The following is a 144,179-nucleotide window of genomic DNA, read 5'->3' as shown; positions in this document are numbered from 1 at the left end:
ACATACCTACAATAGTATTGCACAGAGCAGCCCCCGAACCTCATCTTCTAGGGTCCCCCACCGGTGCTCTTCCTCTTCTTGGTGTGCTCCCATAGCACACATGCGGGCTCGATCCCAAATTGGAGTGTGTGTGTCTATAGACACACACAGCATGGCTCGCCCCTGCCCCCGATCCCTCCTCACATGATTTGACTGACAACAGCAGAAACCAATGGAACTGAAGCCCGGCACAGCACTGCATTGATACAGGACTCAGGTAAGTAGGCTGGGGGTACAGATCTGGTTTTTGGGTTTAGTTGGCTTAAGCTTCTTGTAGCTAATTCCACTCCCCGCCCTTCCCCTATTGCTTCTTTCATCTGCATCAGACCTAGAAAGGCGTCCTCAGTATTTAGCATGTTTTCAGGGAAAGTGGCTCTCATTAAAGATGCATTTGAAAAAATACCCCAGAGTCCCCCAAAGTCAGGGGTGAGTAAGTGGAACGGTAAGTCTACTGGGAAGTAGGGGGAGAAAATGTCATTAGTGGTGAGTGGATAGAAGAACGCTCCCGTATCAGTGGAGGAAAGACCACCCTGACATCCATGGGATGAAAATAATTCCCCAATGTTGGAATCAGTGGTATAAAAAATATGGGGGTATTAGGGTGGTATACCCCCCCGATCACACTGCTACATTATACACACACTATGCTCCGTCTCTCTGTAACCCCCCACTGGATCACACTGCTGCCTAATGCACACAATGCTCCATCTCTCTGCCCCCTCCGGATCACACTGCTGCCTTATACACACAATGCTCCGGCTCTCTGCCCCCCTCCCCATGGATCACACTTCTGGCCTTATACACACGGTGCTCTGGCTCTGCCCCCCCCCCCATCACACTGCTGCCTTATACACACAATGCTCTGGCTCTCTGCCCCCCTCCCCATGGATCACACTTCTGGCCTTATACACACGGTGCTCTGGCTCTCTGCCCCCCCCATCACACTGCTTCCTTATACACACAATGCTCTGGCTCTCTGCCCCACTCCTCCTGGATCACACTGCTGCCTTATACACACAATGCTCCAGCTCTCTGCCCCCCTCCCCGTGGATCACACTGCTGCCTTATACACACAATGCTCCAGCTCTCTGCCCCCCCAGATCACACTGCTTCCTTATACACTCAATGCTCCAGCTCTCTGCCCCACTCCTCCTGGATCACACTGCTGCCTTATACACAAAATGCTCTGGCTCTCTGCCCCCCCTCCTCCTGGATCACACTACTGCCTTATACACACAATGCTCCGGCTCTCTGCCCCCCTCCCCCTGCATCACACTTCTGGCCTTATACACACACAATGTGCCGGGTCTCCGCCCCCCTCCCCCTGGATCACACTTTTGGCCTTATACACACAATGCTCCGGCTCTCTGCACCACTCCTCCTGGATCACACTTCTGCCTGATACACACAATGCTCCGGCTCTCTGCACCACTCCTCCTGGATCACACTTCTGCCTTATACACACAATGCTCCGGCTCTCCCCCCCCCCCCGGTTTACACTGCTGCCTTATACACACAATGCTCCGGCTCTCTCCCCCCCCCCGGTTTACACTGCTGCCTTATACACACAATGCTCCAGCTCTCTGCCCCCTCCAGATCTCACTGCTGCCTTATACACACAATGCTCCAGCTCTCTGCCCCCCTCCAGATCACACTGCAGCCTTATACACACAATGATCCAGCTCTCTGCCCCCCCTGATCGCACTGCTGCCTTATACACACAGTGCTCAAGCTCTCTGTCCCCCCCTCTAGATCACACTGCTGCCTTATACACACAATGCTCCGGCTCTCTGCCCCACTCCTCCTGGATCACACTGCTGCCTTATACACACAATGCTCCGGCTCTCTGCCCCCCTCCTCCTGGATCACAGTTCTGCCTGTTACACACAATGCTCTGGCTCTCCCCCCTACATTTGGCATTACACTGTTGCCTTACACAGACTCTTCATTTGACCTCAGCTCCTTATCCGGCCATGTGCTCGGGCCCGGTGCTCTCTCCTACAGTCTGTGATCAGCGACACCATTGGAAGTCCCCTTCTTCTTCACCTCCCGCTCTCTGCACTACCCCCGGCACCACCCTCTGAGTTCACAGGAGCCAAGACTACAGGGGAGGCATCGGGTATCAATGCAGGCTGACAGTTTTGACTCTCAGGCTGCACTGAGAACAACACTGGAAACATTGGGTGGTGTACATCCTCCACAATGTTGATTTGTGGCAGAACCCCTGGGGACCCCTAACATTTTCTCGTGGACCATGAGTGGTCCATGGACCACTGGTAGGTGACCTCTGCTCTAGATACTCACAAATCATGTGTCCTAGAGATGAAGCTAGGGCAGTGGTTCTCAAATCCTGTCCTCAGGACCCACTAACAGGCCAGATTTTAAGTATTACCTTGGGGAGATGCAGACTAGAATACTGCAATTACTGAGCAGCAAATGATATCACCTGTGATGTATTTCAGTTATCTTGAAAACCTGGCCTGTTAGTGGGTCCTGAGGACAGGAGTTGAGAAACATTGACCTAGGGATTATGTCCAAGGATTGAGGACACATGTCAGGGGGTACCTTGGATGCTATCTTCGAGTCGAGGACACATGTCAGGGGGTACATAGGGGGCTATTTACCAGGATCAAGGACACATGTTGAGGGGTACCCAAGGGGCTATGTCCTAGGATCAAGGACACATGTCAGGGGGTACCTAGGGAGCTATGTCCAAGGATCGAGGACACATGTTAGGGGGGTACAGAGGGGTCTAGATCCAAAGATCGAGGACACATGTCAGGGGTGTACCTAGGGGGCTATGTCCAAGGATCGAGGACACGTTAGATGGGGGGGTACATGGGGGGCTATCTCCCAGGATCGAGGGCACATGTCGATGGGTACCTAGGGGGCTATGTCCATGTCAGGAGGTACCTAAGGGGCTATGTCCCAGGATCGAGGATACATGTCGAGGGGTACCTAGGGGACTATGTCCAAGGATTGAGGACACATGCTGAGGGGTATCTAGGGGGCTAATTCCAAGGATGAAGGACACTGGTGGCAGAGGGGTACATAGGGGGCTATGTCCATGGATTGAGGACACATGTGAGGGGGGTACTTAGGGGGCTATGACTAAGGATCGAGTACACATGTCAGGGGGTACCTAGGGGACTATGTCCAAGGATCGAGGACACATGTCAGAAGGGTACATAGGGGACTATTAGGATGGTACCTAAGGGGTTTTATCCAGGCCACGGTCACATGTGAAGAGGGCTTTAATAAAATTCTGTTTCCAAAGAACGTGTCATGGGGCAACACAGGGTATTGTGTCAAAGGACTGAGGACACGTTTCAGAGGGGATCATGTCAACGGGCTAAGAACACATATCAAGGGGCACCTAAGGTGTTGTGTCAAGGGACTGAGAACAATTGTCAGGGGGTACAGAAGGGGCTGGGAAGGACCGGGTTTACACATCAAGAGCTTGTGGGCAAAGAAAATCAGATGCTTAATCTCCACCCATAAATATAGGCCACCCCTCCACTGTGTTGAAGCCATTTTAGAATATACAAAAAAAACTGTGCAGGGGTGATAAAGCATATATGAATTTATATTACAAGAACAGGACCCGCCTGAATAAAGTTCTTCAGTTCCTGATATTAAAAGTGCAAAAAGAAAACTATCAGAAGGTCAAAGAGGTCCTGTGTCCTCTGCACACTTCCTGCGTTATCTCTAAAAGGGCATTTTTCCCTCCTGGTTGTTAGCAGAGGGCGCTGGGATTGGCCAAAGCATGCACTGCGATCTCACAGTGCATTATGGGGCATCCGGCGGCGCTCAAATTTGCCGCGAACACCCCATAATGTTCGCTTTTCGGTGAACGGGCGAACACCGATGTTTGAGTCGAACTCATGTTTGACCCGAACACCAAGCTGATCTCTAGTCTCCAAACCTAAACCCTATTGATCATCTGTGGGACATCCTCAAATGGAAGGTGGAGGAGCGCAAGGTCTCTAACATCCACCAGCTCTGTGATGTCATCATGGAGGAGGGGAAGAGGACTCCAGTGACAACCTGTGAAGCTCTGGTGACCTCCATGTCCAAGAGGGTTAAGGCAGTGCTGGAAAATAATGGTGGCCACACAAAATATTGACACTTTGGGCCCAATTTGGAGATTTTCACTTAGGGGTGTACTGACTTTTGTTGCCAGCGGTTTAGACATTAATGGCTGTGTGTTGAGTTATTTTGAGGGGACAGCAAATTTACACTGTTATACAAGCTGTACACTCACTACTTTACATTGTAGACAAGTGTCATTTCTTCAGTGTTGTCACATGAAAAGATAGAAGAAAAGATTTACACAAATGTCACTGAGGGGTGTACTTACTTCTGTGAGATACTGTATATACATTAGACTGACTTCTTTCCAAAAAGGGGTGATTTGGGGGGTATTTGTACTGTGGGGTGATTTGGGGGGGTATTTGTACTAGGGGGTGATTTGGGGGGTGATTGTACTGGGGGGTGATTTAGGGGGTGATTGTACTGGGGGGGTGATTTGGGGGGCATTTGTTCTGGGGGGTATTTGTACGGGGGGGTGATTTGGAGGTTATTTGTTTGGAGGGGGTAATTTGGGGGGTATTTGTACGGGGGGGGTGATTTGGAGGGTATTTGTATGGAGGGGGTGATTTGGGGGGGTATTTGTACGGGGGGGGTGATTTGGAGGGTATTTGTATGGAGGGGAGTGATTTGGAGGGTATTTGTACAGGGGGATGATTTGGAGGGTATTTGTATGGAGGGGGGTGATTTGGAGGGTATTTGTACGGGGGGGGGGGTGATTTGGAGGGTATTTGTATGGAGGGGGGTGATTTGGAGGGTATTTGTTTGGAGGGGGTAATTTGGGGGGTATTTGTATGGAGGGGGGTGATTTGGAGGGTATTTGTATGGAGGGGGGTGATTTGGAGGGTATTTGTACTGGGGGTGATTTGGAGGGTATTTGTACGGGGGTGATTTGGAGGGTATTTGTATAGAGGGGGTGATTTGGAGGGTATTTGTACGGGGGGGTGATTTGGAGGGTATTTGTATGGAGGGGGGTGATTTGGAGGGTATTTGTACGGGGGGGTGATTTGGAGGGTATTTATACGAGGGGTGATTTGGAGGGTATTTGTACGGGGGGGGGGTGATTTGGGGGGGTATTTGTATGGAGGGGGGTGATTTGGGGGGGTATTTGTATGGAGGGGGGTGATTTGGAGGGTATTTGTACGGGGGGGGGTGATTTGGAGGGTATTTATACGGGGGGTGATTTGGAGGGTATTTGTACGGGGGGGGGGTGATTTGGGGGGGTATTTGTATGGAGGGGGGTGATTTGGGGGGGTATTTGTATGGAGGGGGGTGATTTGGAGGGTATTTGTACTGGGGGTGATTTGGAGGGTATTTGTATGGAGGGGGTGATTTGGAGGGTATTTGTACGGGGGGGTGATTTGGAGGGTATTTATACGGGGGGTGATTTGGAGGGTATTTGTACGGGGGGGTGATTTGGGGGGGTATTTGTATGGAGGGGGGTGATTTGGGGGGGTATTTGTATGGAGGGGGGTGATTTGGAGGGTATTTGTACGGGGGGGGTGATTTGGAGGGTATTTATACAGGGGGGGGTGATTTGGGGGGGTATTTGTACGGGGGGGGTGATTTGGGGGGGTATTTGTATGGAGGGGGGTGATTTGGGGGGGTATTTGTATGGAGGGGGGTGATTTGGGGGGGTATTTGTACTGTCCTGGCATTTTTGGGCTTCAAGAAATGAGATCGGCCGTCAGTACATCAGGATTGATCAGATATATATCTCATAGTTTTTGTCTCTATAACTCTCCTATAGAATAAATGATATTCACTGATTTGGGTTTTTGTCACCAAAGAAATGGGGCAGAATATATTTTGGCCGAAATTTATGATGAACAATTATTTATCTGCAACATTTTATAACAGAAATGAAGAAAAACATTTATTTTTTTTAATTTTTAGTATTTTTTTTGTTTATATAATAAAAAATAAAAAAACCCCCCAGTGGTAATCAAATACCACCACAGGAAAGCTCTATTTGTGTAAACAAAAAGATATAAATGCCCTTTGTGCACAGTGTTGCATGACCACGCAATTACTAGTTAAAGTAGCGCAGTGCTGAATAGCAAAAAATGGCCTGGTCACGAAGGGGGGAAAACCTCCTGGAGGTCAGGGGGTTAGAGTTGAGCACAGGACTTATAACTTTATCCCAGACTGAAAGGAGACTCAAGATCCAATGTTGCAGACATAGACGTCAGACCAATATGTAGACCTCTTCTACAGGACTCGTCCATATATCTGTACAGATAGATACGTCTACACTAAGACCTGAGGAGGACAGAGGGGGGCGCTATACTCACATAGTGCAGATGATCTGCAAGAACATCTATAGATGAGAAATGCGAGACTTACCGATATCTCACCGAGTCCATCCGTCCCAAACATCAGAGCCTGCCATGAGTTCCAGGTGAGACTGATCCTTCCACGTGCTGCGGGGGATGATGTATTTATACATTTGTACATTGTGGTCATAGGGGAGATCCAGAGCCACAGCCAGCCCCCGAGGAGGACCTGTTTTCCCTGTCCTGGAGATCATTCCTCTGTGCACTTCTATTTCTGGGACCGGTGGGATGTAGAAGTCTAATTATTATGTGGTCATTATCTTCACTGAAAATGTTAAAAAAAAACGTGTTTTTTCTTTGTTTCTTTTATAAAAATTGCAAATAAAAAATCTTTCTTCATAAATTTATCCCAAAATGTATTCTGCTCCATTTCTTTGGTGAAAATAACGCAAATCTGTGTATATAATTTATTCTGTAGGAAAGTTATAGAGACCACAAACTATGGGATGTATCTGATAATCCACCAATCCTGATGTACTGACGGCCGATCTCACTTCTTGAGGTCCGAATACCCCCCCATATGTCCCCCCAGTACAAACACCCCCCAATGTCCCCCCAGTACAAACACCCCCAAATGTTCCCCAGTACAAACACCCCAAATGTCCCCCCAGTACAAATACCCCCCAAATGTCCCCCCAGTACAAACACCGTCCAAATGTTCCTCAGTACAAACACCCCCCATGTGTCCCCCCATTACAAATACCCTCCAAATGTCATCCCAGTACAAATACCCTCCAAATGTCCCCCCAGTACAAACACCCTCCAAATGTCCCCCCAGTACAAACACCCTCCAAATGTCCCCCCAGTACAAACACCCTCCAAATGTTCCCCAGTACAAATACCCCCCAAATGTCCCCCCAGTACAAACACCCTCCAAATGTCCCCCCAGTACAAACACCCTCCAAATGTCATCCCAGTACAAATACCCTCCAAATGTCCCCCCAGTACAAACACCCTCCAAATGTCCCCCCAGTACAAACACCCTCCAAATGTCCCCCCAGTACAAACACCCTCCAAATGTTCCCCAGTACAAATACCCCCCAAATGTCCCCCCAGTACAAACACCCTCCAAATGTCCCCCCAGTACAAACACCCTCCAAATGTTCCCCAGTACAAATACCCCCCAAATGTCCCCCCAGTACAAACACCCCCCATATGTCCCCCCAGTACAAACACCCTCCAAATGTTCCCCAGTACAAATACCCTCCAAATGTCCCCCTAGTACAAACACCCCCCAAATGTCCCCCCCAGTACAAATACCCTCCAAATGTCCCCCCAGTACAAATCCCCCCAAAATCCCCCCAGTACAAACACCCCCCAAATGTCCCCCCAGTACAAATACCCTCCAAATGTCCCCCTAGTACAAACACCCCCCAAATGTCATCCCAGTACAAATACCCTCCAAATGTCCCCCCAGTACAAACACCCTCCAAATGTCCCCCCAGTACAAACACCCTCCAAATGTTCCCCCAGTACAAATACCCTCCAAATGTCCCCCCAGTACAAACACCCTCCAAATGTCCCCCCAGTACAAACACCCTCCAAATGTCCCCCCAGTACAAACACCCTCCAAATGTCCCCCCAGTACAAACACCCTCCAAATGTTCCCCCAGTACAAATACCCCCCAAATGTCCCCCCCAGTACAAATACCCCCCAAATGTCCCCCCCAGTACAAACACCCTCCAAATGTTCCCCAGTACAAATACCCTCCAAATGTCCCCCTAGTACAAACACCCCCCAAATGTCCCCCCCAGTACAAATACCCTCCAAATGTCCCCCCAGTACAAATCCCCCCAAAATCCCCCCAGTACAAACACCCCCCAAATGTCCCCCCAGTACAAATACCCTCCAAATGTCCCCCTAGTACAAACACCCCCCAAATGTCATCCCAGTACAAACACCCCCAAATGTCCCCCTAGTACAAACACCCTCCAAATGTCCCCCCAGTACAAACACCCTCCAAATGTTCCCCAGTACAAATACCCCCCAAATGTCCCCCCAGTACAAACACCCTCCAAATGTCCCCCCAGTACAAACACCCTCCAAATGTTCCCCAGTACAAATACCCCCCAAATGTCCCCCCCAGTACAAACACCCTCCAAATGTTCCCCAGTACAAACACCCCCCAAATGTCCCCCCAGTACAACACCCTCCAAATGTTCCCCAGTACAAATACCCTCCAAATGTCCCCCTAGTACAAACACCCCCCAAATGTCCCCCCCAGTACAAATACCCTCCAAATGTCCCCCCAGTACAAATCCCCCCAAAATCCCCCCAGTACAAACACCCTCCAAATGTCCCCCCCAGTACAAATACCCTCCAAATGTCCCCCCAGTACAAATCCCCCCAAATGTCCCCCCCAGTACAAACACCCCCCAAATGTCCCCCCCAGTACAAACACCCCCCAAATGTCCCCCCAGTACAAACACCCCCCAAATGTCCCCCCAGTACAAACATCCCAGAAATGTCCCCCCAGTACAAACAGCCCCCAAATGTCCCCCCAGTACAAATACCCCCCAAATGTCCCCCCAGTACAAACTCCCCCCAAATGTCCTTCCAGTACAAACACCCCCCAAATGTCCCCCCAGTACAAATACCACGTCCGAATGTCCCCTGAGTACAAACACTCCCCAAATGCCCCCCCAGTACAAATACCCCCAAATGTCCCCCCCAGTACAACCACCCCCCAAATGTCCCCCCAGTACAAATACCCTCCAAATGTCCCCCCAGTACAAATACCCTCCAAATGTCCCCCCAGTACAAATACCCTCCAAATGTCCCCCCAGTACAAACACCCCCCAAATGTCCCCCCAGTACAAATACCACGTCCGAATGTCCCCTGAGTACAAACACTCCCCAAATGCCCCCCCAGTACAAATACCCCCAAATGTCCCCCCCAGTACAACCACCCCCCAAATGTCCCCCCAGTACAAATACCCTCCAAATGTCCCCCCCAGTACAAACACCCCCAAATGTCCCCCCACTACAAATACCCTCCAAATGTCCCCCCAGTACAAACACCCCCCAATGTCCCCCCAGTACAAACACCCCCCAATGTCCCCCCAGTACAAACATCCCCCAAATGTCCCCCCAGTACAAACACCCCCCAATGTCCCCCCAGTACAAACAGCCCCCAAATGTCCCCCCAGTACAAATACCCCCCAAATGTCCCCCCAGTACAAACTCCCCCCAAATGTCCTTCCAGTACAAACACCCCCCAAATGTCCCCCCAGTATAAATACCACGTCCGAATGTCCCCTGAGTACAAACACTCCCCAAATGCCCCCCCAGTACAAATACCCCCAAATGTCCCCCCCAGTACAACCACCCCCCAAATGTCCCCCCAGTACAAACACACCCCAAATGTCCCCCCAGTACAAATCCCCCCCAAATGTCCCCCCAATACAAACCCCCCCAAATGTCCCCCCAGTACAAACACCCCTCAAATGTTCCCACAGTACAAACACCCCCCCAATTGATCCCCCAGTACAAATACCCCGCCAAATCACCCCTTTTTTGGAAAGTAGACAGTCTGGGTTATTTAGTAAGAGGCATGGCAAGACTCCATCTCAATAAGCGTCCGTTGTCCCCGGATACTCGATTTAACCAGATCAAAGGGTTGTGGTCCATGAGCACCATGAAGGATCGTCCATAGAGACATGGCTAAAGTTTTCTCAGGGCCCACACCAGCGCCAAACATTCTATTTCTATGGCTGCATACCCCGTCTCCTGGGGTAGTAGCTTGTGACTAGGGCTGAGCTTCGAGTTCGAGTCGAACTCATGTTCGACTCGAACAGGAAGAACCAGAAGAACCAGAAGATGAAGGAAGATAGAAGAAAGAAGATAGAAGAAAGAAGAAGCATTTAAATAAAGGAATTGTCAAAAACTGTCTCTTGTCATTTTTAACATTTTTGACAGTTTTTTAGTGAAATGGTAGGGGTAAGTACCCCCTTACCATTTCACACAGGGGGGGGCGGGATCTGGGGGTCCCCTTGTTAAAGGGGGCTTCCAGATTCCGATAAGCCCCCCGCCCGCAGACCCCCACAACCACCGGCCAGGGTTGTGGGGATGAGGCTGTTGTCCTCATCAACATGGGGACAAGGTGTTTTGGGGGGCTACCCCAAAGCACCCTCCCAATGTTGAGGGCATGTGGCCTGGTACGGTTCAGGAGGGGGTGGGTGCACTCTCGTCCCCCCCTCTTTTCCTGTGGCCTGCCAGGTTGCGTACTCGGATAAGGGCCTGCTATTGATTTTTGGGGGGACCCCACGCCGTTTTTTTTTAAATTTTGGCGCGGGGTTCCCCTTAAAATCCATACCAGATCTGAAGGGCCTGGTATGGAATTTAGGGGGAACCCCACGTCATTTTTTTTTTAAATTTTGGCCGGGGTTCCCCTTAATATCCATACCAAACCTGAAGGGCCTGGTACGAAATTTAGGGGGACTCCCACGTCATTTTTTTTTTTTAATTTTGGTTCGGGGTTCCCCTTTGGGGAATTCCCATGCCGTTTTTATCAATGAACTTCTATGTGTATTGTCGGCAATGCAATAGCCGAGGGTAGTTTTAAATGGGTTTTTTCCTTCAAAATGTCATTTTGCTGTCAGACTGTTCTAAACACAGGAAACATGCGCCCCTTTACAGGCATACTATAGACACCCCCCAGCTACGAAATTTAAAGGGATATTACACTTTTATTGTTTGACTTTAAGCATTATTAAAATCACTGCTCCCGAAAAAAACGTCCGTTTTTAAAACTTTTTTTTGCATTGATCCATGTCCCCTGGGGCAGGACCCGGGTCCCCAAACACTTTTTATGACAATACCTTGCATATAAGCCTTTAAAATTAGCGCTTTTGATTATTCATGTTCGTGTCCCATAGACTTTAACGGTGTTCGCGTGTTCGAACGAACTTTTTTCCTGTTCGCATGTTCTGGTGCGAACCGAACAGGGGGGTGTTCGGCTCATCCCTACTAGTGAATAACAAATGCCGGATAATTTGTAACTTCAGATAAATTTGTATTTGTTACATTCCATTCGTTTAGATGTAGTATTTGTTATTTCGATCATTTGCAATCATTGGAAAGAACGAAAATCCGAAATTTGAAAATTCGAAAATTAGAATATCTGAAAATGCAAAAATCACAAAGAACAAAAACCTGAAAATATAAAAGAACAAAAACAAACATTTGGATAATTTCTAGTGAATAACAAATGCCGGATAATTAGTAACTTCAGATAAATTTGTATTCATTACGTTCACTAACAGATAAATTTGAAAGTAGAGATGAGCCGAACACCCCCCGGTTCGGTTCGCATCAGAACATGCGAACAGGCAAAACATTTGTTTGAACATCGTTAAAGTCTATGGGACACGAACATGAATAATCAAAAGTGCTAATCAGTCTGACAGCAAAATGACATTTCAAAGGAAAAAAAGTCATTTAAAACTACTCGCGGCTATTAATGAATTGCCGGTCCGACAATACACATAAAAGTTCATTGATAAAAACGTCATGGGAATTCCCCACAGGGGAACCCCGAACCAAAATTAAAAAAAAAAATGGCGTGGGGGTCCCCCTAAATTCCATACCAGGCTCTTCAGGTCTGGTATGGATATTAAGGGGAACCCCGCGCCAAAATTAAAAAAAAATGGAGTGGGGTCCCCCCAAAAACCATACCAGACCCTTATCGAAGCACGCAACCTGGCAGACCACAGGAAAAGAGGGGGGGGGATGAGAGAGCGCCCCCCGCTGAACTGTACCAGGCCACATGCCCTCAACATTGGGAGGGTGCTTTAAGGTAGCCCCCAGAGCACCTTGTCCCCATGTTGATGAGGAGAAGGGTCTTATCCCCACAACCCTTGCCTGGTGGTTGTGAGGGTCTGCGGGCGGGGGGCTTATTGGAATCTGAAAGCCCCCTTTAACAAGGGGACCCCCATATCCAGGCCCCCCTGTGTGAATTGGTAATGGGGTACAAAGGTACCCCTACCATTTCACAAAAAAAGTGTCAAAAAGGTTAAAAAACACAAGAGACGGTTTTTGACAAGTCCTTTATTAATTTCTTCTTCTTTCGGGTTCTTCTTCCATCTTCTTTCTTCTGGTGTTCTTTCGGTGTTCTTCTTCTTCCTCCATCTTCTTCTTCTCCATCTTCTTCTTCCTCCGCTCTTCTCGTCCCGCATCTTCCTCCGGCTCCTTCTCCGCTCCGTCCGCACGATCCGCCTCAGAGGGAGTCTTCAGCCGTGTGACGCTTCGCTTCTTCTGACACCTCTGATATAACAGAGGGCAGGGCCTGACGCACGTGGAATTCATGGGACTTCCCTATGGCTTTCCCCGTGTTGTCAGAGGGGGGCGGGGTCACCCGGCGACCCAGGTCCCCAAACACTTTTTATGACAATAAATTGCATATAAGCCTTTAAAATTAGCACTTTTGATTTCTCCCATAGACTTTTAAAGGGTGTTCTGCGGCTTTCGAATTTGCCGCGAACACCCCAAATTGTTCGCTGTTCAGTGAACTGACGAACTGGCGAAAAGCCGAACTCGAAGCTCATCCCTATTTGAAAGGAAATTCCAATACCTATAATTTAATTGTTTATAACCATTATTATAGTTTTTATTATTATTTACTATTAATAAATAATAATAAAAAAAACTATAATAATGGTTAATAAACGTAATATTTTAATTATAATAGAAATTATTATTATTAGTATTTACTATTAATAAATAATAATAAAAAAAACTATAATAATGGTTAATAAACGTAATATTTTAATTATAATAGAAATTAATATTATTGCTTTTCGTTCTTTTGAATTTTCAGATTTTCAAGTTTCCGAATTTCGGATTTTCATTCTTTTGAATTTCCGTATTTTCGCATTTAGAATTTTCGTTCTTTCAAATTTTCGGATTTTCGAATTTCAGGTTTTCGGTCTTTTGAATTTTCATTCTTTTAAAAGGAATAGTGTATTTTTAATATTAAACTTTAACTTTGAGCATTATTACATTCACTGCTTCCTACAAAAAAAGAATTGAATTGGGCATTGCCCAGCCCCTCCCGTGAACTTCTTTTATTTTTTGCCAGTACCTTGGATACCAGCCTTAAAAATGGAGAGAAATGATTTGACAGATTCAGCTCCCATTCCCTTCAATGGGGATCAGATTTGGCATCTAAACTTTGGATTTGTTTTGGTGAACCTCTACGAGCAGCACCCAGGTTTTTTCAACTCATCCCTACTATAAAAGGGTTGTGTTAATGCTACGGCATACAAATCTATTGTAGACAATTCTGGTAATAGTTTGGTGAAGGTCCTTTTCTGTTCCAGCATGGCTGTAGCCCCCCCCCCCTGTCCAAAAGACGTCATGGTTTGGTGTGGAGGAACTCTAACGTAATGTACAGAGCCTTGACTAGAGTTTTGCAGGGTGTTCAGCAGGTGTGCCCCACCGAACGCACTGTGCATTTTGCCCGATCAGGGCTCAGTTAAAGCTGGTTGTTAAGGGGCGGGGCCCAGGAAGCCGCCCTTGGCGTCCTTAACAACCGATGAGTCATCAGCTGTCAGTGGGCTTCCCCGCTGACAGCTAAATAAAACATTTGCTGGTAAAAAAAACTGTAAAAAAACTATGTTGGGCCCCCCAAAAACCATACCAGACCCTTATCCGAGCATGTAGCCTGGTAGGTCAGAAAAGGGCCCCCCTCCTCATGCTGAGGGTATGTGGCCTGGTATGGTCCAGGAGGGTGGGGGCACCCCTTTTCTGACCTGCCAGGCTACAGGTCAGAGAAGGTCTGTGTTTTTATTACTTTTTAACACTTTGATGAATGGGTAGGAGTATTGATAGGGGTATACTCATTCACATAGGGGGGCAGAATCTGGGGGCCTCCTTGTTAAAGGGGGCTTGCAGATTTCGATAAGCCTCCTGCCCGCATAGCCCTACAACCAGAGCCAAGGGTTGTGGGGAAGAGACCCTTGTCCCCATCAACACAGGGCAAGGTGTTCTGGGGTGGGGGAGTCAGATCTTCTCTGCCCCAAAGCGCCCCTCCCCCTTCCTGAACCGTACCAGGCCACATACCCTCAGCATGAGGGGGGGGCTTTGGGGCAGATAGGATCCAACCCCCCCACCCCAGGACACCTTGTCCTAGCGTTGATGGGGACAAGGGTCTCTTCCCCACAACCCTTGACTGTGGTTGTAGGGCTATGCGGGCAGGAGGCTTATCTGAATCTGGAAGCCCCCTTTAACAAGGAGGCCCCCAGATCCTGCCCCCCCCATGTGAATGAGTATACCCCTATCAGTACCCCTACCCAATTATTAAAAAAAGTCAAAAAGTAATAACGTTCCCGCCGTTCATGAAAGCTGGCCGCCTAATGGCTCCTCTGCCGTCTGACAGTTCTTATATAGGTAAGGACGGGGCCACCTGGCGACGTCACCTGGTGGCACTGCCCCCTCCCTTGTGACGTCACCTGGTGGCACTGCCCCCTCCCTTGTGACGTCACGCACTAGTGCATGCTGGGTCACTGATGGCACAAGGGGGGCGGTGCCACCAGGTGATGTCGCCAGCTGGTCCCACCCCCTTACCTATATAAGAACTGTCAGATAGCAGAGGAGGCAAGTAGTAGGCGGTTGGCATTTATGGGTGACGGGAGAGAGGTTTTTTTTCTTTTTTCGGGTTTTTTGCGGTGGGCGGTGTGATTAATAATGGATCTACATCGAGGGACATTATTTTTTTTTTTTTTAACAAAGGAATTGTCAAAAACTGTCTCTGCATTTTTTACTTTTTGTCGCTTTTTTCTGAATAGGTAGGGGTACTATGTACCCCATACTCATTCACATAGGGGGTGGGATCTGGGGGGGGGCCTTGTGATAAGCCCCCTGCCCGCAGGCCCCCACAACCACAGCCCAGGGTTGGGTCTGGTATGGATTTTGAGGCTGACCCCACACTGTTTTTTAAAAAAATGTTGGCATGGGGTTCGCCCTAAAAGGGAAGGGTCTTAGTATGGACTGGGGGGGGGACCTTACAACATTTTTTTCTTTATTATTTTTCATGAGCCAGGTACAGTCAATTTAGTCAGTTTGGTGTGGAGGAACTCACGTGTCCTGTACAGAGCCCTGACCTCAACCCTACTGAACACCTTTGGGATTATTTGGAACGTTGATTGTGAGCTAGCTCCATAAAGACATGGTTTGATCAGCTTGGTCTGGAGGACCATAAGTGTTCTGCACAGAGTCCTGACCTCAACCCAGCTGAATATAGCTCCCTGGTCTTAAACAGAGGTTACCAATAAATTTAGCTGTGCTAGGTTGTAATTAACCTGGCTGATTTGTAGTTTTCTGGTCATTTGGGTTCACCTCTAAGTCTGTCATAGCTGTGGCCCCTCCCAGTAGGTGGCACTGTTACCTTTGCCATTAGTATGACAGTAAAGCTAGATTATGAATATGCATACTTCTCCCAACCAATCAGCATGAGTTTCTCTGGCCACTATGCATGCTGGGAGAGAGTATATATTTATTTTGGGAGGTAGTGATCCTACCCAGATCTTGGTCTAGTGTGGATGTGTGAAGAATAGCTGCAGGTTAGGCCTGAAGCCTAATTCCTTACCCATGTGCTCGAGGCTCTGCAAGGAAGAGCCTATTTATGGCCTGGAGGCATGAGGGAAGGGTAATGCCGCGTATACACGGACGGATTTTCCGACGGGAAATGTTGGATGTGAGCTTGTTGGCTGAAAGTCAGTTATTAAAGTTGTAAGCCCGGGCCTTCTCTTCCAAAAATCAGTACCTGGCCTAATAAATGGGCACAAATTCCCACAGACACCCTCCAATATCTTGTAAAAGATCTTCACAGATGAGTGGAGGATTTTATAGATACAGAAGGGGCAACTATATTATATTGGCCATGGAAGAGTGAGGGACCTCCACAATGGTTCCCCATTGACAATGTCACATATGACGAAACGCGCCTGGGGAGGATACGTGCTGACGTTACCACGCTGTCTCGTTAGGAGGATGGGAGATTGTTTGTAGCTGGCCGGCTTCATTTTTATGCGCAAATTTTAAATGATTTACTTGTAATACGTGTAATATTGTTACAATATTGGGAATGAAGATGGCCAAAAAGTTAGAGGGGTTTTTAAACTAGGCGATGAGGGGGAGGGTCCAGAGACAGTGATAGCCAGCGCGGAAGATATTCCAGAGGGTAGTATTGGGGGCATTAGTGGTAGGTTAACCAAAGCACAAAAACACAAGGTGAGTATAGTAGCAAGACCTAGTTGCAATCTCGAAACACCCAATACGAGGACAATATGCGACCGGTCCAAACTATGTGGCATGTTCACCAATGCCAGGAGCATGGCGGACAAGATGGGTGAACTAGAGATACTGTTGTACGAGGAGGATTTGGATTTTGTGGGAATTTCAGAGACCTGGTTCAACAGCTCTCATGATTGGCTGGCAAACATTCAAGGGTATACCCTATACCGCAAGGATAGAGAGGGTAAAAAAGGGGGAGGGGTATGCCTATATATCAAGAATAATGTACAAGTGAATGTGAGAGATGACATCACTGAGGGAGCTAGAGAGGAGGTGGAATCCTTATGGGTAGAGCTCCAAAGGGATGAAGCTAAGGGGAAAATAATACTGGGAGTATGCTATAGGCCCCCTAACCTGAGGGAGGAAGTGGAGACGGATCTCCTATCACAAATTGGATTAGCAGCAAGGATGGGAAGTGTTATCATAATGGGGGATTTTAATTATCCAGACATAGACTGGGCGGAGGGAACCGCGCATTCATCTAAGGCTCGCCAGTTCCTTAGTGTCTTGCAGGACAATTTTATAGGTCAGATGGTAGACGCACCAACTAGAAATAAAACATTACTGGATCTACTGATTACCAACAATACAGACCTGATCACGGATGTGGAAATACGGGGCAATTTAGGGAACAGCGATCACAGGTCAATTAGTTTCAGTATAAATCACACAAATAGAAAACATGAAGGGAACACAAAAACACTGAATTTCAAAAGAGCCAACTTCCCTAAACTACAAACCTTGCTAAAAGGCATAAATTGGGATAAAATATTAGGAACAAAGAATACGGAGGAGAGATGGGTTTGCTTTAAGAGCATATTAAATAAGGGCATTAGCCAATGTATCCCATTGGGTAATAAATAAAAATTAAAAGAGCGAACAAACATCCTGGGTGGCTTAACTCCAATGTAAAAATGCATATAAATGCAAAGGAGAAGGCCTTCAAAAGATACAAGGTTGAGGGATCATCCACAGCATTCAGACTTTATAAAGAATGCAATAAGAAATGTAAGGGTGCGATTAGGATGGCTAAGATAGAACATGAAAGACACATAGCGGAGGAGAGCAAAAAAAATCCCAAGAAATTCTTTAAGTATGTAAACAGTAAAAAAGGGAGGACAGACCATATTGGCCCCATAAAGAATGAGGAAGGACATCTGGTTACAAAGGATGGGGAGATGGCAAAGGTATTGAATTTATTCTTCTCCTCAGTCTTCACGAGGGAATCGGGGGGGCTTCAGTAACCAAAACTGCAGTGTTTATCCTCATGACACAACACAGGAAGCACCTCCATGGTTAACAGACAGAATTAAAATTAGACTTGAGAAACTTCACATTAATAAATCACCGGGACCAGATGGCTTGCATCCGAGGGTACTTAGGGAACTCAGTCAGGTGATTGCCAGACCGTTGTTCCTAATTTTTACAGACAGTCTACTGACTGGAATGGTACCAGCTGATTGGAGAAAAGCCAATGTAGCTCCAATATTTAAAAAGGGCCCAAAAAACATCCCTGGGAATTACAGACCAGTTAGCCTAACATCAATAGTATGTAAACTCTTGGAGGGGATGATAAGGGACTATATACAAGATTTTAGTAATACGAACGATATCATTAGCAGTAATCAGCATGGATTCATGAAGAATCGTTCTTGCCAAACCAATCTATTAACCTTCTATGAGGAGGTGAGTTGCCATCTAGATAAAGGAAGGCCCGTAGACGTGGTGTATCTGGATTTTGCAAAAGCATTTGACACAGTTCCCCATAAACGTTTACTGTACAAAATAAGGTCCGTTGGCATGGACCATAGGGTGAGTACATGGATTGAAAACTGGCTACAAGGGCGAGTTCAGAGGGTGGTGATAAATAGGGAGTACTCAGAATGGTCAGGGGTGGGTAGTGGGGTCCCCCCAGGGTTCTGTGCTGGGACCAATCCTATTTAATTTGTTTATAAACGACCTGGAGGATGGGATAAACAGTTCAATGTCTGTATTTGCAGACAATACTAAGCTAAGCAGGGCAATAACTTCTCCGCAGGATGTGGAAACCTTGCAAAAAGACCTGAACAAATTAATGGCGTGGGCGACTACATGGCAAATGAGGTTCAATGTAGAAAAATGTAAAATAATGCATTTGGGTGGCAAAAATATAAATGCAATCTATAGACTGGGGGGAGAACCTCTGGGGGGATCTAGGATGGAAAAGGACCTGGGGGTCCTAGTAGATGATAGGCTCAGCAATGACATGCAATGCCAAGCTGCTGTTAACAAAGCAAACAGAATATTGGCATTAAAAGGGGATCAACTGCAGAGATAAAACGATAATTCTCCCGCTCTACAAGACTCTGGTCCGGCCGCACCTGGAGTATGCTGTCCAGTTCTGGGCACCAGTCCTCAGGAAGGATGTACTGGAAATGGAGCGACTACAAAGAAGGGCAACAAAGCTAATAAAGGGTCTGGAGGATCTTAGTTATGAGGAAAGGTTGTGAGCTCTGAACTTATTCTCTCTGGACAAGAGACGCTTGAGAGGGGATATGATTTCAATTTACAAATACTGTACTGGTGACCCCACAATATACAAATACCGGACTGGTGACCCCACAATATACAAATACTGTACTGGTGACCCCACAATATATAAATACCGGACTGGTGACCCCACAATATATAAATACTGTACTGGTGACCCCACAATATACAAATACCGGACTGGTGACCCCACAATATATAAATACCGGACTGGTGACCCCACAATATATAAATACCGGACTGGTGACCCCACAATAGGGATAAAACTTTTTCGCAGAAGAGAGTTTAATAAGACTCGTGGCCACTCATTACAATTAGAAGAAAAGAGGTTTAACCTTAAACTACGTAGAGGGTTCTTTACTGTAAGAGCGGCAAGGATGTGGAATTCCCTTCCACAGGTGGTGGTCTCAGCGGGGAGCATTGATAGCTTCAAGAAACTATTAGATAATCACCTGAATGACAGTAACATACAGGGATATGTAATGTAATACTGACATATAATCACACACATAGGTTGGACTTGATGGACTTGTGTCTTTTTTCAACCTCACCTACTATGTAACTATGTAATTGTTATTTACCTAAATAAATACCTAGTTAGGCAATATTACACTATAGTGGTTCTCTTTTTGGGTTCACTGCTGAGTGGGTTGCTGAACTAAAGGTCCTGGTTTGAGTGGTGTCATCGGTGTTTGAGATTTCCATGCAGCCATCCATCCAGTCTTCATCTTCTCGATCTTCTGTGCAAGCAAAGGCCTGGGCTGGGCTATAGCTACATGCCTGGTTTTGCTTGCCATCTGGTAAGCAAGTTTTTCTAAAGGTGGTGGCACACTTTTCGTTGTATGAACTCACTGTGGTGGTGATATTAGAAGAACCTGGTCTATTATTCCACAAAATTTTTTTTTTTACCTATAGAGAGATGATGATCTTTTCTGCAATCAAATGCTTATATATTGGACTCTATTAGCGCGGCTTCTCCTTTCTATACTCCATAATAATGGCCATGGAAGGGCGGTCGGGGGACCTCCATAATAATGGCCATGGAAGGGAGGTCGGGGGACCTCCATAATAATGGCCATGGAAGAGAGGTCAGTGGACCTCCATAATAATGGCCATGGAAGAGAGGTCGGGGGATCTCCATAATAATGGCCATGGAAGGGAGGTCAGGGGACCTCCATAATAATGGCCACGGAAGGGAGGTCAGTGGACCTCCATAATAATGGCCATGGAAGGGAGGTCGAGGGACCTTCATAATAATGGCCACGGAAGGGAGGTCGGTGGACCTCCATAATAATGGCCATGGAAGGGCGGTCGAGGGACCTCCATAATAATGGCCATGCAAGGGAGGTCGAGGGACCTCCATAATAATGGCCATGGAAGGGAGGTCGGTGGACCTCCATAATAATGGCCACGGAAGGGAGGTCGGTGGACCTCCATAATAATGGCCATGGAAGGGCGGTCGAGGGACCTTCATAATAATGGCCACGGAAGGGAGGTCGGTGGACCTCCATAATAATGGCCATGGAAGGGAGGTCGAGGGACCTTCATAATAATGGCCACGGAAGGGAGGTCGGTGGACCTCCATAATAATGGCCATGGAAGGGCGGTCGAGGGACCTCCATAATAATGGCCATGCAAGGGAGGTCGAGGGACCTCCATAATAATGGCCATGGAAGGGCGGTCGAGGGACCTCCATAATAATGGCCATGGTTTTGGACTGGGATGTCCAACAAGCTCATATGTGTGTGATGATCAGGTCAGGGGTACACAGATTCTTCCCCTTTCACACTCGGGTGTTGTAACATTTAGTGTAATCACTTCTACCCATCCACCATCCCCATGAATCTTTTTGTAGGACTCATTCATTACTACACACCATTACTAAACCCTCCCGATGTCACTCATGAAAATGTGAATATCATTTTTTTTAATTTCTGTTTTGTTGGTCTTTCTATATCTGATGTTTATTAACAACACACAAATCTCAGACGATCCAATTATAATGATGTCGGGGGAGGTGGCGGTCCGTTGGGTCTTGTAGACGGCGGCCGTCCTCGGGACACAAGACCGGTGATAATTCTCAGTCGGTATTAATATAAGACAACTGCAGCTCTGTATGAAGAGAGAACACTGGACGGGAGAGATGAGATCTGATCATTCGTTATATTGGAAGGATAAAAGAGAGAATTCCATGGAGTGTCTTTATTGTACGTATTGAAGGACCTCAGGACATAAAATCCGGTAATACAACGCCGGTTTTATGAATGCTCTGATTGGAAGAAATGACCACAGACATGAGATCCCCACCTGTGAGCAGATCCTCATCATTTATAGATCTTCACACCAGGAGGGGAAACAGATCTGTAGGGGAGATACCATCGAATGACTTCCAACATTTCTGAGCGTGTGAGGTCATCTATCTAATGGTGGTGGCCAGAAGATCCGACCACTAAACTACCTTCACCCCAACATCTCCACAGATCCCTCCTCATCAGTCTGAGGGGAACCCAATCCATTTTCCTGTTTGATAAATATTTCCAAATTCAGAATTCTCTTTCCGAAAATAGTTGTTTCTCTTTTTTTGTAATTTCAGTTTCCGAGATTTTTATACGTTCTTTTCTGTTGTCATCGATCGACACTTTCATCTCATTTCTGTATTCATCTCTACAGATTGTCCTCCGTTATTCCCACCAAACCACAAAAGATTTATATCTAGATTTCATTGAATGATAAAAAGGGTTAGAACCTCTCTTGTGTTTATTATTATTATATAAAAAACACTTTTTCCATAATAAACACATTCAATACATAGAAATGTATCCAAACATTCAGGAATATCATACATGGAGATCACACCAAATCTGCAAATATTTACAGCATCTCACAAAAGTAAGTACACCCCTCAGTCACATTTGTGTAAATCTTTTCTTCTATCTTTTCATGTGACAACACTGAAGAAATGACACTTGTCTACAATGTAAAGTAGTGAGTGTACAGCTTGTATAACAGTGTAAATTTACTGTCCCCTCAAAATAACTCAACACACAGCCATTAATGTCTAAACCGCTGGTAACAAAAGTCAGTACACCCCTAAGTGAAAATCTCCAAATTGGGCCCAATTAGCCATTTTCCCTCCCCCGGTGTCATGTGACTCGTTAGTGTTACAAGGTCTCAGGTGTGAATGGGGAGCAGGTGTGTTAAATTTGGTGTTATCGCTCTCACTCTCTCATACTGGTCACTGGAAGTACAACATGGCACCTCATGGCAAAGAACTCTCTGAGGATCTGAGAAAAAGAATTGTTGCTCTACATAAAGATGGCCTAGGCTATAAGAAGATTGCCAAGACTCTGAAACTGAGCTGCAGCACGGTGGCCAAGACCATACAGCGGTATAACAGGACAGGTTCCACTCAGAACAGGCCTCGCCATGGACCACCAAAGAAGTTGAGTTCACGTGCTCAGCGTCATATCCAGAGGTTGTCTTTGGGAAATAGACGTATGAGTGCTGCCAGCATTGCTGCAGAGGTTGTAGGGGTGGGGGGTCAGCCTGTCAGTGCTCAGACCATACGCCGCACGCTGCATCAAATTGGTCTGCATGGCTGTCATCCCAGAAGGAAGCCTCTTCTAAAGATGATGTACAAGAAAGTCCACAAACAGTTTTCTGAAGACAAGCAGACTAAGGACATGGATTACTGGAACCATGTCTTGTGGTCTGATGAGACCAAGATAAACGTATTTGGTTCAGATGGTGACAAGCGTGTGTGGGGGCAACCAGGTGAGGAGGACAAAGACAAGTGTGTCTTGTCTACAGTCAAGCATGGTGGTGGGAGTGTCATGGTCTGGGGCTGCATGAGTGCTGCCGGCACTGGGGGGCTACAGATCATTGAGGGAACCATGAATGCCAACATGTATTGTGACATACTGAAGCAGAGCATGATCCCCTCCCTTCAGAGACTGGACCGCAGGGCAGTATTCCAACATGATAACCACCCCAAACACACCTCCAAGACCACCACTGCCTTGCTAAAGAAGCTGAGGGTAGAGGTGATGGACTGGCCAAGCATGTCTCCAGACCTAAACCCTATTGATCATCTGTGGGACATCCTCAAACGGAAGGTGGAGGAGCGCAAGGTCTCTAACATCCACCAGCTCTGTGATGTCATCATGGAGGAGGGGAAGAGGACTCCAGTGACAACCTGTGAAGCTCTGGTGACCTCCATGCCCAAGAGGGTTAAGGCAGTGCTGGAAAATAATGGTGGAAACACAAAATATTGACACTTTGGGCCCAATTTGGAGATTTTCACTTAGGGGTGTACTGACTTTTGTTGCCAGCGGTTTAGACATTAATGGCTGTGTGTTGAGTTATTTTGAGGGGACAGCAAATTTACACTGTTATACAAGCTGTACACTCACTACTTTACATTGTAGACAAGTGTCATTTCTTCAGTGTTGTCACATGAAAAGAGAGAAGAAAAGATTTACAAAAATGTGACTGAGGGGTGTACTTACTTTTGTCAGATACTGTATATATATAAAGTGACCCCCCCAACAAAAAAATTATGTTATTACATAATAAAAATAACCGGATCTCCCTACAATAAACCTTCTCTTTATTTATTTATTTATTTATTTATTTATTTATTTATATCACACAGTCTTATTCACACTGTTATCCCTCCACTATTATCCCTCCACTATTATCCCTCCATCATTATCCCTCCACTATTATCCCTCCACTATTATCCCTCCACCATTATCCCTCCACTATTATCCCCCCACCATTATCCCTCTACTGTTATTCCTCCATTGTCATCCCTCAACTGTTATCCCTCAACCATTATCCTTCCATCATTATCCCTCCACCATTATTCCTCCATCATTATTCCTCCACTATTATCCCTCTGCTGTTATTCCTCCATTGTCATCCCTCAACTGTTATCCCTCGACCATTATCCCTCCATCATTATCCCTTCACCATTAGCCTTCCATCATTATCTCGCCACCATTATCCCTCCACCATTATCCCTCCATCATTATCCCTTCACCATTAGCCTTCCATCATTATCTCGCCACCATTATCCCTCCACCATTATCCCTCTATCATTATCCCTTCACCATTAGCCTTCCATCATTATCTCGCCACCATTATCCCTCCACCATTATCCTTCCACCATTATCCTTTCACAGTTATCCATCCATCAATATCCCTCCACTATTATCCCTCCTCTGTTATCCCACCACCATTATCCCTCCACATTACCTATCCACCATTATCCCACCTCCCCTATCCCACCATCATTATCCCTTCCCTGTAATCTATCCATTATTATTCCTCTACCATTATCTCTCCACCATTATCCCTCCATTATTATCCCTTCCCCAGTATCCCTCCACCGTTATACCTCCACCCTCATCCACCCATCTTTATCCCTCCACTGTTATCTCTCCATCATTATCTCTATATTATTATCCCTCTACCCTTAACGCTCTAGCCTTATCCCTCCATCATTATCCCTTCATCATTATCCCTCCACCATTATAGTTACATATAGATAGTTACATAGTAGGTGAGGTTGAAAAAAGACACAAGTCCATCAAGTCCAACCTATGTGTGTGATTATGTGTCAGTATTACATTGTATATCCCTGTATGTTGTGGTCATTCAGGTGATTATCTAATAGTTTCTTGAAGCTATCAATGCTCCCCGCTGAGACCACCGCCTGTGGAAGGGAATTCCACATCCTTGCCGCTCTTACAGTAAAGAACCCTCTATGTAGTTTAAGGTTAAACCTCTTTTCTTCTAATTGTAATGAATGGCCACGAGTCTTATTAAACTCTCTTCTGCGAAAAAGTTTTATTTCTATTGTGGGGTCACCAGTACAGTATTTGTATATTGTGGGGTCACCAGTCCGGTATTTCTATATTGTGGGGTCACCAGTACAGTATTTGTATATTGTGGGGTCACCAGTCCGGTATTTATATATTGTGGGGTCACCAGTCCGGTATTTATATATTGTGGGGTCACCAGTCCGGTATTTGTATATTGTGGGGTCACCAGTCCGGTATTTATATATTGTGGGGTCACCAGTCCGGTATTATATATTGTGGGGTCACCAGTCCGGTATTTATATATTGTGGGGTCACCAGTCCAGTATTTATATATTGTGGGGTCACCAGTCCGGTATTTATATATTGTGGGGTCACCAGTCCGGTATTTATATATTGTGGGGTCACCAGTCCGGTATTTGTATATTGTGGGGTCACCAGTCCGGTATTTATATATTGTGGGGTCACCAGTCCGGTATTTGTATATTGTGGGGTCACCAGTCCGGTATTTGTATATTGTGGGGTCACCAGTCCGGTATTTATATATTGTGGGGTCACCAGTCCGGTATTTGTATATTGTGGGGTCACCAGTCCGGTATTTATATAATGAAATCATATCCCCTCTCAAGCGTCTCTTCTCCAGAGAGAATAAGTTCAGAGCTCACAACCTTTCCTCATAACTAAGATCCTCCAGACCCTTTATTAGCTTTGTTGCCCTTCTTTGTAGTCGCTCCATTTCCAGTACATCCTTCCTGAGGACTGGTGCCCAGAACTGGACAGCATACTCCAGGTGCGGCCGGACCAGAGTCTTGTAGAGCGGGAGAATTATCGTTTTATCTCTGGAGTTGATCCCCTTTTTAATGCCAATATTCTGTTTGCTTTGTTAGCAGCAGCTTGGCATTGCATGTCATTGCTGAGCCTATCATCTACTAGGACCCCCAGGTCCTTTTCCATCCTAGATCCCCCCAGAGGTTCTCCCCCCAGTGTATAGATTGCATTCAGATTTTTACCACCCAAATGCATTATTTTACATTTTTCTACATTGAACCTCATTTGCCATGTAGTCGCCCCTCCCCCATTCATTTGTTCAGGTCTTTTTGCAAGGTTTCCACATCCTGCGGAGAAGTTATTGCCCTGCTTAGCTTAGTATCGTCTGCAAATACAGAGATTGAACTGTTTATCCCATCCTCCAGGTCGTTTATGAACAAATTAAATAGGATTGGTCCCAGCACAGAACCCTGGGGAACCCCACTACCCACCCCTGACCATTCTGAGTACTCCCCATTTATCACCACCCTCTGAACACGCCCTTGTAGCCAGTTTTCAATCCATGTACTCACCCTATGGTCCATGCCAACGCACCTTATTTTGTACAGTAAACGTTTATGGGGAACTGTGTCAAATGCTTTTGCAAAATCCAGATACACCAAGTCTACGGGCCTTCCTTTATCTAGATGGCAACTCACCTCCTCATAGAAGGTTAATAGATTGGTTTGGCAAGAACGATTCTTCATGAATCCATGCTGATTACTGCTAATGATATCGTTCTTATTACTAAAATCTTGTATATAGTCCCTTATCATCCCCTCCAAGAGTTTACATACTATTGATGTTAGGCTAACTGGTCTGTAATTCCCAGGGATGTATTTTGGGCCCTTTTTAAATATTGGTGCTACATTGGCTTTTCTCCAATCAGCTGGTACCATTCCAGTCAGTAGACTGTCTGTAAAAATTAGGAACAACGGTCTGGCAATCACCTGACTGAGTTCCCTAAGTACCCTCGGGTGCAAGCCATCTGGTCCCGGTGATTTATTAATGTTAAGTTTCTCAAGTCTAATTTTAATTCCGTCCTCTGTTAACCATGGAGGTGCTTCCTGTGTTGTGTCATGAGGATAAACACTGCAGTTTTGGTTACTGAAGCCCCCCGATTCACTTGTGAAGACTGAGGAGAAGAATAAATTCAATACCTTTGCCATCTCCCCATCCTTTGTAACCAGATGTCCTTCCTCATTCTTTATGGGGCCAATATGGTCTGTCCTCCCTTTTTTACTGTTTACATACTTAAAGAATTTCTTGGGATTTTTTTTGCTCTCCTCCGCTATGTGTCTTTCATGTTCTATCTTAGCCGTCCTAATTGCACCCTTACATTTCTTATTGCATTCTTTATAAAGTCTGAATGCTGATGATGATCCCTCAACCTCGTATTTTTTGAAGGCCTTCTCCTTTGCTTTTATATGCATTTTTATATTGGAGTTAAGCCATCCAGGATGTTTGTTCGCTCTTTAAATTTATTACCCAATGGGATACATTGGCTAATGCCCTTATTTAATATGCTCTTAAAGCAAACCCATCTCTCCTCCGTATTCTTTGTTCCTAATATTTTATCCCAATTTATGCCTTTTAGCAAGGTTTGTAGTTTAGGGAAGTTGGCTCTTTTGAAATTCAGTGTCTTTGTATTCCCTTTATGTTTCCTATTTGTGTGATTTATACTGAAACTAATTGACCTGTGATCGCTGTTACCTAAATTGCCCCGTATTTCCACATCTGTGATCAGGTCTGTATTGTTGGTAATCAGTAGATCCAGTAATGCTTTATTTCTAGTTGGTGCGTCTACCATCTGAACCATAAAATTGTCCTGCAAGACATTAAGGAACTGGCGAGCCTTAAATGAATGCGCGGTTCCCTCCGCCCAGTCTATGTCTGGATAATTAAAATCCCCCATTATGATAACACTTCCCATCCTTGCTGCTAATCCAATTTGTGATAGGAGATCCGCCTCCACTTCCTCCCTCAGGTTAGGGGGCCTATAGCATACTCACAGTATTATTTTCCCCTTAGCTTCATCCCTTTGGAGCTCTACCCATAAAGATTCCACCTCCTCTCTAGCTCCCTCAGTGATGTCATCTCTCACATTCGCATGTACATTATTCTTGATATATAGGCATACCCCTCCCCCTTTTTTACCCTCTCTATCCTTGCGGTATAGGGTATACCCTTGAATGTTTGCCAGCCAATCATGAGAGCTGTTGAACCAAGTCTCTGAAATTCCCACAAAATCCAAATCCTCCTTGTACAACAGTATCTCTAGTTCACCCATCTTGTCTGCCATGCTCCTGGCATTGGTGAACATGCCACATAGTTTAGACCGGTCGCATATTGTCCTCGTATTGGGTGTTTCAAAATTGCAACTAGGACTTGCTACTATACTCACCTTGTGTTTTTGTGCTTTGGTTAACCTACCACTAATGCCCCCAATACTACCCTCTGGAATATCTTCTGGCTGGCTATCACTGTCTCTGGACCCTCCCCCCCATCGCCTAGTTTAAAAACCCCTCTAACTTTTTGGACATCTTCATTCCCAGCAGATCTGCACCCTCCTCATTTAGGTGCAGTCCGTCCCTTCTATAGTACCGGTTACCGACTGAGAAGTCGGCCCAGTCCTCCAGGAACCCAAACCCCTCCTTACTACACCAGCTCTTCAGCCACTTGTTTACTTCCCTAATCTCCCTCTGCCTTTCTGGTGTGGCTCGATGTACCGGTAATATTCCTGAGAATACTACCTTGGAGGTCCTTTTCCTCAATTTAGCTCCTAAGTCCCTAAAATCGTTCTTTAGGACACTCCATCTGCCTCTGACTTTGTCATTGGTGCCAATGTGCACCATGACAGCCGGGTCTTCCCCAGCCCCTCCCAGTAATCTGTCCACAAGATCCGTGATGTGCCGAACCCGAGTGCCCGGTAGACAACATACTGTTCGGCGCTTCAGGTCTTGGTTACAGATTGCCCTCTCTGTCCTTCTAAGAACTGAGTCCCCTACCACCAGAATCTGTCTTTCCTTTCCCTTTGCTGCCCCCCCACTCTCACTGGAGGAGTTCTTCCCCCTAGAAGCTAGGAGAGTCCCTCATCTCCAGCAGTGCTGGTCCCTGACTGGTTTCACCAATGTCACTCAATGGAGCGTACTTATTGGGATGCTCCAGTCCTGGATCGGCCTCCCTGGCACTTCCCCCTCTACCCCTCCTGACTGTCACCCATCTACTCTTTGCTAGTGCCTGCACCTCTTTGTCTCCACCCGCCTCTGTGCTGGCCCCTGCCGGCACCTGCCGTGTACGTTCCTGGCTCTCCTTTAGTATGGAGGGACTTCTCAGTGCTGACAGTTGCTTCCCCAGATTCAGAACCTGGGCTTCCAGGGAAACAATGTGCTTACAATTTGCACAGCAGTATTCACCCTCGATCGCATGATCAAGGAACGCATACATGCAGCAAGATGTACAAAGAGTCGCCTCTCCACACCCGCCGGGCATCGTACCTATTAAATTTAGTGAGGATTTGGGGATTTTACCCTGTCCAAATTACCTAACAGCTAGCTTCCTGGCACTAATACTTAAGACAATACACAGGTACACAACAAGACAATACACAGGTACACAACAAGACAATACACAGGTACTCACAGACCTACGAGCAATCGCAGAACAGTCGCAGACCTACGTGCACTCGCAATACTCAAGTATACAGTACACAATACACAAGTACTAACGATGCACACACACTACTCAGACAACACTCAGATACTCACACTACACAGGTACTATGACCCCTGTTATAACCTCCTGTTTTAAACTCTGGTTTTTAACTCCCACTTATACCAGCTCCACTTACACCAAGTTCCACAGCCTCAGACTGAGCACGCTCAGACTGAGTCCTACACCCAGTTAAATAGGCACCTGTGAGCAATTAACCACCCCCCTTAATTGATAGACTGAAGGAACCAGAGGAAAAAAAAAAAAAAGAAGCTATTTAAAAAGTGACAGAAAAAGGCAAATGAAAAACTAAAAGGAAAAGCCCCAAAAATGCTACCCAGCAAGCCCAGCAAACAAAAAGCAAGGCTTGTTCACCCTAACTCTGGTTTTTAACTCCCACTTATACCAGCTCCACAGCCTCAGACTGAGCCAGACTTATCCCTCCACCATTATCCCTCCACCATTATACCCCCACCATTATCCCTCCATCATTATCCTTCCACTGTTATCCCTCCATCATTATCCCTCCACCATTATCCCTCCACCATTATCCCTCCACCATTATCCCTCCACCATTATCCCTCTACCATTATCCCTCCACCATTATCCCTCCACCATTATCCCTCTACCATTATCCCTCCACCATTATCCCTCCACCATTACCCCTCCACCATTGCACTGCACTGTATTAAAGGCTCTTGATTTCTGAGGACCTTACTTGATTTTAGGAGCCCATCGCAAGGTAAAAGGTGTCCACGAATGTGTCCCTGTTTTTTGAAATTAGTCCCTGGCCTGGCTGCCAGATGACTTTAACTCAATTAGCTGTTGGATCAAACTGTCCCTCATTTTTGGAATAAAATCCCTCTGTCCCTCTTTCTACTATTTCAATATTGTTAGACTTTACTAAACCTCCCATCCTCCATATTATTGGTAGGTAGTGGTTGGAAAAGCACATGTGAGCGTAACCATTAATTATCTGCATATTAAACAACCACAAACCCTGTAACTGTGGGCGTGGCAGGGGGTGTGTCCTTTGAATTTAACTGAATTGTGTCCTTTTTTGTCCTTTCAGAATTTCGGGAGATATGTTGTGAGGGACATGGGAAGGTAATATGTGGACGTTCTCCTTACATTATGTGGTTCCTGCAACAGAAGAGCTCAGAGAAGGGAAGAACAAGATCGAGTTTCAAGTAATTTGAAGGCTTCAATCCAAATAGGTGAAAAAACCCTTCCACTATATTCATCCTCCATAGAGATCTGTGAACTTCGGTGTAGAAGAGGATCAACAGAGGAATGCCAGACATCAAAGCCAATGTCACATTCTATCCCACCGCCTTCGTCCTGATTGGCATTCCCGGACTAGAAGGAGCTTATAACTGGATAGGTGCTGGTGTTTGCTTATGTTATGTCCTGGCATTGCTTGGAAACATGATGCTCCTGACTGTCATCTCAGCTTCTTCTGGCCTCCACAAGCCTATGTTCATTTTCCTTTCTATGTTGGCCTCCAATGATGCCCTTCTATCCACAAGCATTTCCCCACAAATGCTGTCTGTCTTCTGGTTCCAGAAGAGATACATACGTTTTGAGTCATGTCTCCTCCAGATGTTCTTCCTCCATTCTTTCACCAGCCTGGAGTCGGGACTCTTGCTTGGTATGTCGTTTGACCGTTATATCGCAGTCTGCCAACCGCTCAGGTATGGGTCTATAATGACCAACACAATCATCGTCAGACTGGTCATCGTCTTACTGCTCAGAGCGGTTGCCTTGGTAGGCCCCTGCATAGTTTTGGTCTCGAGATTTCCTGCTTTTAAAACCAACATTGTGCCCCATTCATACTGTGAGCACATGGCGATTGTGAAACTTGCTGCTGCCGACATCAGAATAAACAGCGCTTTGGGGTTGGCTGTGGCATTCACAATCTTGGGAGTAGATCTGCTGTTCATCCTGGTATCCTACTGCGCCATCTTCCACGCCGTCTTCAGTCTTCCATCCAAAGACGCCCGGCTGAAGACCTTTAACACCTGCATACCTCATATGTGCGTCTTTCTAAGTTTTCATGGTCTGGCCCTCTTCACTTTCCTGTCCCACCGGTATGGAGGTCAAAGGATTCTACCTTATGTTCATATAATTCTAGCAAATACGTACCTTCTAGTCCCACCCATGCTAAATCCAATTATTTATGGAGTGAAGACGAAACTGATTCGGGAGCAAGTCTGGAAAGCTTTATCTAGATATAAAAACCCTCACTGAAGTGATTAAATCTGTAAAGATGTTTATTTGTTTGTCCTGCTGGTTTCCAGTTCACCCAACAAATGCTAATTGGACATTTCAAAACTAATGCCGTGTACACACGGTCGGACTTTTCGACAATAAGGGTCCCATGGTCTTTTCGACGGACTTTCGACGGACTTTCTAATGAGCGGACTTGCCTACACACGATCACACCAAAGTCCGACGGATTCGTACATGATGACCGGACTAAAATAAGGAAGTTGATAGCCAGTAGCCAATAGCTGCCCTAGTGGCGGTTTTTGTCCGTCGGACTAGCATACAGACGAGCAGATTTTTCGACCAGACTCGAGTCCGTCGGAAAGATTTGAAGCATGTTCCAAATCTAAAGTCCGTCAGATTTTCGACTGAAAAAGTCTGCTGCAGGTCCAATGAAGCCCACACATGGTCGAATTGTCCGCCGGACTCGGCCCGTTGGACCAGTCCGGTCGAAAAGTCCGCTCGTGTGTACGCGGCATAAGACATTTATTCAAATTCACTCGTTTAGTACCAATTCCTTGGCTGTGCCCACTAATAAAATGCTTCCTGCCCATCCAACCGCCTGTCCTCCACAGTTTATACAACAGATGATTATGACTTTTTCCAGGTTAACACATGGGAAATGATCCTGCCCACCCACCACCATTAAATCACTTCCTGGGGCATGCTTCTACCCACCACCAACATCTGTATTTAGCTGTTGGTCATATTCCCTGCAAAACGTTAAAGGTTTCCTTTTCCCAACTGAAGGTGGAGAGAACCTTAGCGGGCCACATGCTGGACATTACTGTATTAAAGGGGTTGTAAACCCTTGTGTTTTTTCACTTTAATACAGGCTTTCTCAACCCTTTAACCCTAGAGGAACCCCAAAAATAATTTTCATGTCTCGAGGAAACCTTCCTAAAACCAAATCATCAGGGCTCAATAGGAACAACGCTCCTTACGTTGGTGGTCAATAGGAAGAATGTCCCCCTTAAAGTGGTCAGTTTGCCACCCTTAAAGACAGCAAAAAAGATATTTGGTGTCATGCTGCTGGCTTTGCTACGTGGTGCTGAACCTTGAACTCTGTAGACATCATCAAATTAAAAAAAATTAATCAGCCACAGCTCAAGGAACCCCTAGCAACCTCTGGAGGAACCCCAGGGTTCCACGGAACCCTGGTTGAGAATAGCTGCTTTAATGCATCCTATGCATTAAGGTGATAAAACTTCTGGCAGTCACCGGCCCCCCTAGCCCTCCCATTTTACTTACCTGAGTCCCTTCATCTCCTCGGTGGGGACGCACTGTCCCTCTCTCGACAGGGTTCCGGCTCTTGATTGGATAGATTGATAGCAGCGCAGCCATTGGCTCCCGCTGCTGTCAATCAAATCCAATGACGCGGGTGCCGGGGGGGGCGGCATTCGTGTCTGTGGACGCAAATGCTGGACTTCGGGAGCACGCCCTCAAGGTAACCCCCTCGGGAGAGCGCTTCTCCTAGGAGGAAAGTATGAGGTAAGTATGATATGTTTGTTATTTTTTGTTTGTTATTTAAAAAAAATAAAAAACGATCCTTTACAATCACTTTAAGGCCTCCAATTCCCTCAGCGCATGCGTAATAGTGAACAAAGCCACTGTTTTAAATATAAACTGCATTATACTAAAGATGAAACGTATGAGCTAATGGTGGTCAAGGCTTGCATGATCCAAGTAGTAAGATTCTCACCTATGGTTAGGCAATCACCAAGAGTCATTGTGGTCACCTATATAGAAATATATTCACGGTGATGAGGCTATTAATACATACTCACAGACTGTGTTTCAGGAGCGTGTGAGGCTCCTGTTCCTTATCCCAGCACCCTGGTTTTGGCTGTGGCATTCTCCTTGTCTATCTGTCCACCTGCAAGGTGATTGATGTGGCCAGTCTCTGGGTGGAGACCAAACCTAATTTAAGCCAGCCATGCCTATAGTCTCATGCTTGTAATATTACGTTTGTTACACGTGTTCCAAGCCCCCTGTTTGTCTGCCCTGCTCTGCTAGATTGGATTTCCTTGTTGACGACCTATGATCGGATATCGACTACTCTCTGAACTCTGCCTGCCATTTGACTAGGGATTTGAGCCTGACTATTCTGAACCTTGCCTGCCTTGTATCTGAAATGTCATTGAACCACTCTGTCTGTCTGCCAACTGCAAGTATCTCTTTGCTTTTCTCAGTTTGCGCCTGCCCCGGCGTGGTGACCAGGCATTATAGCATTGTGTATAAGTCCTGGGGGCAACTGAATACCGATAGGCCTGCTTGCCTTATGGGAAAGGGGGCTACTATAGGTGAAGAACACCGAAACCAGCTATGGTGTCTGACCACCTGCGTTAGGGGTAAGTGTGACACTGTGTTTAGGAGATAAAGCAAGGTGCAAGAGTATACGGATGAAAAATATCCATTTTGTTTTTTACAATTACTCCCATAGCCTTGTTATATAAATTATATATTTACTGTAGGGGCCTTGTAAAGCCAGGAACTGTCCATAGAGGTCTGAGATGTGATCTGGTAAAGCCAGTTGGGTCCTGACAGTACGTTAGGGCTTGAGGCCTCCGATTTCACATATCACATGCACCAAGGTCAGGATGTTAATAACTATAACTACCATCACACGTGAAATTATAAGTGTACCTTTCTTTTCTAAGACCTGGAGTTTATCTTGATTAGGGGTTTGGGTTCAAGTCAACTATGAGATCAAACAGAAACCAAGGGTTTTTGCAGTTCTCCAAACAGGTGAAATAAATGGCCAGATTTGAGCAGTTTGCCCACCTGCCAAACCTCCAGCTGCTGGAACTGGAAGTCATTCATTTAGTGGTGGTATAACTACCACCATTAAATGACAACTTGCCACCTGGTGGTTGATAGGAGGCTGAAGGTCAGGCTGCACAGTGTCATTGGTTGCTAAGACACAGGCAGCCGGCTGCGTTCTAGCAACCAATCACGCTGTGCGGTGCAGCTGCTCTTAAACTGGCTTTGAAAAAGGACAAAAAAAAAAAACAAGATTCAGCTCCCTTGGACTTCAATGGTGTTTGGAAGCTATGTGAAGGCTTTGTAGATTTCGTGCTGGGTTCATGAAACATCCTTCAAACTGAAGCCAGGCCAATTCACTCAACACTACTCCAGATCTCTACGTGGACTGCATGCCTAATTAATTTGCTTGGTGAAGTGATTTTGTCGCTAAAGTATAATTCTGAATATAGGTCCTACCCGTAAAGAAGATAGTACATAATAAAGAAGATACTAACTATCTCTCCAGCTGCCCGCAAGTGTCAGGAAAGGTTTTACCTGCTGGTGGCGCTGTCAGACCTTTGGCTTGCAGTACTGGTGTCCGCCAGCGGGTGTCTCCTGGCAGTCTGGAACTGTCAGGAGAGGTTTCACTTGCTGGTGGCACTGTCTGACCTTTGGGCCGCAGTACTGGTGTCCACCAGCGGGTGTCTCCTGGCAGTGTGGAGCCAATATTATCTCCTGCGATCAGGCATCACCTGAGGCTAATTGCAGGAGATGTGTACTTATACCCGACAAGCACTCACACACTTGCCTTGGTATTGTCCTTGAGCCCTGACCTGTGATCCTCTGGACCTGAACCTGAACCTGCACCCGAACCCAAACCAGAACCCCTTCCTGTCCCTCCTGTTATCCTATACCCTTGCCCTGCAGCCTGATCCCATCCACCTTCTCCCTGTTCTGTTTGCGCCTTCCCCCCATCTGCTGATCTCCCGTGCAAGACCCTGGCCCGGCTACGTTTACGATTCTGGTATATACTTATTTAGTCTGTTATTTGTGGGTCTCTGTCTGGTTGTTGGATTGTTGTGCACTGTGGTGTATTGGAGGTGTGTTATATCTATATTCACTTACCTTAAAGGGGTTGTAAAGGTAAAAATTTTTTCACCTTAATGCATTCTATGCATTAAGGTGAAAAAACTTTTGACAATACCGCCGCCCCCAGCCCCCCCGTTTTACTTACCTGACGCCTCGAATCTTCGCTGCTCGTTCTCGTCATCTTAATTGCAGCTCAGCCTGGTCGCTGATTGGCTGCAGTGGATGGATTGAAAGCAGCGCAGCCATTGGCTCGCGCTGCTGTCAATCACATCCAATGACGCGGCGCGCCGGGGGAGCGCGCCCGCAAGCACTCACCACCATGCGAGGGAGCTCGCATTAAGGTGGTTAATGCTTGCGGGGAGGAGCTGAAACAGCCGCCGAGGGACCCCAGAAGACCAGGTTCGGGGCCACTCTGTGCAGAACGAGCTGCACAGTGAAGGTAAGTATAACATGTTTGTTACATAAAAAAAAAAAAAATCTTACCTTTACAACCCCTTTAATGCAGTGTTTCTCAACTCCAGTCCTCAAGGCGCCCCAACAGGTCATGGTTTCAGGATTTCCCTCAGATGAAACAGCTGTGGTAATTACTAAGGCAGTGAAACTGATCAAATCACCTGTGCGAAATAATGGAAATCCTGAAAACATGACCTGTTGGGGCGCCTTGAGGACTGGAGTTGAGAAACCCTGCCTTAATGAACTACATTATTTCACTTTACAAGCGTTTGGTTCTCTCTGTTGCTGTCCACGCAGTTCTGGTCACACCCGTTCATGACAGAATACCAAGGCCATCCCTGACCAGAAGTGGCTGCACAAAGGAGCCATTGTTAAAATGCGGTCAGAAATAGTTGGCTTACTGGTAACAGAGGATAATAACTATTGCCGTCTGGTATTGAAGGAGTGGGCCAGGGATCAACTTTTAGAGTGTATCCGATTAGCTCATTCCCTGGTTGATCAGGGCTGTATGCTGTTTGGGGATGTTCAGCCTCTAATTCAGATGTGTGAAGGGCTAGCCTTGCCCTGTATTCCAAAGGGCCGTGATGATTTTTCTCCCCCCTTCAGTGTTGATAAAGTTGAGTCTCTGGTGTGGCTTTTGGAGGATGACTCTGCATACTTTTTTTAAGCGCTATTCAGCTTGTTCTCAACAGGTGCTAGAAGAATGTGTTAACTCAGTGCAGTCCCTTATTAGACAGGCAGCATGTGAACCGCATTTTGTTCAACCATTACTCCAAGCATGGTCTGATATAATGCACTCAGCCTCAGTCAACTCACAACAATCCATTTCTGCTACCTGCCTGCCCAAAAGTCCCCCCCCATCACCCAGGGCAACCTCAGTCTCAGCCCAATATACTCTGCTTCCAACCAAATATCAGTACCCTGTTTCTACTCGCTGCACCTATCCTGCCTTTAATCCACCTGCCTCTTCTCTGCTGCCTGCAACAACCCCACAAAAACTTCCCCTAGCCACTGATCCCTCTTCCTGACCGTATTCCAGCCCTTCTCTTCAGTCTGCTTCACCCCTTAACTACAGTCCTGCAGTCACCTACAGAACTTCAGTGGCTAAACCAAAGAAAAAACAGGAGGTTTTTTCCGACCTATACGATCCTGCCATTATCCCAACCTGCCTCCACACCAGCCAATCTGCTCCAGCCTGCTCCCGCACCGGTTGACCTGCTCCAGTCTACCTCCATGATTACCAATGGGGTCAGGATAGTCTCTTATGTTACTGAACCTAAAGACCAACTGAACCCTGCCAACTTCCTGCCTGCTGTCCAGCCTGAAGTTCCGGTATTTCCCATCTATTGTATATACTTATTTAGTCTGTTATTTGTGAGTCTCTGTCTGGTTGTTGGATTGTTGTGCACTGTGTTGTATTGGAGGTGTTTTATATCTACAGTATATTCACTTACCTTAATAAACTACATTATTTCACTTTACATGCATTTGGTTCCCTCTGTTGCAGTCCACGCAGTTCTGGTCACACCTGTTCATGACAGCATGCTTGCACCACCACCCTGCCTAAAGCCTGTTCAGAAAGTTTAGTTATCTAACCGTGTTCCAGAAAACCACAAGAACTCTGAGAGATGACCTAAGAGACACATTGGGATTGATTTTCTAAAACCGGAGAGTGCAAAATCTGGTTGAGACTACAGGCATGGCTGGCTTAAATCAAGTTTGGTCTCCAACCAGGGACTGGCCACATCAATCACCTTGCATATAGGTGGAGTCTGAGAGAAGATCACACTTGTGCATACTTGAAGATCAGGAAAACTGACCTGAACTGATCTGGCAGGAACAGACACCTGGCGGACATTTCAAGGTCAGACACTCTGGGGGAGATCTGGCAGGAACAGACACCTGGGGAAACTTCAAGATCTGGCACATTAGGGTAGACCTGATAGGAACTGACACTTGAAGATCAGGTGCACTAAGGTAGACCTGACAGGAACCGATACCCAAGAGACACTTGAAGGTCAGACACACTGGGAAAGACCTGACAGGAACAGATACCTTGGGGAATGTGGGAGGTAAGGAACACTGGGGGAGACCTGATAGGAACAGGCACCTAGGGGACAATTAAAGGTCAGGCACACTGAGGAAGACCTGACAGGAACAAACAATTTGGGGGACACTTGAAGGTCAGGCACACTAGGAGAGACCTGGCTGGGTGACACTTGGAGAACACTTGAGGGTGAGGCACACTGGGGGAGACCTGGCAGTGTGACACTAGGGGAACACTTGAAAGTCAGGCACACTACGGGAGACCTGGCAATGTGACACTTGGGGAACACTTGAGGGTCAGGCACACTGGGGGAGACCTGACAGTAAGAGACAAAGAGGGGACCCTTGACAGGATCAGACATCTGAGGAACACGTGAAGGTAAAGCACTTTGGGGGAGGACTGGCAAGAACAGACACCTGGGGGACACTTGAAGGCCAGGTACACTGGGGAAGACCTGGCAGGAACAAACAACCGGGGGACACTTGAAGATCAGGCCCACAGGGGGAGATCTAACAGGAACAGATACCAGGGAGACACTTAAAGGATGGGCACAGTAGGAGAGACTTCACAGGAACAGATATCTGGAGAACACTTGAAGGTCAGGCACTTTGTGGGAGACCTAAAAGGAACAGATCCCAGGGGGACACTTAAAAATCAGGCACAATGGGGAAAACCTGACAGGGACAGACCACCAGGGGACACTTGAAGATCAGGCACACTGGGGGAGACCTGACAGGAACAAAGACCTGGGGGACAAGTTACGGTCAGACACATTAGGGAAGGCCTGACAGGAGCAGACAAATGGGGGACACTTTACAGGAACAGACATTTAGAGAATACTTGAAAGTCAGGCACAAAAGGGAGAAAACTGACAGGAACAGACACCTGGGGACACTTGAAGATCAAGCACTTTGGAGAAGACCTGACAGGAACATACAATTGGGGGACACTTGAAGGTCAGGCATACTAGGAGAGAGCTAACAGGGACAGAAACCTGATGATGGGCACAAAGGGGGAGACTTCACAGGAACAAAAACCTGGGGGACACTTGAAATTAAGATACTCTTGGGAGAGACCTGACAGGAACCGACACATGAATGATACTAGAAAATCAGGCATTCTGGGGTTGACATGACAGGAACCGACACCTGGGGATTACTAGAAAGTCAGCACTCTGGGGAGACCTGACAAGAACAGGCTCCTGGGGAATACTAGTACTTCAGGCACTCTAGGAGATACTTGAAGGTTAGGCACATTGGGGGACACTTGACTAGAACAGACACCTGGGAGATACTAGAAGGTCAGGCACATTGAGGGAGACCTGACAGGAACAGACGCATGTGGGACACTTTGAGGTCAGGCACTTTGGGGGAGTCCTGACAGGAACATACAATTGGGGGACACTTGAAGGTCAGGCATACTAGGAGAGAGCTGACAGGGACAGACACCTGGGGATGGGCACAAAGGAGGAGACTTCACAGGAATAAACACCTGGGGGGCACTTGAAGTTAAGATACTCTTGGGGGAGACCTGATAGGAACTGACACCTGGAGGATAATAGAAATTCAGGCACTTTGGGGAAGACCTGACTAGAACAGACACCTTGGCGATATTAGAAGGTGAGGCACTTTGGAGAACACCTGACAGGAACAGACACCTGGAGGTCAGGCATATTGAATAGCTTCAGAGAGAGAGACCAGACATTGTTTAGTTCCCTGGGCTTGGTAATATCTGATACATTTATGTCTAGATATCTATACAATGTATGATTGCTTGAACATATTGTCTTAGAAACAGGGATGACCCAAACACCCCCGGTTCGGTTTGCAGCAGAACATGCAAACAGGCAAAAAGTTCATGTGAACACGCAAACACCGTTAAAGTCTATGGGACACGAATGTGAAAAATCAAAAGTGCTCATTTTAAAGGCTTATATGCAAGTTACTGTCATAAAAAGTGTTTGGGGACCCGGGTCCTGCCGGGTCAATGCAAAAAAAGTTTTAAAAAGGCCGTTTTTTCAGGAGCAGTGATTTAAATAATGCTTAAAGTGAAACAATAAAAATGAAATATTCCTTTAAATATCGTGCCTGGTGGGTGTCTTTAGTATGCCTGTAAAATAGCGCATCTTTCCCATGTTTATAACAGTACCACAGCAAAATGACATTTCTAAAGGAAAAAAATGTAATTTAAACCTGCTTGCGGCTGTAATGTATTGTCGGATCCCGGCAATATAGATAAAAATCATTGAAAAAAACGTCCCCCTCCCTCGTCGCTGCAAGGTTTCTATTGAAGATTGTGGGGTGCAGAGGAGTAGGGAGGATGGTGAAGAGGCTGGCCTAGTGGTAGATAAGGGAAGGGAGTGTGGGGGGGGTGAAGGGGAGGGTAGGAGTGGGGAAGCTGTTGATTCCGGTTTGTCTAATGCCCCGTACACACGGTCGGATTTTCCGATGGAAAATGTCCGATCGGAGCGTGTTGTCGGAAATTCCGACCATGTGTGGGCTCCATCGGACATTTTCCATCGGATTTTCCGACACACAAAGTTGGAGAGCAGGAGATAAAATTTTCCGACAACAAAATCCGTTGTCAGAAATTCTGATCGTGTGTACACAAATCCGATGGACAAAGTGCCACGCATGCTCAGAATAAATAAAGAGATGAAAGCTATTGGCCACTGCCCCGTTTATAGTCCCGACGTACGTGTTTTACGTCACCGCGTTTAGAACGATCGGATTTTCCGACAACTTTGTGCGACCGTGTGTAGACAAAACAAGTTTGAGCCAACATCCGTCAGAAAAAATCCTAGGATTTTGTTGTCGGAATGTCCGAACGAAGTCCGACCGTGTGTACGCCCTATAAGGATGATATGGAGTGGTTGGAGGATAAAACGAGAAGGGGCAAAATAAAAAAAAAAAGAGGTACAGTTACCTTAAGTCCTAAGGTTTTGCCTTTGGCAAATAAGTTTGAGGTCCTGTCAGATGATGACGATGAATGGGACTCACTGAGTTCTGCATCCTCTATGGATGATGAGTCCCAGGGTGCAATTAAGCGCGCTGGTTCTCCAGGAAGAGGGAATAGTCAGGCTAAGAAACTCAACTACCCTAATGGCAGTTCCCACTCCGTTAAAAGTGACAACCATTAATGTTGCCAGCTTAAGATCAGTAAGTGCTTGTCATATGGCCTTATTTTTGCTCAGCGAGTTTGATGCTGACATTTTGTTTTTGCAAGAAACCCATCTGAGTAGTCTGGCCGATATACATCTGGCAAAGAAGGAGTGGAGACGTGGTCCCTCATTTTGGTCTCTTGCGGCCGAGCCTTACAGCGGAGTTGCAGTCCTTTTTTCTGGTATGGTAACGTGCCGGCGGGTAATTGAGGTAGAGATAGGGAGATGCATGGTCTTAGACGTCTCTGTGAAGGGGCAGGACTTGCGCCTGAATAACATCTATGGTCCCCAGATGTAGTGGGACAGGAAATGCCTCTTTACAAAGATTAAGCCTTTTCTTTTTACGGCCCAGCAGGTTATCTTTGGAGGTAATTTCAACACCATTACTAGGTCTAAAGACAGGAGAGGTTTCAGAGATAAGCTGGGCTATGACACCCTTTTTCTTAATGCGATAGTTAGGGAAGCAGGTATGGTAGGTACGCACATTAAGAGCTGCCCAGACAGCACGGGGTTCTTTTTTTAAAGGGAGACTCCACTTTTTCGGCACCTATGTGTCGGGCGGTGGAGTTTTCTGATCACTGTATTCTATCTGTGACTCTGAATGCCCCAGACATGCCACCTAGGGGGAGGGGTATCTGGAGATTGAATTCAGCCCTTCTGGAAGATGAGAGAGTAAGACAATCCCTTGAAGATTTTTTTCAAGCACAGGTAACAATCCTAGACTTTTGCAACAGCAAGTCAGAATGGTGGGAGCTTGTTAAACAGTGGACTGTTGGGCTTTTCAAGGCCATAGGAAGAAAGAAGCAGCAAGATAAGTATATCACCTGCCAGCGTTTGCAGAGGAAACTTGACCGCCTTGTTTCGAATGGAGGAGATTCTGGGGCGATCTCTGAGGTGAAGCTCCTCCTTAGGAGACATCAATATGACCGGCACGCCTCTTTGGTTCAGGAGAGGGATTACGGGAAATACCATTCGCCTGACCCTTACCAGAACTGTAAACAGAGCGTAGCAGTTAAGACGGTTAATGGCCTGATGGACAGTACGGGCTCTCTGACAAAGTCTAGGTCAGGGATCCTGGAGGTTGTCAGGTCATACTATGTCGATCTCCTGGGAGGAAGGAACCTTGATCGGACAAGGATGTTGTTTTTTTTTTACTCTACACCAGGACTGGAAAGTAATGTTCCTTTGATGAATTTGACAGATGAAATCACTGCAGATGAGGTAATCCAGGCTATTGATAAACTAGCCATCAAGAAAACACCAGGGCCAGATGGTTTGACAGAAGAACTTTATAAATGTTTTAGGATGATCCTGGCTCCCTGCCTTGCAGAGGTTTTTATTGGCTGTTTGTATGAGGGTTCTCTCCCTCCATGAGGCAATCTGCAGTGATCCTTCAGTCAAATGGTAAAGACCCTTCGATGATTGGGAATTGGTGCTCCATTAGTCTTCTTAATGTTGATAGAAAGATACTGGCAAAGATTTTTTTGGGCGATTTTTACCAGTGGCGGGCAGTTTGTTATCCCGCCACCAGCACTGTTCGGTAAAAGGTAGAAGCACTTTCTCAGCAGTGTTAGCTGTCCGGGAGACCTTGGAGCGTTGTAAAGCTGCTGGTTGGGGTACATTTTTGTTGACATTGGATCAGGCTAGGGATGAGCCAAACACCCCCTATTCGGTTCGCACCAGAACTTGCGAACAGGCAAAAAATTTGTTGGAACACTGTTAAAGTCTATGGGACACGAACATGAATAATCAAAAGTGCTCATTTTAAAGGCTTATATGCAAGTTATTGTCATAAAAAGTGTTTGGGGACCCGGGTCCTGCCCCAGGGGACATGGATCAATGCAAAAAAAAGTTTAAAAAACTAACGTTTTTTCAGGAGCAGTGATTTTAATAATGCTTAAAGTGAAACAATAAAAGTGTAATATCCCTTTAAATTTCATAGCTGGGGGGTGTCTATAGTATGCCTGTAAAGGGGCGCATGTTTCCTGTGTTTAGAAAAGTCTGACAGCAAAATAACATTTCAAAGGAAAGAAAGTCATTTAAACTACTCGCTGCTATTAATGCCAGTCCGACAATACACATAAAAGTTTATTGATAAAAACGGCATGGGATTCCACCACAGGGGAACCCCGAACCAAAATTTAAAAAAGAAATGACGTGGGAGGTCCCCCTAAATTCCATACCAGGCCCTTCAGGTCCGGTATGGTTATTAAGGGGAACCCCGGCCAAAATAAAAAAAACGGCGTGGGGTCCCCCCAAAAATCCATACCAGATCCTTATCCGAGCACGCAACCTGGCAGGCTGCAAGAAAAGAGGGGGGGAAGAGAGAGTGCCCCCCCCTCCCTCCTGAACCGTACCAGGCCACATGCCCTCAACATTGGGAGGGTGCTTTGGGGTAGCCCCCCCAAAACACCTTGTCCCCATGTTGATGGGGACAAAGGCCTCATCCCCACAACCCTTGCCCAGTGGTTGTGGGGGTCTGCGGGCAGGGGGACCCCCAGATCCCGGCCCTCCCCCCAGTGTGAAATGGTAAGGGGGTACAAAAGTACCCCTACCATTTCACAAAAAAACTGTCAAAAATGTTAAAAATGACAAGAGAGAGTTTTTGACAATTCCTTTATTTAAATGCTTCTTCTTTCTTCTATCTTCTATCTTCCTTCAGTTTCTTCCTCCATCTTCTTCTTCTTCTGGTTCTATCTCCCCCTGCCTTACTCCTATCTCTTCTACCTTGCTCATATCTCTCTCTACCTTACTTCTGTCTCCCTCTACCTTACTTCTATCTCCCTCTACCTTACTCATATCTCCCTCTACCTTACTCCTATCTCCCCTCTACCCTACTCCTATCTCCCCTCTACCTTTGCTCCTATCTCCCTCTACCTTTGCTCCTATCTCCCTCTACCTTTCTTCTGCTCGACTACCCAGTTGTGATCCCCCTTTCTTGCTGCCTTGCAGTCCCTGTTCCCTCTCCCCTTATATTGTATTTTGTATTTAGTCACTTGTTGAGGTCATTACTTATTGTGTCTTTGGAGGTTTTCTTTGTTGTTTGCTTTGTATGTTTATTGTTGTCAGTTCACTGTTATTAACCCTCACTTGAGTATATATACTTTGTATGAAGATATAAAAAAAGTTTTATTTGGTCTCAGTTTCCTCGTGTAGCTACGTTTCTGGTCTCCTTTCTGAAGAAACTTGACATGAATATTAAATACTTGAACTACAAGAAAATGGAGGAACACTCCTCCCCCTCTCTGAGCTGCAAGAAAATGGATGAACACCCCTCCCCCTCTCTGATCTACAAGAAAATGGAGGACACTCCTCCTCCTTGGGCTACAAGAAAATGGAGGACACTCCTCCTCTCTGGGCTACAAGAAAATGGAGGACATCACGTCTTCTCTCTGGGCTACAAGAAAATGGAGGACATCACGTCTTCTCTTCGGGCTACAAGAAAATGGAGGACATCACTCCTCCTCTCAGGGCTACAAGAAAATGGAGGACACCTCCCCCCCTCCTCTCTGAGCTACAAGAAAATGGAGGACACCCCCCCTCCTTCTCTCCGGGCTACAATAAAATGGAGGACATCCCCTCCTTCTCTCCGGGCTACAATAAAATAGAGGACATCACTTCGCCTTTCTGGGCTACAAGAAAATGGAGGACACCCCTCCCCCTCCTCTCACATGGTGCTGCAGTCAGAGACGGACAAGAAGCTGAACAAGAAACCTCCGGAGAGATCGGGTAAGATGGGGGACCATGGAGGGGGGCACAATGTGGGGTCATTTTTTGGGGAGGGGGAGTACAGGAGAGACTGAAAAAACTCATACTGAACTTCATACAGGACGTCTCGAGAGAGAAATGAGCAATCCATCCAATCACATGACTGCTGCAACCAGAACATTGTATTAACGCGTAGGACGGAGTCAGGTCTAGGGATGAGCCGAACACCCCCTACCCCCCCTACCCCCCCGGTTCAGTTCGCGGCAGAACATGCAAAATATTAGGCAGAACACACGAACATCGTTAAAGTTAATGGGACACGAACATGAAAAATCAAAAGTGCTCATTTTAAAAGCTTATATGCAAGTTATTGTCATAAAAAGGGTTTGGGGACCCGGGTCCTGCCCCAGGGGATATGTATCAATGCAAAAAAAAGTTCCCACCATCCCTGTGCTGAGTTCTCGGGTCTGTACACCCGCTGTGCCCATTATGAGGGGTTCTCACCATCCCTGTGCTGAGTTCCTGGGTCTGTACACCTGCTGTGCCCATTATGAGGGGTTCCCACCATCCCTGTGCTGAGTTCCCGGGTCTGTACACCCGCTGTGCCCATTATGAGGGGTTCTCACCATCCCTGTGCTGAGTTCCCGGGTCTGTACACCCGCTGTGCCCATTATGAGGGGTTCCCACCATCCCTGTGCTGAGTTCCCAGGTCTGTACACCCGCTGTGCCCATTATGAGGGGTTCCCACCATCCCTGTGCTGAGTTCCCGGGTCTGTACACCCGCTGTGCCCATTATGAGGTGTTCCCACCATCCCTGTGCTGAGTTCCTAGGTCTGTACACCCGCTGTGCCCATTATGAGGGGTTCCCACCATCCCTGTGCTGAGTTCCTAGGTCTGTACACCCGCTGTGCCCATTATGAGGGGTTCCCACCATCCCTGTGCTGAGTTCCTAGGTCTGTACACCCGCTGTGCCCATTATGAGGGGTTCTCACCATCCCTGTGATGAGTTCCCGGGTCTGTACACCCGCTGTGCCCATTATGAGGTGTTCCCACCATCCCTGTGCTGAGTTCCTAGGTCTGTACACCCGCTGTGCCCATTATGAGGGGTTCCCACCATCCCTGTGCTGAGTTCCTAGGTCTGTACACCCGCTGTGCCCATTATGAGGGGTTCCCACCATCCCTGTGCTGAGTTCCCGGGTCTGTACACCCGCTGTGCCCATTATGAGGTGTTCCCACCATCCCTGTGCTGAGTTCCTAGGTCTGTACACCCGCTGTGCCCATTATGAGGGGTTCCCACCATCCCTGTGCTGAGTTCCCGGGTCTGTACACCCGCTGTGCCCATTATGAGGGGTTCTCACCATCCCTGTGCTGAGTTCCCGGGTCTGTACACCTGGTGTGCCCATTATGAGGGGTTCCCACCATCCCTGTGCTGAGTTCCCGGGTCTGTACACCCGCTGTGCCCATTATGAGGGGTTCTCACCATCCCTGTGCTGAGTTCTTGGTTCTGTACACCCGCTGTGCCCATTATGAGGGGTTCCCACCATCCCTGTGCTGAGTTCCCAGGTCTGTACACCTGCTGTGCCCATTATGAGGGGTTCCCACCATCCCTGTGCTGAGTTCCCGGGTCTGTACACACACTGTGCCCATTATGAGGGGTTCCCGCCATCCCTGTGCTGAGTTCCCGGGTCTGTACACCTGCTGTGCCCATTATGAGGGGTTCCCACCATCCCTGTGCTGAGTTCCCGGGTCTGTACACACACTGTGCCCATTATGAGGGGTTCCCACCATCCCTGTGCCGAGTTCCCGGGTCTGTACACCCGCTGTGCCCATTATGAGGGGTTCCCACCATCCCTGTGCTGAGTTCCCGGGTCTGTACACCTGCTGTGCCCATTATGAGGGTTCCCACTCCCCAGTAATGCCAATGGTAGCCCACTGAACTACCCTTGCTGCCACTTTTTATTTGATGGCACCATGCTTCGAGTCCCAGGGTGACATCTCTGGAAGATTTGAAGTCCAGCACCAGCTAAACACATCAGAACTAAGCCCATCCACTCTCTTCCCTAGCAGCAGTAATATTCCCTGGCCTCAGGGCTGCTGTTAGAAGTCATGGGGCCCCGTACAGCATACCTGATGGGGCCCTCAACCCCACCCTCTGATCCTGCTCATCTGCCCACCTCCAATGTGATCCGCAAAAAAAAAAGACAGAAGGAGATGTGTCCTCCTGGGTCTAGTTGGATCGGAGGGTAGTTGGGTGTAAACAGACAGCGGAGTCCATTTACACCCGACTGCCCTTAGAGCAGAGTTGGTTTGATCTGTAGCCTGAGTGGACATGGACCTGTCCTTCTGATCAGTGAACAGATCCCCCCGCTGAGCAGAATGGAGTCCCCCTTGTGTGATGGGGGCCTAAGGATACATTTCACTGTCCTTCAAAGATCATCATCATGATAATCATACTGCATGACTTGTCTCCATCTCAGGACCTGTTTGGCCTCTTCTGGATGCCAGTGGGATGAAGGAGGGGAACTTGGCTCTGTTAAAATGCATGAAACTTGTCAGAAACCATGAAATCAGACCGAGACAGAAGTACAGTTAAATCACACTTGCTTAATAATAAAAGTAAATAGAACAAACGTAGTCAAAACATAGCCAGAGTTCAGGAACCAGGACGGATGGTCAGACAAGCCAGAAAGTCTGGGATCAATGTAGTAAAACAGCAAGCAGGATCTGGAGCCAGAAGGGATGTCAGCCAAGCAAGTCTTTTATCAAGAATGCAGGCGATAGTCTCTGTGATGTTGACCAAGGCGAAGGCAGAGATACTCTGGGCTGGATGGCTTAAGTAGGCAGGACTGATGAGCAGGATATCATCAACAGGTGAGTGACTGTGGAGAGATAGGAGCTGGCAATTAGCTGACAGCTGAGCGGCCAGATCTGAGAAGGAAGGGCTGAGCCCAGCCCTGACAAAACTGAAGGGCTCTAGGGGAATTCGGAGGGAGAAAGGAGGGCTAAAGGGACTTTAAGGGTGATTTGGATGGGTGGCTATTGTGGGGTGTGACAAGCAGCGAAGGGGCAATAGATCATTTACTCACTGCCTGTTATAACTCAGAAAATGCAGACCCACAATGCCCCAGCCATGTTTATTGCCCGCCCCTGCAGGGTAGATGTGGTGCACCCCATTTCATGGTGACGTGTCATTTAATTTTTGCCGTTGAACAGCACTGAGTGGCTGCATCTCCTTTTTCAGGTGGGGTGGTCGGGGGGGTGGGGGGGGTAAAACTTCAGTTCAACTGCCTGCTTGTACTGCCCCCTCCTCCCAGCTGTGTGCATGAGCCCCTAAGGTCTTCTTTACAAGTGTGGTCTCAGATCTGGGCATTCCTCTCTAATGGTCCAATCACTGACTGACTGACTGACACCCCACATTACTTTTTATGTCTTTTACCTGTTCAGCAGCTCAGTACATTCTCCGCACTCATTTAAGGTGGTCTTTAGAATAGAAGATTCCTTTTATCATTTCATTCCTACTACGGCCACCTTAAGTGAGTGCAGAGAATGTACTGAGCTGCTGACATAAAAAGTAATGTGGGGTGGAAAGAGGATCAGTCAGTGATGGGAATGGTCAGATCTGAGACTGGAGAATGGAGGGTGGGAGCAATGAAGATCTATGTGAGGGGGGGGGGGGAACAGGAGAAAGTTAGGGAGGGGAGAGGAGGGGGGAGGGTTTAATTTTGGCATCCAAACTTCTGTAAAGCTCAACAAACTCCTCTCAACTCAAACCCGGTGCAGCTTCACCTCATCACTAATAGCAACAACTCGGTTTGTGGCTCTTTTGTCTTATTTATTATTGTTTGTTATTTTTCTTTCATTATTTTGCTGTTGTGTTTTTTTTCCCCAACACTTAAGCACAGACGGCACGGGAATGCTTTTTACTGTGGTCTTTGCATGCTTTTTTGTCTTTTTTGCTTTTTTTGTTTTTCGGCATTTTACCTTTTTTTTTTTTTTTTTTTTTTCATGTTGTTTTATACTTTTCAGCTATTTGGACCAGCACCATCTAGTGTCTGCTCTCCATACTGCACCCTCTGTGGTTAATCTGTCCTGTGTCACTTCCTGTCCTGTGTCACTTCCTGTCCTGTGTCACTTCCTGTCCTGTGTCACTTCCTCTCTATGAAACACATTTCCTGTTTTTCGCCATTTTAGATCTGATTCCAGCAGTCTGAACAGATTCTCAGTCTCCGTCCTGAACACACGGCCACCATAGGGACAGCACGGGATGTTCTACGTGTCACCTCACACAGGTAAGTGTCCTATTCCATAGTACAGGGCTCCTGTCCCTGCTAAAGACATATCCATCATCTGTGACCGGCTCTTCCTTAGATAGATAGAGATATATCTCTCTATATCTATCTATCTATCTCAGAATCTACTTCTCAGTTTTGGTTTTGTCTTCTTTTTTTATTAGATGGGTCTCAGAATGGCTCCAGTATTACCTTCTAGGACATTTCTGCCTAACTCTCACAATGTTCCTCTGATGTGGCTAAGACAGAATAAGGGGAGAAACACGAGGAGAACCCTCCTATAACTATAACAATGTTGGCTTATGGTGGAGCAGAGACCTCTCTAGTGCATACTCCTCCCTGGGTCCATTGTTTTGACTCCACTTGTGCTTCGTCTTTCTCTGGGTTGAAGAGATAGAGGAGCAAAAGAGTATGATGTTCCTCTCTTATACATACTGTCATACCCCCACACTCCTCTTCTGTACATACTGCCCACTGTCATAAACTTTTGTCAGGGTTGGACTCTTAGTCCTCCCTTCTCAGTGCTCAGGTTGCTCAGCTGTCAGTTAATTGCCAGGACTCGTCGTTCCACAGTGGCTCACCTGGTGATTATTTCCTGCTCATCAGTCCACCCTACAGCCAGCCCCTTCTGGCTATTTAACCACTTGCCCACTGGGCCCTTCCTAACCAAACCAATTTTCCGCTTTCAGTGTTTCAGGGTTTCTACTCACATGTGTTCCACGTACAGAAACCCTCAGGAAAGTTCCACCTCATTCTAAATCTCAAAGTGCTAAATCGCTTGGTAAGAGTATAGAAGATTTTGAATGGATTCCATCTTCTCAGTCAAAAACCGCCTGAACCAGGGGTGCTACATGGCATCAATAGACTTACAGGATGCCTATCTCCACATACCTATTGCCGCCAGGTCCCAAAAATATCTGAGGTTGGCATTGGAAGAAATTGCTACACTTGCAGTTCAGGGTGCTCCCATTTGGCTTGTCATTGGCCCCTAGGGTGTTTATGAAGGTGAAGGCCAAAGCATTGGCTCCTCTGCGTCTAGAATGAATCTCCATGTTTCCTTTTCTGGACAATCTCCTTTTTTTTCGCTCAAACCAGAGAGATGCTTCAGCAGAACTTGTCAGAGCTCATGCTCATCTAGAATCCATAGGTTGGATCTTAAACCTTCAGAAGTCAAACCTGATTCCCTTGCAGGAGGTGCTATTCTTGGGGTATTGTATCAACTCAGTGTAGCAAAGATTTTTTCTTCCAGAGGAAAAGGGGGAAAAAAGCTGGTGAAAGTGTCTCTGTTGCAGTCCAGTCAGCTCCTGCCCATCAGAAAAATCATGTCTGCTTTGGGAACCCTGAATTCTTCCATACCTGCAATTCACTAGGCAAGACTTCACTTTAGACCCCTGCAGAGTTTCCTGTTGAGGGCTTGGATCACCAGCAGGATTCGCTGGACTCGTCTCCTGCTGGTGCTGGCGTCTTCTTTGTGAAAAAGAAGAGTGGTGAACAGATCTTCTATCGATTTATAGGGGTCTCAATAGCTTCACGATTAAAAATGCGTATCTGATTCCATTGATTATTGAATTATTTGATTGCCTCAAGGGAGCAACGGTTTTCACAAAGCTCGATCTGGAGGGACAAACAATCTCATGAGGATCAAGGAGGGCAATGAATGGAAAACTGTGTTTTTAATACCAGTACAGGACATTACGAATACCTCCATAATGCCGTTTGGTCTTTGCAACGCTTCTGCAGTTTTTCAGGAAGTCCTCAGTGATATGTTGCAGCAATGTGTGGTGGTTTATCTCGACAAACTCTTCATATATTCTAATTCCCTAGAGAGCCACCGCACAGATGTCTCCCATGTACTACAGAGGCTTAGAGATAGTGACCTGTATTATAAGTTGGAGAAATGTGAGTTACATTTCTGGGTTATGTCATTTCTGACTGTCATACTGACTGTTTTTCGATGGACCCAGAGAAACTATCTGCAGTTCTATAGTGGCTTTGACCCGTAGGTCTACGTCCGCTACAATGTTTTCTTGGCTTTATTATCGGAAATGTATTCGGAACTTCTCTTCTCTGGTCAAACCCCTGACTGATATGACCAGAAAGGACGGTAACACTCAGAATTGGTTTTCAGATTCCATTATAGCCTTTGAGTCTCTCAAGGCTGCCTTTGTTTCAGGTCCTGTGTTGGCACATCCTGATCCTATGTTACCCTTCATTCTTGAGGTTGATGCTCCTGTGACTGGAGTGGGTGCCTTTCTGTCTCAACGTCCTACCTCTGAGAGCGCTATGCATCCTTGTGGCTACTTTTCTAAGAAATTGTCTCCTGCAGAGTGCAATTATGAGATTGGGGACAGAGAATTGTTAGCTATCATTTTAGCTCTGAAAGAATGGAGGTATCTCCTTGAAGGTACCACTGTGCCAGTCCTTGTTTTGACTGACCAAAAGAATCTCACATTCTTGTCTGAGGCCAAACTCTTATCTCCCAGAAGGGCACGATGGGCTCTTTTTCTGTCAATCTTCAATTACATAGTGTCATTCTTACCCAGTGCTAAGAATGTAAGGGCTGACGCATTGTCACAACAGTTTTCCTCCGCTTCCAAGATGGAGATGATTGCTGTTCCTGTGATACCTCCCAAATGTATTTTGGCTGCTGTACATACTAGTCTCACTTCACCTTTGGGTGACAGAATTCTTGCTGCTCAGATCCATTCTCCTCCCGAGAAACCTGGTTATCACTGCTTTGTTCCTGAGAATCTCCACACTGCTTTGCTCAAGGCTTACCATTCTTCCAAGGCGGCTGGCCACCCAGGGAAGAATCGGCTCATTTGGGCTATTTCTCAACCATTCTGGTGGCCTAGGCTTGTGCAGTATTTGTTACCTCCTTTGCACAAGTGACTGTGCCAGCTGTGTTTTTATCTCAATAATTTTTTTTAAAAACGATGCCACACTATTTGGAACCCTTCTACATACAGTCAGGTGCATAAATATTGGGACATTAGAATTGTGTCAATCTTTTTGGCTCCATAAACCACCACAATGGATTTGAAATGAAACGAACAAGATGTGCTTTGACTGCAGACTTTCAGCTTTAATTTGAGGGTATTTACATCCAAATCAGGTGAACGGTGTAGGAATTACAGCAGTTTATATATGTGCCTCACACACTTTTTAAGGGACCAAAAGTAATGGGACAGATTAACAATCATCCATCAAACTTTCACTTTTTAATACTTGGTTGCAAATCCTTTGCAGTCAATTACAGCCTGAAGTCTGGAACGCATAGACATCACCAGACGCTGGGTTTCATCCCTGGTGATGCTCTGCTAGGCCTTTACTGCAACTGTCTTCAGTTCCTGCTTGTTCTTGGGGCATTTTCCCTTCAGTTTTGTCTTCAGCAAGTGAAATGCATGCTCAATCGGATTCAGGTCAGGTGATTGACTTGGCCATTGCATAACATTCCACTTCTTTCCCTTAAACTCTTTGGTTGCTTGAGCAGTATGCTTTGGGTCATTGTCCATCTGCACTGTGAAGCGCCGTCCAATGAGTTCTGAAGCTTTTGCTGAATATGAGCAGATAATATTGTCCGAAACACTTCAGAATTCATCCTGCTGCTTTTGTCAGCAGTCACATCATCAATAAATACAAGAGAACCAGTTCCATTGGCAGCCATACATGCCCACGCCATGACACTACCACCACCATGCTTCACTGATGAGGTGATATGCTTTGGATCATGAGCAGTTCCTTTCCTTCTCCATACTCTTCTCTTTCAGTTTTCAGTTTTTTTTTTTATTATGTTTGCACATGTTAAGTATGCTGCAGGAATACCTTCACGTTTTTTTTTTTTTTTTTTTTTATTTACCATTGATGCATATTTTCTAGTATTGCACTTTTTTAGAAGTTTGTCACCCACCACACACTAGCTGATATTCATCAGCACAGCACCATTATATATTCTAATTGTTTACCTCCTGGTTGCATTTCTTTTTCCACCCTTATTCCTTCACATGTGTGGTTTGGCTGTGCTCTCCTATGGGCGTCATCTACTATTTTGTGGACTTTATTTACTTCCCTTCCATTACTCCCTGCCGCCTTCCTAGTTTTCTTGCATATATAAGACCTCCCCGGTTTAGCTCACATTTTCTGAGCAACCTCACAGTTCTCTGAGCTCCTATTCACTTGCTACTTGTGTGTCCTGTGCCTGACTATCTGTGTACCAACCCCAGCTCCGTTCAGTCTGTGCTTGTTTGCTGCCTGTCTTGATCTTGGCTTGTCTCTTGAAATTTTGGTTGTCTCCTGCTGTTTGTACTCTGCACGCGTAAGTGGTCTCTGCATCGTCAGTTGGGTGTACCTGGGGGCTTCGACCCGGTTCCAGCTTGCTGCAAATCCATTCCCACCATTGGGGGATCTGGTGAAGAAGCAAGCTGGGGCTCAGACCCCACACCCTAGGGGAACCCAGAGTTTGTGATCTACAAGGGCTCACTACCACAGACGCTTGACAGTTTGTTCAGGCCATGAGCTCCTCAGACACCGCAGCCTCTTCTGGAACAATAAGGGTGGAGGGAGTTGATGTCCAGCAGGCCCATCGAAAGTGGATTATGCAGTGTCTGCAGGAACCTTCCTTCCATTTGGATCAGCTGCAGGTCATGTCCGCTTCCTCACCCTATGTTCCAGCTCCTCTTCCGGTTCCTGCTGCTCTTGCTGTGCCAGTGGAGGGTAGTCCTTGAAACTTCAGATGCCTCCACTCCCTCGCTTTTCTGGTGATCCTAAACCTTGTTGACACTTCATCAATCAGTGCTCAATTCATTTTGAGCTACTGATTGTTCCAAGGTGGCTTACATGACATCACTCCTTTCTAGAGATGCTCTGGCTTGGGCCTTGCCACTGTGGGAGCACCAAGATTCTCTAGAGTTTTGAGTCTCTTTTGCCTTCTAGCAAGCTTTCCGCAAAACCTTCAATTTGCCAGGCAGGGCCTCATCCGCTGCTGGAGCTCTCCTTTGACTTCATCCATACAGCATGACTGTTATTTAATACGCAGTTCAGTTTCACACCTTGGAACTAGCATGGAATGATGAGGCCCTTGGCGCAACCTTTTTGGCAGGATCTACAGATCATATTAAGCATGAACTAGCTGGCAGAACCATACCCACCACCCTTGATTACTTGATCGCTGTTAGCTTCTAAATTGATGTTGAGTTCCAAGAGTGAGATCTGGAAAGGGCTGGTCCTTGTCACCCTCCCCCCCCGGTGGATCATTTAGCTTCTGTTTTCCAGAAAGCTCCTGAACAACCCATCTCTGTAACTATGTCAGCATCTGAAGAACCTATGTAATTTAACAAGGGGGGGGGGGCAGATCCCCCCCCCCCCCCATATGAATGAGTATCGGGTACATTGCACCCCTACCCATTCAACACAAAAAAGTAGTGTAGTATGAAAAAATACACAGTTTTTTTTTTGACAAGTCTTTTATTAAAAATATCTTCTTCCCTGCTTCCTCCGGTCTTCATCTTCTCCCCCATCTTCCTCCTCAGGGCGGCTTCTTCTTCCACTCTTATTCTTTCTCCTGTCTTCTTTGTTTGGTGTTGTTCTTCCTCTGCCACTGACCCTCCTCTGATGCTGCGTTCCGCTGATCTGTCCACACCGATGTCAAGCATGTCTTAGATAACGATTGGGGCGTGGCCATCGGATGACGTCACCCGGAGGCCCCGCACCCTTGTGATGTCATGGCCTCATCATGCCCTTGTCGATGATGTCACAAGGGGGTGGGGCCTTCTGATGACATCACCCGATGGCTACGCCCCCATCATTATCTAAGACATGCTTGACATTGGCACGGACAGATCAGCGGGACGCAGCATCGGAGGAGGGTCGGCGGCGGAGGGAGAACACAGGACAAAAGACAGGAGCAAGAAGAAGCCTGGAGGAGGAAGATGCGGGAGAAGATGAAGACCGGAGAAAGAAGCGGGGAAGAAGATATTTTTAATAAGACTTGCCAAACTGTCTACTGTATTTTTTTTCACACTACACTACTTTTTTGTGGTGAATGGGTAGGAGTACACAGCCCCAGACAACCACAGGGCAAGGGTTGTCAGGAAGAAGCCCATTTCCCCATCAACATAGGAGCAAGATGCTTTGGGGTAGGGGCGCAGAGCACCCACCTCCCCCATGTTGAGGGCATGCGGCCTGGTATAGTTAAGGGGGGGGCGCTCGCTCGTCCCCTCCCTTTCATGGCCTGCCAGGTTGGGTGCTCATTTAAGGCTCTGGTATGGATTTTGGAGAGACCCCACGCAATTTATTTATTTTATTTATTTATTTTTTTTGGCGTGGGGGGTCCCATCCGAATCCATACTAGACCCAAGGGCCAGGTATGGATCGGGGGAGGGGGGGGGCGCACACTGCAGAAACGCTCAAAAGCAACATGCATAGATGTGAATCAAGCCTAAGGGTTTGTTTCAAAGTCCGGAAGAAGGAAGGAGGGGCGTGAATAGGTAATGCGCGATACAGGTATAATAGTTTGGGAAGCAGTAACATTTTAAAGGCTGCAGATCTACCCGCCTGCGTCAAGTAGAATTTGCTCAATCTATCCATCTTTTGTTTACAGGAGGTGAGTATCGGGATATAATTGGCTTGATATAGTTTGACAGAGGGAGATCTTAGGGATATCCCTAAATAGGACATAGATGAGGTAACCCAGTGAAATGGGAATGTATGCTGTAAGTGGGATTTGGTTGTTGCGTCAAGGTTAACGCCTAGAATATTTGATTTAGATTCATTGACCTTATAGTAAGATATGAGATTAGATTTGAATGGAACGTCATATAGTGAAGATGGGGAAGAAGCCGGATCTGTAATGGTAAGAATTATATCGTCTGCATAGAGTGTGATTTTGTATTCTTTGTCCAAGATTGATAAACCAGAAACAGATGGGTGATTTCCTATTTTTTTGCGCTCGGGGTTCCATAAGGAGTGTAAAAATTATGGGTGACAGCGGGCATCCCAGTCTGGTGCCCTTGGTAATTTTAAAGGTATCAGAGTATGCCATCTGATAGAACCTGCGCGGAAGGCGTAGCGTAAAGGGCCAAGATTGCCGATTAGTATATTGCCTTGGAAGCCAAATTTGGACAAGGTATGGCAGATAGCCCCAATGAATCCTGTCAAAAGCTTTCTCAGCATCTAACGCCAGAAAGATGGTGGGAGTTTTTGAAGTTTCGGCATGTGCAATAGGTGAATAATTTTTGCTGGTCACATTAGGAGCTTGGCGTCCATGAATGAAGCACCCCTTAATTAAATTCGGCATGAGGAGTGATTGCCTGTTGGCAATGGCTTTAGCGTATATTTTTGCTGTTCTTGGGGTTTTGTAGCTTACCCCCATGGATGGGGTGTTTAAGGTAGGTGTTTAAGGTAGGTGATTCTATGTTTGGCCTCTCTCTGTTTTAAGTTGGCATGCCAATAATTTACTCCCTTTATAGAAGTTTGACCTAAGTTTACATAACTTTCTGGCATGCTGGGCTGAGAGGAAGGTACATCATTAATTTCTAGCTTGGGATAATTGGTTGCTTGTTTTTATTATCCACCTCGAGCCTTTCTATAGTAACCAGAAGTCAGTCGAGCTGCTGCATCCTCCGGCGCTTTGATTGAGCCCCAAGCTTTAGCATTCCATGTGGGAAAGGGATCTGCAGCAGAGGACGCATTGTGTTCAAAGTATTCTTGTAATTGGTCGTTTTATATATTTGGTATTAGTAGAAATAGACATCAGGAAAACACCATTGCGCCACATGCTCATGTGTCCTGTAATACTTTTCCCCTCCACACAGATCGAGTTGGAGGCCTGGTCTGACCACGTGATGGTGTGGATATCAGAAGATGTGATGTCCTGGAGTAGAAGTTTGTCTGTCAAAAATAGGTCTATCCTCGAATATGAACAGTGGGGTTTAGAAAAGCCAGAAAAGTCGCATTCTGTGGAGTGTTGACATCTCCAGACATTGAACAGGGCATTAGTCCTAAGAAAGTTGCTCAATGTGGAAGGGCGGGTGCGCTTCATAGTGGGGCCCGATATGTCCAAAGAGCCATCTGGAACCACATTGAAGTCCCCACATAGTAACAAATGACCCTGTCTCTTGTTTTGGATCTTCTTCCTTGGCTTGTGGAGAAATTAAATTTGTCTCGAGTTGGGAGCGTAAATGTTAACTATGGTGTTGTCAATGTCACACACCAAGAGGATAAATCTGTCCTGGTCATCCAAGGTGACATCAAGTGGTTTGAAATGGACTGTATCTTTTATGGCAATTAGAGCCCCTCTCTTCTTCTGCATTGCATTAGCAAAATATATATGGGGGAAATCACTTGTGGGAGAAGGATGGAGCATTGTTTTGAGCAAAATGCATTTCTTGAAGACATAAGACATCGCATTGGAGCTTAGTTGCATCGTTCCATAGGGAGTGTCTTTTATTCAGGTTAAGCCCCTTTACGTTGAAGGATGTGACTTTGAAAGGCATTATTATGCAGGGTTATGGACTTTCTGTCTTACTGAGGTGTCTTAGGATAGATAGCGAGAAGTGGTTAAGTGGGGTGGTTCTGGTGCTTGCAGGCGTAGAACCCGGAGTAGATGGGCAAGTGGTGTATAGTACAAGAATAGCGTTCAGTCTGTGGATGCGATGTAGACTGGGGTTGGTTTCCCTCTGGAATTTTTTTTAAAGCAGGGTTCTGCATTTGGGCATCACCAAATGCTCTCCTTGATACTTCCAGATCAGGATGTGTAGCAGTAGAGGAACCCCCCCCCCCCCCCCCCCCATCCTCTTTGGATGCACGCAATGTCCAGTCTTCAAAGGGAACAGAACGGTCACCATGTTCAGGCATTCTTCTCCTCATATAGTTCCACAAAGCATGGGCAGTACCATTATGATGTCATGTATCAGATTAGGTACAACCCCAACCTCCTAGGTATCCAAGCCACAGGTAATAATGATAGTCACTGGTATGAGCAGGTATTCATTAGCTTCCCCATGTATGCATACTACCCGTAGGGTCTTAATTAGGGGCTCACTCTCCCAATTACTCTGGTATGGACAAGGGTTACCATACTAACGTAATGCCTGGGAATGAAGCTGATTCACCCAGATGTCACATTTTAATAGCCCCTCAAATCCAGATGAGCAGCACAGACCCTTTGTGTTGCTCTGCACTCCACTCCCTGGATATGGCCCTGGGAGTGATTCTGCCAGCACAGCATGTTCATTCTTTTGTGCTGGAGCAGAACTCTGGGACACTGGAGTGGTAGCTACCTGACTCATGAGTTCTGGTTCTTGGGTTTGGTGATGGCTTAGTTCTCTACAATAGCAGGGTTCCTCTGGGACTTGGCAGGTCCAAGTAGTTCCTCGACCATGGTGTATGGTTCCACCATGTCCACCAGTAGGTCCATTGCCTAGGGCTCCTAATGGCTGGCCCAATGCTGAAGCCCAGTAGTCAGTTCCTTCAAGTAAAGGTCCATGATGACCCATTTCACAATCTAACGTTTTGTTAACTTCTCCGGTTGCAACCACTTTGTGGCAAGTGGCAATTGCATTTGGAATGTGGTGACTGGCTGGCCCGATTCCTCCAACAACATATTCAGTGTGCCCAGACAGCAGCAGTCACTCTAAGGTGGACCAAGATCTCCCAAGACCTCCTCCATGCATCTGTCAGTGTTTATCAACACCTGTGTCTCTCTCTTATCCAGAACATACAAAACATGCACCTGGGCCTTTTAAATGTCAGTCTTTCAATGTTAACAGCTTTCTCGGCAAGATATGGGGGCGACCAGGATCACCAGCCAGTCACGTGGTCATTCCTTCATAAATGGGCAAAATAAAGTAGCTTCCTTCAGCATGAACAAAAACAAACACAGTAGTCCATTCACTTGTGGCTCAAAAGCAAAGGCTCACTGACTGCATAATCCTTGTCCCATTCAGGGATTAAAGTCTATGCATCAGGGGACCCAAAGACAAGGTCTCCACAGCTTAGATGTGTTTTCAGTTACGGACAGTACACAGTAGTCAAAAGATGGTGTCCTGCTCCACTTACCACCTCACAAACACCTGCTGATGGCTTCCTGCTCCTTTTCAGCCCTCTCCTGGTGGGTTAACTCTTTCAGGACCACAGTTCCTGTAGTCAGGGTTGGAGGCTTTCCCACCCATAATCTTTCTGAGCCTCCAAACTCCAGGTCCCATATGTGGACTTAATAGACCTGGGAAAGCTACAAATGAGCTTTCTCCTTTTGCTCGATTACCCTGGAACCCTCACCTGCATGAGTGAGAAACCTCTCCCCCTGTACTCGTGTGTCTCCAGTGACTCCTGTGCACTCTATCGATCGCTGCACACTTATGCCTTCTTTAGAGCCTTGCATTTCTATGTTACCCAGCGGCCTCTGAGCTTCCTGCCTCACTCAGTGACCCCAAGCATCCAGAGTATACCAGTCAGCTGCCCAATAAATGGTGGGGGGAGGGGGGTCTTGTCAATCACAATAAATGGTGCTATCTCCAATAATGTACATATGAAGCATTTTATGTCCCATGTATCCCCTTCAAGATCAAGGGACTGTGAGAATAGGGATTTTAATGTGACCAAATTGCAAGCAAAACAAAAAATACATAAAAAAACCTTTATTATTCCATTAAAAATGTAATTTCCTCATAATTATAAAAACAATGGTCAACTGCTGCACAGATAAATGTACAATTAAATACGTAGAAATTAAGAAATGATGGATTGACGTGTTTTGCCCAATGAGGGCTTCCTCAGGATCCACATTGTCTTTAAATCCGTACAACAATGCAGCTGACAATTGACATAAAAAAATCAATTATGATACAAGAATTAAATGAAACTTACACCAATTCAAACCGCAGACCAAATCCTCAAAATACATCAAAGAGCCAAAGGGGAGTGATGACATAAAGCCTACCACCTCCTACTACAGATGCGTGGTCACACAGGCAGAGAGTGGTTAAAAGGATTTGTGAAAAGGTAAAAAGAGCAAAAACCCGTGACCACTTGTGTATATAACCAACATCATCCAGACTGAAAATAGCAGAGAAAACAAACCATAGCAAGAGCTCTTACCTCAACCAACAGGATGAGACTGTCCGACCAGGAGTTCCCTCAATTGAAAAACCACACGACATCTGTAGCATGTGGGTATGGCACCCTTCATACATACATACACACACACACATTATTTATATATGAAGTTTAGGCAGGGCTGCTATCAAATTTAGTTGCCTTGGCCAATTGTTAGCAGATCGATTGATTTCCCCCTAATTTTGGAATTGCTGCACTTTTCTCTTTTGTCAATAGGTGGCATTGTAGCTGATGACATTGGATAAGACTAGGGATGAGCTTGATGTTCGGGTCGAACATAAGTTCGACTCAAACATCGGGTGTTCGTCCGTTCGCAGAACAGCAAACATTATGGGGCGTTTGTGGCAAATTTGAGCACCGCGGAATGTCCCATAATGCAGTGCATTGCTGTATGACGATTGGCCAAAGCATGCACCTGACCTGCATGCTTTGGCCAATCTGCTAAGAGAGCCATAATTGGGTAAAGGCAGGGTGCATTTGGCCAATCGTGCCTTAGGGGGACTAATTCCACGCCCCACATTATGTAAGGCAACTTACACGGCAGCCCTGTGTAGTGTTGTTGGCATGGAGAGATAGCTTGAGCTACATTAAGCAGGCAGGTTATTCAGTTAGTGGCAGTGTATTTGATTATGTATGTGTATGTATATATGTGTGTGTGTGTACTCTGCATCCAGTGTAGCCTATATCTACAGTGCATTCCGTGGTGTACTGTGTCTAATACACTTCAGGCGGTGTACACAGTATCTAATACAGTGTGTACAGTTTCTACTACAGGTGGCCATGGGGCACGCTTGGCCCTTCTTTTTCTGCTGCTGGCCGTGTTTTTGAGCCAGAACATGCAGAAGGGTTAGAGATAATAACAAAGCCATCCTCATCCTCTGTCACCCAGGCTTAGAGTAGTTTGCCTTCCAACGCAGCTGCTAAAGCGTCTTATTCCACCGGCTCCTTGTCCACAGTCACTCCTCCCATAACCTGCCATGCAGTCCATTGGCAGCAGTACTTGAAAGACCCACATCAAAGAAAAAGGCAGACTTCTCCTTGCTCCTCATCTGGGATCTCCAACTCCACTATACCTCCAGTCCTCTCAAAAACCTGCACTGAGAGGAATGAAGGTATAGAAATAGGTGTCCCAAGTACTTGCAGCCAATCTGCTATCAGTACACCTCCATCTGATTTTAGCAGGCAAATTTCCCTGCCCCAGTTGCTGAACCATAAAAAGAAATTCGGTCCCAGCCCTCAACATGCTCAGCGTCTGAATGCTAGCTTGGCCAAATTGCTAGCACTGCAACTGCTGCCTTTTCAGCTGGTAGACTCTGCCCCCTTTTGTGAATTTGTGGAATGTGCTGTACCTCAGTGGCAGGTTCCAAAATGCATATTTCTTTTCACGGAAGGCCATTCTGGCTCTCTACTGGCATGTGGAAGGCAATGTTTTGGCCTTGTTGGACAGGGTCAGCAGTAAGGTGCATATTACTGCTGACTCATGGTCTAGCAAGTATGGGCAGGGACGTTACTTTTACTTCATGGTGCACTGTGTAACTCTGCTGGCAGCTGGGAAGGATGCAGGACAGGGTTCAGTATTGTTGGAGCTTGTTCCCCCACCACGCTTCCAAAATGCTAGTGGTGATTCTGCTACAGCTCTCTCCTCCACCCCCTCATCTTCTTCCTCTATGGCCTCTTCTGCAGATTTGTCCTCTGAACCAGTGGCGCTCCATAAGCGTTCAAGGGGCTACGCAAGCAGTCAGGCAAAAAGATGCCATGTGGTGCTCGAGTTGGTCTGCTTAGGGGACAGGAGCCACTCTGGGGAAGAGATTCTGTCAGCTCTGCAGGGGCAGGCTCAGAGGTGGTTGACGCCAAGCCAGCTTCAGCCAGGTATGGTTGTATGCGACAATGGCACCAACCTTCTCTCCGCCCTCCGACAAGGACACTTGATCCATGTTTGGCACACGTCCTGAATTTGGTGGTGCAGTAGTTCTTGAGCAGGTGCCCAGGCTTACAGGATCTCCTGAGGCAGGCCAGAAAAGTCTGATCATTTCCACCAGTCATGCAATGCCAGTGCTTGGCTGGTTGACATTCAAAAGGAATGCAACCTGCCCACCAACCTTCTCATTTGTGACATTCCCACCAGGTGGAACTCAACGTTGGCAATGCTGCAGCGGCTGCACACACAGCAGAGGGCCATCATGGAGTACCTGTGTAGTATGGCACTAGGACAGGGTCAGGGGAGCTTGGCTTCTTTTCGCCATGCCAGTAGCTACTGATCAAGAATGCATGCACTGTCCTGTCACCATTTGAGGAGGCCACAAGGATGGTGAGCAGCGGCAATGCATGCATCAGTAACACTGTGTCAGGTCACCTTGAGGCTAGGTGACAGATGCACTCTGTAGGAGTCAGAAGTGCACCGCTAGGTAGTGGACCCTAGCACTGACTGCTGCGGATTGAACCCTGGGAGGTTCAGGAAGCAGGTCTACTGGATCACTGACACAAATCCCACTGGGAGCTAGAGCATAGACTCCCCAGGGCGCGGAGTCTAAGAGCCAGCAGGTGTTCACCAGAGCCTCTAGTGGTGAGGATGGATTGCGCTGCAGTCTGGCTCCAGGTCGCAGCCCCCAGGGTCTCACAGCTCACACTCACGGTAGACTACAGGAGAAGAGGAAGGAGGCAGCAGGCTGGAACAACAAGGAAAGTAAGGGACAAGCCAAGGTCGGGGCCACAAGCAGACAAGGACAACAGAGTTCTTATTACTAAAATCTTGTATATAGTCCCTTATCATCCCCTCCAAGAGTTTACATACTATTGATGTTAGGCGAACTGGTCTGTAACTCAGAGGGATGTATTTTGGGCCCTTTTTAAATATTGGTGCTTGGCTTTTCTCCAATCAGCTGGTACCATTCCAGTCAGTAGACTGTCTGTAAAAATTAGAAACAACAATCTGGCAATCACTTGACTGAGTTCCCTAAGTACCCTCGGGTGCAAGCCATCTGGTCCCGGTGATTTATTAATGTTAAGTTTCTCAAGTCTAATTTAAATTCTGTCCTCCATGGAGGTGCTTCCTGTGTTGTGTCATGAGGATAAACACTGCAGTTTTGGTTTGATGAATGAATGATGGTAATAAATGTTTACATTCATTATAGACCCCAGATCTCTCCATAAAGAGGACCTGCCAACTTCTATTACTGTCACATGGGATGTTTACATTCATTATAGACCTCCGATCTCTTCATAAAGAGGACCCATCACCTCCTATTACATGGGATGTTTACATTCATTATAGACCCCAGATCTCTCCATAAAGAGGACCTGTCACCTCCTATTACTGTCACATGGGATGTTTACATTCATTATAGACCTCAGATCTCTCCATAAAGAGGACCCGTCACCTCCTATTACTGTCACATGGGATGTTTACATTTATTATAGACCCCAGATCTCTCCACAAAGAGGAGCTGTCACTGCCTTTTACTGTCACATATATCAATTTACTGGGTGTAACATCTTTTATATATATAGAAAAAAAAAATTGGGTTAAGTATTGTGTTTTTTACATTAAAATTTTAGTGTTTTTTTTTTTTCCCCAAAAAAACTGTTTGAAAAATCGCTGCACAAATACTGTGTGACATAAAAAAAAAATAGCAAAACCCACCAATTTAATCCTTAGGGCCTCTGTTTTAAAATCATATATATAATGTTTGTGGGCTCTAACAAATTTTCTAGGAAAAAATAACATATTTTCACATGTAAACAAAAAGTGCAAGAAAATGCCGGGTCTTCAAGTGGTTAAAAATAGAAGGCAGTTTTTTTTTTTTTTTATATACAGACTTTTAACTTTTTTTTTTCTTCCTCTATAGGTGGATTGAAGAGCCAAGTTTTCAGCCACGTTGGTCTTCAAAAGCACAACTAAGTCACAACGAAAGCAAGACATATAGGTGTCTTATGTGATCCAGCCTCAGAGGACAACAGGAAAGAAGTCATTTCAGTGTTCTGGAAGTGACAATGGCTTCACAGTAAAGTCCAACCCATGAATACATAAGAGGAGTCATTTCAAGCTAGTTCTTGTTTGGAATGTGATAAAGGTTTTACAATGGAGGCAAAACCTATCACACACCAGAAGGTTCACACTGGAGCGAAGCCGTATCAATGTTCTGAATGTGACAAAACTTTTACATCAAAGTCAAATCTTATCCAACACCTGAGGATTCACACCGGCCATAATCCCTACCAATGTTCTGAATGTGGCAAAGTTTTTACACAGAAGGGAAATCTTCTCACACACCAGAAGGTTCACACCGGAGAGAAGCCATATCCGTGTTCTGAATGTGAAAAAGCTTTTACAATAAAGACAAATCTTATCACACACCAGAAGAGGATTCATACTGGTGAGAAGCCATATCAGTGTTCTGAATGTGGCAAAGCTTTTACAATGAAGGAAAATCTTATCACACACCAGAGGGTTCACTCTGGAGAGAAGCCATTTCAGTGTTCTGAATGCGACAAAGCTTTTACAACAAAGCCAACTCTCATCAGACACCAAAAGGTTCACACAGGCTATAAGAACTACCAATGTTCTGAATGTGACAAAGCTTTTACCATAAAGTCAAATCTTATCACACACCAGAGGGTTCACACTGAGGAGAAGCCATATCAGTGTTCTGAATGTGACAAAGCTTTTGCACTGAAAGAAAATCTTATAACACACCAGAGAGTTCACACTGGAGAGAAGCCATATCCGTGCTTTGAATGTGGCAAAGCTTTCATAACTAAGAGAGAGCTAATCATACACCAGAGGATTCATGCTGAAGTGAGGCCATATGACTGTTCTGAATGTGGAAAAACTTTTGCAACTAAGAAAGGGCTTATCATACACCAATGGGTTCATGCTGGAGAGAAGCCATATAGGTGTTCTGAATGTGGCAAAGCTTTTACAACCAAGAAAGAGCGTATAATACACAAGAGAGTTCATGCTGCAAAGAAACGATATCAGTGTCCTGAATGTGATAAAAATTTTAAAATTAAGTCATATCTTATCATACACCAGAGGGTTCACACTGGAGAGGAGCCATATAAGTGTTCTGAATGTGACAAAGCTTTTAAATCTAAGAAAAATCTTCTCATACACCAGAGGATCCACACTGGGGTGAGGCCATATCAGTGTTCTAAATGTGACAAAGCTTTTACACAGAAGTCAAATCTTATCGCACACCAGAGGGTTCACACTGGAGAGAAGCCATATCAGTGTTATAAGTGTGAAAAAGCTTATACAATGAAGTCAGATTTTATCAGACATGAGAGGATTCACAATGGAGACAAGCCAAGTCATTGTTCTGAATGTGACAAAGCTTTCGCTACCAACATAGAGCTTATCAGACACCAGATGGTTCATACTGGAGAGAAGCCATTTCAATGTTCTGAATGTGACAAAGCTTTTGCACAGAAGTCAAATATGGTCAGACATCGGATGATTCACATTGGAGAGAAGCCATTAATGCTCGGAATGTGACAAAGCTTTTACAGTTAATGACGGGCAAATCTGTCACCAGAGGATTCACAAGCTTCATCTGCAGAGATCAAACTCTGGAAGAAGGGGGGGTTTAAAGGAGTTTTGGGTATTCTTTTAGTTTCATAGCCCCAATGTTATCCCACAAGCTAGGGAAGAAGGGAATAAAATAAAATACTACTTTAAAAAAAAAATATATCTGGAATGTAATGAATTGATGCATTGAGTTGTATGTTTGTAATACATTTTAATTATTCACCAACTGAGATGTGTTTTCTTCATTGTCACATCCTGAGCTAATACATGACCAACACTGCCTCAATACCAGAGACTAGGAAGGGATTAAGTGGCATCTTTCCTGCAGTGGGAGAGTCCATTCCAGGTTCTGCTGACACATCATTAGGCAGGCTTGAGGGCTCCAGCTAAGCCCACCTTGTCTACACCTCCCATTACAGGTTCCACCCCCCCATGATCAATGCCTCATTTTCACATTTCCTCTCCTCTTATGGATGACCGCTTTGCAGGCAGGTCTGCGGTTGGGACACCAGCCAGGTAGAACTCTCTGGAGAGAGAGGGCAACTTCCCAAGCTGGCATAGGGCTTCCAACACTGAGTTGCTGCTGTTTATGGGATGCATTTAACTGTACCACTTAATCCCAGCTGGCTACTTATATTTCATCTGGTTCTGCTGAAAGTCTCTGGGATCTCATCAGGTGTAGAATGGATGTCCTTCTTATCTTTTTTTTTCTCTGTCCAGCTATTACTCCTCTCCATAGACTACTCACACAGCACAGAACTGTAAGAGATCTGAACTTACCGAGTGCTGAGTGTGTGGTCATATTCCTACAACCGCTTCTGGGGGACTGAAATTCCTCTATTTGGGGGTTCACTTTAATAACGCTGAATCAACAGATCTCTCTTTGGGGTAAAGTTTGCAAAGAACACTGGAAAAGCTAAGGTAACTATGGGCAGAATCAATAATTACATTATTACATTTAATAATGTAATCTGTTTGCATGTGTTTTTTTTTTTTTTTTAGTCTCCTATTGTAACATTTTCATTGATTGTTGATCCTCCCAATAGATCTGTTTTCTTCTACTTCCTGTAGAAAGCCAAGTTCTTTGGCAAAAATGGCAGTTGGATGGGTTGGGAAAGACCATATAAGATTTCCAGGGGTGCTTACAACTGTCAGTTTTGATATGGTGGTGTAAACCTTAAAAAAAAAACCTGTTGCTGTAACTGCTTTAGAAGCGTTATCTGAAGTTGGACTTTACTTGTTGTGTGTCTTACTTATAATCTATCTAAGACTTCCCTGTACAGGGTGATAACACTGCTGTGTAATGTTACTGCAGAATGATGAGGGTTGTCATCCTGTTACAGAAGGTGGGAAAATAACAGATCTACAGACAGGATAACAGGTGATAAAACGATGTTGCGGAGGGAACTCTGGGAATTCTAATGACAGATTACATTACACATTTAGACCCCTTTCACACTGGGGTGTTTTTCAGGTGCTTTAGCCCTAAAAAAAGCACCTGTAAAGCAATCCCAATGTGAGAGCCCTTTCACACTGCCAGCGCCCGAAAAACGGTGGCAAAACCCCGCTAAAGCTAGCGGTGCTTTACCGGCATTTTTCAAGTGCTAGCACAGCGCTTTTAACCCCCGCTTTACTGAATAAAGGTTTAAAAGCACCACTGCCAAGGCGCTTCCCATTGGTTTCAATTGGAAGGGGAGTTTTAGGAGCGGTGCATTCACCGCTCCTAAAGTGCTGCAAATAAGCCGCTTTCAGGACATTTTTTGATGCCCTGCCAGCGCAGCACCTCAGGAAAGCACTCGGGCTTTCACATTGGGATTGCAGATGTGGCTTCTTTCAGGCGCTTTTTTTTAATGTTAAAGCGCCTGAAAAACGCCCCAGGGTGAAAGGGGTCTAAGTTAGAAGACTTCCTGCTGTAGGTCTTATATTTGAATTGTCTTCTGATATTTACTGTCCTGCTGTAAAAGGTGTAAATGATTGCCCACATGTTTCCTGTAGTAGCGGGGACTACAAACTCATATTAGGATGGGTACCTACCCAAGGGGGTCACCTTTTTGGATTTGGGAGAAACATTTTACATGGTTTCTTAAAGTGGTTGTAAAGGCACAAGCTTTTCTTTTTTTTAAATCTATGTGTAGGGGCCCCCCCAGACCCCACTATTTCTTACCAGAGCCCCATCTTGATCCAGCAATGTCCACAAAAGCCTTGCCTCTCCGGGGGCTCACACGCATGATTGGCCATTGGCTCCCGCTGTTATCAATCACAGCCAGTGAGCCAATCAGCGGACGAAGGGGGCAGGGCCGAACCACGGCTCCATGATGCGAATGGACACACAGAGCCGGGGGTCAGGAGCATGCCTGCTTGGGTGCTCCCACAGCAAGCTTCTTCCTAGGGGCACCCAGCAGGAGGGAGGAGCCATGGCCACCAGTGAGGCACCCGAGAAGAGGAGGATCCAGGCTGCTCTGTGTAAAACCATTACACCGAGTGGGTAAGTATAACATGTTTGTTACAGTGAGGGAAACAAGTATTTGATCGGCTGCTGATTTTGTACATTTAACCACTAACAAAAAAATCATCAGTCTATAATTCATTTTTTTATCAGCATACAATTTTTATTGAGTTTTGAAATGAACGATATAGAAAAAGGATGTACAATACACAGATCATTCAATCAAACCTTGTCAAATAATACTGGCTCATTGAGATACAGAATATTATCAGTCTATAATTTTAATGGTCGGTTTAATTTAACAGTGAGAGACAGAATAACAACAAAAACATCCGAAAAATGCATTTAAAAAAGTTATAAATTGATTTGCATTTTAATGAGTGAAATAAGTATGTGACCCCTTCGCAAAACATGACTTAGTAGTTGGTGGCGAAACCCTTGTTGGCAATCACAGGGGTCAGACGTTTCTTGTAGTTGGCCACCAGGTTTGCACACATCTCAGGAGGGATTTTGTCCCACTCCTCTGCTGATCCTCTCTAAGTCATTGTTTCGAGGCTGACGTTTTGTACCTCAAACCTTCAGCTCCCTTCACCTATTTTCTATGGGATTAAGGTCTGGAGACTGGCTAGGCCACTCCAGGACCTTAATGTGCTTCTTCTTGAGACACTCCTTTGTTGCCCTGGTGTCTACCAGCGACCTAGAGGGCTCCAATCCAGATCTGCACCCGAATCTGCTGATCTCCAGGTACTGATCCGCAGACACAGACCTGGGGATTGCTGAAAGGGTGCTCTGCAGCAGTCCTTGCAACTCTGATGCCAGATACGTATCTTCTCTGGGGCGACCAAAGTCTGCTATCCCGACCTTGGATCCCGGTGGAGGTTTGGACGTCCCAGACTGCAGGAAGCATCCCACTGCTTGCCACCACTGTAACAAAACATCCCACACTCCGCTTGAGTGCTTCCGTCAGTATACAGCCTCCTCCAGTCTGAACATCAGATATCAGATATTACAGCCACATATTGTAAATAAAAACAGATAAGACTAGCTCAGTTACAAAGCTGGAACATGAACTGTTTATTTGAACACAGGCACACAGAGATTTTCAAACTTCTCATCAGTAGACCGTCCAATCAGCAGGGAGAGCTGTTGGGGGAATTCCCCCCTCCCCTCTTACAGCTAATCTACATAGACATTTACATCCCATAATAGGTTGCTCCTAAGGCAGATAGACACAAAAGAACAATAGGATACATCCACACCTAACACACACATAGCAACCCCCACCCCCCCTTAAACCATCTAGCAATGGTCTCTGATGAACGGTGGACTTTATCTTCATATATTGAGGTCAGACTGGGGTTCTCGGTCACCCTGTGCCCCTAATAGACATAGGGTAACTTACACATAGGAGGGGATAGGGGAGCTGGACAAGGAGCTTCTAGTGCTCTCCAAGGTAAGCTGGGTTCCACAAGGCCCCCTGCCCAAAGTGACTCCCATCACAATTGCCTTGGCCATGTGCCTTGGCTGTGTGTTTTGGGTCGTTGTCATGCTGGAATACCCATCCACGACCCATTTTCAATGCCCTGGCTGAGGGAAGGAGGGTCTGACCCAAGATTTGATGATACATGGCCCCATCCACCGTCCCTTTGATGCAGTGAAGTTGTCCTTTCCCTTTAGTAGAAAAACACCCCCAAAGCATAATGTTTCCACCTCCAGGTTTGAAGGTGGGGATGGTGTTCTTGAGGTCACAGGCAGCATTCCTCCTTCTCCAAACACAGCGAGTTGATGCCAAAGAGTTTGATCTCATCTGACCATAACACTTTCACCCAGTTCTCCTCTGAATCATTCAGATGTTCATTAGCAAACTTCAGATGAACCTGTACATGTGCTTTCTTGAGCAGGGGGACCTTGCATGTGCTGCCTGATTTCAGTCCTTCACGGCGTAGTGTGTTACCAATTGTTTTCTTGGTGACTATGGTCCCAGCTGAGATCATTGACAAGATTCTCCCGTGTAGTTCTGGGCTGATTTCTCACCGTTCTCATGATCATTGAAACTCCATGAGGTGAGACCTTGCATGGAGCCCCAGACCGAGGGAGATTGACCGTCATTTTGTGTTTCTTCCATTTGTTAATAATCGCACCAACTGTAGTCACCCTCTCACCAAGCTGCTTGGTGATGGTCTTGTAGTCCATTTCAGCCTTGTGTAGGTCTATAATCTTGTCCCTGACATCCTTGGACAGCTCTTTGGTTTTGGGCATGGTGGAGAGATTGGAATCTGATTTCTTCTGTGGACAGGTGTATTTTATACAAGTAACAAGCTGAGATTAGGAGCACTGCCTTTAAGAGAGTGCTCCTAATCTCAGCTTGTTACCTGTAATTAGTACGGTTTTCATAAGAAAAAAAAATCGTAAGAGTGAGACTACACATGCTCAGAAACAAAAGAATACATACAAAACAATTCAACACATTACATCACTTCTGAAGTTGTGTTCTGTCCTACGAGAATTTTCGTATGGTGAGTAACCTCTTCACTTTCCACATGAAACTAGTATGCTACAATAAACGGACAAATGGTCGTCCGGAAATCTGATCGTGTGTAGGAGGCTTTAGGCTTGCAGGAGGGGCAGCTGAGCCCAATATACATGGCTTGGGGGGGTAGAGTATCTTCAGTTCAGCAGAATTCCTTCCACCAGAAAGCCGACAGTTAGCTTATCAGCTGCTGCTGATGTAAACCTTCCACTGGCCGGAGTGAAAGGGTGACATTACATGTACATCTGCCAAATCTGTATCTGAGGAGACCAGGGGTCCTCAAACTTTGGCCCTCCAGTTGTTCAGTATATATTGAACTATAACCTTGCAAAAAGATCTGAACAAATTAATGGGGGAGGGGCAACTACATGGCAAATGAGGTTCAACGTAGAAAAATGTAAAATAATGCATTTGGGTGGCAAAATCTGAATGCAATCTATAGACTGGGGGGAGAACCTCTGGGGGGATCTAGGATGGAAAAGGACCTGGGGGTCCTAGTAGATGAGAGGCTCAGCAATGACATGCAATGCCAAGCTGCTGCTAATAAAGCAAACAGAATATTGGCATTAAAAACGGGATCAACTCCAGAGATAAAACGATAATTCTCCCGCTCTACAAGACTCTGGTCCGGCCGCACCTGGAGTATGCGGTCCAGTTCTGGGCACCAGTCCTCAGGAAGGAGGTACTGGAAATGGAGCGAGTACAAAGAAGGGCAACAAAGCTAATAAAGGGTCTGGAGGATCTTAGTTATGAGGAAAGGTTGCGAGCACTGAACTTATTCTCTCTGGAGAAGAGACGCTTGAGAGGGGATATGATTTCAATTTACAAATACCGTACTGGTGACCCCACAATATACAAATACCGGACTGGTGACCCCACAATATATAAATACCGGACTGGTGACCCCACAATATACAAATACTGGACTGGTGACCCCACAATATATAAATACTGGACTGGTGACCCCACAATATATAAATACCGGACTGGTGACCCCACAATATACAAATACCGGACTGGTGACCCCACAATATATAAATACCGGACTGGTGACCCCACAATATACAAATACCGGACTGGTGACCCCACAATATATAAATACCGGACTGGTGACCCCACAATATACAAATACTGTACTGGTGACCCCACAATAGGGATAAAACTTTTTTGTGTAAGAGAGTTTAACAAGACTTGTGGCCACTCATTAAAATGAGAAGAAATGAGGTTTAACCTTAAACTACGTAGAGGGTTCTTTACTGTAAGAGCGGCAAGGATGTGGAATTCCCTTCCACAGGCGGTGGTCTTAGTGGGTGGCATAGATGGTTCCAAAAAACTATTAGATAATCACCTGAACGACCGCAACATACAGGGATATACAATGTAATACTGACATATAATCACACACATAGGTTGGACTTGATGGACTTGTGTCTTTTTTCAACCTCACCTAATATATGTACTATGAAGTAGTTCAATTCGAGTGGGGAATAGGAGAAATTGCCCACATCCCTATATGGAACACAGAAACAACAGAAGACCCTCTGGTGGGACCTCTTTTCCCTTCCCTTTTCTAACTTCTTTTCTCCCCCTTTCCTTCCCCCCCCCTTTCTTTTGAGTGGTCTTGGGGTTTTCTTTATATTATGTATATGCTTGTTATACATATGTGCACATATATTTTCCACTAATTTATTTATATGCTTATTGCCAGATCTTTGTCATCTTCATTCTGGTGCGGACTGCCTAGTCTTGGGTCGGGTCTCTCGCCTCTTTCTGCCCCCCCCCCCCCCCTTTGGCCATCGCTGGGGTGGCCGTGCCAGTCTCCATTCTCTTTGAGCCTTGTGGGGCTAGCACAGCCATATCTGCTTGTTCTTTTTAATAAATTCTTAAACGTGACATAACAAGATACCTGCTTCTATATGGTCAGTAGACAATGTTTTCAATGTATAGATTGCTTGTCTGTAGACAAATTCTTGCCTAATTATTTGTATGCAGATATTCTTTACTTATTGTTTTTCTTTATGAATTGTAGATATCATAGACTTTCATACCACTTGCTCCTGATGAAGAGGAATAACGCATGACCTCGAAACTTGCTGAGTATCACTCTGTTCACTTGCACAAGAGTCATGTAAATTAGTGGTTCTTTTTTTTTATCTCATTATGAACATGTTACATCAATCTTAAACTTGTAAACCATTGATCCAGCAAATGTGTCTATACTTTTAGATTTTGTATTATTAAACTTGTTTTTTTACTTATATTTTTCTGCATATGCATTTTTTGGAGTCATTGCCCTTTAAAGTCCCACCAGATGGTTCTTCTGTTTGTTTTCTGTGCTCCAGTTGTTCAGAAACTACAATTTCCATCCTGCCCGGTCATCTCTGTGAATGTCAGAGTTTTTACAATGCCACTTGGGATGTCTCGTTTCCACAACAGCTGCAGGGCCGTAGTTTGAAGATCCCTGGAGGAGACCATAAAAGCAGCATTAGAAAGAAATGTGAGCATGGCTTCAGTCAGGAGATGGTCCTGGTGGTCATGGTCTTGTTCTCCTTCAGGTCCTCTAACCTTGTAAAAGGTTAGAGGACCGGAGTTAAAGGGTTACACTAATGTACATCTGCCAAATCTGTATCTGAGGAGACCATAGAAGCAGCAATAGAAAGAAATGTGAGCATGGCTTCAGTCAGGAGATGGTCCTGGTGGTCCCGGTCTTGTTCTCCTTCAGGTCCTCTAACCTTGTAGATGGTGACATGGACTTGTTGGGTGGGAATTAGCAGGAGGGGCTCTGGGTTATCTTGTACCCAATCAGCTTGTTATGGATAAAAGATTAAAGTGTCTTCTGGGAATTTACAGGGATTTGGATGTTTAGAGGGTTACATAAGTGGGCGGGGCTGGTATTAATAAGGGGCGTGTCATATGATCAGTTTCCTAGCATAGATGATATAAATATATTCTTGAAATGTAAACAATCTATCTCTTTTCTTCTGTTTTTAAAGTGTCACATATATATGATTAATAAAGTTGGATTCTATTTTCACCGCACAATACTGTGGTCTGGGCTCTTCTACAACACATCCACCCAAAAATGTAATCTTCCCGTTCTAGGAGTCTGGTGGAATGGGTGACAAGCTGATTGTATGTCTTAGGTCCCTTGTACATGGGGGGTCCAGCCCCTGTGTGTGCAATGCTGGCGTTATAATACACCTGGTAGGCACAGGTACAGCGTCCAGCCCCCGCTGTCTGTCAAAGTCTACACTACAGCTGGACTGGGATAAATGCTGCACCACGTTTACCTCGTGTTTAGGGCACGTTCAGGGAGAAATGTCCGTCATTCTGATCAAAGCCTAAAGAGGGAGAGAATGTCTCTGTGATTGTGAGAAGACTAGAAGTTCTTCTTAAGCCTCATACACACACGATTGGACTTCAAACAAACTTTTCCGTGGATTTCTGTCCAAAGGGCGTTGGCCGTGAACTTGGTATGCATACACACGGCAGGACTTTTTCAGCCAACTTTCACCAAATCACATGGTTTTTCAGCTCTTTACCACCACCCTTTGGTCAACTTCTGTATTGTTGTCTGATCTTTTGCATTGGTTCTGAGCATGCGTGTTTGTACTTTGGACTAAATTCCTATGGACTTGTGTACACACGATAGGATTTTGCACCATAGGACTTTTGTTGCCAGATAGTTTGTCTGTTTGCACAGCCAACATTTGTCCGATGAAAACTGAAAGAGTTTGTCCGATGGAGCGTACACACGGTCGGATGTTGCCTTAAAACAGGTAATTTGCATGTTTGTTGTGAAAAAGTCCGATCGTGTGTATGGGCCTTGAGATTGATCACTGAAAAGGTCATCTCTCCTGCAGATGGTCATAAATTAAGGACTGCTCAGATCATAAAGGAGCTACTGCCCACCCCCCTCTGTCACCTATCGGAAGCATTCAGCACACCATTCACCTAACAGTCCTCAAAATTTCCCATTTGCCTACACGCTTTAGGCTAGTTGAAATAAAATGAAGGGAAGTGTGGACAGGACCGGTGTAAATGAGCGCCACCACACAATTTGCAGGCTGCTTACCGTATAGCCAGTGTGCCCCACCCCACATAGGCTCACAGTGCAGGCATTTCAATGAGTACTGTACAGCCGCCCCTCTCCACCTCCCTCCTTCATGTTTCCTTGGCAGTTCTCAGCAAGGCAGTCCCAAGTGGGCAGGCTCCACCCCTCTCGGTTCGCCCACCGTCAGTGTGCACTGATGCCTGACCTGAGGCCAATACACAGTGGGACGATCAAAGGGTTATATACATTCCTAGGGAGTGCTTGTACTGTGGGAAGGCAGAAATCCGTGTCTCTGCTTAGCAGAAACACAGAATCACTACCTCCCCTACTAACAAATCGGCGATCGGCCTTGTTTACATCTGCAGACCACCGTTCTGTCTCCTTTGGGAATGATCGGCGGGTTCACCGGACCCATTGATTGGCTCCCGCTGTGTCCAATCACAGCAGGATTGGGTCGCCGGAGCCATGCGTGCGCGCCTTAGACCCGGAAGCACAGAACCGCATACAGATACGCGATTCTGCACAGGGAAGCCGACTTGTCACCGTATGTGTACTGTATACGGCCGGCAAGCGGTTAAAATCACTGCTCCTGTAAAATTATCTTTTTTAACCAGTTCCCGACCAGCTCACGCAGATATACTGCGGCTCCCCTGGGCGAAATCCGGTATGGGTACATTCTTCCCCTTTTCAGCGGTGGCCGGCGGGCACGATCGCTGCCGGCCACACGTGATCACGTGCATGAGCGCAAGCACAGGGATTTCCCCACACAGTTAGAACACGCTGAGGGAACACAGTTAACCCCTTCCCAGCCAGTGATATTTACACAGTAATCAGTGCATTTTTATAGCACTTATCGCTATATAAATGTCAATTGTCCCAAAAAAAGTGTCAAAAGTGTCCAATCTATCCGTCGCAATGTTGCAGTACCACTAAGAATCAAACATCACTGACATTACTAGTATAAAAAAAAAAAAATTATAATAAAAATGCCATAAATCTTTCCCATAGTTTGTGGACGCTATAACTTTTGCACGAACCAATCAATATACGCTTACTTTTACCAAAAATATGTAGAAGAATATATATATTGGTCTAAACTGATGAAGAATTTTTTTTTTTTAATTTGGGGATAATAATTATAGCAAAATATTGTTTTTTTCAAAATTATTGCGCTTATTTTTGTTTATAGTGCAAAAAATAAAAACCACAGGAGGCGATCAAAATACCACCAAAAGAAAGCTCTATTTGTGGGGAAAAAAGAACGCAAATTTAGTTTGGGTACAACGTCACACGGCCACGCAATTGTCAGTTAAAGCGACGCAGTGCCGAATTGTAAAAAGTGCTCTGGTCAGGAAGAGGGGTAAAATCTTCCGGGGCTGAAGTGGTTAAAAAAAGTTTACATTGATACATGTCCCCCATACCCCTTTTATGGCCAATTACTTTCTCATAAGCCGTCAAAATAGGGACTTTTTATTTTTCACATTCGGGTCCCATAGACTTCAATGGGGTTCAGGTCCGAACTTTTTTTTTTTTTTTTTTTTTTTTTATGAGTTCAAGGGGGTGTTGAACCCATCTCTGTTCACACATATGGTATCCCCATACTCAGGGGAAGTAGAAGAATGTGTTTTGGGGTGCAATTGGATGTCTGTGCTGTGTGTGGGAAAGAACTTTAAAAAAAATAACATTTTATTTACTTTAATTTTTACAAAAATTGTGTCAAATTTTTTTTTTTTTACAAATTTCAAATAAACTCATAAAGCTTCTTACTAAACACTAAAAAAAGACAATACATCAAGGTTGTTAAAAATTCAAATATAGATCCCATCGTCTGTGGACTTGAACATTCACACAGACTAAATAGTTACACAGATTTGTAGTTTGACCAAAGAAAATGCAGCAGAATACATTCCGGACTACACAGATAAAGAAAAGTTGAATAACTAATCACAGATAATGCTTGATTAGCTGCCACGGTAAAAACACAATAGCACAGCAGGGGAGATCGCGGTACTAACATTGTATTGTTAGTACAGTGACTCGGACTGGAACTGTCAACCAATGTGTACTAGGCTTTAGATGCAAGAAATGACAGCTCTGACACCGGAAGGGGAGTTGATCCTCATCGCTTCCGGCTTCATTCATCACAGAGCCGCATCCGTATCTAAGTATAACCACTTACCGACAGGCCATATACTGTATTATTATTCACGATTTATATAGCACCAACAGTTTACGCAGCGCTTTACAATGTATAGGGGGGGACAACACAATTACAGTTCAATACAGAAGGGACAGGGGGGCCCGGCTCGTAGAGCTTACATTCTAAAGGGAGGGGGAGGTGGTACAAAAGGTAATAGATGCGGGGAATGATTGATGGGGGTGGCTCGGGGACAGTTGTTAGGTGGGTGTGGGATAGGCTTCCCTGAATAAATGAGTTTTCAGGGATCTCCTAAAGGTTGACAGGTTATGGGCTGATCGGACATACTGGGGCAGGGAATTCCAGAGGATGGGAGAGGCTCTGGAGAAGTCCTGAAGGCGAGCATGGGAGGAGGTAACAAGGGAGATAGAGAGCAGGAGGTCCTGGGAGGAGCGGAGGGGGCGATTTGGGCGATATCCGCAGATGAGGTTGGTGATGTAGATGGGGGCGATGTTGTGAATGGCCTTGTATGTTATGGTTAGCATTTTGAATTTTATACGGTGGGGGAGGGGAAGCCAGTGAAGGGATTGGCAGAGAGGAGCAGCAGTCACGGATCGATTAGTGAGGTGTATTAGTCTAGCAGCAGCATTCATAATAGACTGAAGGGGGAGGAGCCTGCTTAAGGGTCGGCCATTAAGGAGAGAGTTGCCGTAGTCGAGGCGGGAAATAATCAAGGAGTGAATACGTTACTTTGTGGTGTCATTAGTCAGGAAGGGTCGAATTCTGGAGATGTTGCGGAGGTTAAGGCGGCAGGATTTAGCCAGTGATTGGATATGGGGGCTGAAGGAGAGATCAGAGTCAAGGATTACACCCAGGACCCTGACATGTGTGGAGGGACCAATGGTTGTGTTGTTGATATTAATGGTGAAGTCACAGGAGGGGACCGTGAAGGAGGAAATATAACAAGCTCAGTTTTAGAAAGATTAAGTTTGAGGAAGTGGTGTGACATCCATACCGATATGTCATTTAGTAAGTTTGAGATCCGTGAGGAGATCGAGGGGGTGAGTTGAGGAGTGGAGAGATAGATCTGTGAGGAGATAGTGGGGGTGAGTTGAGGAGTGGAGAGATAGATCTGTGAGGAGATAGTGGGGGTGAGTTGAGGAGTGGAGAGATAGATCTGTGAGGAGATAGTGGAGGTGAGTTGAGGAGTGGAGAGATAGATCTGTGAGGAGATAGTGGGGGTGAGTTGGGGAGTGGAGAGATAGATCTGTGAGGAGATAGTGGGGGTGAGTTGGGGAGTGGAGAGATAGATCTGTGAGGAGATAGTGGGGGTGAGTTGAGGAGTGGAGAGATAGATCTGTGAGGAGATAGTGGGGGTGAGTTGAGGAGTGGAGAGATAGATCTGTGAGGAGATAGTGGGGGTGAGTTGAGGAGTGGAGAGATAGATCTGTGAGGAGATAGTGGGGGTGAGTTGAGGAGTGGAGAGATAGATCTGGGTGTCATCGGCATAGAGGTGGTATTGGAAGCCATGGGAGGTTATCAACTGGCCCAGGGAAGAGGTATAGAGTGAGAATAGGAGAGGCCCAAGGACGGAGCCTTGGGGTACCCCAACAGAAAGAGGAAGGGGAGAGGAGGAGATGGAGTTGTGACACTGAAAGTGCGCTGAGATAGGTAGGAGGAGAACCAGGATAATGCAGAATCACGAAGGCCAAGGGAGTGTAATTTGCCGAGGAGGAGCAGGTGGTCAACTGTGTCATACTGTATATACATATTGTGGTCAGCGTGTGCTTGGCATGCAGATCTTCAAGTGGTTACGTAAGAGAAAAAATTAAGCCCAGCTAACACTTCTAAAGCAGTTACAGCAACAGGTGTTAAACCATAGGAATGAAAGCCGACAGTTGTAAGCACCCCCAGCACTGTTATTTGGTTTGTCCCAACTCATTCAACTGACATCTTTAATAGACAGCATAGCCTCCTACAGGAAGTAGAAAATCTACAGATCTACTGGTTCAACAGGTTTCAAAAAGGTCACAAGGGGAGAGTCTGAACAATAAAAAAAAACTACTTTGGCAGTGGGGACTCAAAGATGTTTGTTTTTTTTTTTTTCTAAACAGCACCCATCTCAGCAGCTCCTGTGGGTCCCATTGGGTCTTTGACAGCCGCTATCCAGCACTAAGCTCAGGAGCTGAAATTATGCTAAAAAGAAATAAAAAAAAGGTATGATGTGTAGAATTGAAAAAGCACTAAAAATAAACAAAGTTTACCCAAAAAAAAGAGATTTGTCCACTGAGAGTCATTAAAGAGAACTTCAGTCAGAGGAATGTCAGTCCCCAGAAGAAGTTGTAGGAATATGAACACACACTCAAGACTTTGTAAGTTCAGATCCCTTGTAGTTATATTGTGTGATTAGTTTATGGATAGGAGCAATAGCTGGACAAAGAAACAAAATATAAAAGGACATCCAATCTTCACCTGATGGAATCCCTTAAACTTGTGGAAGAACTCGATGAAATGAAAGGGATTAGCTGGTCTTCTGTGGTACTTTTAAATACATCCCATAAAACAGCAGAAACTTGATGTTGGAAGTCCTAAATCAGTTTTAGAATTTGATTTTCCATCGAGCAGACAGTTTGCTTTACCTGGTGTCCCAGATGCAGACTGGCCTGCAAAGCTGTCATCCATGAGAGGAGATGGGACATGGAAAGGAGGCATGGATCATGGGAGGGGAGGTGGAACATGCAATGGGAAGGGTGGGCTTAGCTAGAGCACTCAAGATAGACCGATATAGCAAGAGCCAGCAGACCCTGAAAAGGACTCTCCCACTGAGGCTTCAGAGGCTTAGCCAGTAGCCACGTAACCACCATCCAATCTCTGGTACTAAGACAGTGTTGTCAAGGTACCAGCTCAGGATCTGGCAAAGAAGAATACACTTGGGAACACAGCGCAGTTAGTGAATGATAAAAATGCATTACATGTTCTGTCAAAGCTCCATAAAAGGGAGAATGATTAAAATCATAAGGAAACAAAACATACTTCTTTCATTGATGATTCTCCAAAACAATTGTCAAATTGTCTCCAGAGTGGACATTTGGGTGTATGATGAGCTCTCTCTGGGTTGTAAGATCTTTGATATATTCTGAACACCGATATGGTCTCTTTTTAATGTGAATCCACTGGTGTGAGCTAAGATCTGACTTCTGTCTAAAAGCTTTATCACATTCAGAACACTGATACGGCCTCTCTCCAGTGTGAATCCTCTGGTGTATGATAAGGTGTTCACTCGCAGTAAAAGCTTTGTCACATTCTGAACACTGATACGGCCTCTCTCCTGTGTGAATTCTCTGGTGTCTAATAAGGTCTTGCTTTGTTGTAAAAGCTTTGTCACATTCTGAACATGAATATGGCCTTTCTCCGGTGTGGATCCTCTGGTGTGTGATAAGGTGTGACTTATCTGAAAAATATTTTTTACACACAACACACTGAAACGGCTTCTCCTTAGTGTGGACCCTCTCATGTAGGATAAAGTGGTCCTTCCTTGTAAAAGCTTTTTCACATTGAGAACACTGATAAAGCTTCTCTCCGGTGTGAATCCTCTGGTGTGTGGTAAGCTTACTCTCAGTTGTAAAAGCTTTACCACATTCAGAACATGGATATGGCTTCTCTCCAGTGTGAATCCACTGGTGTGTGTTAAGCCTTAACTTAGATACAAAAGCTTTGTCACATTCAGAACACTGATACGGCTTATCTCCAGTGTGAATCATCTGGTGACTGCTAAGCTGCGACTTTGATTTAAAAGCTTTATCACATTCAGAACACCGAAATGGCTTCTCTCCAGTGTGAATCCTCTGGTGTGTGATAAAATTTGCCTTCACTCTAAAATCTTTGCCACAATTTGAACAATGATACAGCTTTGCTCCAGTGTGAATGCTCATGTGTAAGTTAAGACTACTCTTCTGTGAAAAAGCTCTGTCACATTCGGGACACTCATATGGCTTCTCTCCAGTGTGAATCCTCTGGTGGTTGACAAGATTTGACTTGGTTGTAAAAGCTTTGTCACATTCAGAACATGGAAATGGCTTCTCCTCCATTGTGAACCTGATGTGATAATCTTTCCCTTCACAGTAAAACCTTTATCACAAACCAAAAATGAAATATCTTCTGAAATGACTTCTCTTGCGTAGGAATGGTATGGACTATAAAGCCATAGTCACTTCCAGAACATTCAAATGACATCTCTCCTGTTGCCCTCTGAGACTGGATCAATGTTGAAGAGGATCCAAAACATTTACAACACCAATATATCTTGTGTTCTGTGTGAACTGTGTCAGTGAACTGCAAAATAAGTATTTCAGTCACTTAAGACCCTCATATGGTTTCCATGTGACTTTGTAGTATTTATGAAGACCAACATGACCGAGAGCATGGTTCATTAATCCACCTGTTTAAAAAAAAAAAAAAAAAGTCAGAATTCTATGAATAAAGTTGCTTTCTATTTCTAACTTTCATTGTTAGATACAGTACATTGAAAAGGCATGTGTATGATGTAGAGAAAATGACTAGAAAAAAAAAAAATACAAACCAGCTGGGATTCCCCTCAAAATCCATACTAGACCCTTATCCTTGATAAGGGTCTGGTATTAATTGTAATAGAGATCCCCCAAAATCCATAGCATATTCTTATCTAGGTCAGCATCCTGATTGTACAGGTAAAGGGGAATCCCAATCCTCTTTATATAGTTCTGTGGTCAATAAGACCCCAAATCTCTCCTCTACTTTTTATTACAAAAGATCAAAAACAAAACAAACACTTTCACCCTAGGCTGGAAGTGATGTCATGATGATGCTCCGGTACTCCAAGATCATAGAGGCGATCAGAGACGATCTAGTCTCTGGGAACCTCTATGGCCAGCCGCACGACCAGTCGGATTGTTTCTCAGGTGTAATTAGCTGCTCAGACTGAGTGCATGAGAAAGCCAGTTGCCGCCTGAAAGAAAACAAAAGAACAACAACAACGCACACCACTTGCAAACTTTAATGTATATATACACATATTGCAGTCGGCAAATGGGTATGGACTATTTTTTTATTTTTTTTTATGCTGAAGGAAACTACTTTATTTTGCCTGTTTTTAAAGGATTAAAAACTATTTGCTTTGACCACATGGCTGGCTGGTGATCCTGGGCTCCCCCACATCTTGCAGAGAAAGCCCTTAAAAATTGAAAGACTGATATTTAAAGGCCAAGTGCCTGCTTTGTATGACCTGGGTCAGAGAGGCACAGGCACTGCAAAGCACGAACAGGGGGATGGAGGAGGCAATAAGAGCTCTGGTTCAGGCCTCTGTGGAATCCAACCACCACAAAAACGCTTTAGGAATGCCAGACAGACCTTGGCCCTACTGATTCAGCAGACCCTGTAGGTGCAGAGGGAGTCTGTGCAGACCCAGTTTGTCACCCCAGTGGAGCATCTAAAGATTGCTGTTGCCCTAGCAATCCAGTGATGGGGAGGGCCAGCCAATTCCTGCAAAAGCTAACTTCCTGTGCTAATGTGGAAGCATTCCTGACAATGTTCAAATGCATGGCCAAGAGAGAGGGGTGGCCTCAGAACCAGTGGGTCAGTCTCACCACCGAATTTCTGTCAGTGGAGCTGAAGAAGGCCTACTATGGCCTGCCACCCACTGAAACCAAGGATTATGCAATGCTAAACAGGAGAGATCTTGGCCCACCTTGGAGTGACTGTTGCTATCTGGGCACACCCATCACATTGTTGGAGGTATCGGGCCAGCCAGTCACCACGTCCCAAAAGCAAATGCAACTTGCCACAAAGTGGCTACAGCCAGAGAAATTGACAAAACTTCAGGGCACTGACTAGTAAACTTCAGCATTGGGTCAGCCATGGGGAACCCTAGTCGATGGACCTACTGGTGGAGTTGGTGGAATGGTACACTGTGGTGCAGAAAATACTTGGGACTTGCCAAATCCCGAGGAGCACTGCTAGTGCTAGATAACAAAGCCATCAGTAAACCTGGGAACCAGCTTTCAATAGTCAGGGGGCTACCATTCCAGTGTCTGAGTTCTGCTCTGGCATGAGAAAATGAGAACATGCTGTGCTGGTGGTATTACTCCCGGGGTCATATCCAGGCTCGGTGTCCCTGCAGGAGGAGCCCATGGAATGCAGAGCAATATGCAGGGTACCCAGTGCTGCCAACCTAGATCTGAGCAAGTGGCAATTTAAATATGATGGAGTGTCCCTCTCCATTGGCCTTTTGGGACAAATGGAATCTTTTGGAAGGAGTCAGGAGCAATCAGCACTGGATACCGCCATAAGGCTGTTTAAGCGCCCAAAAAGTCTCTTCAGCCTTTTCATTCCACTTGATCATGACTTCTTACTCTTTGTCAAGTCAGTCAGTGGTGCAGCAATAGTGGCAAAGTTGATGACAATAGGAGGGTAGTACCCAACTATGCCTAGGAACACTCGGACCGTTTGTGACAGGGCAAGACCAAGCCTGATTAGCATCTAACTTGTTCATCTGAGGCATCACCAAACCCTACCCTTAATGTACCCCATATACTTGGGCTCTTCCAATACAATGGCACACTTTTCTGGATTAACGGAGAACGCCTCCTGCTTTTTTTTTTTTTTAAATACAGAAACACTTTTATTGAGAAGAAACAAACAATACAATGCAAAAAGAGACCTCATATAAAACATATTGAATACACTGCATGTACATGGCTCAGACTCTGGGAGGTACATATGATGAATAAATCAAATTATACATTACATAAGTGGACTATGTCCCTACTAGGACCAGAACCCCTCCTGCTTTAAAGAGTACAACACAGCCTGAACCTGAAGATGGGACTTCCGATCAGTACTGAAGAAAATGATGTCACCAAATAAACAGAGGTGTATTTCCAATGAGGGTGTAGTATTTTATCCATCACCCCCTGAAAAGTAGCCAGGGCAGAATGCATAATGAAATGCTATTATTTTATATTGAAAGTGATCCTCTGGAGTGGAGAATGGCGTCTTATTTCTGGCTTCCTTGGTAAAAGGTATTTGCCAGTACCCCTTGTTAAGGTTATAATATACCAGGCTAGTCTCAACCTGTCTATTAGTTCATCTACTTGGGGCATCAGATATGAATCAAACTTTGATACCTCATTGAGCTTTCTGAAATCATTACAAAAACCACCGAGTTCCACTGGGTTTTGGTACCAACACAACCGGACTCGAACTTTCACTCTGCGACTCCTCAATGATATCAAGTTTAACCGCTTGCCGTCCAGCGCACAGCGATTTATGTCGACACAATGGCATGGCTGCGCAAATAGGCATACCTGTATGTACCCTTTATAGCGGGCAAGTGGGCATGAGCATGCCCCGCAATCGTGACACGGAAAAGGAAGAACGGGGAGATGCCTATGTAAACAAAGCTCTGAAAATCATAAAACATAGTTACATAGTTACATAGTTAGTAAGGTTGAATAAAGACACCAGTCCATCCAGTTCAACCTGAGTGAGTGTGTGTCTACAACCCTGACCCTTGTCCCTAACCCTGTACATCGCACACTCACATCAGTCCCTACCCTCAATCCAAGGTCCCCATTCATATACTAGGGCCAATTTTGGACAGAAGCCAATTAACCTACCAGCATGTCTTTGGAGTGTGGGAGGAAACCGGAGTACCCGGAGGAAACCCACGCAGGCACAGGGAGAACATGCAAACTCCAGGCAGGTAGTGTCGTGGTTGGGATTCGAACCAGCGACCCTTTTTACTGCTAGGCGAGAGTGCTAACCACTGCACCACTGTGCTAACCACTGCACCACTGGCATAACATCAGTATATACCCTTTGCACCAGCTATAAAACACCAGGTAGGAAACCAGGCTGTCCTGGAAGACTCCTAGAAATAGAGTTACCAGTAACTAACTCCGGTTTTCTCCTATCTTCTTCCAGGACAGCCTCTAAGAGAAGCAAGAAACTTACTTTGCTAGGACGGGACCACTGCCTGGAGGACCTTTCGCCCAAATGCCTGTTTCTTTTCAGAAAACAGGTCCAAGCAGTAATGCTTTGTGAACATGGAGTAGCTGGACCACGTTGCTGCTCTGCAGGTATCCTCCAGAGTGGCACCGGCTTTCTCTGCCCACGAAGCTGACACTGCCCTGGTCGAATGTGCCTTAACTAGGGGCGTTTGCTTCCCTGCCAACCTGTATGCCTCTATAATTGTAATTTTTTATCCATCTGGCAATAGTGGATTTTGATGCTCTACATCACTTGCATGCTCCTGAAAAGTTCACAAATAAAGACTGACTTCCTGGAGTCTCCGCTGACTTCTAGATAAACTGAAGCAATTGCAATCAAAAAAGCTGCCTTTAGAACCACCCACTTAATTTCAGGATTTCTCCAGGGCTTTGAAGGGACTCCCTGTAAGCGCCCTGAGGACCAAGGATAGATCCCAAGCGGGACAGGCCCGGTCTGGATTTTGGGAGGGCCTTAAAAAAGTTCCTTACAAATTGATCTGGCTGCAGGAAGATCTGAAGAAACACATGGTGGCCTGTACCTTTAGGGTGCTAATAGAGAGGCCCAATTCCACTCCTGCCTGAAAAAGTCCATAATCACTGGAATTCCCGGTTCTTCCAACCCTTGTTCTGCTAACCAGGAGTTGAACCTTCTGAAGATTTTGGTGTAAATGGCCCTAGTTACTGGTTTACTGGTTTTCAAAAGGGTCTTGTTGACTCTCTCTGAGAACCCATAACAGCTGTTCCTCAGATACCATGCTGTAAGTCTGAGGGTCTCTATCTGAGGGTGCCGAATAGGACCCTGTGTGACCAGATCCTCCCTCACTGGGAGGGGGATATAGGGTCAGCCTCTTTAGGGTGGTGAACCAGGCCCTCCTCTGCCAAATGGAGCAATCAGAATGAGATCCGTTTTCTCGCTCAAAAAAATTCTGTAGAACCGCGACTAGTCTTACTGGGGGAAAGGCATAGCAGAGGCTGAAGTGCCATGTATTTGCAAAGGCATTCATCTCCCTGGTTAGTTCCAGCGGATGCAAGGAAAAGAACTGGGCGACCTTTGTTGCTTTCTGAAGCAAAAAGATCCACCTCTGGCCGGCCCCAGGTCCTCACAATCTACTCAAACGCTTCCTGGTTGAGCAACCACTCATATTGTGTTACTCGCTGGCAACTGAGAAAGTCCGCCAGAGAGTTCTACATCCCTTTTATGTGGACTGCCAGGTTTAATTTGGCCCAACCAAAAATTTTGCCTGCTATCAACTGCAAGGCAGGGCTCCTGGTTCCTTCTGCTTGTTTATGTATGCGACTACTGCCGCATTGTCCATCTTTACTTGTAGGTGCTGCCCCCTTATCCTTTGCTGGAAGGTTTCCAAAGGCCTCTGCACTGCCAGTAGCTCCCTCTGATTTGAGGTCCGCCTGGCTTCCACCTGAGACAAAGTTCCAAGCCAGATCCTTTTCCAGGTGGACCCCCTAGCTGAAAGAACTAGCGTCTGTTGTCACAAGGGCTGTTGGTCTGGCCCACAACAGACCCCTGTCTAGATTGCAACTGGTTCACCACCACCATAGTGCTCTTTTGACTTTGACCGAAATGGACAAACTCTGCTGACTGCCATCTCAACAGTGTAGGAGACCCTGCAATGGGTGCTGGTGGAACCTTGCCCAGTGGACTGCTGGGAAAACATGTCATTAAGCCTATCAGTCTTATGACATCTCTGATATGGACTTCCTGATCACTCTGAAGCTGTGCCACCAATAGACTTTCCTCTCGGTTGAAGATATCTTGTATCCCAGGTACTGTACTTCTTGGATTGGGATCAGATTGATCAGCCAACCAAGGGAGCACAGGAAATCCTGTGCTTCCTGTAAGTTCTCTTCCAGCAGCTGATAAGATTGGGTGACAAACAGAAGATCGTCCAAATAGGGGATCACTGTAATGGCCCTGACACGCAGCGGGGCTAAGGCTTCTGCCAGGACTTTCATGAAAATCCTCGGAGAGAATGTTAGTTGAATGGCAGTGCCCTGAATTGGAAGTGAAGAACTTCTGAATTCACCCTGACTGCTTATCTGAGGAATTTCTGGAAATCCTGATGTATCGGCACATGCAAATATGCGTCCCTGAGATCGATCGTTGCCATATAACAATTGGGAAACAGGAGATTTGTTACCTTGAAGATAGACTCCATCCTGAAACGCTTGTATCTGATAATTTTGTTCAGAGGATGGAGATTGAGGATTAACCTGAACTTGCCTGATGGTTTTCTTACTATGAATATGTGGGACTACACCCTCTGGCAGCATTCTGCATGTGGTACTTGGCTGATGACTTGTTGATCAAACAGCTGCCCTAACAGCAAACTCAGAGCCACGCTTTCTTCCGGTCTCAGGGTAACCAAAAAAGTGGGAGGGGGAATAGCATTGAATTCCAACTTGTAGCTGTTTATTATTTCCAATATAAACGGGCTTGAGGTTGCGTTGGTCCATTGTGGAAGGAAGTCCCCCATTCTTCCTCCCATCGGGACACAGGAGTAACTGGGACTTTGAGGCGGTCTAAAGATTGAATAAGATTTCTCCTCTTTCACCTCCCTTCTGACCTGTCCAGTGTTTTTTAGGACATATCTCTCTCTCCTGTTGCGTCTGCTGCCTGTAACCTCAAAAAAAAAAAAAAAAATGACCCACTGTTTTTTTTTATTTCTTTTCTGGGAACGCTTTTTTCTTGTCCTGGGTACACTCCAGTGCCTCCTGAAGCCCAAGTCCAAAAAGGTGACCACCTGAGAAAGGCAATCCACAAAGCTTTAGCTTTGACGCTGCATCACCTGACCAAGCTTTTAACCATATGGCCCTTCTTGCAGCGTTTACCAGTGCTGCTGACCTGGCTGCCAGCTTCACCGATTCCACAAAGGCATCTGCTAGGAAGCCAACTGCTTTAAGCAGTAAGGGAAAAGATTTGAGCAGTTGTTGTCTGGACTTGCCTGCAGAAATGTGGGATTGTACCTGCGTTAACCAGCATTCTAAATTTCTGGCAACGCAAGTAGCTGCAAGGGCTGGTTTAAGCCCGATAGAAGAAGTATCCCAAGCTCTTCTTAGCAGCACACCACCCCTTTTATCCATGGGGTCCTTAAGGGATCCCAGGTTGTCAAAGGCCAAATCAGTCTTTTTGGAAACCTTCGCCAGCGGTGCATCCAACTTTGGGATTTTGTGCCAAGGATGGGCTATGCTCTTTTCAAAGGGAAATCTGCATTTAAGACTGCCTGAAAAGAATGGTCTTCTTTCAGGGTGCTCCCACTCCAGCAAGATCGATTCCACTAGAGAGTTGTGCACAGGGAATACCGTGGATTTCTGTGCATGGCCTCAATACATGAGGTCATCCTTAGAAATCTGTACTGACCCCTCTCTGATTTCCAAGGTGTCATAGATCACCTTCAGTAAGTCCCCCACATCGTCCAGCGTCAATCTGTACCTGGACCCTCTGGAGGAATTTTCTTCTCAATCAGACCCCGAGTCCGCTTGAGAGGAGGCAAGTGACCTGGGTTCCCTTTCCCTATCCTCCTGACTAGGTTCTGATAGGACAGGCATACTTGCTGCTCTGGATAGGGGCATAGAGGGACCCTGCATCCTATCCATCATCCCTTTAAAAGATTGGAACGTGGATGCAATCTCATCTTTAACGGATGTAAGGATCTTATGACATGTTGTCAGAGACTTGTCCTTAACCAAACTGCTGACACATTCAGGGCAAAGAGTTTTTTCCCCCCCAATTGGAACCTAGCTTTGACCCACAAATGGCACATCTTCTCCTAGGGGGCTGCACCTGGGCCTTTTCCTGGGCTTTACCCTAAAAGCCTAAAAGAAAAAAAACAGAAATGCCCATGAGTACCTGCCCCAAACCTTCATCACCACTGTGATTGGGATCAAACTGAGAACGTGCCCAGCCCTTCACCTGTGGTTCCCCACCCAGGGAAGGACATTTAGTCACAAGGACCCCACCCCCCCCGCCAGAGTAAGACATGGTCACTTCTTACCACTCTTACCTGAGAGATGCCGGTGCCAGAAGAACCGGAGTCAACCATCTGAGATGCTGCAGTGCCCTCCATGTCTCCTTGGTGCCACAGCCTCTGCTGGGTCTGTCACTGGCTCTGGATGCCTTTCATGTCCGCTCACCACACTCAGGAGCCTAGAACCTTGTGTCCTGCACCCCCCGATGATGTAGCTCTGCTGGAAGTAGTCAGTCACATCACTTCTGCTCGTTGGAGCGCAGAAGCCCCGCCTCCGACACATGAGCTTCCTCTTTGTCATACCCGGAACTACCGGGTAAACAGGCGCCGTCTGATCCGGCAGATATGCACCCTACAGCCACACTGCACGCCACGCATCTATCGTACCAAGGTCACTGATGGCAGTGGAGGAATAGGTAACCAGCGTAATGGGGGTGGGGTCCCGCCACATTGTCAGGGGTCCTGACTCTCTCCGAGTCTTATGGCAGCAGTAGCAGGACCATCAGCCCATTCTTCCTTGGCTAGACAGAGGGGCGCTGAGGCAGAGAAGGTACTTCATGTGCTCACACAGGACAAGGAATGCTGTGATAAAGGGCGCTCCCAATACAATCACCAAAAATGCAAAAAGTGATTTATACAAAATAGTGTATTTATACACATTCAAAACCATGTATAAACGTATATTAGTGAATGGCTTCACATTATACATGTCCACAAATATTTCAGAAAAAAATTAATATATTTATGATTGCTCAAACAAATATATCATGAAAAGTTCAAAACAGCTCCAAAATTCTTTCTAGATGATTCCACTCCAACACCATGTGAGAAACAAAATCCGTGTTCCAGATAATTTGTGACTTTTCACCCAAAGTGACAACAAAATGCGCTCACCAGATGGCCCTGGTCAGCAAGTGACCATAAGACATGAAGTACCTCCTCGAATCCTGGAAACCATTCAACGATCTTTTTCCAATCAATCGTTCACGTGTGTGGTGAACTTGGTTGAATGAGCCCGGGAACAGTCAGATCAAATCTTAGTTATCTGTCCTCCGCTCCAATCTCCCACAACTGAAAATCAAGCTCTGCCAAAAAGAGCCAGGGGAGGCAGATATAGAGTAGCGTTGTTTGTTTATTGTTAAAATAATGTCACTTACAATATTTTCAGCAGGGGAGTGCATGAGTAGATATCGGAAACACCTAGTGCGGTGGAAGACCGTTCAGACAGCGTTATCTGACCAGCGGTGTATGCTATGCATCAGGAACCACTTCCCGATGACGCGTGCTGGAACGCAAAATGCATAGAAGCTAGGTCTGACACGCACTCCACATCACTTCTGTTGGGGGGGTTGCCCAATGCATTGCATCCACCGCTGGTCAGATAGCGCTGTCTGAATGGACTTCCACCACACTAGGTGTTTCCGATATACTCATGCACTTCCCTGCTGGAAATATTGTAAGTGACATTTTTTTTTAACAATAAACAAACCATACTACACTAAATCACTTTTTGCATTTTTAGTGATTGTATTCTTCATTAGTCTTCACTAATTTCAGGTGCAGCGACCCTTCTTTTCTTTTTTGTTTCACTATTGGCACCAGTTCAATTAACTCATTGCTCACACAGGACAACCCTGAGCATGGAGCTCCCCAGGTTCCTAACATGCTTCCTTCCCGTCCGGCAGGAAACACAAAAAACTGAAGGGGAAGGCCTGGAGGACCGCCTTTAAACAATTTGGGTGAATGTGTTTCCTGTCCCAGAGGGAAGAGCCTCATGTCTCAGAGGCTGTCCTGGAAGGTGATAGGAGAAAATAATCTTAATTTTGCAAAGAATTGTGGGAAAAAATTACAACTTGCCTCTTACTAAATACCTTGGAATGTCTACTTTCCAAAAAGGGGTCATTTGGTGGGGTATTTGTACTGTCCTGACTTGTTAGGGCAGCGATGGCGAACCTGTGGCAAGCGTGCCACAGCTAGCAAGCAAAGCCCTCTCTCTGGGCATGCCAAGACACTGGGAAGAAGAGCGCACACTGACCGCCCATCCATAAGACACAATTTAAAAGGCCCCTCCCTTTCCCCTGTGACCCTTAGTTGTTTTGCGTTTCCTGACCTCCTGGAGTACCCACCGTCATGTTTGTTTCTTTCGTTTGGTCTGGTGACTGTGGTTAGCGGACGCCCCTTGTTCAGATTACTTAGACTGGTTGTGGCCATGTCTGCAATCTTTTCTGCTGTATCAGCAGTCTGAGAAGGGTTCCTCCTGTTTTTCTGGTGGTTACTTGCATTAGGGAATCTTCTACAACTTCCACCCCCCAGCGTCCTGATCCACCTTGGTACACCCAGAGAGCGCTTCCTTGTGTTCTTTTCACCATTTTGGGTGTACCAAGATGGACGACTAGTGCACTTCCTGCCTCGCCGCTGGAACCGGAAGTGATGTCACACACTTCCGGATGCTGTGTCTCATAATGTTTGGAAAGAACTGGCTCAGGCACACATGCTGCTGGGGATGTTTTGCTGGCTGTACAGCAAACGGACAGTGTCCAAGCTCATTACAACGCTCTCCTATCTGGTCCTTCTCATCATGGAGGTTAAGGACACCCCTGTGGACGGTGCACCCGCTCTATCTGATCCAGCGGCTGCAATCGGGTCCTGTGTTACCCCTAAGTTTAGTACTTCTCCGCTGTAATGAGAGATTGTATATCCAGGGGTAAATGTTTTAGAAGGAATTGGTGGGTTTCCATGAAGGAGGTAGTTTCCTCCTTTCAAGCCTTTAATGATAGGTTAGCTGGGTTGGGCCCTTCCACATCTGTAGCAGTGACAGTACTCTGGGTTCCTTCGGTCTCTTCAAGATCTCCACCCCCTTTGGTGTCAGAGACTGTTCGTTCCCGTGCGGTCTCTGATCCAGAGGAGGAGGAGAACTCAGATTCCTCATCTGACGAGGAATCCGTGTCAGAGATGGAGGAAACTGTTAATACGGCTGGATACCTATTTCCAGTCGAAGATATTGAAGAACTGTTGAAAGCAGTTTTTACTTCTGAACAGATTTAGCCACCACAAAAATCTCAATCGGTTCAGGATAGAATGTATAGGGGTCTTCAGGGGCGTAAGCCTAAAAGTGTTTTCCGGTACAACAGTCACTTTAAGATATGGCGCTGTCAGAATGGAAAGAGCCTGAGAAAAAGGTTGTTCAAGTCCAGAGGGCATTAGAGGAGATTTCCCTTTCAGTCTGACATTGAAGAGATGTTTCTCAAGTGTCCCAGACTGGATGCCCCTATGTCTCAAGTGTCTAAGAAATCTGATCTTTCATTTGAAGACTCTGGGGTTAAGGACCAGAAGGATAGGAAAGCTGACGCTTTGCTCCGTAAGGCCTGGGAGGCTTTAGCCTTCTCTCTGGGGCCAGCACTGGCATCCACCTGCTTAGATAGAAATCTAGATGTTTGGGTCCAGAGGCTAGATGACCTGCTCTCCACCGACATGCCTGTAGAAGAGATCAAAGAATCTCTCCCCCTGATTGCCAAATCAGTGACCTTCTTGGCAGATGCGGCGGCAGACTCGGTTAGATCAGTGGCCAAAACGTCAGCCTTGATCAATTGCTCTAGACGGGCAATCTGGTTGAAATCACTGGTCCCTTTATTTTAACCTGGTGGTGGTGTATTTATGAGTCTCTGTTATTCCTCTTCCAAGTTTACTTTTGGTGGAGGTTTACTTGATCTATATACAACTGAGGGTCAGGGGAAAGGGAGGGGCCTTTTAAATTGTATCTGGTTTGTGTTTCCTGTGGAAGGTGGAGCCAATCATCTCTCAAGTAGCTGTCCTGGAAGATTCCTGGAAATACTGTTACCGGTAAGTCTAACGGGGGTTATTGTACATGTTACATTCACACACACTCTATTTGGCCTGCCCTATAGACCCTGTAGAAAATTGGCCCTTAGGTGTTGGTGGTACCAGAACACTGTAAGCCCTCACAGTTACTCTTAGTGCAGGAATGGGCCTTGCTGTGAAATATATCAAGATTTGGAATTACATGCCCCTGTTAAACAGGGGCAGAAAAATTGGGCCTTGGGTAGTGGTGCCCTAAACCAAAAATATTATTGGAAGCTAGCATTATCAAGATTGAGGAGGAATAGGATAGTCAGCATAGGCAGTCTTCAAGGGATCCTACCTCCATAGAAAATTCAATCAGTTACATCAGCATCAGGTGCTTGATAGCTGCTGATCCAAGACTGATTCATTTTTATGAATGTCAGCCTATCAACGCAGTCTGCGGACAGGAACACTCTATGATCCATTACAAACCCCCCAGCAGCACTGAATGTGCGTTCAGAAAGCACGCTGGATGCAGGACAGGCCAGTAGCTAAATTGCATATTGAGCAAATTCTGGCCAGCGCGCCATCCTCAAGACCCAGTGGATGCTCTGTTGTAAAGGTCTCCAAGTCTGCTCTTGCCTATAGATATTCCTGCACCATGTAATGCTGGCGATGGTTGCTTGAACCAATCAGACTTTGGCGCTGAGGACTAAAAAGTTGTTTAAAAGGCATCGGTCAGCCGGCCACCTTCTCCACCGCTCTTCCTCTGACTAAACGAAGCCTCTGCACCACGTTGCCCAGCACCAGGAAATTGTAAACTCCCAGGGTCTGGAAATGCATTGCACAAAACTTTCTTCAAGGCCTCCTGAAGAGGTTTCATCCTCTGCACCCTCTGTGAAGGCAGGATGAGTTCTACAACCTTATCCTTGTAAACATAGATCAAGAAGGGTTGCCAGCCAGTAATGATCCCTCTCCTTGATACCACAAATCCTAGGGTCCTTTTGCAGGCTTTGCAGAATCAGGAGGGCCATGCAGCACAAGATTGTAGAGGCATTTGATTCTGAGTCCTCTGGGTCACATGATCTGTAACTACCTCCTCCCAGCCACGTACAACTCCTTGGATTTCTGGGGACTGAAAAGCATCCCTTGAAGACTGCTGCTGAGTGTTATCCTCAACATCCATGCTGACACAATCCTCCTCCTCCTCCTCTTCCTGTGTGTTTGGTGGGCCTGCAGGAATGCCATCTGGATAAAAAGGGGCCTTGAGAGGTAATGAAGTCCTCCTCTTCCTCCCGCTGTTCTGCCTCAAGTGCCCTGTCCATTATTCCATGAAGCGTGTGCTCCAACAGGAAGACTAGAGGGACAGTGTCACTGATGCATGCATTGTCGCTGCTCACCATCCTTGTGGCCTCCTCAGATGGTGATAGGACAGTGCATGCATCCTTGATCAATAGCCACTGGCGTGGCGAAAAGAAGCCAAGCTCCCCTGACCCTGTCCTGGTGTCATACACGCACAGGTACTCATTGATGGCCCTCTGCTGCGTGTGCAGCATTGCCAACATTGAGTTCCACCTGGTGGGCATGTCACAAATGAGGCGGTTGGTGGGAAGGTTGCATTCCCTTTGAATGTCAGCCAGCCGAGCACTGGCATTGTATGACCGGTGAAAATGACCAGACTTTTCTGGCCTACCTCATGAGATCCTGTAAGCCTGGGTACCTACTCAAGAACCGCTGCACCACCAAATTCAGGACGTGCACCAAACATGGGACATGGGTCAAGTGTCCCTGTCGGAGGGCGGAAAGAAGGTTGGTGACATTGTCACATACAACCATTCCTGGCTGAAGCTGGCGTGGCGTCAACCACCTCTGAGCCTGCCCCTGCAGAGCTGACAGAATCTCTGCCCCAGTGTGGCTCCTGTCCCCTAAGCAGACCAACTCAAGCACCGCATGACATCTTTTTGCCTGAGTGCTTGCGTAGGCCCTTGAACACTTATGGAGCACTGCTGGTTCAGAGGACAAATCTGCAGAAGAGGCCATAGAGGAAGAAGAAATGGAGGGGTGGAGGAGAGAGCTGTGGTAGAATCACCACTAGCATTTTGGACGACGTGGTTGCGGAACAAGCTCCAACAATACTGAACTCTGTCCTGCATCTTTCCCAGCTGCCAGCAGAGTTACCCAGTGAGCCGTGAAGGAAAAGTAACATCCCTGCCCATGCCTGCTAGACCACGAGTCAATGGTAATATGTACCTTACTGCCCTGTCCAACGAGGCCAAAACATTACCTTCAACATGCCAGTAGAGAGCTGGAATGGCCTTCCGTCAAAAGAAATGGCATTTTGGAAGCTGCCACTGAGGTACAGCACATTCCACAAATTCACGAAAGGGGGCAGAGTCTACCAGCTGAAAATGCAGCAGTTGCAGTGCTAGCAATTTGGGCAAGATAGCATTCAAATGCTGAGCATGTGAATGGCTGGGACCAAATTCCTTTTTATGGTTTAGCAACAGGGGGAAGGGACATTTGCCTGCTAAAATCAGATGGAGGTGTACGGATAGCAGATTGGCTGCAAGTACTTGGGACACCTATTGCTATATACCTTCATTCCTCTCTGTGCAGGTTTTTGAGAGGACTGGAGGAGGTTTAGTGGGGTTGGAGATCCCAGATGAGGAGCAAGGAGAAGTCTGCCTCTTTCTTTGATGTGGGTCAAGTGCTGTTGCCAACGGACAGCATGGCAGGTCGTCATATGTCTGGTCAAGCATGTGGTGCCCAAGCGGCTGCTATTCTGGCCAAGCTTGATCCGCTTCAGACATAGGTTGCAAACAGCAATCATGCAATCTGCTGCACACGTATCCAAAAAGACCCACATCAAGGAACTTTTCAAAATCAGTGGGGAGTCAGCAGTGCCCTGCACTTGCGGAGCTCTGCGGTGTGATACAGTAGGGTGGCTACCCTTAAGCTGCCCCCTAGAGGACATACTGCCTCATTGGAGTTGTGCCACCTCCTCCTCTCTCCTATCAGGCACCCAGGTAGAGTCAGTGACCTCATCATCCTCTCCCTCCTCATCACTGGAGCAAACTTGGCAGTATTCTGCAGCAACATGACTACAAGTTTCTTGTCCTTCTTGGGCACCCCCTCTCTCTAGGCTCACATTACTCCCTTTCTCAACCTGGGAACCAATGTCAGAGCCTTCTAACCGCTGCGCATCCTCCAGCAGCATGTACCCGATGACGACGATGGCTGTGTTATCCACTCCACCAACTCTTCTGTATGTTCTGGCTTAATAACACGGCCAGCAGCAGGAAAAAAGGACAAGCGTGCCCCACGGCCACGTGCTGAGGATGCACCGTGTTCACAACCAGCACTGTTGACTGTAGACACAGAGCCTGCTTGCCCTCTTTTAGTGGCCTGTGAGCGTCTGCCTCTCCTTGAGTGTGGAGGTTATGACAGTGGGCGGTATGTACAGGATATGACAGTGGGCGGTATGTACAGGAGAGGAGTGTGGAGGGTATGACAGTGGGCAGTATGTACAGGAGAGGAGTGTGGAGGATATGACAGTGGGTGGTATGTACAGGAGAGGAGTGTGGAGGGTATGACAGTGGGCGGTATGTACAGGAGAGGAGTGTGGAGGATATGACAGTGGGTGGTATGTACAGGAGAGGAGTGTGGAGGATATGACAGTGGGCGGTATGTACAGGAGAGGAGTGTGGAGGGTATGACAGTGGGCAGTATGTACAGGAGAGGAGTGTGGAGGATATGACAGTGGGTGGTATGTACAGGAGAGGAGTGTGGAGGATATGACAGTGGGCGGTATGTACAGGAGAGGAGTGTGGAGGATATGACAGTGGGCGGTATGTACAGGAGAGGAGTGTGGAGGATATGACAGTGAGCGGTATGTACAGGAGAGGAGTGTGGAGGATATGACAGTGGGCGGTATGTACAGGAGAGGAGTGTGGAGGGTATGACAGTGGGCGGTATGTACAGGAGAGGAGTGTGGAGGGTATGACAGTGGGCGGTATGTACAGGAGAGGAGTGTGGAGGGTATGACAGTGGGCAGTATGTACAGGAGAGGAGTGTGGAGGGTATGACAGTGGGCAGTATGTACAGGAGAGGAGTGTGGGGGGTATGACAGTGGGCAGTATGTACAGGAGAGGAGTGTGGAGGATATGACAGTGGGCGGTATGTACAGGAGAGGAGTGTGGAGGGTATGACAGTGGGCAGTATGTACAGGAGAGGAGTGTGGAGGATATGACAGTGGGCGGTATGTACAGGAGAGGAGTGTGGGGGGTATGACAGTGGGCAGTATGTACAGGAGAGGAGTGTGGAGGTTATGACAGTGGGCGGTATGTACAGGAGAGGAGTGTACACACACAGATACGTATATCATTCATCACAAGCGGGAAGAGCCGGTCACAGATGATTGATATGTCTATAGCAGGGACAGGAGCCCTGTACTATGAATAGGACATCCACCTGACTTACCTGCATGGTGTGACATGGAAGAGATCCTGTGCTGTCCCTACGGTGGCCGTGTGTTCAGGATGGAGACTAAGAAGATGTTCAGTTTGCTGGAACAGGATCTAAAATGGCTGAAAACAGGAAACGTTTTCCATGGACAGGAAGTGACATGGGACTGATGAGAGGGGTGTGGCTGCAGAGTGGAGCTCCACCGATGACAGGAAGCATGTGTCCTCCACTCCACTTCTTTCTTTTTTTTACTGAACTTTATTGTGAATCTCTACAGCTGGAGCTCCACTGTCACAGGAAACATGCGACCTCCACAATGCCACCTTTTTTATTTTTAAATGAACTTTAATGTAACAAATAGAGAATATTACAGGAAGTGGAGGTCACATGATTTGTGTGTAGAGTGGAGCTCCAGTGTCTGCAGCACATACTGATCTATTCTGTTGGGATTTGCAGAAATACAAGAAGAGATTTTTGGGAGGTTTTGTACTTTCTGTCCTTAAGATAAAACTTTGTAAACTGGATTTGTTAGTAAAAGTGATTGTCTAATATTTCCCAATGTAGATGTTCGGTGATGATGGAAGAAGAATCCATGTCTCTAATCACAATCTCATTGTCTTTTTTATCCCATTTTCATACCAACTAACAGGACCAAGATTGAGACACTGATCTCCGCACATCGATCTCCTCACACCCGTCTCCGCACGCCCGTCGCCTCACATCCATCTCCACACAAACAATGTTTTACGGTTCATTGGTATGTCGGCATTAAACCTCCATCTTCCTGAAAATTACAACCACCCGGCTGCATTGTACTGAGGACAGGGGGGCCCTTGTACTGAGGATGGGGGGGCCCCTTGTACTGAGGATGGGGGGGCCCCTTGTACTGAGGACGGGGGGGCCCCTTGTACTGAGGACGGGGGGGCCCCTTGTACTGAGGACGGGGGGGCCCCTTGTACTGAGGACGGGGGGGCCCCTTGTACTGAGGACGGGGGGGCCCCTTGTACTGAGGACGGGGGGGCCCCTTGTACTGAGGACGGGGGGGGGCCCTTGTACTGAAGACGGGGGGGCCCTTGTACTGAGGAGGGGGGGCCCCTTGTACTGAGGACGGGGGGGCCCCTTGTACTGAGGACGGGGGGGCCCCTTGTACTGAGGACGGGGGGCCCCTTGTACTGAGGATGGGGGGGGCCCTTGTACTGAGGACGGGGGGGGCCCTTGTACTGAGGACGGGGGGGCCCTTGTACTGAGGACGGGGGGGGCCCTTGTACTGAGGAGGGGGGGGCCCTTGTACTGAGGACGGGGGGGCCCTTGTACTGAGGACGGGGGGGCCCTTGTACTGAGGACGGGGGGGGCCCTTGTACTGAGGACGGGGGGGCCCTTGTACTGAGGACAGGGGGGGTTGTACTGAGGACGGGGGGGGGTTGTACTGAGGACGGGGGGGTTGTACTGAGGACGGGGGGGTTGTACTGAGGACGGGGGGTTGTACTGAGGACGGGGGGGTTGTACTGAGGACAGGGGGGTTGTACTGAGGACAGGGGGGGTTGTACTGAGGACGGGGGGGTTGTACTGAGGACGGGGGGGTTGTACTGAGGACGGGGGGTTGTACTGAGGACGGGGGGGTTGTACTGAGGACAGGGGGGTTGTACTGAGGACAGGGGGGGTTGTACTGAGGACGGGGGGGTTGTACTGAGGACAGGGGGGGTTGTACTGAGGAAAGGGGGATTGTACTGAGGACGGGGGGGTTGTACTGAGGACGGGAGGATTGTACTGAGGATGGGGGGATTGTACTGAGGACGGGGGGGGGGTGCACATCCATCTCCGCACATCTGTCTCCGCACAAACAATGTTTTACGGTTCATTGGTATGTCGGCATTAAACCTCCATCTTCCTGAAAATTACAACCACCCGGCTGCATTGTACTGAGGACAGGGGGGCCCTTGTACTGAGGACGGGGGGGCCCCTTGTACTGAGGACGGGGGGGCCCCTTGTACTGAGGACGGGGGGGCCCCTTGTACTGAGGACGGGGGGGCCCCTTGTACTGAGGACGGGGGGGCCCCTTGTACTGAGGACGGGGGGGCCCCTTGTACTGAGGACGGGGGGGCCCCTTGTACTGAGGACGGGGGGGCCCCTTGTACTGAGGACGGGGGGGGCCCCTTGTACTGAGGACGGGGGGGCCCCTTGTACTGAGGACGGGGGGGCCCCTTGTACTGAGGACGGGGGGGGCCCCTTGTACTGAGGACGGGGGGGGCCCCTTGTACTGAGGACGGGGGGGGCCCCTTGTACTGAGGACAGGGGGGCCCTTGTACTGAAGACGGGGGGGCCCTTGTACTGAGGACGGGGGGGCCCCTTGTACTGAAGACGGGGGGGCCCTTGTACTGAGGACGGGGGGCCCCTTGTACTGAGGACGGGGGGGCCCCTTGTACTGAGGACGGGGGGGCCCCTTGTACTGTGGACGGGGGGGCCCCTTGTACTGTGGACGGGGGGCCCCCTTGTACTGAGGACGGGGGGGCCCTTGTACTGAGGACGGGGGGGGCCCTTGTACTGAGGACGGGGGGGGCCCTTGTACTGAGGAGGGGGGGGTCCTTGTACTGAGGACGGGGGGGCCCTTGTACTGAGGACGGGGGGGCCCTTGTACTGAGGACGGGGGGGCCCTTGTACTGAGGACGGGGGGGGCCCTTGTACTGAGGACGGGGGGGGCCCTTGTACTGAGGACGGGGGGGGGCCCTTGTACTGAGGACGGGGGGGCCCTTGTACTGAGGACGGGGGGGCCCTTGTACTGAGGACGGGGGGGGCCCTTGTACTGAGGACGGGGGGGGCCCTTGTACTGAGACGGGGGGGGCCCTTGTCTTGAGGACGGGGGGGCCCTTGTACTGAGGACGGGGGGGGCCCTTGTACTGAGGACGGGGGGGCCCTTGTACTGAGGACGGGGGGGCCCTTGTACTGAGGACGGGGGGGGCCCTTGTACTGAGGACGGGGGGGGCCCTTGTACTGAGGATGGGGGGGCCCTTGTACTAAGGAAGGGGGGGCCCTTGTACTGAGGATGGGGGGGGCCCTTGTACTGAGGACGGGGGGGGCCCTTGTACTGAGGACGGGGGGGCCCTTGTACTGAGGACGGGGGGAGATAGGACAATTGCAGTACCGGGGGGGTGATATGATATGATATGATGGGGGAGGGGTGATAGGATGGAGTGTGATGTTTTTCTCTCGGGACGTTCTATATGAAAAGTTCTCCATCATCTGATTGTGTTTTCAGTATTTCCTGTACTGTCCCTCTCCCATAGTGACCACATATTGCCCCCCCATAGTTCCATTCTCCCCTCCCCCATCCCAGTGTCCCCCCTGTACTCCCCTCCATGGTCCCCCATATTACCTGATCTCTCCAGAAGTTTCTCCTTCAACTTCTTGTCTGTCTCTGACTGCAGCATCATGTGGGGGGAGGCGGGTGCCCTCCATTTTCTTGTAGATCAGAGAGGGGGAGGGGTGTCCTCCATTTTCTTGTAGCTCAGAGAGTGTGAGAGGTGTCCTCCATTTTCTTGTAGCTCAGAGAGAGGGGGAGAGGGTGTCCTCTATTTTCTTGTAGCTCAGAGAGGGGGAGGGGTGTCCTCCATTTTCATGTAGCTCAGAGAGGGGGAGGGGTGTCCTCCATTTTCTTGTAGATCAGAGGGGGGAGGGGTGTCCTCCATTTTCTTGTAGATCAGAGAGGGGGAGGGGTGTCCTCCATTTTCTTGTAGATCAGAGAGGGGGAGGGGATGTCCTCCATTTTCTTGTAGCTCAGGGATTCAATCTTCCTGTAATGACACAATGACTTCTTATTGTTTAGGAGAAATGTGTCCATTGATGAAGATCTTCCTCCTTTATATACAATGTATCCATGGGGGAGGGGGAGTCCTGTGTCATCAGCCCCACCCAATGTATCCACCCACTTCCCCTCCTAACTCAGATTTACCCTTTCACTGCTGGAACTCTCCTATTCCTGATTTATTTCCCATGAACATGTAGCTCCGCCCACACATGATCTATTATGGGACAATAAAACGATGGCGATGTGATTTATGACGTCTCTCTGTATTTGTAGAACTGTTTATCACCCCGATATTTACAGTAATACAAGAAATGGATTGTAGTGCCCCCCCGACACCATCCCATTCCCATTCCTCCTACACAATGTAACACACCAGACTGTCTCCAGTAACTACATCCTAAATATAGAACCATTTATCCAACTGTCCATCCAGAGCCTCTGGTTTATAGACTGGATACATCCTAAATATAGAACCATTTATCCAACTGTCCATCCAGAGCCTCTGGTTTATAGAACAGATACATCCTAAATATAGAACCATTTATCCAACTGTCCATCCAGAGCCTCTGGTTTATAGACCGGATACATCCTAAATATAGAACCATTTATCCAGTTATCCAGCTAAATACGGACTTAGGGCTGCACATAGGCATTAGAGCATCCCCACGGAGGTTGGAGCGCCCCATAGATGGTCCAGCACCCCATAAACATTAGAGCACCCCATGTATGCTAGAGTGACCAATAGATGTCAGAGCACCCCATAGACAAAGCAAAGGTTTGAATGTTCCATGGACATTAGAGTAACCCATGGAGTTTCGAGCTCCCCATAGATATTAGAGCACCCCAGGGATGCTAGAGTGACCCATAGACATTAGAGCATCCCATAGACAATGCAACCCACGGAGGGTAGAGCGCCCCATAACCTTTGGAGCACTCCATGGATGCTACAGTAACCCAATAGACAGATTATCCCATAGATGTTAGAGCACTCCATAGACACACCCCATGAAGGTTAGAATGTCCCATAGGCAGAGTACCCCATGAATATTAGAGTGACCCATAAAGTATAGAGTGCCCCAATAAACTGAGTAACCTATGGATATTAGAGCGACCCAAGGAGGTTGGAGCACCATGTAGGGTTGCCACTTATCTTTGTGATCCAGCCAAACAGTCCAAATTTTGATGTATGTGTCTGGGTTTCAGTCCGTGTGAGTCAGTCAGTCAGTGAATCAGAGAGTCCAGTGAGGGAAAAGGAGCTCAGTGTTGAAGAACTACAAGAGGCAGTTGTAGAGAAGCTGACAGGACTGTTACAGTTGAGTTAGGAACTGTTGAAGACTGTTGCCATAGGAGACAACATTCTTGCATGTGCAGATGTAACGCCTTCCTGGGGCTTTTCCCTGCATGGCTGTCTTCAATAAAGTCTCGGAGTCTGCCAATTGAATAAATAACTACTTAAGGGTGTCCTGGCCCTAACCCTCTTTCCCCCCAAAATACAAAAAGGACTGTCAAAAGAAATAAAATCTCTTTTACATCCAAGAAGTGTCTGGCGCCCAATGACTTTAACCATCTTTGCACCCACTATGCCACACAACCCACTACATATTGAAGGATGTCAGCTATCTTTGGCCTTGGAGGTCCTCATTAGACTGGACAAGGCCTGAGAACTTGCTACATATATATGTATGTGGATTATATTGTCACACTTTGTCTCTGTCTGTCACCCTGATAAAGAAGGTCACCACGCTCTGTAAACATTGATGGAACTTTTTTGCTGATCTGGAACTTCATAATCGACTTCTCGATATTGGTGTCCTCTTTATTGCTGGATTTTAAGGCTGGGTTTACATATATGCGAATTTGATGCAGGTTTCCCCATATCCAATTCGCACGACAGGCGAGTGTGACCGGCTCTCAATATAGAATAGTATAGAAACAGAAATGTCATCAGAATACTCCTTTCTGGGTCCATTGTTTTGTCTCCTGGAGGGTTTATTGCTCCACATTCCTCTCTTGCAAATACTATCAACCCTGAATATTCACTATTGTCACACCGATTCTCCTCCCGGCCATTTAGGAAGCGGGTCCTGAGACCCATCACTCGATTGGCTGAAAGGACAGACAATACTATTGGACACTTTGTAGGAGGTTGGAGGAGACACACTGAAGGAGACATGATGGAGAGGAAAAGGAGATGCAATGGAAACCGCCGCCTGCTGCCCGCCCGAGACCTAGATGGGGTAAGTGTGGGGCTGGATGACAGATCGACCAACCGACCGACCGGGGAGGGGGTTGTTTGCTGCACCCCCAAAAAAAAACACCAGCCGCCACACACTCCTCTCCTTCAGACTGGGACAAAGGCTGATATTACCCTTGGTTCAAAATGAGCAAGGAGCTGATGTTTCCATTGGTTCAGACTGGGCCAGGAGTTGATGTTTCCCTTGGTACAGACTGGGCCAGGAGCTGGTGTTTCTCTTGATTCAGACTGGGACAGATGCTTGTGTGTCTCCTTGTTCAGACTGGGCCAGGAGCTGGTGTTTCCAATGGTTAAGACTGGACCAAGAGCTAGTGTTTCTCTTGGTTCAGATTGGACCAGGAGCTGGTGTTTTTCCTTGTTCACACTGGACCAGGAACTGGTGTTTTCCTTGGTTCAGACTGGGACAGAGGCTGATATTACTCTTGGTTCAGACTGGGCCAGGAGCCGGTGTTTCTCTTGGTTCCGACTGAGCTAGGAATTGGTGTTTCATTTGGTTAAGACTGGGCTAGGAGCTTGTGTTTCCCTTGGTTGAGACTGAACCAGAAGCTGGTGTTTCCCTTGGTTCATACTGGGGCTAAGAGTGATTTGACCCTGGCCTCAGACTGGGCCAGGAGTTGGTGATTTCCCTTGTTCAGGCTGAGCCAGGAGCTGGTGTTTCCCTTAGTTCAGACTGGGCTAGCATTTGATGTTTCCCTTGATTCAGATAGGGCCAGGAGCTGGTGTTTCCCTTGATTCAGACTAGGCCAGGAGCTGGTGTTTCCCTTGATTCTGACTGGGCCAGGAGCTGTTATTTTCCTTTGGTTCATACTGGGATAGAGGATGATATTACCCTTGGTTCATACAGGAGCTGGTGTTTCCCTTTAATTCAGACTGGGCCATGAGCTGGTGTTTCCCTTGATTTCAGACTGGGCCAGGAAATAGTATTTTTCTTGGTTCAGAATGAGCAAGGAGCTGGTGTTTCCCTCAGTTGAGGCTGGACCAGGAGCTAGTGTTTCCCTTGGTTGAGACTGGACCATGAGCTGGTGTTTCCATTGGTTCATACTGGGACAGAGGCTGACTTTACACTTGGCTCAGGCTGAGCCAGGAGCTGGTGTTTCCCTTGGTACAGACTGGGCTAGGATTTGATGTTTACCTTGATTTAGACTGGGCCAGGAGCTGATATTACCCTTGGTTCAGACAGGGCCGGGAGCTGGTGTTTCCCATGGTCCATACTGGGATAGAGACTGATATTTCCCTTGGTTCAGACTGGGCCAGGAGCTGGTGTTTCTCTTGGTTCAGACTGGGACAGAGACTGATGTTACCCTTGGCTCAGGCTGAGCCAGAAGTTGCTGTTTCCTTTGAATCAGACTGGTCCAGAAGCTTTTGTTTACCTTTGATCAGACTGGTTCAGGAGCTGGGGTTTCCCTTGGTTCAGACTAGGCCCAGAGCTGATGCTTCCCTTGGTTCAGACTGGGCCCAGAGCTGGTGTTTTACTTGGTTCTGACTAGGACCAATACTGATGTTTCCCTTGGTTAAGACTGGGCCAGGCGCTGTTATTTTTCTTGGTTCATCTTGGGATATAAGCTGATATTATCCTTGGTTCATACTGGGATAGGAGATGGTGTTTCTCTTGATTAAAACTGGGCCAGGAGCTGGTGTTTCCCTTGGTTCAGACTGGACCAGGAGCTGGTTTTTCCCTTGGTTCAAACTGGGCCAAGAGTTCATGTTTCGCTTGATTCAGACTAGGCCAGGAGCTGATGTTTCCCCTCAAGGGAAAGGTGAATAGTGAAACTCCTGCTGTCTCTCCCGGTGCCTTCTCCCCCACCAATGTCTTCCTCGTTGCCTTCTCTCCCACCACCGTCTTCTTCCTGTCTGCCGGTTACCCACTAAAAAAAATAATAAAAAAGCGTATGACAACACAATGGAGGAAGATGGCATCAGAAGAACAGCGGCTTTTAATTTTTTTTAGCCGGTAACCAGCCGCGAGGAAGAAGGCATCAGGGAACACAGTGGTGTCAACCCCCCCATGTTGAGGGCATGCAGCCTGGTATGGTTCAGGAGGGGGGGCGCTCACTCATCCCCTCCCTTTCCTGACCTGCTGGGCTGCATGCTCGGATAAGCGTCTGGTATGAATTTTGGGGAGGCCCACACCATTTTAAAAAAAATAATTTGCTCCAAAATTGAGCTCTTTGGCATTAACTCAACTCGCCATGTTTGAAGAAAGAAAAATGTTCACTATGACCCTATAGAAAATTTCTAGAGGGAGCTGAAACTTCGAGTTGCCAAGAGACAGCCAAGAAACCTTAAGGATTAGGGAAAAGATCTGTAAAGAAGAGTGGACAAAAATCCCTCCTGAGATGTGACCATGTAACCAACTACAAGAAACGTCTGACCTCTGTGATTGCCAACAAGGTTTTCTCCACCAACTACTAAGTCATGTTTTGCTTGGGAATCAAATACATACTTTACTCAATGAACTGCAACTCCATTTATAACATTTGTATCATGTGTTTTTTTCTGGAGTTTTGGTTGATATTCTGTCTCTATCATTTGATCTACACCTATAATAAAAATGATAGAGCCTTCATTTCTTTGTAGGTGGACAAACCTGCACAATCTGCAGGGGATCAAATAATTGTTTATCAATGCCCAATGCATCAGTAATAACTGTACCTATGAGTCAGTAATAGGTAATAAGGAGTTTCTTGTAGTCTTGTGCCGATGGAGCTCTTATGTAGGGATTAGGGATTGGCCAAAAACCCCCACATTCGGTTCACACCAGAACATGCAAACAGGCAAAAAAATTGTTTGAACACGCAAACACCATTAAAGTCTATGGGACATGAACATAAAAAGTCAAAAGTGCTAATTTTAAAGGCTTGTATGCATGGTATTGTCTTAAAAAGTGTTTGGGGACCTGGGTCCTGCCCCAGGGGACATGTATGTCCATTTTTTCAGGAGCCCTGATTTTAATAATGCTTAAAGTGAAACAATAAAAGTGTAATATTCTTTTAAATTTCGTACCTGGGGGGTGTCTATAGTATGCCTGTAAAGGGGCGCATGTTTCCCGTGTTTAGAACAGTCTGACAGCAAAATGACATTTCTTAAGGAAAAATGGCGTGGGGGTCCCCCTCAAAATCCATTCCAGACCCTCCAGAGCCTTATCTGAGCACACAACCTGGCAGGCCGCAGGAAACGAGGGGGGGCCGAGAGAGTGCCCCCCTCCTGATCTGTACCAGGCCACATGCCCTCAACATTGGGAGGGTGCTTTGGGGTAGCCCCCAAAGCACCTTGTCCCCTTGTTGATGGGGAGAAGGGCCTCATCCCCACAACCCTTGCCCGGTGGTTGTGGGGGTCTGTGGACGGAGGGCTTATCGGAATCTGGAAGCCCCCTTTAACAAGGGGACTCCCAGATCCTGCCCCCCTGTGTGAAATGGTAACGGGGTACAAATGTACTCCTACCATTTCACAAAAAATGTGTGAAAATGGTAAAAAAAAAAGACACTACATGCCTTGGGACAAGTCCTTTATTAAAACAATAAAAAAAATAAAATTGTCCCACGGAGTCTTGTTCTTCTTCTTCTTGCGCTTCAGACGGACCGAAAAAAAAAAAAAAGCCGCACTATGTCATCACCGGGTGACCCCGCCCCCTCTGCTGCACAGGGATATCCCTGTGGCTTTCCTATAGCGTCAGAGGGGGGCGGGGTCACTCAGTTACGTAACCGGGGGCTGCACCCCCCTCTGACGCTACGGGAAAGCCATAGGGATGTCCCTGTACATCAGAGGGGGGCGGGGTCACCCGGCGATGTCATTGTGTGGCCCCGCCCTCAGTTATAGAAGCGCTGTCACCTGAGAGGTGATCATTAAGGTGGGTGCATCCTATAGAGGCAGATTGGTGGCGGCGTGCGGCTTTTTTTTTCTTTTTCGGTCCGTCGGAGCGAGAGAAGAAAAAGATGAATGGACTTCATAGGACACTTTTATTTTTTTATTTTTTAATAAAGGAATTGTCCCAAGCCATGTCTTGTGTTTTTTTACCATTTTCACACCTTTTTTGTGAAATGGTAGGGGTACATTTGTACCCCGTTACCATTTCACACAGGGGGAGGCTGGGATCTGGGGGTCCCCTTGTTAAAGGGGGCTTCCAGATTCCGATAAGGCCCCTGCCCGCAGACCCCCACAACCACCGGGCAAGGATTGTGGGGATGGGGCCTTTCTCCCCATCAACATGGGGACAAGGTGCTTTGGGGGGTCGCTGCCCCAAAGCACTGTCTCCATGTTGAGGGCATGTGGTCTGGTATGGTTCAGTAGGGGGGCTCTGTCTCATCCCCCCTCTTTTCCTGCGGCCTGAAATGTTGCGTGCTACGATAAGGGTCTGGTATAGATTTTTGGGGGGACCCCATGCCATTATTTTTTTCATTTTGGCGTGGGGTTCCCCTTAATATCCATACCAGACCAGAAAAGCCTGGCATGGAATTTGGGGGGACCCCCACGCATTTAAAAAAAATTTTGGTTCGGGGTTCCCCTGTGGGCGAATCCCATGCCCCTTTTTTTCAATGACTTTTATCTGTATTGTCGGACTGGCAATTCATTACAGTTTTAAATTACTTTGTTTCCTTTAGAAATGTCATTTTGCTGTTGGACTGTTCTAAACACGGGAAACATGCGCCCCTTTACAGGCATACTATAGACACCCCCCAGGTACGAAATTTAAAGGAGTATTTCACTTATATTGTTTCACTTTAAGCATTATTAAAATCACTGCTCCCGAAAAAACTGCCGTTTTTAAAACTTTTTTTTGCATTGATCCATGTACCCTGGGGCAGGACCCGGGTCCCCAAACACTTTTTATGACAATAACTTGCATATAAGCCTTTAAAATGAGTACTTTTGATTTTTCATGGTCGTGTCTCTTTTCAAATAATTTATTGAGAATACAACAATTCAATTTTACAGTACTGGTTTTAAATTTATGTAAGGTTACAAAATATGAGGAAAAGGAACTTCTCAATAATAACTTAGAATAATAATACTTAAGTTATCTTTTAGAAATCAGTAAGAAAATCTATTATCCAGTGTACATATCTAAATTATATGGTTATAATAATTAATAGAGCTTTTGTAATTGGAAAAATAAATAAATAAGTAAGTAGATAAATATATATATAAAAAAAAATACAATATGTCACAATAGTGAGACATAAAATGCAACTAAATTAGATAAATTGGGTATTAATGAGATGACCTAGAGAGACACCCAAACAACCAGGGCCAAGGTCCGGCTATTTGGCCCAGCATATCCCGGGTGCATGGGTGTCCCCCCAAAGCATCCCCATCAAAGGTATAGATAGTTTGCATCCGAAAAAGACATAGTTTGCCTAACCAAATAATAATTTAATAGAAATAGATAAAAACATATTTTATTATTATACATCACTAAAAATAAAATTTTATAAGTGGGAATATGTGGTGGGATCTGAAATGGTTATGGAGGGAATTTGGGGTCTCCAGAGAGAAGCGAGTGTTAAATATTTATGGGAACATGTAATAATATAGACCGTGAAGGTGGTAGATCTCATTAGGGTAAAAGAAGTGAATAGTTCAAATCCGGTGGTAGTATGTGTGTTATCCATGGAAGCCAAAGAGATTCAAATTTGTCCAGTTTATCAAGTATGATTGCCTCCATTTTAGCATGGATCATAGCTTGAGTTACACGTTGTTTTACAGATATGTCACAAAGCTTATTGGTTTTCCAGGCTTTTGCTATCGATTGTTTTGCAGCTGTTGTGACATATAGTAAAAGTTTAAATTGACGTTGAGTTATGTTTCGTGGCTTATTATTTAGGAGGGCTACTAATGGATCCGGTTGTAATGTGGTTTCAAACATTGTAGAGAGAATTTGAAATATTTTTGACCAATATGTTTGGACTATTGGACAAGTCCACCAAATATGCAGATGTGTACCAATGTCGCTGCATCCGCGAAAACAGTGAGGGGGGGTATTGGGGAAGGTATTTTGATATACGTGCTGGCACTAAATACCACCTGGTAAGAACTTTAGAATTTGTTTCTAGGGCAACTATGTTGGGTGTGGCTGATTTTGTAGATTGCCAGATTTGTGACCAATCCAGTGAGTCTGGAGGAAGGTTTAAATCAGCTTCCCATTTGGTAGTATAAGACGGGGGAGAGGAATTTGTTTGTGAAAGTAGTTGAGCATATATGTCAGAGATAAGTCCTCGTCTGGGTGGATCTGACATACATGATCGTTCAAATTAAGTATATTCTGGAGTTGTCAAGTTTGTGGGGATGTTTTGGGATAAAAAGTTTTTAATTTGTAAGAATCTAAATGTTTCATTACTGGGTATGTTGTGTGTCTTGCTTATTGTAGGAAATGAAATAAGTTTATCAGAGTCGTAGAAGTGATGAACTCGTGTAAGACCCACATTTATCCGAGCTTTAAAGGAGGAAGGTAAAGTCCAAGCTGGGTAGAAGGAGGGGTTGTTTAGAAAGGAGAGGAGAGGGTTTAGTGGAGATTGGAGACCAAAACGGAATTTAAGTCTATCCCATATTGAGAGGCTATGTTTTGTGACTAGATTTGTTATTGAACGTCGTTGGGGTGGTGAAAGCCATAACAGATTTGATATAGAAAGTGGATCACATTCCACCGATTCTATAGTTACCCAAAGAGGGATTTCTTTAGTGGCATGGTATTTAATAAATTGTGCTAATTGAGAAGAATAATAGTATTTTGAGAAATTTGGAACACCCAAACCTCCACAGGTTCGGGCCATATGTAGTGTATTTTGTGGTAATCGTGGTTTAAGTTTGCCCCAAATAAATTGGGCTGATTTGCATTGTAGTATTCGGAAAAAATAAGCCGGAACGTTTATAGGAAGTACACGGAACAGGTATAGGATTTTAGGCAATATGGACATTTTTACTACTGTGATTCTACCCATCCATGCTAACGGTAAGGAAGACCATTTTCTCAGTAAGGTTGATAATTGGGTTAGCATGGGAGGATAATTTGCAGAGTATAGGTCAGCTGGATTAGCCGTTAGTGAGATTCATGGTCGTGTCTCATAGAGTTTAACGGTGTTCGCGTGTTCAAACAAATTTTTTGCCTGTTTGCATGTTCTGCTGTGAACCGAACCAGGGGGGTGTTCGGCTCATCCCTACTCTTATGTGATGGTAGACAAACTTTCTCTCATTGGATATGAGAAATATCCTTTCCCAAGGCTTTTTTCCGCATGCTTTTAACCACTTGTCGTCCGCCGGCTGTCAAATGATGGCCGGGCAGTGCGGCTCACGTTCTGAGTGGACGTCATATGACGGCTTCCCAGAATGGCCGCCCTCGTGCACCCGTGAGGGCGTGCAATGCGGCGACCGTGGCCATGCTGTGTTGCTAGGACACGGAGCGACACCCAATATCTGTAAAGAGCTGTGGCCGTGGCTCTTTAACCATGTGATGGGCTGTGTCCAATCACAGCCAGTCACATGTAAACACGGAGATGCCAGTAATTGGCACTCCTCGCCTCACACTGACAGAGTGTGAGGAGAGGAGAGCCGATCAGCGGCATCTCCTCACAGAGGACATGTAGGTATGTATGATGATCAGTGCCCTGATTACATTAAAGCCCCCACCAGTGCCAGCAGTGAGTGCCAATAAGTGCACACCAGTGCCAGCAAAGCGTGCCCACCAGTGCCAGCAATCAGTGCCTATTAGTGATGCTAGTCAGTGCTGGCTATCAGAGCTGTCCATCACTGCTGCCCATCAATGCCACCCATCAATGCCCATCAGTGCCGCCCATCAGTGCCGCCTATCTGTGCCCATCAGTGCCATCCATCAGTGCCCACCAGTGCCACCCATCAGTGCCGCCTGTCAGTGCTCATCAGTGCCACATATCAGTGCCACCTATTAGTGCCCATAAGTGTGACATATTCGTGCCTCCTTATCGGTGACTTATTGTGCCTCCTTAGGAAAAGTTAAAAAACCCAGCAGGTATTAAATACCACCAAAAGAAAACTCTATTTGTGTGAAGAAAATGATACAAATTTCACATGGTTACAGTGTAGCATGACCGCGCAATTGTCATTCAAAGTCTGAGAGCTCTGAAAGCTGAAAAATGGCCTGGGAAGGAAGGGGGTATTGAGTGCCCTGTATTGAGGTGGGTAAAGTGGGTGTAAACCCACTACTGTAAAAAAATAAATAAATAAATAAAAAAAACCTACAAAGCCAAAGGCATAATGAGCTAGTATGCATAGCATACTAGCTCATTATGAAATACTCACCTTAGATCGAAGCCCCCGCAGCATTCCCGGCCCACTGCTCTGCCCGGCAACATGTCTCCCGGAGTTATATCCGTGTATCGCAGGCTCCGGTATTGTGATTGGTCGGGCCCACGATGACGTCACTCTCGCGCATGGTAACGGCGCGTCAGCTGAAGCAATTGCTCGAACAAGCCGTCTCTTCAGAGCTCGTGTGCCGATGACATTGGCACATGCTGATACTGGGGATATTCCTTGAACCGTGCAGGTTTAGGAGATATCCAGGGTAGCTACAGGTAAACCTTATTATAGACATACCTGTAGTAAAAAGTGGTCTGTAAAGGGTTTACAAACACTTTAAAGTGAATAGTTTGCATGCTTAGAGAGGCTTGAAGCCACGTGTATGTTAAAGACATTTTTTTTTCCTTTTAGTGGCGTTAATACATAAAGTTTCAATTTGTGTCAGAGCCTTAGAGAAAAGAGGTTTACCGTATATATACTCAGACATTGTTTATGATGCTTCAGTTTATGAATAGAGCACCCTCCCCATGTTGAGGGCCTGTGGCATGGTACAGTTCAGGAGGGGGGGTGCTCTCATCCCTCCCCCCTTTTCTTGCGGCCTGCCAGGTTGCGTGCTCAAATAAGGGTCTGGTATGGATTTTGGGGGGGTACCCCTACACCATGTTAATTTGATTTTGGCACAGGGTTCCCCTTAATTTCCATATCAGACCTGAAGGGCCTGGTGTGGATTTTGGGGGGACCCCCACGCATTTTTTTTGGTTCGTGGTTCCACTTAATATTGATACTAGACCTAAAAGGGCCCGGTAACGGACTGGGGGGGACCCATACATTTTTTTCAATGATTTTTATCCATATTGCTGGGATCAGACAAGTCATTACAGCCGCAATCAGTTTTAAATTGCTTTTTATCCTTTAGAAATTTAATTTTGTTGTGGTATTGTTCTAAACAGGGGGAAGATGCACTACTTTACAGCAGACTAAGGGGACCCCCAGGCACGATATTTAAAGGAATATCTCATTTTTATTGTTTCACTTTAAGCATTATTAAAATCACTGATCCCAAAAAAACATCAGTTTTAAAAACTTTTTTTTGTAAAGATACATGTCCCCTGGGGCAGGACCCGTGTCCCCAAACACTTTTTATGACAATAAGTTGCATATAAGCCTTTAACATGAAAAATCAAAAGCGCTCATTTTAGTGTCCCATAAAGTTTGAGAGCGTTCCGTGGCTTTTGAATTTGCCGCGTACACCGCATAATGTTCGATGAACAGGCGAGCGCCCGATGTTCGAGTTTAAGTTACGTTCGACTGTAACATCGGGCTCATCCCTACTCATGATATGAAATAAATGTACAACACTCTCCATGTGACTCCAGTTTGTAGACTCCACCTTAAGCTTCCGAGAGATAGTCAGCAGCCATGCAGTTCTGTGACACCACCTTAGGTGATGGAGACACTTCTGCTGTCAGCTCTGCTATAACATCAATGGTCTCATTGGTTATCTGATCCATGACTCCAGTACACGGGTTCATCTTACTTATCTTATATGACTTAGATTCCCCATCCCGTCTATGAAGGGCTCACTACATAAAACAGATCCACTCCAGAGAAAATGTTTCTTCTCACTGGAAGGCCGGGGGAGTATTGGGAGAAATTGAGGCTTTCCCTTACAGATATGGGAGGGGCAACATCACCTAAAGTACAGCTATGGGTGGGATTGAAGGGAAGACATTTTAGGGTGCTCCTTCCACACAAGAAGGAAATGTTATCTGGAAGGACTAGGAATCCATTGGACCAATGGGGATTAAACATTCTGCAATTACATTGAGAAAAAATGAAATGTTACTGGCCTGTGATTGGCTCTCCTATTGTTAGTGAAGTAACTGAGACTCCCCTTGTCAGTGTCATTAATGGAATTTAAGAAACCATGTGAAATGTTTCTCCCAAATCCAAAAAAGGTGACCCCCTTGGGTAGGAACTCATCCTAATATTCCTAATATGAGTTTGTAGTCCCCGCTACTACAGGAAACATGTGGGCAATCATTTACACCTTTTACAGCAGGACAGTAAATATCAGAAAACAATTCAAACATAAGACCAACAGCAGGAAGTCTTCTAACTTAATGTGTAATGTAATCTGTCATTAGAATTCCCAGAGTTCCCTCCGCAACATCGTTTTATCACCTGTTATCCTGTCTGTAGATCTGTTATTTTCCACCTTCTGTAACAGGATGACAACCCTCATCATTCTGCAGTAACATTACACAGCAGTGTTATCACCCTGTACAGGGAAGTCTTAGATAGATTATAAGTAAGACACACAACAAGTAAAGTCCAACTTCAGATAACGCTTCTAAAGCAGTTACAGCAACAGGTTTTTTTAAGGTTTAAATCACCAAATGAATGAAAACTGACAGTTGTAAGCACCCCCGGCCATGTTATATGGTGTTTCCAAACCCCATCCAACTGCCATTTTTGCCAAATAGCTTGACCTTCTACAGGAAGTAGAAGAAAACAAATCTACTGGGAGGATCAACAGAAAATAAAAATGTTACAAGGGGAGACTCGGAAAAACAAACTCTTCCATGCTAATGACAGATTGCACCATTTATGTCATTATTGATCAGACCATAGTTACACTTTTTTTTTCAATCAAAAATGTTTTATTTCATTTTCCAATTTACAACAAAAGAAGAACTCACAACACACAAAGCATTCCCACAAAACAACCCAACCAAACAAAACAAAAAACTTGTTACACTTTAGTGCCAACATCATAACATTTCCAGGGATAAGAAATGTTCTTTGCAAACTTTACACCAAAAAGAGATCTGTCCATTCAGAGTCATGACCCATTTCACTGCCAGGTCCGCACATCATACAGACCTGACAACAGGGGGGCTAACACACAATCCTGTTGCTGCAGCCACTGGGATTGTGTGTGAAACTGACAGGTCAGGTGAAAACTGCCGCCCGATTGGTCACACACCCCCCAGAACTGGCACTTCCCCGCCATATTTTCCCAACTCCGCTTACCCATCTGCAGGCCTAGGACCAACATTATTATCTACATCTGATTCCTTTACCTCCAATTGCTGTATGGACTGTCTTTTTATTAAATAAAGGTGATTATATTGGAGTGCGGCTGTCCAGATCCCTTCCTTTGCATTCCCAGGACCAACATGGCGAGTGCGGGGGCTGGGGAGAGAACAACGGACACATGTCCACTCTCCTCCCCTTCTTGCTGTGACCCAGAAAGCCAGGTCTATGACATCACTTCCAGGTCAGCCTCTCGGTGTGTGTTTTGCAGTGTGATCTGCATCACAAAACATTCAGTGGAGCCCAGAGGAGACATTGGGGGTCTTTTAGACCCTGCAAGTCTTATTACAGAGAACCTGTAACCTAAAAAATATCACATACAGGACTTTTTGTCCCCTATGTGATGAAAGGAAAAGTTAAAGAAATGTACTTATTTATTTCTTGCAAAAAATCAACTTACACCCAAGCACATAAAACCCCCCCCCCAAAAAAAAAAAACTTGAGGCCCCCACCTCCACATATATGCACTGTTGTAAAAATTTTTATTAATGTATGTTGTCAGTTGCCCCCCCAGTGTCAGTTTTGCTATAATATGCTCATGTGAGGGTATTCGCACATACAGACGTTGGTGGAAGACCATTGGCTGCGGAAACCTTCCCGTGGACATGGTGGATCTGTTTGCTCTTTTAAGGATGTCTGCTTATGCCTCACCAAGGAACTGGCCACTCCATGGCGACCGCATTTCAACTCCTAAGTAAGCAAGTCTGCATACTTTGGAAACCATAGTATAACCATACAAAATTATGGCCCACTGGGCCATAGTATAATATGGCTCGCATCACTGGTAACAGTGGGAGTGTGCACACGGTTGTGTTCAAAGCCATGTGCTTGCCACATGGTTTTGCACACCACCGTCTGCACACGTCACTACTGTATTTCTATTTGAATGTATACATGTCTGTGATTGGTTCTGTATTTAGCCCTGTTGGAAGGGTTTCTGTATTGTCATATCCTGTGTTACATCCTTATATGGTCATGACCTTATTTGGTAATGTCCTGTGTTGTCTACATGCTGTGTTGTTAAATCCTTATATGGTCATATCCTGTGATGTCACTTCCCATGTAAGAAGTAATTGGCTGTTGTAGCCATCACTTCCTGTTTTTCATAGCTTTTATGATGTTGGAAATAAAAGCAAGGCGGACTGCAAAGAGGGGCAGAGATGCTGACCGAGCTGGGAACATAAGAATGTGGTAATGTCTGTTTACTGGGAAATGGGGGAACCAGAGTGGAGAAATACGATCAAAAGGTGCAATATATCATTAAGACAGATATGGGTGCTTATTAGCATAAGAGATATGGCTGTGTCCATAGCATACAGCCATCTTTCTACCACAGCACATACAAATGTAAACAAATGCCTCAGGGGTGCCTACAAGTGAAAACATTGATTGCGATACACGTTACATATAACCGCGCACGCCAGAGTGAGAGCAATAATTCTAGAACCAGACCTCCTCTGTAACACTAAACTAATACCCATAGTTTTTTTAAGTGTTGCCTATAGAAAATATAGATTACTGCATTTTACGGAGCACATAATTTAAGGTTTGGCAAGTTGGTTATCTATTTACTCGGCGTAACCTCGTCTTTTTTATATTTTACTAAAAATGTGGGTAATTAATTGCATTTTGTTGCCCTAAAATTCACTTCAGTGTTTTTTTTGATATTGAGGTAATATTGTGTGACATAAAAAATTGAAACTACCACTATTTTATTCTTTAGGGTATCTGCTTTCAGAAAATATATAATATTTGGGGTATTTACATCTTCTTCAAGGCTAAACTTTTTTTTTAAACATGTGTGCACAAAAAAGCAAAAAGGGCTCTGGTAGCGAAAAGGTTAAAGTGAACCCCAGCTGGAGGAATTTCAGTCTCCAGAAGTGGTAGGAATATGACCACACACTCAGCCCCGATCTCTTGTAGGTGTGCTGTGTGAATAGTCTATGGAGAGGAGTAATAGCTAAACAGAGAAAGAAGATAACAAGGACATCCATTCTACACCTGATGAGATCCCTGAGACTTTCATCAGAACCAGATGGAATACAAGTAGCCAGCTGAACTTAAGTGGTACTGTTAAATGCATCCCATAAACAGCAGCAACCCAGTGTGGGAAGGCCTGTGGCAGCTTAAGTGATTGCTTTTTTACCAAACCGAGACGTATCCCTGGCTGGTGTCCCAGTCACAGACCTGCCTGTAAAGATGTCATCCGTGAGAGTAGATAAAATATGGAAAGGAGGCATTTATCATGGGAGGGGAGGTTTGGAGAAGGTGTGCTTAGCTGGAGCCCTGACACCTAGCTTATGGTGTATCAACAGTCAGAAGAACCTGGAATGGACTCTCTTAATGAGGCTTCAGAGGCTTTACAAGATGCCACTTGACCCCATCCTAGTCTCTGGTACTGCGGCAGTGTCGATCATGTATTAGCTCAGGATCTGGCAATGAAGAAAACACTTGGTAACACTGCCCAGTTAGTGAATGATGAAAATGCATTACATGTTCCGTCAAAGCACCATAAAAAAAGAAAAATATATGAATCATGAGGAGAAAAAGTCAGTGCATCCGATCATCACATTACAGTTTGCTCCCAGATTTAGTTTTTCTAAAGTACCATTTTATATTTTTACTTCTTCCCTTGCTTATGGGATAACATTGGGGCTATGAAACTAATGGGACACCCGCAACTCTTTTAATATCCCCCTTCTTCCAGAGTTTCTACTCTACAAGCTTCTCTGCTTAACCTTGTGAATCCTCTGGTGACAGATTAGCCCGGTATTAACTGTAAAATCTTTGTCACATTCAGAGCATTAAAATGGCTTCTTTCCAGTGTGAAGCCTCTGGTGTTTGATAACATCTGACTTCTGTGTAAAAGCTTTGCCATGTTCAGAACACTGATATGGCTTCTCTCCAGTGTGAACTCTCTGGTGTCTGATAAGATTTGATTTCTGTGTAAAAGCTTTGCCACATTCAGAACACTGATATGGCTTCTCTCCAGTGTGAACTCTCTGGTGTTTGGTAAGCTCTGCCTTAGTTGTAAAAGCTTTGCCACATTCAGAACACTGATATGACTTCTCTCCAGTGTGAACCCTCTGGTGTTTGATAACATCTGACTTCTGTGTAAAAGCTTTGCCACATTCAGAACACTGATATGGCTTCTCTCCAGTGTGAACTCTCTGGTGTGTGATAAGATTTGATTCCTGTGTAAAAGCTTTGCCACATTCAGAACACTGATACGGCTTCTCTCCAGTGTGAACTCTCTGGTGTTTGGTAAGATGTGCCTTGGTTGTAAAAGCTTTGCCACATTCAGAACACTGACATGACTTCTCTCCAGTGTGAACTCTCTGGTGTTTGATAACATCTGACTTCTGTGTAAAAGCTTTGCCACATTCAGAACACTGATATGGTTTCTCTCCAGTGTGAACCCTCTGGTGTCTGATTAGTTTTGACTTTGTTGTAAAAGTTTTATCACATTCAGAACACTGAAATTGTTTCTCTTCATTGTGAACCTTCTGGTGTGTGATACGTTTTGCCTCCATTGTAAAACCTTTGTCACGTTCCAAACAAGAAAAATCTTCTGAAATGACTTCTCTTATGTATACATGGGTTGGACTTTACTATAAAGACATTGTCACTTGCAGAACACTGAAATGACTTTTCTCCTGTTGTCCTCAGAGGCTGGATCAATGTTGAAGAGGATCCAATACATTTATGATATTTAGAACATGGATATGTCTTGAGTTCTTTGTGAATCCTCCAGTGAACTGCAATAAAAACTTTCAGTCACTTATAACACCCATATGGATCGTTTCCCATGTGACTTTGTTTTATTGTTGAAGACCAGCATGACCAAAAACTTGGTTCCTCAGTCCACCTGTACAGAAAAAAATAAAAGTCAGAATTCTTTAAAAAAAGGTTCAATAAAGTTACTTCATTTTTTAACATTTATTATTAACTTCTTCCCGCTCAGCCTATTGTAATATGACGGCCAAACTGGAGCCATATTGTTCTGGGAGAACAGATCTTGTGCGGCCCTGCAGGACCAATCTCTGGCGCAGTCTGTCACCCGCTATGTCCAGTGGATGACTGATCAGTGTAGCGACCCACTGCCGGTACCATGTGATCGCTGTGACCACGGATCTTGTGGACAGATTACTGGGAGGGGCTGGGGAAGACCCGGCTGCCATGGTGCACGTTGGCACCAATCACAAAGTCAGAGGCAGATGGAGTGTCCTAAAGAACGATTTTAGGGACTTAGGTGCTAAATTGAGGAAAAGGACCTCCAAGGTAGTGTTCTCAGGAATACTACCAGTACATCGAGCCACACCAGAAAGGCAGACGGAGATTAGGGAAGTAAACAAGTGGCTGAAGAGCTGGTGTAGTAAGGAGGGGTTTGGGTTCCTGGAGGACTGGGCCGACTTCTCAGTCGGTAACCGGTTCTATAGAAGGGACGGACTGCACCTAAATGAGGAGGGTGCAGATCTGCTGGGAATGAAGATGGCCAAAAAGTTAGAGGGGTTTTTAAACTAGGCGATGGGGGGGGGGTCCAGAGACAGTGATAGCCAGCGCGGATGATATTCCAGAGGGTAGTATTGGGGGCATTAGTGATAGGTTAACCCAGTGTTTCTCAACTCCAGTCCTCAAGGCGCACCAACAGGTCATGTTTTCAGGATTTCCACTATTTTGCACAGGTGATTTGATCAGTTTCATTGCCTTAGTAATTACCACAGCCGTTTCATCTGAGGGAAATCCTGAAAACATGACCTGTTGGTGCGCCTTGAGGACTGGAGTTGAGAAACACTGGGTTAACCAAAGCACAAAAACACAAGGTGAGAATAGTAGCAAGTCCTAGTTGCAATCTCGAAAAACCCAATACGAGGACAATATGCGACCGGTCTAAACTATGTGGCAAATTCACCAATGCCAGGAGCATGGCGGACAAGATGGGTGAACTAGAGATACTGTTGTACAAGGAGGATTTGGATTTTGTGGGAATTTCAGAGACCTGGTTCAATAGCTCTCATGATTGGCTGGCAAACATTCAAGGGTATACCCTATACCGCAAGGATAGAGAGGGTAAAAAAGGGGGAGGGGTATGCCTATATATCAAGAATAATGTACAAGTAAATGTGAGAGATGACATCACTGAGGGAGCTAGTGAGGAGGTGGAATCCTTATGGGTAGAGCTCCAAAGGGATGAAGCTAAGGGGAAAATAATACTGGGAGTATGCTATAGGCCCCCTAACCTGAGGGAGGAAGTGGAGACGGATCTATCACAAATTGGAGTAGCAGCAAGGATGGGAAGTGTTATCATAATGGGGGATTTTAATTATCCAGACATAGACTGGGCAGAGGGAACCGCGCATTCATTTAAGGCTCGCCAGTTCCTTAATGTCTTGCAGGACAATTTTATGGGTCAGATGGTAGACGCACCAACTAGAAATAAAACATTACTGGATCTACTGATTACCAACAATACAGACCTAATCACAGATGTGGAAATACGGGGCAATTTAGGTAACAGCGATCACAGGTCAATTTTCAGTATAAATCACACAAATAGGAAACATGAAGGGAATACAAAGACACTGAATTTCAAAAGAGCCAACTTCCCTAAACTACAAACCTTGCTAAAAGGCATAAATTGGGATAAAATATTAGGAACAAAGAATACGGAGGAGAGATGGGTTTGCTTTAAGAGCATATTAAATAAGGGCATTAGCCAATGTATCCCATTGGGTAATAAATTTAAAAGAGCGAACAAAAATCCTGGGTGGCTTAACTCCAATGTAAAAATGCATATAAAAGCAAAGGAGAAGGCCTTCAAAAAATACTAGGTTGAGGGATCATCCTCAGCATTCAGACTTTATAAAGAATGCAATAAGAAATGTAAGGGTGCAATTAGGATGGCTAAGATGGAACATGAAAGACACATAGCGGAGGAGAGCAAAAAAAATTCCAAGAAATTCTTTAAGTATGTAAACAGTAAAAAAGGGAGGACAGACCATATTGGCCCCATAAAGAATGAGGAAGGACATCTGGTTACAAAGGATGGGGAGATGGTGAAGGTATTGAATTTATTCTTCTCCTCAGTCTTCACGAGTGAATCGGGGGGCTTCAGTAACCAAAACTGCAGTGTTTATCCTCAGGACACAACACAGGAAGCACCTCCATGGTTAACAGAGGACGGCATTAAAATTAGACTTGAGAAAATTAACATTAATAAATCACCGGGACCAGATGGCTTGCATCCGAGGGTACTTAGGGAACTCAGTCAGGTGATTGCCAGACCGTTGTTCCTAATTTCTACTGACAGTCTATTGACTGGAATGGTACCAGCTGATTGGAGAAAAGCCAATGTAGCACCAATATTTAAAAAGGGCCCAAAATACATCCCTGGGAATTACAGACCAGTTAGCCTAACATCAATAGTATGTAAACTCTTGGAGGGGATGATAAGGGACTATATACAAGATTTTAGTAATAAGAATGATATCATTAGCAGTAATCAGCATGGATTCATGAAGAATCGTTCTTGCCAAACCAATCTATTAACCTTCTATGAGGAGGTGAGTTGCCATCTAGATAAAGGAAGGCCCGTAGACGTGGTGTATCTGGATTTTGCAAAAGCATTTGACACAGTTCCCCATAAACGTTTACTGTACAAAATAAGGTGCGTTGGCATGGACCATAGGCTGAGTACATGGATTGAAAACTGGCTACAAGGGTGAGTTCAGAGGGTGGTGATAAATGGGGAGTACTCAGAATGGTCAGGGGTGGGTAGTGGGGTCCCCCAGGGTTCTGTGCTGGGACCAATCCTATTTAATTTGTTCATAAACGACCTGGAGGATGGGATAAACAGTTCAATCTCTGTATTTGCAGACGATACTAAGCTAAGCAGGGCAATAACTTCTCCGCAGGATGTGGAAATCTTGCAAAAAGACCTGAACAAATTAATGGGGTGGGCGACTACATGGCAAATGAGGTTCAATGTAGAAAAATGTAAAATAATGCATTTGGGTGGCAAAAATCTGAATGCAATCTATACACTGGGGGGAGAACCTCTGGGGGAATCTAGGATGGAAAAGGACCTGGGGGTCCTAGTAGATGATAGGCTCAGCAATGGCATGCAATGCCAAGCTGCTGCTAATAAAGCAAACAGAATATTGGCATTAAAAGGGGATCAACTGCAGAGATAAAACGATAATTCTCCCGCTCTACAAGACTCTGGTCCGGCCGCACCTGGAGTATGCTGTCCAGTTCTGGGCACCAGTCCTCAGGAAGGATGTACTGGAAATGGAGCGAGTACAAAGAAGGGCAACAAAGCTAATAAAGGGTCTGGAGGATCTTAGTTATGAGGAAAGGTTGCGAGCACTGAACTTATTCTCTCTGGAGAAGAGACGCTTGAGAGGGGATATGATTTCAATTTACAAATACTGGACTGGTGACCCCACAATATACAAATACCGGACTGGTGACCCCACAATATATAAATACCGGACTGGTGACCCCACAATAGGGATAAAACTTTTTCGCAGAAGAGAGTTTAATAAGACTCGTGGCCACTCATTACAATTAGAAGAAAAGAGCTTTAACCTTAAACTACGTAGAGGGTTCTTTACTGTAAGAGCGGCAAGGATGTGGAATTCCCTTCCACAGGCGGTGGTCTCAGCGGGGAGCATTGTTAGTTTCAAGAAACTATTAGATAATCACCTGAATGACCACAACATACAGGGATATACAATGTAATACTGACATATAATCACACACATAGGTTGGACTTGATGGACTTGTGTCTTTTTTCAACCTCATCTACTATGTAACTATGTAACCAATCACAGTAGATAACATGACAATTGTGAACAATGAATGGCTTTTATTCATGACAGTTATTGTGTGGTTGGTCACAGTGATCACATGGTACAGACAGGGCCAATCACAACAATATACACTGAATTAATCTATTTAATTCAGTGAAAATGCTTACTTATAGCAATGAAATTCACTGCTATAAACAATCATAGTGTGTAAAAAAAAAAAAAAAAGAAATTATGATTACCTCCCCAGAGTAGTACAGTGTTAGTATAGTACACAGTTACACAGTTATTAAGGTTGAATAAAGACACCAGTCCATCCAGTTCAACCTGAGTAAATATTGGTGCGTTTCTACAATTGTCCTTATCCCTGTACATTGTGTCTCATTAAGATGCTCATCTATTATATTATTATTTAAGGTACCCATATACCGCCGTCAATTTACACAGTGCTCCACACATCGCACACTCACATCGGTCCCTACCCTCAAGGAGCCCACAATCCAAGGTCCCCAACTCACATTCATATACTAGGGCCAATTTTGGACAGAAGCCAATTAACCTACCAGCATGTCTTTGGAGTGTGGGAGGAAACTGGAGCACCCGGAGGAAACCCACGCAGGCACAGGGAGAACATGCAAACTCCAGGCAGGTAGTGTTGTGGTTGGGATTCGAACCAGTGACCCTTTTTTACTGCTCGGCGAGAGTGCTACCCACTACACCACTGTGCCGCCTATAACACTAGTAGTGGTAACACTATATTGCTTTGGTCACAGTATGTATGTAAAATAAAATGTTTAAAAAAATTATTAAAAATACTTTTTGGCTTTTTATTTTACATATTGTCACCAGTCAGTGTCCCTGCTCACCTCCTCACCAGTTATATGAGGATGCTGTACTGTACTGGGGACAGGATGTAAACAATAAAAAAATCCAAAATATTGTAACAAAAAAATTATAACTTCATAATACCCACCATGCCTATTACTAAATACCTTGGAATGTCTACTTTCCAAAAAAGGGTCATTTGGGGATATTTTTACTGTCCTGGTATTTTCGGGCCTCAAGAAATGCCCGTCAGTACATCAGGATTGATCGATCTTCAGATATTTATCCCATAGTTTATGAGAGGTGAAGAAGGTGAAGATGTTAAAGATAAGGGTTTTCAGGGATTACCTAAAGACAGAGTAGAAGATAGTCAGACAGATTGAGATAGAGAGTTCCAGAGGAGGGGAGAGGCTCTGAAGAAGTCCTGGAGGTGACATGGGAACTAGAGAGTAGGAGGTCATGTGAGGAATGAAGAGAATGGTTGGTTGGTATTTTGGGACAAAGGTTGGTGATGTAGCTGGGGGAAGAGTTGTGGAGGGCTTTGTAAGATGTTGTTAGTATTTTGAATTTGTAATAGGTAAGGGATTGTCAAACAAAAGAGTTCCCCTGGCATGATTGCACCTCTATAAGGTAAAAATTTAACTGGGGAAAATTTTGTACGAAAGTGGGGACTGTATACCAACTGGTCAAATGTTTATATCCAGACTCCTGGACAGTGCTGGAAAAGGAGGATTCGTGAGCAAAGAATAGGATATGATCTCTTTCTGTCTGGGTGAACGTGTGACCCAAATCTCTTCCCATGTCAGAAGGATTGGAGTTATGAAATCTTCATTTTGATTGGTAAGGAATTGATGATATGGAAATTGTGTGACCTGTCGGCTGACTTCATCTTTATTCAGACATCATGCAAGAATGCATTGTCACCTGACCTGGCTGTAACGCTCATTAATAATTGTCTCCACTTGCCAAACACAATATGTATATATACACAATGCGCTTTTGAAGTGGTTTGCAGGGGTTATGGCTGAAGCCAGCAATTCTGTTTCTCACAAAAAGCGATCCGAGCAGCTGATTAGCCACTGGATCACCTTTAGAAGCAGCCAAAGAGGTCGCTCCTCTCACTGCTCGCCGGGGTTTCTCTGGCTTACTGTACTTACCGGTTTTCAGGCCTCTTGGTATTAAAGTAGTGAGATTATAGATCCAGTATTTCTCTTTACATAGTAAAACCTTATTGAAGTCTCTTCTTCTAGGGGATACATTTAGGGAAAAGATCCCCTTCACTTTCAGGCCATCTGTTTTTTTTTCCCACATGGATTTTCCTAATATGTTGTGCTAAGAGATCCTCTTTTTCTTTCTCATCTTTTCTAGGAGGTCCATTGATGTCCCTCAGATGTTCACAGATACAGATCTTTAATTGTCGCTTTGTTTTCCCCTATATAGAATTTTTTACATGGACCTTCCAACATGTCGATCACTTTGCTTGTAGAGCAATTAATAAATCTTTTCATTTTAAATGTTTTGGATCGATCTGAATCAGTGAATATCTGAGGAACATGTGAGGTACATCGAATGAAAGTACAAATGAGTGAATTAGTAGCTAGGTAACAGGAAGTGATGACTTTCGGCTTTCACAGTCAGTTTTCTACTGCGCATGCTGGAGCCGCTCTGCACCTTGTGAATGGTCCTGTAGTCTTCTGGGACATGTAATGTGTCCCAGAAGACTGCGGGGGGAAGAGAGGGGGGATGAACTTCCAACTCAGACTGCAGTGATCTGAGCCAGAAGTGAGTGGGTACCCGTCAAAACAAGGTACCAGCTCCCCCCTCTCTCAAAAAAAGTGCCAAATGTGTCAGTGGAGGGGGGAGGATGCATACAAGTGTAATTTCCCCTTTTAGTTGGAGGTCCGCTTTAAACATGGTTGGGATAACCAAATTTTCAATGCCTCTGTCTCTCAGAAATAGGGTTTTAGCAGCCAATCCATCAAAGCCAGTGACCGAGAAGTTGCATGAAAAATTGAACCTTTAGATAACAGATCTGGGCCGTCCGGTGGAGGTCACAGAGCACCGGCTGATAGATAAATGAGGTCAGTGTACCCCACTCTACAAGGTCAGTCCTAATCTATGACAATGACTGGAATGCTTTCTATCCATTAAAGCCGAGCTCCAGATTTTCATACACTTTACATAGTTTGGGCCAAGCTGGTCCAATCACACTATGTCCCTCACCAACATGTGAGGCCGCTGGATGTGTGGTATAAGTTGCATATGGCTGAGTCTACATACAGTATACAGCACTGTGTTCCGGGTTCAAGCCGAGACTTCCTATCTCATACCTGGAACACAGTAGAGTCTGATTGGTGCTCAGCCATTCAGAGAAAGTGATGTGAAAACGCACCACACTCCACTCTACAAAAAAATTCTAGAGCTTCTCTGGGACGATTGTTGCGCATAGGGCAGTCCAACGAATGGTCTACCCAATGTATGATGAATGAAAACGCTCCAAAATATCAAAAAAACTCCTCATGCAGGAATACAATTTCCCGCTACGCAGAGATGTAAATGCGGCTTGACAGTTGAGTGACTCCATCCATTCCCTCCTATGTACTTCTATAAAGCTGGCCATACACTATACAATCTGATTGTATAGTATATGGTAAGCTTTACAGAACCCAGGACACACTTCTCTAGATTTCAATATTACAGCTCTATCCACATCGGCTGTTATCTGATCGCTCAGCTCCTGCAAACTCTGCCAAATGAATGATCTATAGCTGTGTATTTAGTGAGAATGGTGATCAGTGATTGCATAGGAAAAAGGTGCACCTGATGAGGTGAGTGGAAGGGGGGAGGGTAGATGATACAGGGTGTGTCACATCCCAAGGTGTGTCCAGGAAGTAATGGAGAAGTGATTGTACAGCCAGCTGGACACTGAGGTAAGGGGGGTGTAAGATAAATAGAAAGAAGTACATTAATTGTATAATGGTACATAGGGGGGGGGGCTGGGATTTAGGTGGGGAGGGGAACTTATCCTTCAGGTCAGAAATGTAAGGGGGGGCAGTATTTGGGGTGCACAGTGTTTATAGATTTGTGAGGGGGGAGGGGTGAAAGGACGCAATGAGGTGCTGGGACAATAAAGACCACTCTTGGACAAATTATCACCAACAACTGCCTGGTGAGGTCTAATGACAAAAAGCTACAAGATCAAATGTAAAATGTCCCAGAAGGGGGTGGGGGGGGACAGAGAAGAGCGATCTGGAGATCTGACCTCGGGACCATGGAGGGAACAGTAATGGGAGGTGTACTGTAGATCTGCTTCATTGATGGGGTCACCTCCATTACCAACAAGTGATCTTCCATATACCAGCAAAGACAAGTGTGATCCCCAAATCTCATCCAGTCACCTTACATGAGAACGTGTCCCCCCATCCCCCATCCTGTGTCAGGGTGCAGAGGGAGGATCTAGTCTGCCGGTCTGTAGTAAGTATGGTGGAGAGGAGGGGGAGGGGTATTAGGAATGTCATGTATATCATCTGTGCTGGATCATTAGTGACCCCAGACCTGCAATCCGGACAGTTCAGTGTACAAACAGAGGGGGAGGATTTACTAAAGGGAAATAGGCTGTTCAAAGAAATTTCCCCCCAGAGATTAGTGAATGTGGTAAAATGTCACTTTGTAATGAATATCCAATCACGTGCACAGAAATAAAAACATGGAATGTTACTTACACGTGATTGGATGATGGAAGTCAGCAGAGCTCCGCCTCCTTCACTGACCCCTTGTCTACCAATGTACATTCTTTATCCTTCTGGTATTCAAGAGGTTAATAGAGAAATGAGCTTTGTATTATTCTCAGCCAGTGATTGGCCGTCATGTAGAAGTGATCGGGGAAGCTGGAGAACCAGCCAATCACAATACAGGGAATGTGCCGCCCCTCCCCCCCTGTTGGTGACCCCTGATGTTCCCTGTTGTGTTTCCTCTGGGAGGTTCAAGATGGCGGAACATCGATAAACCACTATAGAGTGTTATGTAGGAGGAGCTTGGAGAACATCCCATCCCCGATATCCTCTGCCATGAATGACCCCAGAAATGACAAGAATTGTGTCACCTCCGGGGTCACCGCTGTCATTCCCGACTACTGTAGCTGGTCTATGTCATGTACAACACAATATATAGAGTAGAGAGGTCAGCACTATTGTAATGTACAACACAATATATAGAGTAGAGAGGTCAGCACTATTGTAATGTACAACACAATATATAGAGTAGAGAGGTCAGCACTATTGTAATGTACAACACAATATATAGAGTAGAGAGGTCAGCACTATTGTAATGTACAACACAATATATAGAGTAGAGAGGTCAGCACAATATTATAGTCATAGTGCCCCTTATACTGCTGGTCAGGGGGGACAAATGATTTGGGTCTGTGGTCAGCAGGATGAAAACAATGTTCAGCCATAGTGGTCAGTGGGAGGAGAAATGTCTTCTATGTGTTGTTACAGACTATGATATCGGGGTACAGGGATGTGGGGGGTCAGACAACACACGGGGGGATCACCTTCTGTTGTATATCCACAGAAATCACCCAGCACACTGGCAGATTGTCAGGAGAACCCCATGTTCCCAGCCCAGACAGGGGTAACAGCTGTATAACAGCACACACACTCTATTATCCCACCACTGCCACACACATGACAAGGATGGAAGACCACGGGAACTAGAAAACCAGGACAGGACCTTGTATGGTGGAGGAGGGAAGGAGAGGGCAATTATTGTGATAGACTTGGCACAGCCTGCAATACCTCTGACCACCACTAGAGGGAGACTCCACCCATATCTAGCTGGCTGACCACACACAGGCAGATAGAAATCTTACATACAATCTGGTGCACTATGAGGGTTGGGGATCAGTCTAGTAATCAGCACACACTTCTGGGGTTCCTCAGGCTCCCCTACAAGCTAGAAATCTTGTGTTACTCCCTCTTCCCACTATCCATGTACACCTCACACCAGACACACAACATGGGGGCAGTGAGGGGGGGAGGGGAGTAGATGGGGATGTCGAGGGAAAAGTGCCCATTATCAGTGGTCAGTGTGAGGGAAGGGGGATGCCTGCTGTTACCAGTTGATTAAATTGGGGGGGGGGGGGTGTTGGGCATTAGTGATTAGTAGAAAAAATGGGGCAGGAACAAGGGGAAGTCAGAGGTTCTAAATAGAGATACAGGAGGCTCTGGTGCTAAGTAGTTTTTTGGCAACAGTGGGGGACCAGAAGTGTAAAAAGGGGACAGTGAGGTGGGGGGGTCAATACAGGGCACAGGATGTGAGGGACAGGGGAAGGATGGGGAAGATGTGGGGTGAACTGGGAGGCACTGAGGAAACAAGGAGCTGGAAAGGAAGGCAGTAGGGGGATGGGAGTGGTGGTCAGTGGGAGATGAATACCTGGCTGATGGTGTCTTGGTCTGGAGGTTGATGTGGAGCTCCTCTGATGAGTCTTCTATGGTTGGGGTCTTCTCGGATGGTCCCTCTTGGCTCCTCTGATGAGTCTTCTATGGTTGAGGTCCTCTCAGATGGTCCCTCTTGGCTCCTCTGATGAGTCTTCTATGGTTGGGGTCCTCTCGGATGGTCACACTGATGAGTCTACTATGGTCGGGTGACTGGACATGAAGGGGGAAATCTCTCCCTAATCTCGGCTTCTCTTCCTCCTGCTTACAAGTGTCAACAATCAGGATAAAGTTCTCCTCCGTGTCCCTGATAGAAGATGGAGGCTTCTTGTCCTGGCTGAGAGGTGTGAGGGACGTTCTTTGTCTGCACTACAGATCTGGGAAGACTCCAATCACATTGTGAGCCAGCTTCCTCACAGGGGGCCCCTCCCTCACAGATGCCCCGGGGCCACACTGACTACAAACACAGTGTGGGGGAGAGGGTTCACAAAAGAGGACCCCTCCCTCCATTCTCTGGGATGACACAATAGAATCAGAAGCTAAAAGCTTCAATACGCCTGAAGCTCAAACAAGCTCTGGAACTTTTTTTTTAGTCAAATTACAGGCTTTTTTCTACTTTTTTTTTACATTGGTGACCTTTTGACCTGTACAAAATTGCGGCAAACTCGCGCGACTTTCTGCCTGAAAACACTACGCTCAGGTGTGAATGGGGCCTAAAATGGATGAGTTGCAGATCACTACATGCAGTTTGGTTAAAGAGTGCCGTCTGTTGATAATAACTGAAAGGTGGCTTCATCCTCTTGTAGAGGACACTATTACGCACATATCTGGTCGCACTTTCTATCGCCAGGTTAGAAACAGCAATTCAGGAGAGAGCAAAGGAGGCGGCCTTTGTATTTATGTTTTAAATGAGTGGTGCTCTGATAGTAAACTTGAGGACACTTATTGTTGGTCAGATTTGGAATTTCTGCTGGTGAAGTGTAGACCTTTTTATTTACCCAGAGAATTTACAGTGGTGATCATTATTGTGGCAGTGGTGGAATTATAGTGGTTTGCCATGGTGCCCAGGCCCCATGCTGCAGGGGGCCCTTGAGGGTCCCTTGTATATCTTGATAGGAGCAGGGCGGCTGAGACCGAGCTCCCCGATCGTCGGCCGAACTGTATTTGGCACTGTGCGGGGAGCTCGTCACACCGATCTAAAGTGAAAGCAGTGTGAGCTGTGCTCGTTGTCTCCCCCTACAGTGCAGTACCCGGCAGGAAGAGGTAAATATAAATATACATTGTACACATTTACTAATATATGTGTAAGTTGCAGCGGACACGTCACCCCTCCCCCCACTATTATCTGCACCCCTAACTCTATCATTGTATTGCAGGCTGGCTGGGAAGTGATGTGGGAAGTTTTGTTGTATTTTGAAGCTTTATAATCCTTCCCAGGATATGAGATTAGAGATAATGATGAATGACGGGCCGGGAATTATTATCAGTCTGATGATTGCAGTAATATCTCACATGTGCGGTGCGATCTCCATCTACATACGTGTGCCCGACCCGTGTGTGCCCCTTTACTTTTATATTTCTTTTATTTTTTTACACTTTATTTATTTTTTGTTTCAATTTATTGCTCTCACAAGGGGAGAACAATACTTCTCATGAAAGCTTTGGGTATCTTTATGTCTCCCCGACCCTCATAGGAGAAAATGAAGGTCATTATAATGATCCGTGTGTGTGTGGGGGGGGGGAGAGGTAGGTGATCTAACAGAGTGCAGCCACTCTATCTTTTCTAATAATATAGGATAGAAGAATTGCAGTACCAGGGGGAGGGGATGGGGGGGTGATGTGATAGGATGGGGGGAGGGGTGATGTGATAGGATGGGGGAGGTTTGATATGATAGGATGAAGGAGGGGTGATATGATAGGATGGGGGAGGGGTGATATGATAGGATGGAGTGTAATGTTTCTCTCTCGAGATGTTCTGTATGAAAAGTTCTCCATCATCTGAATGTGTTTTACGTATTTCCTGTACTGCCCCCCCCCCCATGGTTCCATTCTCCCCTCCCCATCCCAGTGTCCCCCCTGTACTCCGCTTCATGGCCCCCCATATTACCCGATCTCTCCAGAAAGTTTCTCCTTCAACTTCTTGTCTGTCTCTGACTGCATCACCATAGAGGAGGGGGAGGGGGTGTCTTCAATTTTCTTGTAGATCAGAGAGGGGGAGGGGGTGTCCTCCATTTTCTTGTAGATCAGAGAGGGGGAGGAGTGTCCTCCCTTTTCTTGTAGATCACAGACGGGAGGGGGTGTCCTCCATTTTCTTGTAGATCACAGACAGGAGGGGGTGTCTTCCATTTTCTTGTAGCTCAGAGAGGGGGAGGGGGTGTCCTCCATTTTCTTGTAGCTCAGAGAGGGGGAGGGGGTGTCCTCCATTTTCATGTGCTCCAACTGCGTGTGATCCAACAGGTGGACAAGGGGGACAGTGTCACTGATGCATGCACTGTCACTGCTCACCATCCTCGTGGCCTCCTCAAATGGTGACAGGACAGTACATGCATCCCTGATCATGGCCCACTGGCATGGGGAAAAAAAACAAGCTCCCCTGACCCTGTCCTGGTGCCATAGTCACACAGGTACTCATTGATGGCCCTCTGCTGCATGTGCAGCCCCTGCAGCATGGCCAACATTGAGTTCCACCTGGTGGGCATGTCACAGATTAGACAGTTTTTGGGCAGGTTACATTTCTTTTGGAGGTGTGCCAGCCGAGCACTGGCATTATATGACCGGCAGAAATGCACACAGACTTTCCTGGCCTGCCTCAGGACATCCTGTAAGCCCGGGTACCTGCCCAAGAACCGCTGCACCACCAAGTTAAGGACGTGAGCCAAACAGGGCACATGGGTCAGTTGTCCCTGTCGGAGGGCAGAGGGGGGGTTGGTGCCATTGTCGCAAACCACCATTCCTGCCTTAAGTTGGCGTGTTCTCAACCACCTCTGAACCCGGCCCTGCAGAGCTGACAGAACCTCTGCCCCAGTGTGGCTCCTGTCCCCCAAGCACACCAGCTCAAGCACCTCATGGCATCTTTTGGCCTGCGTACTTGCGTAGCCCCTTGAAAGCCTACGGATCAGCGCTGGTTCCGAGGACAAAGCACAGGAAGAGGCCATGGAGGAAGAAGAAGAGGAGGGGGTGGAGTCCAGAGGTGTGTCACAATAATTAGTAGTGGCATTTTGGAGGCGTGGTGGTGGAACAATCTCCAACACTACTGCACCTTGTCCTGAGTCAGCCAATGCACGGTGAAACTTAGGTAACGTCCCTGTCCATGCCTGCTGGACCATGAGTCAGCGGTAATATGCACCTTACCGCTGACCGCCCTGTCCAACGAGGCATGGACATTGCCTTCCACAGGCTGGTAGAGAGCCGGAATCGCCTTCCATTCAACAGCTGGGCATGAGGATGGCTGGGAGCGAACTTCTTTCTGCGGTGCAGCAGCTGGGGCAGGGAAATTTGCCTGGTACAATCTGACATCGATGTACCGATAGCAGGTTGCCCTAAAGTGCTTGGCTGTGACACACCTAATTCTATACCTTCATTCCTCTCAGTGCAGGTCTCAGAGAGGACTGAAGGTATAGTGGGGTTGGAGATCTCAGCTGATGAGGAGCAAGGAGAGGTCCTCTTTGTTCTTTGGTGTGGATCTTTTAGGTACGCTTGCCAACGAACTGCATGGCAGGTCAACATGTCTGGTCAAGCATGTGGTGCCCAAGCGGGAGATGTTTTGGCCACGCGAGATACGCTTGAGACATATGTGGCAAATAGTAGCGGTGCGATCTGATGCACTCGTCTCAAAAAAGACCCACACCAAAGAACTTTTGGAATAACGTGTAGAGACAGCAGCGCCCTGAACATGCAGAGCTTTGCGGTGTGATGCAGTCAGTGTGCTGCCCTTAGGCTGGCCCCTGGAGGGCATCCTGCCTCGTTGGTGATGTACCTCCTCCTCCTCTCTCCTATCAGGCAGCACGTTGAGTCAGTGACCTCATCATCCCCTCCCTCCTCATCACTGGAGCAAACCTGGCAGTATGTTGCAGCAGGGGGAGCATGACTGCCAAATTGCTGTCCTTCTTGGGCACCCCCTCTGTCCGTGCTCATGTTACTGCCTTCATCTAGCTCAGTATCATCGTCAGAGCCTTCCAAACGCTGGGCATCCTCCTAGAGCATGTACCCAACACTGTGGTCAAACAGTTAGAGGGACTCCTCAGGAGGACATGGTGGGGCTAGGGAAGGAGTCACTGATGCCATTGAGCCGAGGGAAGAGGCCGTGTTGGCAGCTGCTTTGCCAGACAAAGTACCCTGGGCATGGGTGAGAGAGGATGAGGAGGATGAGGACGGCTTGGTCATCCACTCGACCAAGTCTTCCGCATGTTGCGGCTCAACACAGCCAGCTGCCGAAAAAAAGGCCAAGCATGTCCCACAGCCATGTACTGATGAGGATGCACCATGTCCACGACCAGCACTGTTGCCTCTAGACACAGAGCCTGCTTGCCCTCTTTTATTGGCTTGTGACTGTCTGCCTCTCCTTGTTGGCCTTCCAGACATACTTTTGGCCTTCAGTGAGATGTAGCTGCACTAAGCTGGCATATATATATATATATATATATATATATATATATATATATATATATATATACACTTGTGAGCCTACACAAGCACCTGGCTGCAGGTTGCTATACTGTAGGTCAGACTGTGCAGGGTACACAATACAGTAACTGGAAATACTTCAATGAGCCTACACAAGCATCTGGCTGCATGTTGCGCTACTGTAGGTCAGACTGTGCAGGGTAAACAGTACAGTAGCTGGAAATACTTCATTAAGCCTACACAAGCACCTGGCTGCAGGTTGCTATACTGTAGGTCAGACTGTGCAGGGTACACAGTACAGTAACTGGAAATACTTCAATGAGCCTACACAAGCACCTGGCTGCAGGTAGCTATACTGTAGTTGAGACTGTGCAGGGTACACAGTACAGTAGCTGGAAATACTTTAATGAGCCTACACAAGCACCTGGCTGCAGGTTGCTATACTGTAGGTCAGACTGTGCAGGGTACACAGTAAAGTAGCTGGAAATACTTCAATGAGCCTACACAAGCACCTGGCTGCAGGTTGCTATACTGTAGGTGAGACTGTGCAGGGTACCCAGTACAGTAGCTGGAAATACTTAATTGAGCCTACACAAGCACCTGGCTGCAGGTTGCTATACTGTAGGTGAGGCTGTGCAGGGTACACAGTACAGTAACTGGAAATACTACAATGAGCCTACACAAGCACCTGGCTGCAGGTTGCTATACTGTAGGTCATACTGTGCGGGGTACACAGTACAGTAGCTGGAAATACTTCAATGAGCCTACACAAACACCTGGCTGCAGGTTGCTATACTGTAGGTGAGACTGTGCAGGGTACACAGTACAGTAGCTGGAAATACTTCAATGAGCCTACACAAGCACCTGGCTGCAGGTTGTTATACTGTAGGTCAGACTGTGCAGGGTACACAGTACAGTAGCTGGAAATATTTCAATGAGCCTACACAAGCACTTGGCTGCAGGTTGCTATACTGTAGGTCAGACTGTGCAGGGTACACAGTACAGTAGCTGGAAATATTTCAATGAGCCTATACAAGTACTTGGCTGCAGGTTGTTATACGGTAGGTGAGACTGTGCAGGGTACACAGTACAGTAGCTGGAAATACTTCAATGAGCCTACACAAGCACCTGGCTGCAGGTTGTTATACTGTAGGTCATACTGTGCGGGGTACACAGTACAGTAGCTGGAAATACTTCAATGAGCCTACACAAGCACCTGGCTGCAGGTTGCTATACTGTAGGTGAGACTTGCAGGGTACACAGTACAGTAGCTGGAAATACTTCAATGAGCCTACACAAGCACCTGGCTGCAGGTTGTTATACTGTAGGTCAGACTGTGCAGGGTACACAGTACAGTAGCTGGAAATATTTCAATGAGCCTACACAAGCACTTGGCTGCAGGTTGCTATACTGTAGGTCAGACTGTGCAGGGTACACAGTACAGTAGCTGGAAATATTTTAATGAGCCTATACAAGCACTTGGCTGCAGGTTGCTACACTGTAGGTGAGACTGTGCGGGGTACACAGTACAATAACTGGAAATACTTCAATGAGCCTACACAAGCACCTGGCTGCAGGTTGCTATACTGTAGGTGAGACTTGCAGGGTACACAGTACAGTAGCTGGAAATACTTCAATGAGCCTACACAAGCACCTGGCTGCAGGTTGTTATACTGTAGGCCAGACTGTGCAGGGTACACAGTACAGTAGCTGGAAATATTTCAATGAGCCTACACAAGCACTTGGCTGCAGGTTGCTATACTGTAGGTCAGACTGTGCAGGGTACACAGTACAGTAGCTGGAAATATTTCAATGAGCCTATACAAGCACTTGGCTGCAGGTTGCTACACTGTAGGTGAGACTGTGCGGGGTACACAGTACAATAACTGGAAATACTTCAATGAGCCTACACAAGCACCTGGCTGCAGGTTGCTTTACTGTAGGTCAGACTCTGCGGGGTACACAGTACAGTAACTGGAAAAACTTCAATGAGCCTACACAAACACCTGGCTGCAGGTTGCTATACTGTAGGTGAGACTGTGCAGGGTACACAGTACAGTAGCTGAAAATACTGTAAAAACACCTGCCTGCCTGTCAGTATTTTAGGAAGAGAAGAACAGGTTCTAGCTAAACTGAATACAGTGTGTGTATATATATATATATATATATATATATATATATATATATATATATATATATATATATATATATATATATATATATATATATATATATACAACACCTGGGATGCATATATATACACAATACACTGTAAATGCAGCTAACTGGCTCGACCTGCCTACTCTATCTAACTTAAATCAAATGACACTGTCTGTCTCTCTCTCTCTCTTTATCTCTCTATCTGAATGCCAGAACACACTACACAGGGCCGCTGTGCAGGCGGCCTTATATAGTGCGGGGCATGTACTAAAGCCCCTGAGCCATAATTGGCCAAAGCCCATATCGTTCGTAATTCGGCGAACAGTCGAACAGGCGATATTCGAGTCGAACATGGGTTCGACTCGAACACAAAGCTCATCCCTACTCATCACGTCTCTCCCAGCTGGGGTCCTATCAGCCCCATCCACTTGGTACTCGAAAAAGTCAAAGCTGGAGTCCTTTCTAAATCCGCAGAGTCAAATGGTCCAGTATGCAGCAGAAAGCTAATGTGTTTTGGCTTACAAAGCCTTACTCATAGCTCTCCAGTCTACCTGGCACTGCTGTAGGCCTGCTACTATTACCTTAAAATTGGGTCAAAGGTGCTGTTATTTGCAACAGCAAATTAAATGTGACATCACACATTTTTCTGCAGCTATGGAACTGTTGCAAAGGCTGCAATTTTTTTTACAAGGGTCCATCCTGCGCTCTGGAGGAAGAACTGTTTTGGGTTACAGTGTTTGGGCATTACCAACACCCAAGGCCCAATTTCTCCACAGATGTGTGACAGCTGCAAGAAAATATACAATTTTTGAGCATGACCAAGCCTCTCCTGTGCAAAAATATTTGTGTTGGGATACGATGCTTCGGCATTATTGATACCTGAAAAACAAAAATGGAATATCTAAAACTTACTGAAATTTTCCTTTCTGGACGAGCTCCATATAAACCTATCACTGAGTATGCCCAGCCCATACCCCTACCTTTCAGCACCTAACTCATAAATTTGACTTCCTCCCCCAGGCCGGTGTTACGTAGCTAGATTTCTGCACCTGGGTGGGAGTTTGTGGTGACATGGAGCTTGTCTGGAAAAGAAAATTGCAGTAAGTATTTGATATTACATTTTTTTCTTATGGCTACATGTCAGCCTACCACTGGGAATTAGCTAGATAACCAGAGTGGGATGATTCAGAAAACAAATAAGTTTAATTGTGGCCTCTGGCTGAAGAGATAATAGTTTTGCCAAATTTACCAGCTGAACACAATGACAGATCTATGCGATAATGAGAAAAGCGTGTATGGATGACCACCTCACCGCCTTGAAAATTGTCTCTGGCAAGACTCTACATGTAGATACCCAGGTCATTGAAACACTTCTTGTGGAGTGCATTGTTATTGCCTCTGGAAGGGCCAACCCCCTATACTTATACACCAAGGAGATCACTTTCACAAGCCAAGAAGAAATTGCTCTACTCAAAGCTCTAGCCCCCTCTGGGAATCACAGATGGAATATCCGATGACCTGAAGTCCGAGGTAGCATCAATTTTAGTTGTCAGAATCCCCCCTACATCCAAAGCACTAACTTCTCATCCAGCTTCCAGAAGAAAAGTAGGCAGCATGATTTCTTGACTTGGATTGTAATCTTGAGACCACTTTGGGAAAGCCCAGCATTGGGAGCAGAACAACTGTCCGCCAGATAGGACGTACAGGGTTCTTTACACCCTAGAGTCATCACCTCAGAAACCCCCCTGGCTGAGGCTATCACTACCAGGAAAGCCATCTTTAACGTCAAGTCCCATAGCAATACCTCCCCTGGGAATTTAGAAACAAACAGGTACTTGAGTACTACTGTGAGGTCCAATGTAGGATACTGTACATGGGGGTTCTGGGAGGCTTTTGTTTTACTATGGACTTAATGAATTGAAGAATCAGTCTATCAGAGGCCCACTGAGTCACGGTAAAGGCTGAGATAGTGGAGATGTGCCCTTTGAGCATTCTTATGCACAGGCCCATATCAAGACCTTCCATGTAGATAAAATCAGCAACCAGGTGAGGATGAATAAAATGTCTCCATGTCTCAATGTTGAGACCTCTTTGAAGAAAACTGAGGGCATGACAGACTCAAGACTTCCCTGAAGAAAACTTCTATGAAGTAGCGTATTCTTGGAATTTTAGCCAGACCTTGTTGTAGACCACTTTGTTCGTGATGCTCTTCTGTGCTCTCATGAGAGTATTTACAACTCTCAAAGAGGAACCTAAATCTGTGAACCTTCGCACCTAAAAATCCAGGTCGCTAACCAGAGCTTCTCTGGATCCTGGATGGAGAACTGGACCCTGTGACAGAAGATAAGTATGGGTATGGGTAAGGGCAGAGGTGGCTGTATGCTCAGATGCAGCAGGCATGGATACCAGGGGTGCTTGTGCTGGTCCAGGACAACTGCCAGTATCTTAATATTTTCATGCATCACCTTGGTCAGAAAGGGCAAGATAAGAGGTACTGAGCCCAATGACCTTTGAAGGTGGCACCCTAGTCTGTCCTTACTGGTTTCCATGGTCATTACTAACCAGGTTGCCAGTGAAGAGAGTGACATTGTATGAGATGTCTGGTCTCCAACCACCACAGAAGACCCTGTCTCAATCCCTGGGGTTGTCAGGATCTTTGAAGATAGCTTCTGGGAGTCCCACTGATATAGTAATTCCTTCTGAAATGAGCTAGAGTACAAATTGGCCTACTCGACCATGTTTATCATCAAAGTCATGGTTCCCAGCAGCTGCAGGCAACTTCTGGCTGGAAGGTGATTGGCCAAACCTACTTCCTCTACATAAGCCGGGATGGAGGGAATTTTTGCTGATGGCAGAGATACCATGTTCTCCCGCAAATCCAGCTTTGCCTCCTGGTAAATTAGTGTCTGGACCGGCTCCAACTGACTCTTCTCCTAGGTTATGAGTCCTCCAAACTTTTGCAGAGTCACCACCACTAACTTGTGATGATTCACAAGCTGATTCCTGTCCTGGTCCAACAACAGGATATCATCCAGGTAATGGTGTATAGAAATCCATGTTTCCCCCACTGGGTGATTAAGGTGAACAGTACATTGGAAATGACCCCGGTCAAAATTCTTAGCCTGAACGGCAGGCAGATGAATTAATAATGGTTGAGTTGACCTAATACGAACCTCAAAGAATTTCAAAAGTGTGGGGCTATAGGTATGTGGAAGTAAGCATCAAATCAGATCTATGGAAAGGAGCCAGTCTCAGCCAATGATCTACTGTAAGTCATCTCAGTTACTGTATGTGTTATGTAGTCTCACTTCCCTAGTGGCAATGTACTGGTCACATACAGTGCTTATTAATGCCAATTTTTGCCATTTCCCCTGGCTGCCTCAGCTCACATTCCAATCATTTTTCTTATTTATTTTGTAATTAACCACTTTAATACCGGGAATTTTCACCACCTTCCTTCCCAGACCAATTTTTAGTTTTCAGCGCTGTTGCACTTTGAATGACAATTGCGCAGTCATGCGACGTTGTACCCAAACAAAATTGATGTCTTATTTTCCCCACAAATAGAACTTTCTTTTTGTGGTATTTGATCACCTCTGCGGTTTTTATTTTTTGCGCTATAAACAAAAGAAGAGCGACAATTTTGAAAAAAACACAATATTTTTTACTTTTTTCTATAATAAATATCACAGTTTAAAAAAAAAAAAAATTCCTCAGTTTAGGCCGATACGTATTCTTCTACATATTTTTGGTAAAAAATCGCAATAAACGTATATTTATTGGTTTGCGCAAAAGTTATAGCGTCTACAAAATACGGGATAGATTTATGGCATTTTTAAAATTATTTTATTTATTTATTTTTTTTTACAAGTAATGGCGGCAAATTGTTTTGTGACTGTGACATTATGGTGGACACATCGGACACTTTTGACACATTTTTGGGACCATTCACATTTATACAGCGATCAGTGCTATAAAATTGCACTGATTACTGTGTAAATGTGACAGGCAGGGAAGGGGTTAACCACTAGGGGGTGATGGAAGGGTTAAATAGGTTTCCTAGGGAGTGATTCTAACTGTAGGGGGAGGGGACTCACAAGGGGACGAGATCGATCAGTGTTCCGCTGTACCGGGAACACAGATCGGTCTCCTCTCACCTGACAGGACGTGGATCTGTGTGTTTACACACACAGATCCACGGTTCTGCTAGGTTAACGGGCAATCGTGTGTGCCCAGCGGACATCGCGGCCGCCGGGCACACGCACCGGGTCCCGAGCAACGCGGCGCGTGCACGCCCCCTAGACGGCCAGGAAGCCCAGGACGTCATATGACGCCCACCCAGGATGGGAGATCCCATCTGCGGGCGTCATATTACTATGGGTGGGTATTGAAGTGGTTAAATAATTATATTAAAAAATATATATTTTCATTTTATTATTCTTTCACCATTATTTTTCTGTTTTGGTTGTTCCCCAACAGGTAAGAATGGACAGCATGGATTCCCAACTAGGAATGTGCTTTGTTTTTCTTTTCTTCTTTTGCCTTTTTTTGTATTTTATCTTTTTTTTCGTGATGCTTTTTACTTTTCAGCTATTTGGACCAGCACCATCTAGTGTCTGCTCTCCATACTGCACCCTCTGTATTAATCAGTTCCATGATTTTAGTGATTCTCTGCAGAGGCGTAACTAGAACCTTCAGGGCCCCGGTGCAAGAAACCATGATGGGCCCCTCTTCCATCCGAGCGCCGGGCTTCCAATTTTGGGAGGGTGTCCATGGACATCCTCCCAAAACTGTGCTTCCTGCATGACCCCTGGGACACACATCCAGCGCAATCACATCGGCCCTTTACCATGGGATGTCAGCTGATCACATGTCAACAGACTTGCCGGTTATCCACAGCCCTTTCCTCACACGCTGTGTCTGTATTAGGAAAGGATTGCCGTTAACTGACAAGAATATCAATAATCCTCCTATCAGTACCCATAAATGCCTCCTATCAGTGCCCATCAGTGCCTTTTATCAGTGCCCATCAGTGCCTTCTATCAGTGCCCATCAGTGCCTTTTATCAGTGCCCATCAGTGCCTTCTATCAGTGCTCATCCGTGCCTTCTATCAGTGCTCATCAGTGCCTTCTATCAGTGCTCATCAGTGCCCATCAGTGCCTTCTATCAGTGCTCATCAGTGCCTTCTATCAGTGCTCATCAGTGCCTTCTATTAGTGCTCATCAGCGCCTTCTATCAGTGCTCATCAGTGCCCATCAGTGCTCATCAGTGCCTTCTATCAGTGCTCATCAGTGCCTTCTATCAGTGCCTTCTATCAGTGCTCATCAGTGCCTTCTATCAGTGCTCATCAGTGCCGTCTATCAGTGCTCATCAGTGCTCATCAGTGCCCATCAGTGCCTTCTATCAGTGCTCATCAGTGCCTTCTATCAGTGCTCATCAGTGCCCATCAGTGCCTTCTATCAGTGCTCATCAGTGCCGTCTATCAGTGCTCATCAGTGCCTTCTATCATTGCTCATCAGTGCCCATCAGTGCCTTCTATCAGTGCTCATCAGTGCCTTCTATCAGTGCCCATCAGTGCCTTCTATCAGTTCTCATCAGTGCCTTCTATCAGTGCTCATCAGTGCCTTCTATCAGTGCTCATCAGTGCCCATCAGTGCCTTCTATCAGTGCTCATCAGTGCCTTCTATCAGTGCTCATCAGTGCCTTCTATCAGTGCTCATCAGTGCCTTCTATCAGTGCTCATCAGTGCCTTTTATCAGTGATCATCGGTGCCGTCTATCAGTGCTCATCAGTGCCTTTTATCAGTGCTCATCAGTGCCTTCTATCAGTGCTCATCAGTGCCTTTTATCTGTGCTCATCAGTGCCGTCTATCAGTGCTCATAAGTGCTGTCTATCAGTGCTCATCAGTGCCTTCTATCAGTGCTCATCAGTGCCGTCTATCAGTGCTCATCAGTGCTGTCTATCAGTGCTCATCAGTGCCATCTATCAGTGCTCATCAGTGCCTTCTATAAGAGCTCATCAGTGCCCATCAGTGCCCTCTATCAGTGCTCATCAGTGCCCATCACTGCCCTCTATCAGTGCTCATCAGTGCCTTCTATCAGTGCTCATCAGTGCCTTCTATCAGTGCTCATCAGTGCCCATCAGTGCCTTCTATCAGTGCTCATCAGTGCCTTCTATCAGTGCTCATCAGTGCCCATCAGTGCCTTCTATCAGTGCTCATCAGTGCCTTCTATCAGTGCTCATCAGTGCCTTTTATCAGTGCTCATCAGTGCCTTCTATCAGTGCTCATCAGTGCCTTTTATCAGTGCTCATCAGTGCCTTCTATCAGTGCTCATCAGTGCCTTTTATCAGTGCTCATCGGTGCCGTCTATCAGTGCTCATCAGTGCCTTCTATCAGTGCTCATCAGTGCCTTCTATCAGTGCTCATCAGTGCCTTCTATCAGTGCTCATCAGTGCCTTCTATCAGTGCTCATCAGTGCTCATCAGTGCTCATCAGTGCCTTCTATCAGTGCTCATCAGTGCCCTCTATCAGTGCTCATCAGTGCCCATCAGTGCCTTCTATTAGTGCTCATCAGTGCCGTCTATCAGTGCTCATCAGTGCCTTCTATCAGTGCTCATCAGTGCCTGCTATTGATTTCCATCGTTGCCATCTGCTTTCTCAGGACAGCACGGCTCTGAGCGGAGATCGTGTGTCATAGAACAATAGTACAGAGACACCGGCGGCATTAACGTTCTACTTGCCCGTCCGTCCTCTCTGGCAGGGGATGAGAGAGGACACACAGCTGATCTCATGGCTCCCTCTTCTCCCTCTTTTTTTTAATTATCCCCTGTGACAACGTTGTCCAATTTTTAATTGGTTTGTGGTCTGTCCATATTGCTCTTTTTCACATTTTGTATTTCAATTTGGTTTTCTATTTTTGGTAATTAATAAAGCTGGTTTGTGTTTACATTAGTGTTCCTTGTTGACCCTCTTTGGAGAACTCTTTCTCCCAGTTTTTCCTTATATGAATTTTAGGGCAACTTGAACTGCATGCAGGCCTATGCCTGCATGATTGTTTTACACTTACCCACAACAGTGGCCATTTACTAAATTAATTTAACTAATAGGTTGATCCAGGCAATATTTCTGCTTTTTTTGTTAGTAATTCCACCACTGATTCTCTGTATGAGACAATTACAGGAAATACCAGTCTGAGCGTGTATCAAATCTTACATCCTGCCTTTTTTCCTGTTTTCAGCCATTTAGAGCTGATTCCAGAAGGTTGAACTGCTTCTCAGTCTCCATCTTGAACATACGGCCACCAGCATGGGATCTCTTCCATGTCAGACCAGATCACACAGGTAAGTCAGGAGGTTATCCTATTCCTGGTACAGGACTCCTGTCCCTGCTATAGACATATCAATGATCTGTGACTGGCTGCTCCTCCTTGTGATTAACCATCTGGGTACATATATATGTAGCACCCTTAGGTTTAGTCAGGGAGCTGCTCACAAATTTACTTGCCAGGAGTAGTTATCTTGGTTGATTTGATAGAGATCCATTGATTTCTCCCTAAGTTTGGCCTTGTTGCACGTTTCTCTTCTACCACTAGGTGGCCGGGTGCTTGGTGGTACTAGATACGAGAAGGGCAACCCAAGGTCAGGTTATAAGTATACTGGGTTTCTCAGTCAATGGGCAGAGGTTTTCTTGAATCCCTTGGCCTGCTGGGAGAACCTGCATATATAGTTCTTTGTTCTGTGCCACCTGGACAGCTGTCTGGGTGGACGTGTGTCATATGCCCCGGGCTACTAGGCTGGAGATTGGGCCTATCCCGGGGGCATCTGGCTGCCAGGCTGTGTGAGGGCCCATCCAGAAGTAAGAGGGCAGAGCAGGGTTGGGATTGCGGCTTGCAATCCAACCAAAAGTGATGGTTCTGCCGGCCGGAGAACCTGTCATGGTCGGAGGTAGATGGGGAGCTGTCACCACAAAGGGACCAACCACCTTTACCAGGGACCACAGTGAGTAACTGAGGCAAGTCCTGGAACCATATTCTCACCGAATGGGCACGGTGGAGAATCAGGAAACTTCAGGCGGTGATCAAGTCAGGAACCCAACTCACGGAGGAGATGCTTGCAGATCAGCCTTGTGTGTCAAGCCAGGGACCTCGCCGGTTAGCAGGGATGAAGCTTGAGAATTACCTGGAGTGTCAATTAATGACCCAGCAGGGAAGCGTGGGTGACGCTTGAGGGGATACCACCGCAAACCTTGGTTGAGCTCAAGGGATTCAGAGTCAGTGAATCAGAGAGTCCAGTGAGAGACCAGGAGCTCAGTGTTGAAGAACTTCAAGAGGCAGTTGTAGTGAAACTGAGAGGACTGTTACGATTGAGTTAGGAACTGTTGAAGACTGTTGCCATAGGAGACAGCATTCTTGCATGTGCAGATGTGATGCCTTGC

General features: G+C 46.1%; 2 protein-coding genes and 1 pseudogene across 4 annotated transcripts; 2 read left to right on the top strand and 1 right to left on the bottom strand.

The window, feature by feature from the left end:
• Window positions 1-30,923: 30,923 nt before the first annotated feature.
• LOC141126383 (olfactory receptor 52A1-like) lies at window positions 30,924-31,880 on the top strand. The gene has a single exon (XM_073612331.1). It carries the CDS (start codon window positions 30,924-30,926, stop codon window positions 31,878-31,880), a length of 957 nt encoding a protein of 318 aa, XP_073468432.1.
• A 13,100-nt stretch (window positions 31,881-44,980) lies between these two features.
• Window positions 44,981-66,174, top strand: LOC141126588 (uncharacterized). Of its 3 annotated transcripts, none has more exons than XR_012241413.1 (3): window positions 44,981-45,121; window positions 49,292-49,389; window positions 49,554-49,837. XR_012241413.1 is itself a non-coding variant. In XM_073612510.1 (3 exons), the coding sequence occupies exon 3, from the start codon at window positions 64,580-64,582 to the stop codon at window positions 65,993-65,995; it is 1,416 nt and encodes a 471-aa protein (XP_073468611.1). In that variant the 5' UTR covers window positions 44,982-45,121; window positions 49,292-49,389; window positions 64,347-64,579; the 3' UTR covers window positions 65,996-66,174. The 3 variants fall into 3 exon arrangements, 2 of the variants coding, with proteins under 2 accessions (XP_073468611.1, XP_073468612.1); XM_073612510.1 differs by lacking the exon at window positions 49,554-49,837 and adding an exon at window positions 64,347-66,174 and having other exon boundaries at window positions 44,982-45,121; XM_073612511.1 differs by lacking the exons at window positions 49,292-49,389; window positions 49,554-49,837 and adding an exon at window positions 64,347-66,174 and having other exon boundaries at window positions 45,010-45,121.
• A 10,563-nt stretch (window positions 66,175-76,737) lies between these two features.
• LOC141126607 (uncharacterized) lies at window positions 76,738-118,738 on the bottom strand (annotated as a pseudogene).
• Between the last annotated feature and the right edge of the window lie 25,441 nt (window positions 118,739-144,179).

The sequence above is a fragment of the Aquarana catesbeiana genome, linkage group LG02, assembly GCF_042186555.1.
Source record: "Aquarana catesbeiana isolate 2022-GZ linkage group LG02, ASM4218655v1, whole genome shotgun sequence".
Classification (NCBI taxonomy): Eukaryota; Metazoa; Chordata; class Amphibia; order Anura; family Ranidae; genus Aquarana; species Aquarana catesbeiana.
The sequence above is the reverse complement of the archived record's forward strand: the minus strand, read 5'-3'. Positions and strand labels throughout refer to the sequence as shown.

Excerpts from the sequence above, each read along its gene's own strand:
- LOC141126383 (XM_073612331.1), top strand. The coding sequence starts at position 30,924 with ATGCCAGACATCAAAGCCAATGTCACATTCTATCCCACCGCCTTCGTC.
- LOC141126588 (XM_073612510.1), top strand. The coding sequence starts at position 64,580 with ATGGAGGCAAAACCTATCACACACCAGAAGGTTCACACTGGAGCGAAG.